This window comes from Beta vulgaris, chromosome 6, assembly GCF_026745355.1.
Source record: "Beta vulgaris subsp. vulgaris cultivar EL10 chromosome 6, EL10.2, whole genome shotgun sequence".
Taxonomy (NCBI): Eukaryota; Viridiplantae; Streptophyta; class Magnoliopsida; order Caryophyllales; family Amaranthaceae; genus Beta; species Beta vulgaris.
In genome coordinates, this window is record NC_079207.1 from 47,562,556 (window position 1) to 47,706,734 (window position 144,179).

At 36.3% G+C, this 144,179-nt stretch overlaps 3 protein-coding genes across 8 annotated transcripts; 1 reads left to right on the top strand and 2 right to left on the bottom strand.

The window, feature by feature from the left end:
* Positions 1-2,474: 2,474 nt before the first annotated feature.
* LOC104896714 (protein TPLATE) lies at positions 2,475-16,889 on the bottom strand. Of its 2 annotated transcripts, none has more exons than XM_010683487.4 (7): positions 15,437-16,887; positions 12,142-12,738; positions 8,982-9,343; positions 8,231-8,534; positions 8,033-8,155; positions 5,949-6,401; positions 2,475-3,335 (listed from the first exon to the last, which is right to left on the bottom strand). In XM_010683487.4, exons 1-7 carry the CDS (start codon positions 16,571-16,573, stop codon positions 2,784-2,786), a joined length of 3,528 nt encoding a protein of 1,175 aa, XP_010681789.2. In that variant the 5' UTR covers positions 16,574-16,887; the 3' UTR covers positions 2,475-2,783. The 2 variants fall into 2 exon arrangements, 1 of the variants encoding a protein (XP_010681789.2); XR_002040259.3 differs by lacking the exon at positions 2,475-3,335 and adding an exon at positions 7,196-7,294 and having other exon boundaries at positions 6,193-6,401; positions 15,437-16,889.
* A 27,017-nt stretch (positions 16,890-43,906) lies between these two features.
* LOC104896713 (potassium channel AKT2/3) lies at positions 43,907-96,495 on the top strand. 5 transcript variants are annotated; one of them, XM_010683482.4, is made up of 11 exons: positions 43,907-44,188; positions 55,020-55,238; positions 58,969-59,127; positions 59,290-59,347; positions 78,882-79,199; positions 82,496-82,735; positions 84,962-85,279; positions 89,777-89,965; positions 92,361-92,436; positions 93,093-93,596; positions 94,762-96,495. In XM_010683482.4, the coding sequence occupies exons 1-11, from the start codon at positions 43,959-43,961 to the stop codon at positions 94,881-94,883; spliced, it is 2,433 nt and encodes an 810-aa protein (XP_010681784.2). In that variant the 5' UTR covers positions 43,907-43,958; the 3' UTR covers positions 94,884-96,495. The 5 variants fall into 5 exon arrangements, with proteins under 5 accessions (XP_010681784.2, XP_048503364.1, XP_010681786.2 ...); XM_048647407.2 differs by lacking the exon at positions 89,777-89,965; XM_010683484.4 differs by lacking the exon at positions 82,496-82,735.
* Positions 96,496-131,944: 35,449 nt separating this feature from the next.
* LOC125498610 (uncharacterized) lies at positions 131,945-132,373 on the bottom strand. The gene has a single exon (XM_048646845.1). The coding sequence runs from the start codon at positions 132,371-132,373 to the stop codon at positions 131,945-131,947; it is 429 nt and encodes a 142-aa protein (XP_048502802.1).
* Between the last annotated feature and the right edge of the window lie 11,806 nt (positions 132,374-144,179).

Sequence of the window (144,179 nt, forward strand, 5' to 3'; positions counted from 1 at the left end):
GTTTCCCGCCCAAAACCGCAGCAATATTAGTCTCTCCAGGCCCCACATTTTTTTTAAAATGTATCCGTTGAACAATATTGCTGCGATTTTGGGCGGGAACCGCAACAATATTGTTATTTTCTATCTTTTCTTTTCTTTTTGCGTGTAATATTGTTGCGTATAGGTAAAACCGCAGCAATATCACCGTAGCAAATAGCATTTATTGTACTAGTGTCTTTAGGTCTTGTTTAGCAATAATAACATGTGGGTGATAAAAATTCATGCATAGGACAAATAAGGCAATCACGAATATTATATACAAGAATAATAGAAGGGTTAGAATTTACAAACAATCACGATTATCAATTAAAGATCTACATCATGAAAAAAAACTGTTAGTAACTTCAATACGATAAATATAATTGATTATTCAAGGATAATTAGGACTATACCTATGTGGTTTAGCTCGAAAAGTGTAACGACTTTCTGCTGGCGGAGCAATCGTGGAACCAGGAACGTGGTATGACTCGCAATTGAAATTGATTTGAAAGGGTTGAAGTATTTTGAGATTCGTAATAGTATTCATAATGTTCGTAAGGATTTTGTGTTCGTAAAATAATTATGAAAAGCCGTCTTTGATTCTAGAAATCAGCCTGTATTTATAGGTAAAAGAAAACTGCGCTGCATGCGAACCTGCGCCACGCGCGGTCCAACGTGGCAAGCGCAATAACACGCGTTTGGCGCAGATTGGTGCGCCTAAAGTGGTCTGTCCAATCAGATGCGAACAAGTGTAAACACATTTTTGCAAAGATAAAAAAATAGTTTGCGTCTCACACAGGACTTGCATGAGAAGCAAGACTATGTGTAAGTCAAAAGTCTACGTGTCATACGCTCATTGGCGCGCCTGACGTGATCTGACCAATGCGCTGGACGCACGTGGCGCTCTAAGATCAGCCGCCGCGTCCAGCGCATATTCTAGCATATTCGTTTTTTATTCTACGCGTGATTTAAATATGGTATTTTCATCCCTAAAAATCTGAGGATTGAATTTTACGGGATGCAAAAATCTTATTTATGCTCAAAGTGTTTACTAAAGATAATAAAAGCATTTATGAAAATATTTATCAAAATAACAAATATTTAATTAGGCTCTTAATGGATTTAAAACGTTTTACGGGTTTAATTTACAATTAATCATCATCGATAAATAATTGAGCTTTAGGATATTATTTCAAAACACAATATGGCCTGGTTATTCGAACTGCTCTTTGATTAGGCCGTGCCAACTAATATCGCAGTATATTTCATCATTGGACCCTTAAATGGGGAGGCACGATTAATTATGTGCCTACAGCGGTGTGCAAGTGCATCTGTGCGAGGTTGTGTGCGAGTCGTTGATACGAAGGTGTGAGGTTCGAGGGTGTGTGTGCGAGTTGTAGGTCATGTGCCAGTCAAGCGTGTGGTGCGAGGCTTGTGTGCGGTACAATTGCATTAGTAGTTCTTATGATGATTTATTTCTCAATTCTGATTTTATAATACTTATATCTAGTTGTTTAAGTTTTTGTTGTTATGAACAAGTATAATATAAGTTAAAAGGAAATCAGATTTACGAACACCTTATTATTAGCTCCTAAATATGTTAGTTTCAATAAAGATTATGAAAAGTTAGTTTAAACAACAAGAATGATTATTTTTAATTATTCGAAACACCATGTTTTACATAGTTAGATAACCTGATCTTTTATTAATATTATCAAAGATTTAACACTGAAATGTTTTTATTATTCGATTAGGTCCAAATTTCATAAGCATAACGTTTTAGTTAGACAACGAAGATTCTCCCGTACAAGGTACGTACGCGTACTAGTTCAATTAGATACGTTAGTATCATGTTTAAGTGATGAATTCTTTCATTGGAACCTAGAATCATGAATGGAACGATGGTGTGGTTATGATTGATGAGATTGGTTAGTAACATGAAATCAATTGGAAATTTGTATGAATATTAGACTTGTATGGATATTAGGGTGTCACAGTTTATTAGTTTAGTAGGTTTAGGAACTCTATAAATACCCTTAAGGTATTCATGTGTAAGGTGTGTGTTGTTGAATGAAATAATGAGCTTTCAGCTCGTTAGAGTTGTTAACTTGAAATAAACTAAATTGTGATCTTGTGTGTAAATCTTGAACCGCGATTTCAAGAGAACCTCTTCAACTCGAGATTTGATAGCCTATTATTGCTTTCTTTCATTATTGTTTCTAACTTAAAAACACAGAAGTATAGTAACTTCGTGAGGTGAACTCGCATCAAATATACGTATCTTTTAGAGCAGTTTATTGTAAAGGAGGGCCCAAGAATATACATACAAGTTTATACGAAAGAAGGGAGGAGCGTTTAAAGAACTGCATCTTGCGAAAGTAGTAACAAACATATGATCAAGTAAACAAAAAAACAAGACCCATTCTTCAACGCATAACAGCTAAGATCAAAGCCAAAACCATAACCATAACCATAACCATTACTACAATAACAGTATTTCAATTCCAAGCATGTAAAATCGCGCTCCACATAATACAGCTGTCCAGCCTATACAAAGTGTATACTGAATGAAGAATGAATCAAAAAATACAAAACGCAAAACAAAGGAAACGAAAACCTACATTATATGTTTACAACACTACCATGCACCCAGCATAATGAGTAAATATTGAAACAGACGCTGAAACAGAAAACAGAGATTGACCATCTACACTAAAAATTGTATGTCTAACCACATCAGAGTGTTATCCAAACATATTAAGAAGTCAATAAACTTTCACGTCTTTATCCTTGCATAATATATGCCACTCCTGAAGAACTGCAGCTTGAAGAGCAAGATTCTCCACCTCTTCAGCTGTTAGCTTCGACAAGGTGGAAGGTCCTTTACTTTTTTCATCTTCCTCGTCTGTTTTCTTTTCCTTCTTTTCCCGCCTCTTTTTATTCTTTTTATCCTCATCTTCCAACTCTCCTCCACTACTTCCTTCTTCCTCTTCGGTTTCAGACTCATCTTTAGGACGTGGTTTGGCAGCTTTCAAAAGAGCTATTCGCTCCATTGATATTCTCAGCCTTTCAGCAGCTGCTAATTTTACCTCGTCTTCAGGCATGTATTCGCAGCCCCCCTCTGTAAGGTCATCTAACCAGCCTTGCAAATCTGACTCAATTTCCTTTGTGATTGAGGCATCCGATGCTCGGACAACGAATTTGCACATCATGGTAGTTGTTTCATCCCCTAAGTCAACATTTCGGCTGACTTCACTAGCACCAAATATCATCATCCACAAGAAGCCCCCATGCCATGTTTTAGCAGCAAAGCAGAGCTGTTGCAATGGGTAGACGGTAAGCACAAAAGAGTATGGTGTTATCTAAATTAAACCTGAAGCGAAGATGGAAAGGAAGTACATGAAAATTCAGGGATAAGTGAAGAAAGAGAACTGCTCAGAGAACTATATGCCATCCCAAAAACAGTCACCACAGGGCTGCAATTCTGCCACCCCAAAAGTATTTTCGGCAGCCCCCATACGGATGAAGTTACTTGAGTAATTATAGTATTTTAGCTTTATGGGGACGAAATATTATTTTATTAGTTTAGCTTTATGATTGGCTAAATATTCAGCATTCAAATCTTTCTACAAACCACCAGGGCGCAAATCAGCACTAACCAGAGATCAGATACATAGAGAATTAACCCCGAAAAAGAAAGGAGGGGGGGGGGGTTAAATAGAAATTTGACAGCTACCAATCTTAGTTCTATAGTTTGGGCAAGGCTAGATGACCAATATATGGATATCTAAGTTTCAAGTACAATGACTGATGTATCCTTTTAAGACCTGCTTATGTCTTTTTAGCCATTAAAATCCCAACCCATGGTTTAAGTCGGGTTTTCAACCTTTTGATTTTTTTTTTCAATTTATCTTGAATATAATTATATATTCCTCTCATCAGAAACCTTTTCATATCCACCATTGCTGTCATGATCCTCAAATTTGAGAATACTCACCATCATAAAAATTGCATTGTTCGACTTCTTCCCATCTTATCGTCATCCTTTGTATTCATATCCCCTATTACCTAGCCTCTTCATTTCCTTTTTATATTGAGATCCAAATTGCATCATTGTCTTTCAATTCTGAGTTCCATCTATCTATCTAAAATTATCATGCATGTTTCCCACAATTTCCTTACACTTTTCACCCACCACCTTGAAGTTTGACCGGTGGTATTTGATTTTGACCAAATGCTTTAGATCTTAATAATGTATGGCCAAAATCGACCACTAGCAGTCTTACCGAAGACTGTTTTATAAAGCTAGGGGGCATTTGGTTTCCATGGGGTAAAGGGAATGGAATCAAGAAAGTGGTAGAGGGAGAAAGGAAACTAAAACCCTTTGATAAGGTTGTTTAGTTGGTACATAACCCTTCCACTACTCCTCTCACCATTTCTCTCTCCTTCGATGTGCCGCCAGCTGCCGCTGCCTCTCCCAGTACCGCCACCGCTAAGTCTGACGCCATCTTGACATCACCGTCACCCCTATCGCTGCCCCAGAAACGGCCCGCCCCCACACTGCCGCAACCGCCCCTTCTCTCTATTTCTTCTCTTTTTATTTTGCCACCTCTGTAAAAGGACAAATTCGAGGTTTAAATGGTCTAATTCGACCATAGAAACTTCAGATCTGAAGTTTTCATGGTCGAATTTGACCTGCTTAAGCCATGATTATCTATAAGAAGAGGTTTCTCCATCCTAACTCTTGATTCTTTTTGAAATTTTAGGGTTGTGGATAATTGGGTAGGTGGGTGTTGGTGGATTGTGGATTGTGGATCTGCGGGTTGGTGGTGGGTTTAATCCGAGTGGGTAGGCGTGGGTTTTAAGGTGGTGGGGATTGGTTTTGTGGGTGGTTTGTGGAGTTTGGGGGGGTTCATTGGTGAGTTGCGGTGTTTGCGGTGGCGTTGATGTGTCTACAGTGGCGTCAGGTAGTGGTTGCTAGCAGGGGTTTCAGTGCTTGGGGTGGTGGTTTCTGGTGGTGTGAGATGGTGGTGGTGGCGTTGCTGGTGGGGTCCACTGGTGGAATGGAGTGGTCATTGGTTAAGGTGTAGATGAATTTGGGGGTGTGGGGAATCAATTTAAAGAATTTTGGGGGTAACACAAGGGTAAATAAAGGAAATGATTAAAATGCCTTACCAAACAAGATATAAGGGAATCAGAGTTGTTGTTTCCCTTTCCCTTTCTTTAAACCCTCCAAACAACCGCCCCCCTAATTTCTAACACAACCATAAACTCTGTTTCATGAACCTTAGATATATAGTTTGTATTCACCGTTTCTATCAGGATCTATTAAAAAATAGTGCGGTACATTACTTTTTTTCTTGGGATCATTAAGTGGTAAACACTATAAATTATCCTTTGGCTGTAATTTCTTTAATAAAAGTTGGCAGTAACCGTATCACAGTTCTTCCAGATCCCAACATTACTAATATTGCACTCTGCTGATCCTATAGAATGACAAATTAAGATTATATCACAGTATCCAAGAAGAGATATTCTAAAGCGTAGTAGAGACTAAGGTTTACCCATGAACTTTCCTTTTCTCCAAGATTACTGCAAAAAATTATGTTGAGCCGATGTTACTCCTACAAAACTAATGAAGTTGACAGTCTGTCAAAAGTGGGGTAGAGAGCTATTTCTTCAAACCATGCAATTACCAATAACATAATTGTCCCCCTTTCAAAAAGATAAATTATGAAGCTAATTAGCAAGAGAATTTTGTCAACACTGAAATATTTTAGAGCAAGAATGACAAGCAAGCATTTAACCTCCCGTAGAAGCCATATCGACATATAATAGATGGGAAAAGGTGCAATATGTAAATATCAAAAGTGTCCTGAAGAAATATTGAACACAAGTGCATAATACCAGATCATAGATGTCTAGCATACCTGAAAGCCAGCAACTGTGCGGATAATGTGGGAACAAACTTTATGGAAAGGCTTAGATTCCAGAGAATTCAATCCAGTCAAAAAGGGTGAAGCATCATACTGCTTAGCAGCAGTTGCCATAAATCCACTTCCCTCATACGTATATGTGCCAGTGTACTCCACGATAGCAGGTAAACTTGGCCATAACCGAAAAAACTCGACAGGGGAGATTTTATGCGGTAAAAGCAGCTCAGTCAATGGAATCTTGTAAGGTTGGCACCTCAAGATCACAGGTTCTCCCAGCTCTTGCTTGGAACTTTTTTTTTGTCGTACAAGTTGGGGATCTTCTTCCACATAATCACCTTCATAAGAAATGGGTCCAGTACCATAGAATGGATAATATAGAACTTGGAGCCAAAGGGCGCATCTTTCGAAATGAGAAGCTCCTACAGTAATGCTACAAGGCACAGGATCCTACATGATGATAGAGCATAAGTAAATAAACTTATTAGAACCACACCAAGATAGAATACACACACATATGCACACTAGGCTCAGACATCAGTGCTTGTCAAACATTTCCTACGCATGCTTTTCACTCATCTTGCCCCAGCAACACCATGCCTTTCAAATAACATAATTGGGGAAAATAAAAAGCAACCCAAGAACACTGTCCAAAGGAAGACCAGGACTTCCCTTAGGTTTGAAAGGCGCAAGGCGAAGTCGCACGCATCTCGTAGTCGAGGCGCAGCTTTGATGCCAAAATTCTTAAAAATCAATTACATAACATTTTTTTATTATAAACAACTTAATAACTATATTAAAGATGCATAAAAGGACTTAAGAAAGCGTAGTTTATCACTAAACTACCATAAAAGTTCAAAAGTACCAAATCCAAACTTCAATGGACCAAAAAAAAGGTGGAAAGAAAAGCAAACATAGTTTCTTACGTTTCATTCTTATTTGTTTCATTTTTGGTAATTAAATATTAGGTGAAATGGGTTAAATATAAGCATAAAACAACAAGGCTTAATAAATAAAAGAATCAGAGGCGCATTTAAAAAAAAAAAAACAAAAAAAGAATCAGAGGGGGGGGGGGGGAGATCACGTGACTAGCTATATAATAGAAGGTGGTACTGGGTGTTTTTGTCAGCCGCGTAATATATGGAGGGGAGAAAAAAAAGCATATACAAAACTCATGTGAAAGCAAAGAGAGAAGGAAGATAACTAGGTAGTGAGTAGACCGAAGAGAGGGAGGAAATTCTCACCGGAGATAGCCACCGGGAAGTCAGATAGTGGCAACGCCCACCAGAGACTTGTCACCGGCAACTTATGTCCCATCCACAACCACCAATTTGGTGGAGTTCCTACCAATTCACAAATTAGGGTTATGTAACTAGGGATTTCAATTTGGGGGTTCAAATGAAGTAAATTCCTGCATTAATTGAGGGCTTTTGTTCGAATTTGCATGAAAAAGACTGGGTAAGAGTTACTTTTTTTTAAAAATAAAATTTTAATGTTTTAGGTTCAAATCTCCTTTCTCCCTCGCCTTGTCTCTGATAGGCGCGCGCTTTCACGCGCCTCTTGTTGTGCGCTGCGACTGGTTTGTTGGAGGCGTTTTGGCCCGCGCCTCCATTAGCCTAGCGCCTTGGGCGCGCTTTTTAAAACTAAGGGACTTCCATTATTTGGGGTGGCATGAATTTTTAGTCAGCCACAGTTACTTCTCTTTTCCACTTTATATTAAGATGCAGCTCATTAATGTTGTATAACCAATTTTTTTATATATATTAGCCAGATCAAATCCCCACAATAAAAAAAAAAAACTCGTATTATCTTACTTTGCTTGATATCCCTCAGGAAATCTATCATCATACATCACTACCATCGTTGAGAAAAATTAGCTCACTATCAAAGCTAAAGAAAGCAAGAATTTGTTTTAGCACTTAGCAAATCTGTCCTGAATAAAGATACTATAAAAAGGTGCACATAATTTTGTAGATAGTACTTCCCATAGTAACATTAAAGAAATAGTTCAGCACAACTCAGAGGAGCAACCAAAAATTCATAAACTGAGAGTCAAATTGAATGAGGTTTTGCAAGAGAACCTGTGAAACCAGATTTCGCAACTGCCGCACAGCTTGTGGTGAACCATCCATGAAATACAATGCCCCCGTCAGCCCAACACGGATATCAACTCGATTAATTTCATTTTCAGTTAGATTTATAACCTGAAAGAATGAATTGCTTAGCTTCTTGATAAGCCAACTTAGGATCTTCCAATATTTATGAAAAAAGAATCCAACCTTCAGATGCAGAGTGATCCTCCCATCACTTGGATCTGCCAAATGATATGCTTCAACATAACACGGATCACTACTCCCGGTCAACGTAAATGCTCTTGGTGGAATCCTAAGTAGTGTTGAATCGATTTTACTTGACAGCAATAGTGTCAGTTCACTAGGATCAGGCCTCCAAAGCTCTAAAATTGCTTTATGTACGAGCCCTTCCAGCTTTCTGTCCTGAGCTGCAGATACTTCATAGAACTGAACGGTTAACTTGTGGTGGCTAAATGGATAGTCTCCTCTGGCTTCACTTACCCCAGCCCACCTACAAAAACCTCTAATGAATATGCTTGAAAATACATTCAAACTTCATATACCACAACTGGATTTCGAGGAGCAAACCAGCATACCATTCCCCAAATGTTGTTCTATTTCTTCCATAAACTGCTGTTACCGAATCAAAAACTATGATCCAAATAAAGCCATAAAACATATTGATACGTTTGTATCTACATATACGAAAACTCTATACTCATAGTATAGTCAATATACATTTCTAAAACATCTAATATTTGCACAAAATAAGATGCTCTAAATCTTATATTTCAACTATAATCTTAAAATGAACAAAAATGATGTTGTATGCCCAGGCAGGTAAAAGAAGCACATAAGACAGTATAATCCACTCAACACTTTGTACGCAATAAATGTAATGAGAGGCGGCGTTATGCCCCTCTATAAAAAGCTGATGTGAGAGGGAGAGAGAAATTACCTGTTATCTGGATGCTGAGTAGCATATTTGATCCTTTGCAGTATCAAGCGACACTGATGTTTATTGACAGAATCCGCCGAGCCATTGTTTCGGAATTCTTCAAGCTCTTTACTTAGTAATTGACCAGCCCTTGAATTTCGAGATCCCAATCGCTGAGCACTCAAGAGGACTGCCTGAACATCTTGGAGCCTGTTTGTGGTCATGGTAGATGAATCCATGTTGAGCAAAACCTTATGGATATTTGTCACAATAATGTTTAGTGGATCATCAGGATCATCGGACAAAAGGGGATCTAAGCCTTCAAGATCAATGTGCTCAGCTAGGGCCCAAATGACGCGCGCAGAAATTCTAGGTGTATTCACCTGAAAAATGAAAACAGTTAGAGATACTTCATTTGCAGTGAACTTTGGAGAAAATAAAAATAAAAACCTGAACTCAGTACTCCCTCCATTTCTTTTTAATAGTTCAACTTTACATTTTCACGCTTGCCAATGTAAATGTTTGAACATTAATATCTCTAAATTTGCATATGTCAAAATTTAAAAAAAATTGATATTCTAAAAGTACATATTGAGACAAATCAAACAATATATCACATGACTATATGGACCCATTAAGCACAAGTGATAGGCAAACATAAATTTGTGAATAGTGTCAAAACTCTAAGTGTAACCATTAAAAAGAAATGGAGGGAGTATCGACTAACTTGCTAATATCTCACATGAAAGTTTACTCTTGTACACATTATAAGAAAACTGATAATAAGGTGTTTTCTATGGTCAAATTGAATTATTAAACAAATAAAGTGGAAGAAAATACACATATAAATGTCTCAAATACAACTGTGTGTGATACGATTAGAAGAACCAATGTATATTTGAAAAAAGATGGCATCAAAGAATAACATATGATTTTATCAATCAAAAGTCAGATTTGAAATTCTGCTACTTCAATACACTCAAAACAAAAAACAAATTACTCCAGAGTCCAGGCATTGGATGTGTATGACGACGGAGGTTTCAGACTTCACTCATGACTCAACACCTAAATGGAGGGAACCAAAATCTAAGAAAATGAGTTCTAATATTGTGAGAATTTAAGGATAAGTAATTGAAAAAAATTACATACATTTTCAAGGTACACTGGCCATTTCATAGGCTTATTTAGTCATTTGGCTAGCAATAATATTAACGACCTTAAAACTACATAACATAAAAAAAAAACAAATTAAGACTCCTAAAGAAAAGTTTAACGCGCCAAACATACTCCTAAACGACTAAAATACATACTCTCACTCTCAAATGACCTAGACGACCTATTCTCTTACTAATGATTCCAAGTTCTAGTGGTGATCAACGGAATATTGTCTATTAAAACTTTGCAGATTATACATTTAACAGCAGAAATTCTACATCAAATTACAGAATAGTAATATTAAAACCAAAGTCTCATAATGTACATTTCTATACAAATTAAGGGTTGAAAAAAGGACAGGTCCAAATTAATAATTGAATGTTCAGTTATTAGAACTGTACAAAAGTGGATATTTAGATATCGATATTTTTAGCTTTTATCAGTTACTCCCTCCGTTCTGTGAAGTTCTACTCACTTTCCATTTTAGTCTGTTGTGTGAAGTTCTACACTTCTACTCACTTTACTTTATTCTTCATTAGGCAAAAGATATAAAATAATTTAATCATTCTTGGCCCTCTCTCTCTCTTCCATGCTCTCTATCTCCCTTAAAAGAAAATAAACCCACTCTCTCTCTCTCTCCTCGCTCAAAAAAAAGTAAAGACTTCAAGTGGACCCACTTTTTACACTCTCTCTCCAATTTGCCTTAAAATGTGTATCTACAGTAAATGAGTAAAACTTCATAAAACGGAGGGTAGTATAAGCTAAATTTTCCTCTTCCTTTACAAGGTAAAATCAGAGGAAATTCCTCGGGTCATCAAACCACTAAGAAATAAGGCAAAACCAAAGGACATAATTATCTAGTAACTTGTCTACCACGATGTGGGTGCAACTTCGTATGATAATTAACTTCTTGCCACATGAATAACATAATTACAAAAACTTATATTCTAGCAGCAGCTGAAGACTTCACAAAATGCTGTATCACAGCTTGCATTTGCTGCTCAAAGCCCACATGATATATCAAGTGCCATGCTTTACCATGATCATCATCATAGTCACACTTTTGTAATACAATAAAGGCTCATAATCCAATCAGGTGCAATTAAGCCCATGACATTTTGGAAACTAAAATTAACCTGGTATGTCAGTGAGTATGTCACATATTCAGACTCCCGCGGCATTGAGTAATCCAAGTGTATAATTCACAGGCAAAAGTTATTATTAACTCAAAATAACCACCAGGAGCCATTTTAATACATAAAAATAAGTCACAAAATACTAAAAGCTAACAGAATTAATAATACGAAGTCCTCTTTGCCACATCAGCATTGCACCTAATCAACTCGAAGCACACAATAGAATACTACACAAACTTACACCAGATCTAGAGCATTTTGATTCAAACTTGGGTATCAGGGGTGGCATTGGGTATCCCTGAAACCCATACCCTACCCAAGTCTTTAATTGGTAAAATGTAAAAGTCAATTTTGCTCCTCCACTCATTTTCTATCTCCTCCCTGCCACATTTTCACATTTCCTTCCTATGGTTTTATCCTCTCCTTCACCCTCTCTCTTCTCTAATAGTTTGATCTCTCTTTTTCCACCCTGTCCATAATCTGACTCTCTTCTCAGTTACCTGTTCATCTCATTATAGACCCTCCACTTCTCATCTCTATTATCCTCTCCTCTTCACCAGCCCCTCCACCTTCTCACTTCTTCCTCCACTTCATTCTCCCTCCACCACCAACACTCTCTCCTCCTCTTCCAAAAACATGGGGTGGCAATGACTTTTTATGGTTGATTATGTCCACCAAAAGTTCTAGATATAAACTGTGGTGGTAAAAAACAGCCATTAATGACCTAATTCCTAATTTGGGAACCCCAAACAACCCAATTTAAGCAGACACAAAACAGTTAAGACCAAACACCGGATAAGATGATCATAGGTCAATACCAAGCCAGAATGCAATGCTTATGGTCCTAACATCTTTGAACTAGAAAAGAGTTTTAGAAGATGCCCACCAACCTCACGTAGATAATTGACAAGCTCACGCTGAAGGTTTTGCAGCCTTGTCTCATTCAATATCTGATCTTGTGAAGCACCATCTTTAACTCGTTTAACACCGCCTCTTGTATCATATATATGACACAGTCTGACAAGTAACTTGAGATAGCAATCAATTGCATAAGTTCTGCCCTCACAGTCCCACTTAACACAGGGCCTACAAACTTCTACAACTTCTAAAGCAGGCTCCGTCCAATTTAAAGCGCCATAACCAGTACCATAAGCAAGGGCACCAATGACCCGACTCTCCATTCCTGAATTCTTTTGCTCAGGGAGAGGCAAAGACAACTGGAAACAGCTTTCTACTAGAGACGCCACTAACTCTTCTCTGAACAAGCTTTTGCTAGTGACGCTGTTAAGATCTTCTTTAATCCTCACATCTTCAAAAAGAGAAGCAATATCAGTTCCAGCCAGAGGCTTCTGACCTCTGCGAATACTTTCTTTGGCAAAGAGATCAACACAAAGAGCTGTGCGACAAATGCAAGCCAAAGCATGCATGCGATCTGATTCTGCCCTCAAGTTTCTTACCATTAGAAGCAACCTCTTAAACAATGAGACCTGCAGCACACAAGTTGCAAAGTTAGATGCTTCCGGTGCTTATATTATCTAAACACAATATACGTATGTCTAAATAGATACATACTCCCTCCGTTTATATAGATAGTAGTACCACTTTGACTAGCATGTATACCAACGCATGATTATTAATATCATTAACTATCTATTACTAGAAATTATAGAGTGTTCCATATAAGAACAGTGCATATACCAAGTATATCTCACAAGTACAAGATACATAAGAAACTATCACCACAAATAGATACGTAAATAAATGCTAAAATTTCACTAAGATGGTTTGAGGTTTACTTTATATAGTGAGGTAGCTCACCTTTAAATAATTGCAGTGAGGTAGCTTCTTTAAAAACACTGAATGGTTTTCTAGTCTGGTGCATATCCCCCCATTGCAGGAACCCCCAACCACCAAAAAAAAATATTTTGAGTGCTTGTTTGGCTAAGATAAAAATATTGTAGGAAGCATAATTCCCTAAAAAGTGGAAGAATGTGGATTTATCTAATTAAACATAGGAAATTGTAGCTTACTACGAAATTCTATTTCCCACAAGATGGAGTAACTTACTTACCTAGGTCCCCATGGCCTAGGAATGTGCAAAAACTAAATCCATGGGAAAATAATTTGCATCCAGAAACTAAATCCATCCATACAAAACGCAACTGCATAATCAACCAAACAAAACGTTGTTGTTCATAGGATATGAAAGTACACTTACTAGAACTAGATCATCAACCAAAGAATTTCTTCTATTTTCGAGGAAATGCAACTAAATGGGAAGAATAATTCCCTAGGAAAAATGACTTCCTTTGTTCAACAAACGACCACTAAGACTTATTAGCTTTGTCATGACTAAGTTACATTCCAGTTTTGCCTTCTATTTATTAGCTTTGGTAGCACTTCCACAGACTCCTTGTCCTCTGTATATAACTTATTACAATTGGCATGAGGTAGCCTCTTTACATATTCCTTTTCCTCTCTTGTGCTATCTGTAACTTTTGCCTTCAGCATTTTCTTTATATGTAACAAAAGTAATTTGAGATACTAAAAGTGAAGATACAAATGAGGGGGACCACAAGTTCACTAATAATTAAGGCACGAGAAAAAGAGCTCCAATCACGCAAAACATTGGAAAGGGAGGAGCATTAGCACTCCACATTTATTTCAAATTAAATAAGGTTGTGTTTGGAAGCTTGGAATTCATTTCAATTCCTTGATTTCAATTCAATTCCATATTCAAGATTTCTGTGATTTAATTCACCATCATCACTTCATCAAATCAACCCCCCAAACCAGATTATTAACCAAGTGTATAAAAACTTCAAATTACGGCAACAAATCTTCAGATCTTGCAACCTTGAACCTGATGTGGTACGTCAGAGCTCACTATCCGTGTCGTCCGAATACAATTGTGAAAGAGTGCAAAAGTATTAGAAGATGGTGGAAGAGGAGAGATAGAGTTGGGGGGGGGGGGGGGGGGTGGTTCTGGTAGAAAGAACCGTAGCAAAAGGCAGTGGAGAGAGAATGAGTGAAGTTGAGAGGGCGGTTGGGGTATGTATGGGCTGAAGGAATTTCAAATGACAGGGTGAAGAGTCGAATTTTCAATTCTTTCATCAAAGACTTTTCATACGATTTGGCCAATTATATATTTTCAGATTCTATGTCATCCAAACGGTAGATTTCATCCAAATTTAGAATTTGGATTGAAATCTTCGAATCCATATAGAGCATAAAATAAATTGTTTTGTCAATTATTTACAGTCCATGATAATCGAAAACATTGGCTTCTTACTAATTCGAGATGTCGGAAAGCAAAATACTCCAAACGTTGTGGCAAAAGGGTACTACATACTTGTTCCAAAGGAGGAGCATTAGCACTCAGCATTGATGACATATCAATAATAGAATTAGAATTTATTAGCGTATTGATATGAATCAAGCCTTTCCGAGGCAAGGAGTACTTTATTATTTTGTTAACTTACGAGTCGTTATTTCCTAGTATGTTTAGATTCCTATTCCAAGATGAAAAATGACCTACATTGCTTATAAAGATCCTATGCCATCTTTCGAGGTGGACGAATTTAATTGAATTTTGCGATTTTAGTTTTACTGAATTCTTTCAAAGCGAATTTGGTGAGTGGATCCAGAGTATAGAAACTTTTAGAGATTCAACGTGACACTAGCTCTGAGGATTTTCCTTAATCGAAACCCTAGTTTATATCCAATCAATCTTTGACATCATGAAAACGTCCTAATTGTTGAATTTCTTTGCCCCAGCAACTTGATCCCCATCAAGTATAATAAGACGTGCATTGGTAATTTCGTATAATATGAGCAACATATAACATGGAACATCAAGAGTTATAAATTAAGCAACAGAAAGAGTAATTAGTCCTTTGTGACTACCTGAGAAGGAAAAAAAATCGAGTCAAAGCTTTTAGCAAGGCCACCTCACGCCACCTAAATCAAATTTTCCCTAAATATAGGAACCCCGCAAGGTCTAGATCAGTTCATAGTACCTAATACCATCATAGAGGTCAAGTGGTCAACCAAGCAACAATTCTCAGTTTGATCACAAGCAATGACTAGAACTACAACTATAGGAAATAAAACAATGAAAGCAACTATTAGAAATTACACGAGAGCAACTGAACTGAAAAGAAATAGTTGAAATACGAGGTGAACCTGCATATTGAGATCGAGAAGGTGTAGATTGGTAACAACAGCCCGAACAATACTCTCCCTAGCAGATGAGAACTCCTGGCGATCCCATAGAGTAAGAATGGCGATAATGGAGCCGGAAGCCCACTCAGGCTTGCCTCCAGGGACATCAGCTAGATACAACATATTGATTGCCACCTCGAAGATCAAAGCAGGGTCCAAAGACTCAAGAAACGGCGATAGATGCATAACAACATCGGAGACGCCCATAAACTTCTCCGCATTGGCAGACACCAATGCCGCCGTCCCATCACCATCACCATCACCGCCCTTGGAAGATAGCTTCCGGATGGCCTCAACAGAGCCAGAAGCCACGGCTTTAACTGCGTAAACCAATGGAAAAACAGTTGCACGGAAGCTCTCAACTGGAAGAACCAAAGCCCTAGACATAAGCGAATTGCGCCTCTTCCAGACAAAATCCACCATTGAAGAAACCCAATTGGAGCGAATGGCTACGGAGTTCTCACTATCAACGAGCTTATCCCCAGCTAATCGGCTCATCTTCTTAGACTCAAACTCCTTAAACAACCTCCCAACTGATTCAAAAGACACCTTAGAGACGGCATCGGAGGAATCCAACATATTGAGACCAATTCTCCTCCACCAATTAGAAACACGATCGAGCAAATTGACATTATTCTCACAAAGCACAACAAGATCATCACGCGCAAGAATGCAGCCGAGGGTTTCAGTGATGGAGAAGCGGAGGTTACTGCTGGAAGAGTCGAAGCAGGAAGTGATGTGTTGGTGGGAGAGAGAAATCAAAGAGGAGAGAAGGTGGGAAGGAATAGCAGAGAGAAATGAGACAGCAGCAGCGGAGACATCGGGGTCAGGGAAATCCAGGTCAGTTTTGATGCCGCTAACAACGGAGTCCCATAGGTCGGGAGTCAGTCGAGGGGTGGAACGAATTAAGTCGAATGCAAGCTTTTTGCAGACGGCTGAAGCAGGTGAAGAAACGATCTCTTCCACCGCAGTTTTGGCGATTACTGAAGTGTCTCGCCCTGCAGCGGATTGTTGTAAGGCTTGTAAGAGGGCGCCGGATTGACGGAGAGCGTCGTTTGACCGTAGGTCAGCTTGGATCTGGGCGAAAAGGATGTCCATTTTGCACACGGAGCTATGGGAAAATGGAGAGAGAAAGAGAGAAAAGCATTTCAAGTGAAGAAAATAAAAAGTTTAAACACTCGAGAGAGGATCCCCCATCTGTGACTGTGAGGCATCAGCAAGCCCAGTCAGTCTCCTTCTGGTGGAGATTCCGATGTGGCCTCCTTTGTGGCGGATTCGATGGCTCCACGAGCGATACCCAGTCAGGTGCGTTCGTATAGTAAAGCGGCGCGTGGATTTGGCAGTGCAGCGAATCCTTTGTACGATCATCCACCTTTGGAAGATGACGTATCGGACGATGATATTCCGCTTGAATGTGATTAAGAAGACGAGAGTTGTCCTACTTAGGAGTGGCAACGGGTCGGACTTGGACCGGATTATGCATAATCCGACTTCGACCCTACAGAAAGTCGGATTTTAAATCTGAGTCCGACTCCGACTACGAGATCCGACTTTGAAAATCTGAATCCGACCCGACCTAAAATCCGAACATCCGACTCCGAGATCCGACCCGACTTAAAATCCGGACATCAGACTTAAAATCCGAACATCCAACTCCGAACCTGATCCGACTTATTTTTCTTCCAATTTTTTAATCATTTTTTTGTGGGAAAATCCTATATAATACAACTGGCTGAAAGTCGAAGTCAGATTATACATAAATAATACATTACATAAATAAGAAAAAAGGATTGATTGACTCAAAGTCGGAGTCGGATTCGGATGTCGGATTATTTTATGAGATCCGACTCCGACCCTACTATTTTACTGGCTGAAAGTCGAAGTCGGACTCCTACTATTTTACTTTCGAGAAAAGAAAAGGAGAGAATCCGGACTCCTTGGAAGAATTCTTTAATTATCAAACTTTTTGATAGAAGGGTGAGTTATGATTTCCTGATTAATAAACTTAGATCAAATGGCAGTTAAAAGGGGATATTGCCCTCACTGATGTTGGTCATGCGTACTATGTGGTGCGTTTCAACCATTTGGCCGATTATGATTTTGTTTTATCCCAAGGTTCGTGATTGATTGGGGATAGTTATTTAACGATAAGAAAATGGGTCCCTAACTTCATTGCGGATCGAGAACCTATTAAGAAACTTACGACGTGGGTGAGGATTCCCCATCTCTCAGTTGAATATTTTGATAGGCAGGTGCTTCTCAAGATTGGGTCCAAGATTGGGAGGGTAATAAAGATTGACCGAAACACAGAATCCATGGATAGAGGTCAATACGATTTTGTGTTGAAGTGGATTTATCGAAGCCTCTGTTATCGAAATTCCGTCTTAATGGTCGCATTTGGATTGTTCAGTATGAAGGTTTACGTATGATATGTTTTAAGTGTGGTCATCTTGGCCATAAGGAGGATGTATGTCCGTTGTTTACATCTTCAAAGGAAGATGAGGATAGGGGCCATGCTGGTGGGAAAAGTCTCGCAAGTCGTAAGCAACCTCCTAGTGATGTAGTTCAGCAGGACAGTGCGGAAAAATATGGTCAGTGGATGCTGGTATCTCGCAGACCTCGAAAGGGCAGTATCAAGGCCAAGGTCGATCAAGGTCAGAAAAGTCCCCCGAAGACGGGAATGGAACACAGTCCTCCGAAGACGGGGATGGAGCAAGCTATCACTTCAGGGACAAAGGGCCATCAGGTTAATCCTCTTCCCGTCACTAAAGTGCAAGGGACGCGATTTGATATCATTGGTTCATCGGATGGGGTAGCGATGGAGGTGGACTCGTCGGACTTGGCTAAGAATGTGACTGTGGTGTAGTTGGATAATTTGCAACAGAGTGGTCGCAAGGTTTCAGCAAAACCCGTGGTTCGTCTGCGCGAGGATCACGGAACAGTTGAGGCTACAGAACAAACCCCGGCGCGGATGGCGGAGGATAATGAGCATATCTCGGAAGTAATCCCAACAGTGGATCTTAAGTCGGATTCGAATTTAGAAGGAGGGGAAATTCAAAAAGGAAATGCAATCTTAGATTTAAGGAAACCAAATCCGATTTTGCCTAAATTGATTTATCGCCAAAAGCTCTCTGCTAAGTCCACTCCTCTTGGGCCCAGAGTTCCCTTAGCAAGTCATAACAGGATTAAGGCTCGAAATATACCTAAATTTAAAAAAGGGGGTGTAGATGTTGGGCCTGTGGATAATCTAGGCGAGAAGGGTAAAGAAAATAGAGGTGCCCTAGTGACTTTGAGCCTCCCCCCCCCCAAAGTCAAAAATCCTGGTTCGAAGAAATCCCCGTCAGTAGTTGAAGATCGAAACCTGCCTGGTAATCATGTTCCCTCGCCCAACTCCGATAACTCTGATCTCCAGGATTCCGCCTTCCTACGAGTGTTTCATGGAGACATCGACGGAGGGACCTTCGATGATAGAGGTACATCCTTTGGCCAACAAAGTTTTAATGATGTTCGATTCGTATCTTCCCCCGGAACATATTCCCCCCGCCCTCATGGCGACCTTTCAGATTCCGTATGTGACGGACGGACCAATGAGAGCCTTGAAGGATGCGTTCCTTCAAATTCAGAATAACATTCCTGTGAATGTGTATGATCGGTACCCCAAATTTCCATCGTTTAATATGTCGATTAAAATCATGGTTTGGAATGTTCAAGGGGCTGGGAATAAATTATCATTGATTAGGGAGGTGCTGAGAATAAATGATCCTATGGTTCTGGCTTTGGTAGAGACCCACCTGAGTGGGGATCAGGCGCAACGTGTCTGTAATAGAATTGGATTCTCTGGTCATACTAGGATTGAGGCTCAAGGTTTTAGTGGAGGTATTTGGTTATTTTGGAAAGAAGTGGTGACGGTGACTCCGTATGCCCGCCATAGTCAACACCTAACTGTGTAGATTAAAAAACTCGGAGATGACCCTTGGTTGTTTTCGACCATATATGCTAGTCCTGACTCATCTCTTCGTCGAGACTTATGGCGGGAGTTAGAGAATTTAAAATCAAGCTATAGGGGTCGTCCCTGGTTGTTGGCTGGAGACTTCAATGAAACGGCGAATATGAGCGAACGTAATGGTAACGAGTCTTCGGAGATGCAGCGCCGTTGTCGGGAATTTGCGAATTGGATTGAGAATAATGACTTGATTGACCTTGGTTGCTCAGGTCCTGATCATACATGGTTTAGAGGCCTTTCTTCTAGCACCTTTAAGTCTGCTAGACTTGATCGTGGACTTGTGAATGAGGAGTGGCGGTTGCGGTTTCCTAAAGGCGCTGTGCGTAACCTTCCGAAATCTCAATCGGATCACTGCCCTATTTTGATAAGTAGCAATGGCTTTGCTCCAATCCCCAAAGTCATTCGTCCTTTTCGGTTCCAAGCCGCTTGGTTAAACCACCAGGTTTTCCATGACTTTGTTCGGAATAATTGGCGAGGGGAAGCACTTATTGTGCCATTTCTGAAAGAATTTGCTTCCCAACTTTATCAATGGAACCGAGAGAAATTTTACAATATCTTTCGTAAAAAATCTGAGGTGTGGGCGCGTATTAATGGCATTTAGTCATTACTTTCTAAGGGTCGGCAAAGTCACCTCATTAAATTGGAGGCTAAATTGTGAAGAGAAATGGATGATGTCCTTCAAGATGAAGAAACCTTGTGGTTTCAAAAGTCTAGGATGGAGGCCATTAACGATGGAGATCGTAGCACCCGTTTTTTCCATTTATCCACTGTGATAAGGAGACATAGGAATCGAATCGATATGCTTCAAGATGATTCAGGGCAAATGATTTCGGACCCAAATATTGTGAAGGAAATGGTTATGTCGTATTGGAGCAATTTGTTTCAAGAAGAAGGAAGTGGGGAATGTCGTAACGTGCTGCCTCGGGATTTCTTTCCCATTATCAAGAGTGATGACTATGAGAAGATGACTAGGCCACTTAGTGAATGTGAAGTATGGTTGGCGGTGAAGAGCATGAAACCGTTTAAAGCGTCGGGACCCGATGGGTTCCAACCCCTTTTCTACCAAAGGTTTTAGGATTTGGTGAAACCGAATGTACTGCGTTTGGTTTTGGATATTTTGGCGGGTCGTGAGTATCCAGAGGGTTTTAATGATGCTTTCCTTGTCTTAATACCCAATATGGACCATCCTCAATTGCCTAAGCATTTTCGACCCATTGGGTTGTGTAATATCATTTATAAAGTAGTCACTAAAGTGATTGTTAACCGCCTGAAACCGGTTCTTCCTACACTCATCTCTCCCACACAGTGTAGCTTCGTTCCGAAAAAACAGATTACGGATAATATTATCATTGTGCAGGAGCTTCTTCATACCATGCGAAACAAATCTGGGCGTGTGGGTTATATGGCGGTGAAGATAGATTTTGAAAAGGCGTACGATAGACTTCGGTGGTCTTTCATTTGTGAGTCCCTTCTGGAGCTTAGACTTCCTCAAAATTTGGTTGACATAGTGATGACAAGTGTGAGTTCAGCTAAGCTTAAAATCCTTTGCAATGGTGAACCTTTAGAGGGATTTTGCCCGACGCGGGGGATACGTCAAGGAGACCCGCTATCTCCCTATTTGTATGTAATTTGCATGGAAAGGTTAGCTCATTTAATTGAGCAAGAGGTGCAGTTTGGTAATTGGATACCTGTGAAAGCAAGTAGAAATGGGCCGAGTATTTCTCATCTCGCCTTTGCGGATGACCTCATTCTTTTCACGGAAGCTACTGTTAACCAAGCCGAGTTAATGAAACAATGTTTGGATAAGTTTTGTGAGGCCTCTGGTAGCCGGGTAAGTGTTGAGAAATCCAAGGTTTTCTTCTCGCCTAACACTCACTATGATCTGCGGGATGCAATATGTAATGGTCTGGGCATGAAGTCGACTCCGGATTTGGGTAAGCATCTGGGGGTGCCAACGATTAATGGTAGATCGTCAAAGCGCGAGTACCAGTACCTCGTTGAGAAGGTGAACGGAAAACTTGCTGGGTGGAAAGCTAAAACCCTTTCCATGGCGGGTTGGAATACGTTGATTCAGTCGGCTCTTAGTTCGATTCCGTATTACACAATGCAATCCACGAAGCTACCTAGGCCCATCTGTGATGATATCGATAGGAAGTCTCGGCGATTTCTCTGGGGTGGCCTGGTAATGAGGAGAAGCGGAAAGTCCACCTTGTTGTTTGGGACAATGTTTCGAAGAGCCGCGAGGAAGGTGGTCTGGGAATTCGTTCAATGCGTCAAGCAAATTCAGCTTTTCTAGCGAAGTTGGGTTGGAGAGTTTTGGCGGAACCACAATCTTTATGGTCAAGGGTTCAACGAGCAAAATATTGTGAGAACCGATGTGATATTGATATGTTCACCAAACGTGCAAACGCATCCAATGCGTGGAGGGGGATTTTGGAGAATATTGATATTGTGCGTAAGGGAATCAATTCAGCCATGGGAAATGGTGCTAAAAGTTTTTTTTGGCATCATAGGTGGGCAACTTATGAGCCCTTGATGTCTCTAGCTTCATCGGAGCCTCCCCTCGCAATACAGGACGCTACTGTAAAGGAGATGTGGGATAGGGAAATGGGCTGGAAACTTGATGTATTTGCTAATTATCTGGATGCTGCGACTCTCCAAGCGATCACGTCGCATGAGCTCGTGGAAGAAGAGGATGTTGTTGATGAGATTTTTTGGAATGGCACGCCATCAGGTGGATTCTCTATTGGGTCTGCTTTAAAAATCATCAAGAATGACATTGATCCGCTGCCGAGAGAACGACAAAAATGGAGGAGCATTTGGTCGATCCCAGTCCCGCAAAGGATTCGATTTTTCATGTGGTTAGCTATCTAGGATCGTATTATGTCGAACTCAACTAGATTTCTGCAACATTTAACGGACGACCCGCGGTGTTTTATTTGTGGTTATGTGGAAGAGAATGCGAGACATATTCTCATGGAATGTCCGGTGGCTCGTATTTTGTGGAATAAGCTGGGACTCCACCTGAGGCGTGAAGATCACTCGTTGAACTTCCCGGATCGGTTGATGAGGAATCTGTAGGAGGGCGTGGCTGGTATGGGGAGTGAGTGGCCTAGAGTCTTTGCGACTACATGCTGGTGGTTGTGCAAGTGGAGAAACGACCGTAGCTTCAACAGGTCTCCTAATATCCCTCTAGATCAAGTAAGTTTCATATTCCTTAGAGTTGGCGAAATTAAGAAGGCTATGGATAGAATGGAACAATGCCAAGGGAGCAAGAAGTAGGCAGGAGATTTTGGTTACGTGGTCATGCCCACGAGAGGGATGGGTTAAGTTAAACACGGACGGCGCTGCAAAAGGAAATCCGGGCAGAGCTGGTGGTGGAGGGTTAATCCGGGGTTCTCGTGGGGAAATTCATGAAGTGTTCGCTTTAAATTGTGGGGTGTGCACATGTACTTGGGCTGAACTGCTGGTGGTACAACGTGGTCTGATTATTTTGAGTGAGAGCACTCGAAGGAAAGAGAGTGGAGAATCATCTGGAGCATACAGTGCAGAGGGTAGAGGGAGGAGAAAACAAAAGGGAAAAGGGAAGAGTTCACAAGGGAGATCAAAATCAAGGGGGCGAAGTAAGTCTAAGGGCAGAACAAATTTTACCTGTTGGAATTGTGGTGAGAAGGGTCATCCAAAGAGGGATTGTCCACATCCCAAGAAGAAGGGTGGAAAATCTGATCATAATGAGAGACAGGAGGATAGTGATAACTCATCGATATTTTCTGCATCGAATGAGGTTGAGGATGCTCTGGTTTTGAGTGTTGATAGTTCTATAGAGTCGTGGATCCTAGATTCGGGGGATCATTTCATTCTTCACCCATGAGGAGCTGTTTCAGGACTTCAAGGCAAAGAAGTTAGGAAAGGTCCATCTTGCTGATGATAAGACCTTGGATATAATGGGGAAGGGAGATGTGGTTGTCAGGACTACGAATGGAGGAACTTTAAAACTGCATGATGTTAGGTACATTCCAGGCCTAGCAAAGAATCTGATTTCTGTGAGTCAACTGGACTCATGTGGCTACAAAACTGTGTTCTGTGAGGGAAAGTGGAAGATTTCCAAAGGTTCCATGATTTTGGCTAGAGGTACTAAGATGGGAACCTTATACACTATTGCAGGGTGTACAAACATGATTGGTGCAGCTACAGTAGATGAGACCAAGTTATGGCATACTATATTTGGTCATATAGGTGAGAAAGGGGTGAAGATTTTAGCTTCAAGTGGCAAGTTGTCATGGTTGAAATCAGTTGACATGGAATTTTGTGAGAGTTTTGGTTTATGGCAAGGAGAAAAAGGTGACTTTCACGAAGGCCAAGAAGGAGTTGAAAACTGAGAAGCTAGAATTGGTGCACACTGACTTGTGGGGTCCTCACCAGTCAGATCCCTTGGAGGCTCACGGTATTTTGTTACTTTCATTGATGACTACAGCAGGAAGGTGTGGGTCTACTTCATGAAGAAGAAATCTGAACTTCATGAAACCTTCAAGAAGTGGAAAGCTGAGGTCGAAAATCAGACTGGTAGGAAGATTAAGTGCATTAAGTCTGATAATGGAGGTGACTATGAGTTGATAGAGTACACAAAACTCTGTGAGGAGAACGGCATAATTCTGAAGAGGACATTTCCAGGGAAACCTCGACAGAATGGAGTTGTAGAGAGGATGAACAGGACACTGACTGAGAGGGCTAGATGTATGAGGTTGCATGCAGGGCTACCTAAGACTTTCTGGGCAGATTCAGTTAGTACAACAACTTATTTGATAAACAGAGGACCATCAGTTCCTTTGGAGTTCAAGTTGCCAGAGGAGGTTTGGAGCGGAAACGTGACAAGTTAGACCCAAAAGCTGTTAAATGTTATTTTATTGGGTATGGTTCTGAGAAGTATGGATATCGATGTTGGGAACCAAAAGGTAGGAAGATTTTGAGACAATGTGATGTCAGATTTGATGAGACTAAGTTGTATAAGGATGTATTTGGTGACAAATCTGAGGCTACTGAAGTAGTGGGAGTTCAGGAGAAGGAGATTGTGGAGATAGGTGGCATTGATGTTAGGGATGTCATTGTTCCAGAATTGGGTGAGCAACATAGAGATGAAGTTCACACTCCTGCAGGGTCTGATTCTGAGGAATCAGATATCTCACAGCCTGGTACTTCAGAGGATACAATTGTCATACAACCAAGAGGCTCCAGTTCTAGTACAGGAAGAATTGTCTCTCAAGTTGACTTGAGAAAATCCGCAAGGGTGTCCAAAACACCTGTTCGATATTCACCTTCTATGTATTATTTGTTACTAACTGATGCAGGTGAACCAGAATCATACAAGGAAGCAATAAATTCGACGAATTCATCTAAGTGGGAGCTAGCCATGAAAGATGAGATGAAGTCCCTGGAAAAGAATCAGACATGGGAGTTGTCTGCATTACCTAAAGGTATAAGAGCACTTAGCAACAAGTGGATCTTCTGACTGAAGAAAGAGCTTGATGGAAGTGTCAGGTATAAGGCGAGACTAGTAGTAAAGGGGTTCCTACAAAAGGAGGGTATAGATTATAATGAAATATTTGCTCCTGTTGTGAAGTTAACTACTATTCGTATCTTGTTGGCTATTGTTGCTGCTGAAAATTTGTTCTTAGAACAGATGGATGTTAAGACTGCGTTTCTACATGGTGATCTGGATGAGGAAATTTACATGAAGCAACCAGATGGTTTTAACGTTCAAGGAAAGGAGAACTTGGTGTGCAAGCTCAAGAGGAGCTTATATGGATTGAAGCAGGCTCCTAGGCAGTGGTACATAAAATTTGACACATTCATGTGTAGCAGTGGGTTCAAGAGAGCTAATAGTGATCATTGCTGTTACTTTCAGAGGTATGAAAATGACTATGTTTATTTACTTCTGTATGTTGATGATATGCTGATTGATGGTACTAGTATGGATGTGATAAATGGAGTGAAAGGAAAACTGTCACAAGTATTTGAGATGAAGGATTTGGGTGAATCTACACAAATCTTAGGCATGAAGATTTTCAGGGACAAGTCTACTGCAATGTTGAAATTGTCTCAGGAGGATTATATTCTTAAGGTGCTGAAGAGGTTTAATGTAGGAGATGCTAAACCCAGAAATTCACCACTTCCTAGTGATCTCAAATTGACAAGGGAGCATTCACCAACTACAAAAGCAGAAAAGGAGCGGATGGCCACTGTTCCCTATACTTCAGCTGTTGGTAGCTTGATGTATGCCATGTTGTGCACACTACCTGACATTGCTTTTGCAGTGGGAGTTGTTAGTAGGTTTGTTTCAAATCCAGGTGAGAAACATTGGGAGGCTGTAAAGTGGTTACTAAGGTATTTGAAGGGTACTTCAAGTATGGGGCTTTGTTTCTGGCAGAAGGGAGTAAAGCTAGAGGGTTATGTTGATGCTGATCTTAGTGAAGATATCGATACAAGCAAAAGCACTTCAGGATATGTCTCTACTATGGGGGGTACTGCAGTGAGTTGGATGTCCAAGTTACAGAAGTGTATCTCTTTGTCTACTACAGAGTCTGAGTATGTGGCTATGTCGGAGGCTGGTAAGGAGATGGTATGGTTGATTGGTTTTCTTGAGGAGATGGGCATTAAACAGGAAAAGGTGATACTTTATAGTGATAGTCAAAGTGTAGTGCATTTGGCTAAGAATCCCAAGTATCATTGTAGGGCTAAACACATTCGTAGGCGTTTTCGCTATATCAGGAGTTTAGTGGAGGAGAATGAGTTGAGTCTGGAGAAAGTGTTGGGTGATAAGAATCCAACAGATATGCTCACTAAGAGTGTGAGTTGTGATAAACTAAGGTTGTGCAGGACCTTAGTTGGTCTTCGTTGATTGATGGCAAAGATGGTGGATTAGGAGTTGAGATGAATGAGAAGATGATGAAGGTATGGAAGTTTTTCTTCACTTACACCAATCTCCAAGTGGGAGATTGTTAGGTATATGGCTACATATGAAGCTCATGAAGGTGTATTGGGGTGTGGAGAAAGGTTGCGTCAAAGAAATGCGTCAAACGGAGGAAAGTGGTAGTCGCCCGATCGGGCCCGCAACCGAACATCGAAACTGGGCAGTTTGGTGAATTTGCGTCTTCGCCCGATGGCTTTGGGCCATCTCGCCCGATCGGGCGGAGGACCGAACTACGACTCGGGCGTCCTCGCCGATCGGGCCCGCAACGATGTAAAGGAAGTATGAAACGATGTCTCGCCCGATGGCATCGGGCTATCACGCCCGATCGTGCCCGGGAGCGATTTCAGCATTGGCGTAAAGTCCCCCGATCGGGCGGGTCTCGCCCGACCTGATCGGGCGGGGCTTAATTTTACGCGGGATGGTTCCGAAAACGCGTTTTCTTTAGTGGGGGTATATATAGGTGCCCTAATTACGAGATTAATGTATTCTTCATCATTAAAACACATCTAGAGAGAGAAAAGGCTATAGAGAGAGATCTTGAGCACTTTTTGTAATCTTTCTTGAACGTTCATCGATTCCTAGTGCATATTCGTGGTTTTTCTCCCAGTTCTTGGGTTTTGACGTAAAAGTTCTGGTGTGTTCTTTCCTGCTTTATTATTTGTTATTTTGTTATTGTTTGTTATTATTCTACGATTGATAGTCAATAGGACTTACATTCTTGTCTTTTCTCCTGTCCTTACCTTCTTTCTCTCTCTCCCTACCAGTTTATGAATTCCTATAATGGCTATTACTTTACAAGTTCCATTTCCTTTCAATTCACATCTCAAAATTCAGAAACTTAAGTAATTATACAAATAGAACTTGAAATCTTGATGAGGTATGGCGGCAGAAAGAGAGGTTGAAGAGAGCCAGAGATTGTGGCAAAATCAAGAAGACCAAGCAGCAAGCACTCAAGAACAAAAGAGACGAAAGAGAGAAGACAAAATCAGGAACTTTCAACTTTTGGCTCAGACACCATGAGTCATAAATTAATTGCTAAATGAGAAAAGAAGCATTGATGAAAACGTTCAACTGTGTATTTTATTGACTAAAAGCAAGTATTATATGAGTCTTCTTATTTTCCTTAGCTAACTTTTCTTTAATTTGTCTTTATTTTCATATACTTCAAAAATCTCACTACTTTGCTTAGTTTACTTTTGCTATTTTGTCTTATTTTCATAGTAAAATTTATAAATACTGAATTATTCAAGTTAAATAGGTGAATTTCCCTTAAATTGTAGATATTTTTGGAACTGTTTTGCCTTTTTAATTTTTTTTTATATAAAGGTCTATCTTTAAATATCAGCACATTGCCTCCATAAGGTTAGGGTCGGGGCTGACAATAATGCTTTGATAATTCTCTAAGTTTTATATGAAAATGGTATTTTGGAAAATAGAGAATTGTCGGGGTGTTACACGCATGAGTTCTAGGACGAGTGAAATTTGACTTGGCTATTTCATGTGTTGGTATCACAAACGTCCAGCTTTCACTAAGGACATCCAGCCTTTGGAATAACAAGAATGGGGAAAATGCTCCAATCCCAGACTTGAAGGCTTTAGGACGACCTAAGTTTAACTTAGCCATGATACCTATGTAAATCCACAAATGTTCAACCCTTGGTAGGAACCATGTTTTAAGATGATAAGCATAAAATCATAACACAAGCAATTCAAGATAGTAGGGTATAGTATGCAAACAGAATTTCATTCATCCACCCTTCAAAATAAACTTGGATGAAGCTTAGTTGATAAAAAGAAGCAAGTATACAAGTCAAATTGTGCATCAAAGAAAATTTGGACGCAAATTATTTTGCTAAAGATAATTACAAAGTATGACAATTCAGCAAAAATAAAATAATAAGAGCTTGATGGCTATTCGTCCTGATAAGTATGAGTTGCATCTTCAATTCATCGTCCACCTATCCATTTGAAACCTCCTCGCCGTCCTCCTCGTCAGACTCTGAAAAGAGGGGCGGGGGGTCACCGGGTATCTAGGCCCTATGAGAATCTTGATGAAATTGTAGTCGACGCTCAAACTGGACTACCTCGCTCTTCAGGTTCAACCATCATCTCAAAGGCTTTGACTGCCCACCCTTTCGTCGTCTTAATGGCATCGATGAGGGCCTCTTTAGCCTCTGTAAAAGATTTAGACGCCTCATGTTCCAGCTGAGCTTTATCCTCCTCGAGCTTGAGGTTCTCTGTTCTCAAGTTAGTCGCAGCTAAGAGCCAACTTCAACCCTTCCTTCTCTTTGATCAACTCATTGATCTTGATCAGGTAGAGCTTATTACTTGACTCATGATTGCCATACGACTTTCCCAGGATTCCATGGACTAACGATGTAGGGTCTTTAGGGTCTCACAGGAATTAATAGCCTTGTCCCTTGCCAGGGTAGCTTGGTGGATTAGCTGTTTCTTCTCTTTCCTCATATCACTGACTCACTCCTCGGTCATGATTCTCCGAGCAAAAAGATACAGATGCAAAAAAGACATAGTCAGTGGGTGATGTCAATGGCAATATAATAATTACAAAAAGCAGAATAACAAAGCTAAAAAAATATACCTCTACGGTCAGCTGACATGTGACCAATAAGCCCGAACGAGGCTCCCCTTAAGCCTTTGATGTAAGATATGAAAAGATCTTGTTTACGTTTATCTTCGCCCTAGACATTTTGGTGAAGGCTGGCAAATACTCATCAGCCGAGTCCTCAACAAGACCAATTGGCTCTGACATAGGCCCTTTGGCCTTGTCTGAAAATAGGGAAGGGTCAGTTCTTTTGCATGTTTATAGGACTGACTAAATGGGCGTCCTTCAACTCGCAACATCCGAACCACGTTTGAGTAATATGACTCACCAGACGACCAAGATGTTGCCATATAAGCCGGGGGATCTAAGCTACCAATGGAGAAACAAGTTTTAATCCCCGGTACATTTATGAATTTTATAATATATATTATATATATATATATATATATATATATATATATAACCTAGTATTAAAATAATTTATTTCTTTAAAAGGTTGAATATTTGAAAGTCAAACAAATTATTTTAAGGATTAAAATATTTTGTTTAGGCATGTTTTGAAAAACATTTGAAAATACTTTTTTGGATTTGAAAAAGGAGTCTAAATGATATTGAACAACCCAATTACTATTTAGATAAGGAAAAGTACTTCAAGTTGGGTATGATGACCGAAACATTAATTTTACTCATCATTAAACTCTTTCTGATCCCATTACCTTTTCGTAAGCCCACAAGGAAAACATATATAAACCCATTGAATCCATATTTTTTTCCCACACAATAATTTCTCTTTCCTCATTCACAGAAAAAATCCGGCTACTCATCTCCTGTCTCTTGGTTTTCTTTCTTCCTTCTCAAGCAACGCTTTCTTCCTCCACAAGTAATCTCCCCTCCCCATCAACTGTCGCGCCTCACCGGTGCACCTTTGTTTCTTTCTCCTTTTGCTTTGGTTTGATTACTTTTCTTCCTCCTCAATTTTTATTTAAAGATTGTGTTTTTAAGATTTGTTTTTAGTTTGATTATGTATAAAAGATTTAGTTTGATGATTTAATTATGAATCTAAGATTATATGATTTATGTATTGAAGAAATAAAAATTTAGATTTTTTTATTATGTTTAGATTGGATTTTTAATTATCAAACCATGGATTTTTAGGGTGTTCAAGATTCGAAAATCATAGTAGTATGTTATAAACTATGAAATTGATTATTCTTATAAATTTAAGTATATTTAAGCATGTTTAAAGGGAGTTTTAACATATTATATGTTGCTGGAATTTTAGAAATGGTATGATTGTTGGAATTTTAAGGATTTTAATGAGTAGTATAGTAGTACTATACTAGGAAGTATTAATAATTGAAGTTTTAATGATGGAAAAGATTTTTAAATACTTTCAAAGGAGGTTTAAAATATTTTAAAGTTGCTGAAAATTATTTGAGTATCGGTTCTTGGTTATGCTGATTATTATTAGGCGGAGAATTGTTTGTAGGCGACTTTTAAGATTGTGAAAGTGGCCACTCAATTTGTCTACACAAGGTACGTACATACGTATGTGTTGATGTGCTTAGTATCATGAATTTAAGGATGAAAATCATGTAGTATCATGTATCAGAACTATTTTGAGTTCATATATGATTTCTATTGTATCGACTTTGCATGTTTTGTGCCGTTGTGTGGAGCATGTTAATTATGATATTATATTATGTTTGTATGGAAGATTGATGCAAGCATATGGTTAGGAATTTTTTTTATTAGTTCACATGGGGGAATATATATATATATATATATATATATACATAATATCATATATATATATATATATATGTATATATATATATGTATATATATATATGTATATATATGTATATATCTATATATATATGTATGTATCTATATATATATATATGTATCTATATATATATATATGTATCTATATATATATATATGTATCTATATATATATATATATATACATATATTATATATATACATATATATATATATATATACATATATATATATATATATATATATATATATATATATATATATAAGAGAGAGAGAGAGAGAGAGAGAGAGAGAGTCGGGATCCGGTGAAAATGAAGAGTTACGTGAGAATAGTTAAATATGTGAGAATCAACTAGAACCGTTAGATCAGAAAAGACTTAAGGGTTGCGATTTGGCCATAGCAGTAATAACAAAACCTCTCATCATTTAACCTGCAATTTTCCATTAAACTTGAACAATACTTTTTCACTAAGGAAAAAATCGAAATTCATCCCTCTCGTCATCGATGGATTGATTACAATCAAAAATCTGAACTTTTTTGTCCTGATCGAGATTCATCCATCAAATAATTATCATCAGGTACGCATTATAGACCTAATTCATTGAATTAGATTTTTTAAAATTAATGTACTTGTGTTTTATTCTTAATTCAATTATAAGCTATGTTTTTCACATATTTTAATCGAAAATTAGGTCTTTTAGACTATAATTGATGTGATGGAATATTACTTGAATTTTTGTTCATTTTCTACTTTGGGTTTCGTTTGAAGTTTTGGGAAAAAACCTAATTTGGGTTTACAAAAAACAACAAGATGCCAATGAAAACATCAAATTTTTAAAGAGATTTCAAAGGGGTGAATTGGGTATTCATGATTTCTTCTGTGTTTCTGCCAAAAATCCTGTTTGGTTTACTATTAAATTGGTTGAAGAAACACAAAGTGAGGAAATTAAGGGAAGAATTAATGATGAATTGAGTCAAAGTTTAGAATCTGCTTCTCGGTTTAATAGAAATGAGGATTTTAAGTTGGGTTTTGTTGATATTTTCAATATTGACCCTGTTTAAGGTTTGTTTAAATTTGTTCTACATTTTATTTTTCATTGGTTTAGCAATGATTCTTTTTACACATATTATTGTTGATTTTCGTGTTAATGGGTGCTTACAAGTTACAACATGTGTTGATAGTGCTACATTTTATGTAAATTTGGTAATTTAAATAGTGTATGGTTGTTTTGTGGTTTAATTGCATTTTTAGCTATTGAATAATAGGTTTAGTTTAGTGGCTTAGTTGGTTTGTTATTGAAATTTGCAGAGTTGGATAGGATGAATTTGGAAGTCATACAATTCTTTGTGCAAGTGGTCGAGCATGAATTTAGAATGTAGTATTTATTATGGATACTATTACATTGTTTCTCTAATGGTGATTTTTTTTTTCTGGATTTTGAACATGGATTCTTTTCAACTTATCTAAACTAATTGAATTTATCCTATCTTTGGTGTGCTTATGTGAAATATATTTGTAGTGATTTATTGGAGCTTATTTTTGTAACTTGTCTGAACTTATTGATAGAATTATCCCAATAGGGGTATTATTGAGATTGGTTTACTGTTTAGAATTGGTGAAAAATAGATACATAAGAGGAAAAAGAGGTAACTCGTCAATATTGTATTGCAAGTTGATCTATTTTTCATTCTAAACACTTGCCATTGTTAAATGTATCCATTTATTTTTCTCAAGTTAATCTTTGCAATCAGCACAACATGGATACCTTTGTAGTTTTATGAATTCCTTGATAGGCTGTTGTGATATGATTTTTGTTGCTGATATTATATCTACTTGTACTTTTTTAAACAACTAATATGTTTTGACCATTTTGAAGCTGCTTCAATCCACAGTCTTTAAATGATGGTTCGCACTTACATTGAAGTGGAGATTGGTGCAGATGAGGTTGCGGTTGCACCTAGCCCAAGCCCTGGTGAATGTAAATCCAATAAGAACTGCTTTCCTTTTGGGATACCAAGATAACATTGTTAACTATAACAACTCAAGTAGTACTGTTTTTAATATTTGGAATGATCTTTAATTTTGCCATCTCATGTGTACAGTCTATCCTGATTTTTGATGTTCTGCTTTATATGGTTGAATTTGCACCTAAATTTGCTCAGCTATGTTCATAGCATACAGATTGCTGATTATGGATTGACCAATCATGCTTCTCATTTGTAAAATCTGCTTTGTTTTAAAGACACTATTTATTAATCTTTTAGTCTTTATGAATATCTGGGCGTATATGATCTTTTAGCCGAGTCCACGTAACATTATGTGCATGGAAAAGTCTATGCTTGTGAATTTGTATCTCCCCCATGTACGTCCATTATGTTCTGGCAGCTCAGTGACAAATGTTTTGCTGCACGCCATAATTTCTTGATTGCACCGCACAAACTGGGCTTAATATGCTTGCAAAGCATTACTATTAGGCTGCCTGTTCTTGGGTTTTATTTTTTGTGATGCCAATGATGCTGATATGGGCGATTAAAATGAATTTATGCATTATCTTGGTGACAAGCAGGAGAGTTGCAGTTGCTAAGTTGGATAATAGGAACACCTTATTCCTTGTTCCTCCTTCAATTTTCTCTCAAAATATACTCAAAGTAGCGGGGAAGCTAAGTATATCTGGTGTTCAAGTTTAGAACCTGCTAGTCCTAACTTAGTTTCTCATCCTTCAGAGAATGAGATGAATGATAGGGAGTAGCCCATGGTTTGGATAACATTAGTTGCTCTATTGATTTTCTACCTTTTTATTTTATTTTTTCCTACTTCGTAAACATTAATAAAACTATTTTCGTGCTTTCATGATCTATATTTTTTGTTCTTGATATTGATACTATTCTTAGAAATGTTTCTCAGTAAGCTGGAGCTATAAAAGATGATTAAATTTATTTTTATGTTCAAATAATTTGCTTATGTACATCACCAGTTACTTGAATGTACATCATCGATGACTTGAATGTACATCACCTTGAACCTAAATCATGATGTTTATTCTCACTAAATCATGGTGTGTGGAGCTAAAAGAAATGTCAACCTCAACTCAAAGTATTGCATAATCCTTCATTCTAAAGCAAGATGAGCTGCAGTTGCTAAGTTTGGATGATAGGACCACCTTATTTGATACCTTAGAAAAGGTTTTCATGATGATAATTTTATCATTCTCGGGTTTGGCATTTTAGTCATTCATAATTCTGATTCGATGTCCTGGTATGCAGTTTTCACTAGTCTCTTGTAGTGGGAGATTATGCAAGTGGGGGTGGGATTGGATTATAGTTCTTATTTCTGTCGTTTGGAGTTTCACGCTTGTCAATTTACAAGTTTAACTATTATTATTTTTTATGTTAATTTAGAAAAAATTATAACAAGCGTATACTTTAAAAGTGTACTTCGAAAGTCTATCAAGATCTCATATGATTGTATTTGTCTTTGAGTTTAAATCACAAAAGACAGTTGGTGAATATAATTTATGATTGTGTATATGTTTCAAGGGGCAGGTACGTTTCACGTCTTCGTGATTATAATATATACTTTTAATGGTATTGTTACAGTTTGAACCATTTAACCGTTTATCATAGTTCTATATCCTTCAGAATATTATATTAGGAGATGTAAAAATTTTGCTTTTACAAACCCCGTTGTTGGCAATACTAGGGTATTCATTTCCAATGATCTGATCCGAAATTTTGAATTGGAAAAAATATGATCCAAAAAAATCGAATATCCGAAATTTTGGATCGGATTGGATATACGAAAACTAAAACATTGAATTTTTCAAAGGAAAAATACATAAAATAAGGAGATCTATTGGTGGCCAACTATGAAGCGTGAGGTCGCAGAATTTGTGTCTAAATGTCGAACCTGTCCGAAAGTGAAGATAAATCATAAGAGACCCAGTGGGATTCCATTTCAATGGATTTTGTGGCTGCTTGGCATAGGACGAGAAATGGCAATGATACTATTTGGGTTATTGTGGACCATCTAACGAAGTATGTCGTGTTTATACCAATTAAAGAGACATGGAAAAAGAAACAACTTGTGAAGACATATATAAAGCATGTAGTGAGATTGCATGGGGTTAAAGATATTATTTCTGATCATGATTTGAGATTTCTCTCGAAATTTTGGAAAAAGGTCCAATTGAATCTTGGGACAACATTAAAAATGAGTACTGCCTTTCACCCTGTAACCGATAGCCAGACTAAGAGGACTAACCAAACTATGAAAGATATGTTAAGAGCGTGCAGCTATTGATTTCCATGATAGTTGGGAAGACCAATTAAACTTGATTGAGTTCTCATATAACAATAGTTATCATGCGAGTATTAATATGACACATTTTGAGGCACCGTTTAACAAAACCATGTTGATAGTGTCCCTAATATCCTCAGACAGGTTTTATTTATCACTATTACTAAAATAAAATAAAGCAACCCACATGTGAAACAACATCACAAAAATAAAACTGCAATACTCTTGAGTCTAAAGACTTTGATGCGGTAAATAAAAAAACACCCATTGAAACTCAAAAGAAATATATTAGTGGTGGGGCCCACGAAAAACATATAAAACATACCCCTGTTTTTTATCATTCTCACTTTTCTGTGCGCGTCTCCCAATGCACCTCTTTGAACTTAAATATCTTTCATTATATATTAGTAAAAATTATAACGATTGCATATTAATAATTTACTAATTGAGACGAATCAGACAATACCCTACATGTCTATATTTTTTCTTATATATATTGAAAACAGTTAAGAAGATTCTCTCTAAGTATGAATAGTGCCAAGATTCTAAGTGAGAAAGATAAAAAAACAGAGGGAGTACCAAATAAGTTTACGTTTCTCAGGATGTGAACTTAACAAGCGCAAATTACTATAATGCCCTTACGACTACATTGAATTTATAAAACAATGCCATTCACACTTTGAACTTGGAAATTTAAAAAAAATAAAAAACAATGCCAGATGAGTATTGAACAACGAGAATTTTTCTAATTTTATTTTCAAGCAACACAAGAAAGAAAAAAAAAACGAATTTCTAACTGGGAAACTCATCCCACTTATAAACGGTTTAACAATCCCATATAAAACCAAAACTTAAAACCGTTTGAGGAAGGAAAACAGTATAACATGAGGAAAAAAACGATTCTCACCATTAAAACTGAAATAACTCCAAGGATTTAAACATGGTCGGCTCTAATACCAACCGAAGGAGATTAATAATCATAAAATATATATAACCATGTAAATTCATGAAATGTATAAATTTGAATTGATTGGAAAACTTACATTGAGTTTGCATGGCAGCCATGAGAGAAATTCTTCAACTACGTCTCTTCAGTAATTCCAAATGCTCTATTATGACTTTTCAGTGTAATATTTTCTGATTTTGGTGATGCTCTATTAAGTCTTCATAGATGGGATATAAATACCCAAAAATTGTAACAGTTGAAGATGAAGAGTTAACTATCAATTACTCTCCCTTAATCACCCATTACATAATAATAAACCTTATGAGTATCTTTACTAAATACACACTAGGGACATAACCACAATCTAATAAAATCACTTAAAACCAATATTTCTAATTTGACCCGTCGCCGAATTAGTTATATTGCTCCGGTATCTACACGATAATCATTTCATGACAATTAGAACTCTAAGACATATTAAATTCTTTATGGACCACTTTAGTTGGCTTATTTATATGATGATTATCACATCTTAATTAGTAACATATGTGGCCCTATAATTTTATTCTAACACCAATAGTTTTACTTGCAGCTAACATTTCTCACACACATGGAGTTGCTTATGTTAATTTTTATTTTTCTTTCAATTTATTAGTTTGTATATATATATGTAGAGGTTCTTTTTAGAGAGGATTTTTTACACTGTATTATAAAGATTAAATTAGAGAGACTGGATAGTTTTTTAGAGTGACTTAAAGAGTAAGAAACTTGTAATCTAGCTTGTAGAATTTCGATTCCTCGTCTAATAAAAGTAATATCTTTTATATAATGTTGATTTATCTTGTTTTATCTAATTAGAAGCTTACATATCTAGTTTAATTATTTTAGCTTATTTGTTCTTCATTTATTGATCATTTTCTTTTGTTTTTGAATCAAACAATGAAATCCTCTTGAATGCTTTGTTTGTTTGTTTGACTATGGATATTGATTTAATTTTACTTTCTTTTGAACTTGTTCAATCTAGTTTAATGCTGATTAGTGATTAGATTTCATGATAAGGTGATTCCCGTAAGTTGAGTGATTGGACAAACTTGACGACGAAGTAACTTCGATCTTGTGAATAAGTGATAGATTTTTCATGATTGTGCGTGCTTTAGGAGTGATCAACCTAGCAGCCTAGTGATATTCATGGAGTATATGGCACAAGAATATGCATGATTTCCATCACTCGCATTTTATTTGGAATTCATGCTCTTGATTGCTAGATCGTAGTGTAAACTATGTCTAGAATTAGGAGCGCCTTCATAATTTGTTAAGCTTTTATTGCATATATTTGTTGTTTGATAGTTTTTTGAGGATTCTCACTTTCCAATTGCTTAGCTTAAGTGTGGATTAGAATTCACCTAGCCCTTTCCCTATTTGCATATCCTAGCTTTACTTGTTTTGATTTGTTATTTTCATAGTAAATTAATAGAGATAATTTCAACCAAAACTTGCTTTTGGATTAGCCTATGTATACGAGAACTAAATTCACAAATCAGAGGCTTTTTAGGATCAACCCTAACTTACCACTATACTAATTTCGGTAATTTATGCTTTACAAATATTGTTTAATAAATGGGGTTGGTTTGTTTAATTTACTAACAACCTTGTTTTTCCTTCTTCAATACTTAGGGCATGTTTGCCAAAACTAGCAGTTCTAGTAGCTGTTAGCGGTTCTAGTAGCTGTAGCTGTTGGGGGTAGCTGCTAGCTGTCTACTAGTAGCTGTTAGCGGTCAGCGATTAAATTAGTTGTTTAATTAGAAGTGTTTGGCAAAAGTAGCTGTTGGAATTGTAATAGACAAAAAAGAAAACATTGGTTAATAATTCTACCTTATGCTTTTATGAAGGGTTTATTTGGTAGACCGCTACCTCTAAACCTTAAACGTTACTTGTAGTAACGTTCCACAACCGCTACTCATAATCTACTCCAACTGCTACCCGCTACTACAACCACTACCTTACCAAACACTCATAATTTTCTTAAGTAGCGTTTCAATCTTGTCCTATCGCTAACCGCTACCTCAAACGCTAGTGCCAAACAGGGCCTTACCCAATAGAAAAGCCGACTTGCTAATTCAACTCACACTACTATTTTTAGCAGACACTTTAACAATATTTGAGATATCACATTGAGCAACAAAATTATGAAAATCTCTCTTGCATTTGTTAGTAATTATTAGGACCATAAAACTCTTCAAAAAAATTATGATAAATGAACGACGACCATAGCTCAACCACATTACCTTGTATGAAATATGATTCTAATCTTATCCTTATTCTATCGACTAACTTTTGTTTGTCCTGGCGTCTAGTTCCCATATTCTTCTTTTCATCTGTACACGTATAAACTGTACTAATCGGCTAGCTAGTCGCACCATCAACCATCAAGTTATTTTCTCGGAGTAATGAGGAAAGGGAGAGTGGCTTCAAAGGATATACCAACTATCTACTGGTAAGTGAGAGCTTTGGTGGTAAGAATTTCCACCTCTTTGTTTATTACGATGGAATTTGATGAGGGTTCTAACTTTTAGAATTGTTTTGTACCAGTCTGTACAATACACTAGCAATTTGGTAAATAAAGAAAATAAAAATGATAAATTAAAAAATTGCAAAAGAAGAAGGCGTGGTCGATGAACGTCGTTAGTAAATTGGTATAAATATTCAACAAAAATAGTCATATATGTATAGAAAAAAAGTAGTATGTCATCTAAAAAAATTAGTGCACAAAAAAAAATTAGGTTCAATTTATGTAGTGAAAGATTAGCTCTCAAAGCACTTATCTCAAGGTATGAATTTAAGCAAGAAGAATCACTCTTAAAGCTCGATATTCAGATATTCTAGAGTAGGAAGTGAATCGCATTCAACCTAAACTAAATGATAATCAACAAAATAAGAGAATAACTCTCAAATTCTGATAATTGGGGTGAATTCATGTAGTTTTACCTCCCAAGATATTAGTACAATGATAGATTAAAGCACTCGTTTAATTTTTAAGCTTTAAACACAAAGGTTTTTCATTTCATTCATGAAAATTAAGTCCTTCCATTTATAATCAAGCTTACATATATATAGTACAAGAGTTAGAAGACTTAATATAACAACAAATAAGTCTAATACACTAAGGAGAATAAACAAAGCAAAGGAATTACTAAATATCTCTTAATTAATCTAGCTTAAATCAGCACACCTAGCACTTGTTTGTTCATCACCTCTTCGGAACCAATAAGAACCTTTAAATCACATGAAGACATCTTAAACCAAGAGAAGAAATGATCATCTTGTATACACCTGATTTGGCGTCTAAAGTGTTAGGCAGATGGGAAGCTTTCCTAGCTAGGAAGGAAATCTTGTAATTAGCTTCGATGCTGCAAGTTGCCTAAACACCTCTATTAGTAAGGTAAGAGCTTATTACATTTTAGGTTACACGTCCAAAATGCTCTAACTAAGCAAACTAAAACCAGTTTTGCAAAACCGGAAGTTACAAAAACTGATTTAAGAGCTAAAACTAATTGGTACAATTAGTGAACGTAAAACATGTTTATGACTTAATTAACACTACTTGACAATACGCACCTCAAGCACACACGTCACCAACACCTATCGGCAGCAGCTTGCTTGACCTACTTATTACATGATTAAGTTTCCGCTAAGTTAATTAGTGAATGTCAAAAAGATAAAACACTAGTTAACTACTTTTTTTTTTTTTGAAAGAACACTAGTTAACTACTTAATATAATTAACTAAAACTTAAACAAAATTAGTGCTAATTAATCCTAATTAATGGTCTTAATCATGTTTAGGCAAAAACTGGATTCTTGTTACGTAAGCTCTATCGTAACATCGTTCTTAGGCCATGGATGGTGCCCACTGGTAGAATAAATGCTTATTGCTGCGGTCATTAAGTGGCCTTTTGCTGCGATCTCGGGCACGTAGCAATTAAGGGGACAACAATAGGTAATTATTATATTGGTACGGTTTCTACGCCGAACCGCAGTTATATATTTACGATTTATCAGGTTAAAAGAGCATATTGCTGCGGTTTCTTGGGGAAACCGCAACAATATGTTAATTTATTACCGCGGTTATAGGTGAAACCCGCAGCAATAGGTGGTGGCCAAAAAAAAAATAATTTATTTTTTGGTTAAATAATCCAGTAGTTCTCCCTACTAAAGTAGATAGGGCAATATATACAACATTATGGTGCAATTACATCAAAAATAGTTACAACAAACAACATTGAATCGTATAATATAAATATATTTTTGCAAATCCTAAAATTACAAAAAAAAACTAAGAAGAACAAAAAAAAAGACTAAAAGTACATATTCAAAATGAAAAAAAGAAGAAGAGACTAAAACTACAGATTCAAAATGAAATCACCATGACTTGGAAGAACAAAGAATGAATTGAAAAAATAATCACCACCACCGGCCGTTGGTCAGCCCCAACGAGTCGCCAAACCATTCACATGATAAACAAAATAATTTTCGAACTTTGACTTCAATTGAATCAGCAAGTCAGAAAATACAACTAAAATCGAATATCACAACAATACTCTTTACTCCAAACTATATAGAACGAATACAAGAATTCAGAGTGATCTGCAAATTTTCGAGCTTAACCAATGTAGAAGAAAAAAAAATAATTCTGAATTCTTGCTCAATAATGTGTAAGATCCAAACTTTAAATCTAAAAACTTATATCGAAATTAATCATAAATAACCTTCAAATTTCAGGAAGATCTGATCTTCGTCGAGTCGAACTGAAGAAGCAAACGAGTCGCCATCCCCATTTCCACTTTCTTGGTCTTCGTCATCGTCGAACTGAAGAAGCAAACAAGCGAAGGGGGTGATCGTCGTTGTGCGAAGTAGGACCGCAGCAGGCGTTGGTCCATTGATAGGAGAGAGAGAGAGAGAGAGGGGAGAGAGAGTGTGTGTGGAGAGATAGAGAGGAGGTGGGAGAAAACAGATGGGTTAATGTAAAAAGGAAAGAGGAACAAAAACCTAATTGGGTTGCGCTTTTTTCATTTAAAAGAGCCTATTGCTGCAGTTTTTGTAGGAACCGCAGCAATAGGTTCAAATATTAATAAAAAATTAATATTTTAATATATTGTTGCGGTTTTGGCTGGAAACTGCAACAATAAATCTAGTCAAGAAGTCAACTTAAGTTTGAAAATTTTTCCGTTGAAATCTATTGTTGCGGTTTTTGGTCAAAACGCAGCAATAGGTCTATTTTATATTTTACTTTTTTTTCATGTGGTTTATTGTTGCGTATGGGTAAAACCGCAGCAATAAGCAATTATTCTACTAGTGGTCTTTGGTTGTCTTCCCCCATTTCAGCCTTTAATTCCCTTCTTAATCCATAAAATTAACCATATCCATAGATTAAAGAGACCTACGGACATATTTGAACTAATAAGGCCTTTCTATTTTGCATCATCTGGTGAACATTGGTTCCCATTTTTAGGTCTGATTTGTCTCTCGATTCGAACATGTTTTTATATCACTAACAAACATTCACTTATTTTCTTATCCATTTAAATGTGTTCTTATCAGATCTTTCCCTGCCAAACTGTTAAATTTCAGATTATATGAAAAGGCTTGGGTAACCCAATCAAGAGGAGGAGAGTTTAGCCCACTTACAAGGTAGGAGGTTCCATCCTAAAACCAATTGGTGATATAAGAGGAGTAACTCTTAATCTTATAAAGTGGTTTATTGTCTTCTCTCTCTCCAATGTGGAAGTGGAACACTCACAAGTGGGCTTTCAATAGGTTTCAACACAAACACCCTTTTTATTTGATTTTATCTGAAAAAATTTCTAATATTTATTATCAGCATTGTTTCAAATTTCAAACCACATTTGATGAATTATCGAAGTTTGTACGGTCATTTAAGATGTGTGAGTTCCTTGATCACCTCACATAGTTTCTTTGCTGTCGACCTATATCGTTACATGTCATTCTTATTTCAGTATTTTAAGCTCCATATTTCAATCTAGGTTTGCTCTCGTTCTTGCTAGATGCTTCCAATATACTAAAACAAAGGATTATAACTAGGATGCATGTAAACGATGTTGTCAAATTAAGAGTCTAAGACAACCCGCCATTGTCTGAATGATCACATTTCATTTTTTCTTTCTTTCAAATGTTATATAATTCGACCAATAATTGGCTTTAATTTATAGAAAATAATGTATGTATAATACAATCCCTCAATTAGAAAAGAGTCAGCCTAACTTTTTATACTTCCAAAGAAAAATTTATAGCACAAAAGATATTGTTCTTTCAATCATGATATTTCTATTAATTAATAGCAATGTGATATCCCGTATTGATTTTGCATTCGACGAAGTGTGTGTCGAATAAAATAATAGGTATGGAGATTTGTTATAAACTATCTTATGAAAAGAATTTGGTTAATATTTACTTTATTAATTAACGAAACGGTGCTAGAAAGTACCTTCCAAAGTAAAAATGTTCTAATGAACTACTTTTTACCCGATTTCGAACACTGACTAATTTTCCCCTCATTTTTTTTACATGGTTGCTAAATGCAACCTCCCTTTACTAACGCAACCCAAAAAAACCCTCATTATCATATCCTTTCTATAAATAATACTTCTCTTTCCTACAATATTCTCTCCTCCTCCTTTCTAACTACTGTTAGAGAGAAAAACTTATAAAAGACCTAATTCACAAATTTTAATCTAATACTCAATGGGCGATAATTTTGACTCAAACGAATTTCAATTTGAGGTAAGTTGTTCAATTTTTTCCGTAATTATGCAATTTCGGGCGATCCATATGCATCGATTTGCCCTATTTCATGCAATCTACCCGAAACAAATGATACTTTGGTTTCATCGAATGAAAAACTTTATGTTGGTCCTACCACATGTAAATGGAGAAAGAAGGAAAAACCTATTGAGGAAGAGGGAGAAGGGAGAATTATGGAGAATTAGAACTACAAATTATGGAGAATTGGAAGATCAATTATGCAGAATTGGAAGAACCGGCCCAAATTTGGAAGACATAAGAAGTACGAAGAAGGAAAATGGAGAGAGGAGTAGTTAGAGAGATAAATGAGTTATGAGGAAAAGGGTTGTGTTTAGTAAACTCTTTGCCTTTTTTTTTTCGTTTACTTTTCCCCTCCTGTTTCACCCTAAAAAAATTCATCCTCTCATGAATACTGACAAGTCTTCCCCCTAATTTTACTATAATTTATTAAATTTTGTTTAAAAATGGCTATTAATGCAGATGTTGTGAAACGCTAATGGTAGTGATTTTTTTGTTCCCTTTTTATTAAAATGTTGATACTAGTGAATTAGTAGCATAATCCTTTAGCAATGGGTTTGTTCATTACGAAATGGTATCCAAAAGATTTGACGCTAATTTATCTACCTTTAACTTATCTTTTCAAAATAATCTCATCTTTTAATTAATTTTAAACAATCTCAAATTTTAGGATGGTTTTTTCAAAATAATCGATAAGCTAATCTTTACCTTACACCCCCTCCCAATTAGTTAGTGGATGCAAGAAATATTATTTACAAAATATTTTGATAATGTACATGTGTACACCTCAAAACTTGGAAATTTTATGAGTACTCAAAATTTTGTTCACCAAAAAAAAAAGTTGGCATTATATCAAATAAACTTGCTAATAATGTAAATTATTCAAATCATTCGTTCCACATATTAGTAATCACCATGATAATTACAACATGCTACCACCCCTCTTACATTATTCTTACTTTATATAGGCCTTATGCCTTAGCAAATAACTTGATAAATTCCTCTAAAGCCTCATACCTTTCCCCCTCAACCTAAAACACACACACTCTCTCTCCTGTATTTCGCTCCTATATCCAACCTGCTATGAATTCAGAGGTACTTCCATGTGGTTTTTGCACTCCACCCTCAAAAAGATCATCAATAACGTCTCAGAATAGTGACGCTATTCCTGCTAAAAACGATGATTTGACGTCTTCTAACACCTTGAGAAACTTATCAAAGATGGTCCTCCCTCCGCTGGGTGTTTCAGCTTATAATTACAATCATCTTAACTCAAATGGTTGGATCATCTCTCCCATACATTCTAAGTACAGGTATATTATAGTATCAACTTCAAATTCTCTTTTATTTTCAGTATTAGCAAGAATTTCTTAAAGCATGCGTATAATGGTAATGACTCTACAATGAACTCTCCCGTCTCCATTATTCTCCGATCCCTTCGACCTACCGTCAAGTGCGTCAACAACTATATCTAAAAAAACCGAACAACAATAAAACTCTTTAAATATCTTTATGTAATAGTCTTCATATCAATTAACAAACTCATTATTCAAACCTCAAGTAAGATTTTGATTCTTTTTTTTGGATAGGCGTTAGTTTTTAGGTAGTTTGGAATTTTCTTGAGGTTTGTAAGGTATCTCAAATATCTTGAATACATTTGCGTACGTTTATTATGGATTTTGTTCTGAAGAAAAATGTCTAGTACTGAAAATGGAGAAAATAAGAAAATCACTCATAAATGATCACATAAAAGAGTGAGGATTATTAATCAGGAATAAACCCCGTCTAGAACTAAAAACCGATAAAATAAGAAAATCATATAAAATTATGTTTAGAGGTTGTTCTATATATAGAAATATATAATCCTGCGGTATATGTTGTACTCATTTTACTATAGTTCTAGAATACCAACTATGTTAAAGTTTACTAGAATTTAATTTAATTATGTTAACAGTAAAAGTTGTACATTAGAGATTGTGTGTTAAAGCAAATACACCAAATAAATCTTTATATGATCTTAAAAGTAACCTTAGAAGTTAGAACTATCTCAATCTTCCGACTCATACACATATAATATAACATATGATTGTTGGATAGTGAAACTTGCATATTTGCAAGGTTAAAATTATTTCTTTCTGTAATTAGTAAGATGACGTGAATTTTGTTAATAACTATCAATTAGAAAACGGTACATAAGGACTGATCTTACACTACGGAATTGGAGCAAGAAAACTTATGAATTGAATTTTTTTTCCCCTTCAGTCAAGGTAATAGAGAGGCTGACGTGGTCGCAATTGTCAATAATAGGTGGAATGATTATGAGCTATAATAATCAACAAATTAAATTTGATTGGATGATAATAGTACTATAATACAAATTAAAGTTGCTTGGATAATACTAGTATTATATTATCTGGCCTCTTAATTAAAAATTTAGTCTTATTATTTGTTTTCTTAAATTTCATTTTTAGTGTATATTTTTCTTATATTTTTATTTTTTGAGTATATTTTCCTTATATCATAAATGTATAATTAACATTTCTTAGTTCTAGATGCCAATATTATAGTACTCCAGTGGCTGATGAATAAAGCAAAGAGCAAAACATTTCCGACGCTAATATTTAGTTAATTTTTTTTTTAAATAGTGGAATCTTGTCCATTGTTTTCGTACCTGATCTCAAAAAAAAAAAAAAACAAGTAAACAACAAAAGAAAACGAATAGAATAGCTAGTAGCTTCATAAAACCCCAATGGCTGATGAATAAAGCAAAGAGCAAAAATTTTCCGACACTAATATTATTCTTATGGTTTTCCCTCTATCCTCAACACTATATTATTCTTATTCCTAATATGGGGAGAATTTTGTATGAAATAGACTTGTAATAAGTTGTTCTTGGACGAGTAAATTTTAATTATTTTTTTGAATGAAAATTATTGTACTATTGATAGAAATTTTCTAGAGATATATAAGTAACATTTGAGTAATCACATCGAACAATAAATTATGAAAATCCTCCTGCATTTGTTAGTAATTAGTAGGACCATAAAAATACCATAAAAAAAAATGATTATAAATAAGGGCGGCCCAAGCTGAACCACATACCTGATAAGTGATACTCCCTCTGTATTTTTTTATCTTTCTCACTTAGAATCTTGACACTATTCACAACTAGAGAGAATCTTTTAGATTTTTCTCAATATATAAGAAAAAATATAGTCATGTGGGGTCTTGTTTTATTCGTCTCAATGAGTACTTTATTAATATTCAATTATTATAATTTTTACTTATATGTAATGAAAGTTATTTAATGTAGAATAAGTGCATTGGCAAACGTGCAAAGTCAAAGTAGGAAAGATAAAAAAATACAGAGGGAGTACCTGGTAGGAGATATGAGTGTCTTATCCTTATTCTACCGACAAAGTTTTGTTTGTCCTGGTGTCTAGATTTCATATTCTTTTTTTCATCTCTACACGTATTATCTGTACTAGTCGCACCATCAACCATCAAGATTTTTCTTCTTTTTATTCTCGAAAAATAGGAAAGAAAGAGTATTAGTGAGAGCTTTGATTCTATGAATTTCCACCTCTATCTTTAACGATGGAATTCGATGACTGTCCAATTAAGAAATGTTTTGTACAATTTCGTACCGAATGGTAACAATTTGCATTGGTAAACAAGGAGAAATTGGTAATTAGAAAACTTCAAAAAGAAAAAAAAAAAGGGTAATGGACCGCCTTAGTTTAAAAAAGTGGTATATATTATCTAGAAATGGCAGTACTATACAACAAAAAAAAAAAAACAGTTTACTTCTATATACTAATTTATTGGGAAAAAAATTAATACAATTTTTTTATAAAATGTATCAAAGGGGTCTTAGAGCATGCCCATTGGTTGATCCAAAAGTTGGGATCATCAATTACTTTATTAATTTCTCACTCTTCCACCTCATTTATGATCCATAATTGATTTTAATGATCTCTTCACCCCCAATGGATGATCTATAATTTTAGATCTTCACCTTCTCTTTCCTACTTTTTACTATACCCCACCATATATTCTCTCTCCTCAATCTCCTTTCCATCCCATCTTTTTTATTTATTGTGGATTATTTAAGAATCAATTAATGATTATTGAATGTAAATAATTTTTATGTTTGTGATTAAAAACTATTAGTAAAATTTCGTTAATATTGTACATAATTAGATACGGTAATTAACTTAATCAGAAAAATATAATATAATAAAATTTACATTAAACAATAGAAAACTACATCATTAACATATAAATAATAAAAAAAAACGTAGCAGCTTAATTAACCCCTATGTTGCCCGAATTTAAGCCAAATATTTTCTACGAGGTCTGCTTTGAGACGTCTATGCACAGCTTGGTCACGAACTCGACCCCTATTGTTCATATATATTTCTAGACTTGCTATGCGAGTCTCGCTAGTGCCATATCCGAAAGGCTCATCAGAGGTCCCTACATCCTTTGCGTTGAAGTAGTAGGCGTGGAGGATGGTCATAATCATTAGGATCAAAACGAAGGGAATATGAATCTCGTTCATCTTCAACTACCATGTTGTGGATAATAATGCAGGCGATCATTATTTTCCCTAACATTTCTTTATCACGCGCTAGAGCTGGTTGTCGAATTATAGCAAAACGAGCTTGTAATACTCCAAATGCACGTTCCACATCTTTTCGTTTTCTCTCTTGGTTTTGGGCAAATAGACTTTCTTTTTCATTTTGCGGAAGACTTATTGTTGGAATAAATGCAGCCCATTGAGGATATATACCATCTGCTAGGTAATATCCCATATCGTATTGATGTCCGTTAACAACATAGTTACTGCGGGTGCACGACCCTCAAAAACATCATTAAATAATGGAGATCTATCAAGAACATTGATATCATTACACCTACCTGGCGTTCCAAAGAAAGCATGCCAGATCCATAGATCATACGAAGCAACGGCTTCTAAAACCAATGTTCGCTTACCCGGTCTTCCCGAATAAAGTCCTTTAAATTGAAGTGGACGATTTTTCCATCTCCACTGCATGCAGTCGATGGAACCCATCATTCCTGGGAATCCTCGTTCTTCAGCTGCGTACAACAATCTTCTTAGATCTGCTTCATTGGGCTTTCTTAAGTACTCGTCCCCGAAGTGGGCGACCACCCCTTCTACAAAATGTCGTAGTGAATCTCTAGCAAGAGATGCACTAATTTTTAGATAATCGTTCACAGAATCCGCCGCTGCCCCGTACTCTAACAATCTCATAGCGGCAGTGCATTTTAATAATGATGATGCACCAAATTTACCTGCGGCATCTGGCCTTTGTTGGAAGAATGAATTTTTCAAAGTCAAGACTTGTTCTATTCGGAGGAAGACGTGTTTTTGCATGCGAAATCTCCGTCGAAACATTTGTGGGGGATAAACAGGATTCTCGGGAAAGCAGTCATTCCATAACCGATGGTGCCCCTCATCACGATCCCTTGGCACTACAGTTCTTGGCGCTCTTGGAACTTGAGTTACCATTGCATATAATTCAGCTGGATTGGCCATCACAAACCTTTCCATCATTTGATCCATCAGCCGAGTCGTTTGTCTGCGTTTTTTCGAACGACGCATGTACTCATTGTTACGAGTTATTTGAATGTGTGTGTAAGAATTTGGATCATCATAATTCGAAGAACTAGAAGAAGAAATATTGCTATTGTAACCTGATTCTGAAGACATGATTTTTATATTTTGTAGGGGAAGAATGGGGGTTGTAGGGTAGAATGGTTTTGTGTGAATGGTTGAGTAGTTAGCATCGTAAGGTATATATAGAGAGAAGGTGAATTGTCAGCAATATTACACTGATATTGGAGTGAATTTGTCAAGTCATCACATGGTTTTAGTAATAATGGACTGATATATGAAGTGAATTGTCAAATCAAGGTCTTTATTATTGCAGTAATAATGGACTGATATATGAAGTGAATTGTCAAATTAATGTCTTCATTATTGCAGTAATGATGGACTGATATATGGAGTGAATTGTCAAATCAAGACATAGCTCATCAATAATATTATGATTTGAATAATTGGATACATATATTAAAAAACTAAAAACTTTTAGATTCATTAATTTGATAATTTCATACTACATCCGAGTCTAAGACTAATTAAGAACTAAAATAACATTGCATTGGAAAGTAGGAAATACATTAAATAACATTCATCTTTCTAAAGGAAAATAAAAAATTACATTGGAAATAAAACCTTAACTAGATCTCTCTTAAGTTGTTGTCTTTCCTCATTTAAATCATTCCTTGATGAAAGCACCTTGAATAACTCCAAGTTAATCTTCCTGTTTTTAATTGCAATTTTCTCCCTTTCTAGCCGGACCATCTCACTGTTGCTTTCCTTTTCATGATTAATCCTTTGGATCTCGACTTGAAGTTCATTGTTTTTCTGCAAATTTAATTTTTGGACTTGATCCATCCACTCTTGAAAGGCTTCTACAGGCATGTTCAAAACTTTTCCCTTGCCTTTATTTTTGGTGAATCCGTCGTTTGGAGTAGTTAGGTCTCCACTGCTTGGCGTATTTGGCTCACTTGAAGTGGAGTAGTTGCCAGCTTCATTGATCCTCCACCTCTTTGAGCCACTTTCTTGATTAACTGTCTTCTTTTTGCAAGCTTTTACAATATCTCCCATAGGCTTCCATACATCATTAAGCCTTAAAATTTCCAACAGTGAAGCTTATTGAAGTTTGTTTTTATTATCCTTTTTGTAGATTGCAAATGCAGTTTTCATGACGTCGTCATCAGACTCACCACTTTTCCGACGAGACTCTGCATGAGCATATGCACAACAAATTTGGATACTTTTGCATGTATTCTTTTCCATTGACTTTGTAATTGACCCAACTCTCTGTCAAATGGTAAGATATCAGACTCCTTGAAACTTTCAACTCCTTCTTCCCAGCATCGATCTCTATAACACTTACCTTCCTTAAACATTTTAGTAATTTTTTCCCAGAAGATACTTGCAGCTTGTTTAGTATTACTACCTTTATTTTGGCTTACTGTTAGCCACGCCTTCACGAGAACCTCTTCTTCACATGGCCTCCAGAAATTTCCTCACCCTTTATCTTCTTCTTCATTGTTGTCATCATCACGCTCAACCGATGCAGCTCGAGACCGATATGAACTACTGAAGTTGGAAATGACCCATCACCTTGTGACTGCTGGAAATGTTGAGACATAGGAAATGATGCTTCATCTTGAGAATAACTATAATTCTCATTCGAATTGTACAATTTTCTTGTGAATGTGGAGCAAATTGAGAGTGAGAAGGTGTATTTGAGAAACTCATATTATGTTGGGGGAGTTGCTGGTTAAGTTGAGTAGGATACATCATATTTTGTGAGTTGTTTTCCATATGAAAATTTGGTTCAGTTTGAGAATTGAGATCAATTTGGGACTAGACGATTGAAAACTTGGATTAATATGAGTTGTTGAGGTCCTTTGAATTTTGGAGGTTTTTTTTTTCTACCGGTTTTGGGATCCATAACTAATTTTAATTAGGAGATAATTTATTTTGGGGGGTAGATAAATAAAGAAAGGAAACAAAGATGACTTCCAATAACAAAATAAGCTCAAAAATAAGATGTGTAAAAATAGTTCAATATTAGTCTCTATTTATAGACAAAAAAAATATAGCTGTTGGTGTTTTTTTTTTTTAAAAAAAAATTTTAAACTGACAATATGTCCGTTGCAAAAATTTGCAACGTTAACAATTACAAATAATCCTAGCCGTTAGATTAGAGAACTAAGAGCCTTTGGATGTCTGCCATGCAGCAGCAGTGGGGCCCACTCCTTTTTTTTTCTTCCTCTCCCTTCCGCCATGTGGCAATGATCCACTCTTCCAATAGATCGTTGCAATGCTCAGTTCATTGCCTTCTCTCCTCTTTTTTTTCTCTCTCCTATTTCTTTATTCCCATTTAATCTCTCTCTCCTCATGATCCAACTTTTGGATCTACCAATGGGCATGCTCTTAGACACATAAGCAAAGTGAGCGACCGCTCAAGCCTCCAATATTAAGGGGCCCCACCTATATATTTTATTTCTATGGGTTTATTAGAATTTTTTCCTTGAATAATGCAAAAGTGGGTTTTAATTCCCAAAATATGCCCAAAAAAAAAAAATTCCCTGCGTACCGCCCACGTAGGACGGCACGCGAGAATTTTTTTTTTTCAACTTAAGTAAAACCGCTACTTGAAGTAGCGGTTTACAAAAAAAAAAAAATTTTTTTTTTGTGTGTGTTTTGTAAACCGCTACTTCAAGTAGCAGTTCATTAATCAAGTAGCGGTTTACTAAAGAAATTCCCAACTCCATAGTATGATATGTGCTTGCAACATTTTGCCCAGGTAAACCGCTACTCTGAGTAGCGGTTTATTATAAACAGCTACTTGAAGTAGCAGTTTATTTTAAAATAAACCGCTACTGTGAGTAGCGGTTTTCGTGGGCAAAAACAAAAAAAAAAAAAACAGTTTCTCGCGTGCCGTCCTACGTGGACGGTAGGGAATTTATTTTTTTTTGGCATATTTTGGGAATTAAAACCCACTTTTACATTATTCAAGGAAAAAATTCGGGTTTATTAGATAAAAAAATATTCAATATTTGTTATTCAAATTTTTTACCCCTAATCTATGTACTATTTTCATATATCATAGCTTATTATTTAGATTTATGTTTAGTATATCTTTACTATTTGTAATTTCTAAGGTGTCTAGTTCATAAAAATGAAAATAACATTGACGTATTTAAGAAAGTTAAAAATCTTTTCAACTATTTTTTATAAAAAATATAATTTAGTTATTAAAATTATGGGATTGTGTATTCTTTTTATATATCCCCATAACTCCATAAGGCCCATGTTTAATGTCTTGCATTGAGCTACAAAATTGTCCAAGTGGCCTCTGAAATGAACTACCTTTTCTTGTTGACTATACCCAACTATTTTCCCTCATTTATCAATGGGATTTACTATTCATCGTCCGTATCTACTAAAATCGTCCGTATTTTTATAAGTATTTTGTATTTTTTTTTTTTTTGTAACTTTTTTCTTTACCTCAAAAATATTAAAATTTCAAATTTTTTAGTACCAACTAAATCAATTTTTCAGTTCTGTCATGGTGGAACTAAAAGGAATTTTATTTTGTTTCCACCACGGTGGAAACGGAATTTTATTTCGGTTCCACGAGAAATAGTGAAAAAAATAAAAAAATTTCGAAATCTGAGAAAACAATAAGGGTGGAGAAAAGGAGAAAGATGAAGAAGAAGGGTGGGGGTACATCGTGTGGGGATGGCGAAGAGGAGGAAATGCGCGGGGGGTGGGGGTGGTCTACTGCGGGAGGGGATGGGGGTGTTGGGGCTGCGGGATGCGAGGGTGGGGATGGGAGCTAACGAAGGAAGAGGAGGGAGGCGAAGGGTGTGGTGGGGGTACGAGGGTGTTGCGTGGCTGCGACGGAGGAGGGAGGTGAAGGGTGTGGTGGGGGATGCAGAAGTGGTGCGTGGCTGCGACGGAGAGAAGGGAGGTGAAGGTTGGGGTGGGAGCTGCAAGGGTGTTGCAGGGGTGAGGCGGGAAGCTGTGGGGGGGGGGGGGTTTCCAGGGGTTGGGGTTGGGGTTGGGGGTGCTCTGGTGCGGCTGCAGGGTGACTAGGGGGTTGCTGCAAGGGAGGGATGGAATTGGGGATGTTGGTGGACTGCTGACAACAATGGTGGATGGGAGGTGATGATTATGGAGGGAGAAGAAGTACCAGAGAGAGAAATAAAACACTGTATAAATACGGACGATATAAAATAAATACGGACGACAAATAATGGGGTCGCAAAACTGTTTAATAATTCTTATGGTTATTGTTTAAAATTTCAAACCACTCAGTCTAAGATGTATGACATAGTTTCTTTGCTGTTATTGTTCGATATCATTCTTATTTATTTCAGTATTTTAAGCTCGAGCGTCAAATCTAGGCTTATTCTCGTTCTAGCAGCTAGATGCTTCCAGTTAGAGTAGGCACTTATTATGCATGGATTATCCATCCACCTACTGTGAATATATGGGTGAAAATTCGCAGTGAAACGAGTTACGAATAGGTGATGGGTGGATCGGATGATGCATCGAGTCGGATATAGATGATATTTTTTGGATCCATCACCCGCTTCATCCATCCATCCATCCATATATACATATATGGTCGTGGTTGATGGGTTGGATGGAGGTCCACTCAACCCATCTTTGTCCATTGCCATCCTTGCTTCCAGTAGACTAAAAAAGGGTTTAAGAAAAGCCACCATTGAGTGAATGATCACATTTTTTTTACTTCCAAATAAAGATTTTAGGGTTTTTCTATGTTATACCCTTGTATTTTTTCAATTTCTACGTTGTACCCCAAGCTTTTCAAAATTCCACACAGTACCCTTAAACTTACCTTTTTCAACGGACAATGCCCCTACCGCTGATTATACATCATTAATTTCGTCTATTTTTTATATTCCAGTGGAACGGATCTAATTAGTGAATAACCTTCTAAGGGTTAAATTATGTATAAGTCAAATTAGTTTCAATAAATTTAAAAAAATAAATGAAATTAATGACATATAATCAGCAGTTTGGGCATCGTGCATTAAAAAAGGTAAGCTTGAGGGTACCGTGTAGAATTTTTAAAAAGTTGGGGTAAAACGTAGAAATTGAAGAAACACAAGGGTATAACGTAGAAAAACCCAAGATTTTATAACTGGACCCTTGATTGACTTGAATTTATAGAAAAGTTTTTTTTAGTTATTTTTCTTTCTTATATTAACTCTTTGTTGGATTTTGATATTTCTATAAATGTTATCTAGTTGCCTTAATGATATCAGATAAGATATTGTTTTTTCTAAGACGAAATCGGACTCAACACCTTGAGCTATACTTCGCGTGCAACCAACACAACCAACTATGAATAGTAGCCTAAACACCACCAACTACGGGGTGGGATGCAGTCGGTACCATCAACTACGGGGTGGGTAGGCTTCCGGCCTCATTTATGGTACGGGATGCACCGCAACCCGTATTTGGTTGTGTTTAAACTACTAGTCGTAGTTGGTGGCGTTAATGCACTCGAGCTATAGTTTAGGGTATTGAGGCCAATTGTGGCAATTTTTATTAATTGATAATTATGTGGTTATTTCTACTATTAATATTGGATTCGACCAAGAGTGTGTCGAAAGAACTAAAAATGTATGGAGAATATTGAATCTGTTTCGCAACAATAATTGAAATTAAAAACTTACCTGAAACTCATAACTTAATAACTAAAATTAATTAATAAGGTATTGAAACTAATAAGTTAGCTGATTAGTTAATCTGTTTAATTAAATAAGTTATGTTCACTATATATACTAGTCTAATATAAACGCAATCCACTCTTATTCGTAATTTAAATAATATATAGTTCACACACATATATAATCTACTTCCAGAAAATATTTGTTTTGGTTCACTTCTCTCCATCTATATCTCACAAATTTGATCCACTCTACTCGCCTTAAATCTCAAAATTTTACCAATGTAAGATACTAACATGCACTGGCATAAATCAACATGTAATATTTAATTATGAAATTGGAGATACAAGACAAGATATATACTTCACTTTTTAGAAACTCTGCATGGTGCAGCAAAGAGAGATGATGCGTGAATAAAGGCACCTGGAAAAAGTTTCAGTCGACTGAAATTGGAACATTAAATATTTTAGCGTTTCAATTTCAGTCCATATTAGCGCCTTAAATATGATTTCAACTATTTGTCAAACAGAACTAATTGTTTAAGGACCTTAAATAATTTAACAACTTATTATTTAAGGTGCCTCAACTAGCTTATGAAAAATGTTTTGTGAATATCTTCTTTGTTATTTAAAAAATAAATGTAAGAAACTATTCTTGGCCCACTTTCAACTATCTACCAACTTTTCCACAGTTGACTTTTTAGAATTCTTTGCTTTTTCCAATTTAACCAATTTTTCACTCTCATGAACTATTGAACTCTGACAAATGACAAGTCTTCCCCTATTACTAAAACTTATTAATCTTTTAAAAATGTGGTTATTAGTGCAGATGTTGGGAAACGCTGATGGTAGTATTAGTAGCATACTCAGCATGGGTTTACCCGTTTGAGGTTGCATTCATGAAATCGTATCTAAAAAGAGAGCTCTTTATTGCTGACAACATCGTCAATGTGTTTTTTGCGATTGATATTATTATCACATTCTTTCTCGCCTACTTTGATTCCAGAACTCAGCTACTTGTTTCTGACTTCAGAAAGATCGCTATAAGGTTAGTCTTTCATTTTTTTTTTGTTCTTCTACTACGTGAACAAAACAATGCAAGTTAGTGATTTACAAACAAAAGTGAAAAGAAGTGAAACAAATTCATAGCTCATCACCTATAACGACATTATTTCATGCATTTAATTACGATGAGAAAAGTTTGATCCACTTACAAATCCATATACGTTTCATACTAATATCAATTGTCAATAGTAATAGTAACCCTTCTAGTGTATAATGATACTCTCTCCTATTTCTTAAATGTGTGGTTACGCACATGTGGGCAACACAATATATTTCAGTATAGAAGGACCTAGCTCCATCATCCATGGGTCTACTTAATCATGATATCATATATTCATATTCATATGTCCAATAATATACAGTTTTTTGCCTCAATTATTATTTGATTTTAATTGGAGTAATGCGCCTAAAATTACCATAAACCTCTTTCGATTATTTAGGGCTTCCTTAAACATGCATTGATACATATTCCCATGGAATCATGCAAGAAAGAGACATTAAGCATAACATCGCAATTAAATTTCTAACAATCATATCTACTTATTCTCATAGAGAAATTCATGTCCTTAATTGAAATACTCAAATCCGTCAAAATATAACTCCTGTTTGATTGAGATAAATGAATCATAACAATACTAATTATTCTTTATCTAGTATCGGAATTTGATCCTTGGCCACGCATATCGCACTCAAGTGTCACAATATACTATTGCCTTTAACGAAATTCCCTCCTTAGTTGCTTCTGTTAAGGCCATATACTCGACTTCAGTAGTAGACCAAGTCACCGTAGGCTACAAAGTAGCTTTCCAACTCACAACAGATTCACCAAAAGTGAACATATAACCAGTCACAGATCTTCTACCGTCCGCATCCACAGCATAATTAGAACAGAGAAACCTGTAACTAAACATGCCACATCACCCCCATAAATAAGACCAACATCTGACGTACCTCTAAGATACCGAAAGATTCTATTGACAGCCTGCCAATGCTTCTTACTAAGATCACCCATGAACCTACTAACAACACTGATTGCATGTGCAATATCCGACCTAGTGCAAACCATGGCATACATCAAGCTCCTTACTGCACCGACATAAGGAACCCGACTCATGTACTCCTTCTCCTCAGCAGACTTAGGCGCAAAAGCAACGGACAAATGACTATTGGACGCACTTGGAGTATCTATAGGCTTAGTTGTTAACATGTCAAACCTTGACAATATCTTCTCAATTTAGCCTTTATGTCACAAGAATTGTTTTTTTGAACCCTCTCCATAAAGATCTCCATGCCTAAATTTTTCCGAGCCGCACCCAAATCCTTCATTTCAATTTCAGCACTGATCGAGAAGCTCCTTCAACTTCTAAACATCTGACTTGGTACTTGTTGCTATCAACATATCATCTACATACAACACTAATAAGTAGATGAAAGATCCATCTGTCAGCTTGTGATACACACAACAATCATATAAATATATGTTATAGCCTAGCTCCATCTTGTACAAACTCCTCAAAGATTGCTTTAGCCCATATAAGGACTTCTTCAACTTGCAAACAGAAGTTTCGTTTCATGGAACCTGGAAGCCATTTGGTTGAGCCATGTATATCTCCTCTCCATGTAGAAAAGCTGGTTTTACATCCCGTTGCTCAAGCTCAAAAATCCTGATGTGCAACTATCGCTAGTAGTAACCTCATAGAAGTATGTCTGAGTATAGGTGAAAAAAATCTCATTGTAGTCTACTCCCTCTCTTTGTGTGAACGCTCTTACAACTAGTAGAGACTTATACTTAACTCTCTTTGCAAATGTCATCCCCTCCTTTTTCTTGAAAACCCATTTACAAGTAACAATTTTTCTCACTGGAGGCTTACGCACAAGCTCCCAAGTCTTGTTCTTGTGAAGTGACTTCATCTTATCTCCCATTGCAACAAGCCAATGGTAGGTTAGACACCGTACATGTAACTGCCTCCTTGTAGGTAGATGGCTCAAAGACATCCACTTCCTCAGCAACCTGCAATGCATAAAGCATCGCATCTTCAAAATCATACTTGTTTAGGTGTTTCCCAAAATTCGTCCTCATAGGATGCTCCCGAGCATGGCTAGGCGCCTCTTCATTTGATATTAAAGAATTTGATGCTTCAGAATTTATGTGTTGATTTTCATCTTGTGTTCCGTCACTCTCATCAGGAGATACTTGCTACTCCACCTACATTTCAACAATAACAATCTCTAGTGAAACACTAGAATTTACAGTAGGATTAACCATATAATATTCATCAAAAACTACATTTATACTAAGTATAACCCCACTCTATGATAGGGACCAAATTATGTAACCTTTCACCCCATTTCCATATCCTATAATCACTCCCTTTTTGGCTCTCAGCTCCAATTTACCCTTGTGTACATGGTAGTAATATAAACACTATAATCGAAAGCTCGCATATTAGAGTAATTTGCAGGCTTATCTCACCACATCTCATATGGTACAGTGTTTTAAGGTTGATCCTAGAGTGAGGCCCACGGTTGATCAGATAACGCGTTGTACTAACTACTTCCCTCCAAAACCTTCTAGTCATCCCAGCATTAGAGAGCATGCACTGAGCTCTCTCCAAAAGTGTCTGATTCATTATTTCAGCTACACCATTTTGGTGTCGTGTATCCCTGCTAATCCCTTCATTCTTACAGAATTCATCGAACTTAAACAAACAGAACTCCAGACCATTATTAGTTCGTAGCCTTTTGATCTTCTTATCCAGTTTGATTTTCCACCAATGCCTTCCACTGCTTGAAATTTTTGAAAGCTTCATCTTTTGACTTCATAACAATAAACCAAGTCATTCTTGAAAATCATCAATAAAGGATACAAAATACATGTGATCTCCCAAAGATTCCACACGTGAAGGACCCCAACAATCAGAGTGGATTTAATCCAGAGTGCCTTTTGTTCTATTAATGCTCTTTTTTAACTTACTACTATGTAGTTTCCCAAAAACACAGTGCTCAGAAAAGTCAAGATTTGTGACCTCAAGGCCACCCAGAAGATCTGCCTTGGAGAGGATTTGCATCCCTTACTCACTCATATGCCCAAGTCTCATGTGTCATAGCTTGGTCATATCCTCCTTCTGAATTTCGGATGAAGCAACATCGCTTAATATGAGAGAATAGAACCTCACACTTGACCCCCTTCAACACATCCTTTGAACCCTTACAGACATACATAACTCCACCCCTACCCCACCTCTGAAACTGAATCCCATACTGTCTAATAAACTAAGTGAAATCACATTCTTGGTCATCTATGGAACATTCCTAACATTGTTCAATGTGCAAAATGTACCATCATGTGTCCGGAACTTGATTGAGCCAATTCCAATTGTCTTGCTAACTACACTGTTAGCCGTTGAAATATTACCCCCATCTACCTACTCATAAGTAGTGAACAACTCCCTACAAGGACTCATATGATACGACGACTAACTCAATAATTACCTGAACATGACCCAAACAAAACTGCTACCAAATAGCTGGCTTGTTACCCTTAGATTTTGTTTTCTTTTTTGGATCCCGTCATATTAGTTAGTGTAGGTTACTTACTATGAAATATAATTATGGACTTATGGGGCATGCATGATTAAGCCCTAAACCAAAACTGTTAATTGGTGTAGAGATGTTTTTCTTTTAACAAAACTTTGATTGAGTGAACGGTGTAGGTATTTATCAACATGGTTTATAATGGACTTGGCATCAACAATACCTTATGAAGCATTAGCTTTGATGTTTACGGGTAAATACAAAGAGAGCATTTCCTATTATCTTTTAGGATTGTTACGTTTCTGGCGACTTAGACGAGTCAAACAATTCTTCACCAGGTAATAAAACTTATCATCTATTCACTACATGTAGTACAACTGTACAACTGATTTATGGCATTTCCAATTTCCTAAGCCATATTTCTTAATCTGCTTCAAATAAATTGATCTGCCACTTTTTTTTTTTCTTTGTTTTTCAATTGGTTAAATTTAAACATGTAGGCTTGAGAAAGACATCAGGTTCAGCTACTTTTGGGTCCGATGTGCAAGGCTTCTCTTCGTAAGTTACAGTTGGCTAATTTGTTTTCTTCCCTAAAATGCTGAATCTATCTAAGAGATGAGTACAATAGTTTTAGTAAACTATAAACACACACATATTTATATGGGGAAAGACTTTTGTGAGAACATCTTTTTTATGTGAGAACATCTTTTTTATGTGAGAACACTTTTTTATGTGAGAACAGATTTAAGTTTAGAAGATACGTAACATTTTCGGTTTTTTCACCATATATCCCTGACAAGCTTCTTTTTGCACCGTATACCCTTTAACTTTCCAAATTCATCATATACCCCTCACTTTTCGAAAAATACATCAACTTACTCTTTTGACTAATGGTGTTAGACTTCCGTTAGTCATTAGGCCTTAATCCTCTTGTAATCCTAATTAACTACCCTAAACCCTAAATCCTAACAGTAACCCTCAACCCTAAACCTAACTAACCAAAAAACCTAAACCTAAAAGCTCACTATCCCATACACACCTTCATCCCCATCCCACAACCCACCACCCCCCCTAACCCACCCTTACCCCATCTGACCCACCACCACTTGACCCACCACCACCTGACCCCAAACCCCACCCGTGATCGGATTTTCACACCCCCCACCCCACCAGATGCTCGCACCCCACCCCACATCACTACTGTTTTTCGCACCCCACAGGATTCTCTCTTTGTTTCGTCGGACATCACCCCACTGGATTCTCTCCTTTGTTTCGCTGGAAAAACGCAGCACTGTTTTTCGAATCTCTCTTCTGTTTTGCTCGCCTGTTTCAATTTTTCGAAGGGGAGGGAGATCGACGGTCTCTGTTTTTCTCCTTCGACTTGATTTGGTGTTGGGGAGGGTTCAGGGTGTGGTGTGGTGGCGTTGGGTTCAGGGTGTGGTGGCTGCGTGGGAGCGAGAGGGGGGTTGGGTTGCTGATGAAAGGGGAGGGGGTGGTATTGCCGGAGAAAGGGAAGGGGGTTGCGGCTAGGGTGGGGAAGAGGTAGGGTGGGGGAGGGTGGTTAGGGTAGGTCTAGGGTTAGAGAGGAGATTAGGATAGGGTTTAGGATTAATTAGGCTATAAGGGGGGGATTAGGATTTAGGTTAGTTAACTTCGGTTAGGAGGAGATTAGGGATTAATGACTAACAGACATTAACGGCGTTAGTCATTAAGGGTAATTGGGTGCATTTTTTGAAAACTGAACAGTATATGGTGAATTTGGAAACTTGAAAGGGTATATGGTGCCAAAAAAATTTGTTTGGGATATATAGTGAAAAAACCGTAACATTTTTTAGTACACATGCAAAAACGTCTTAGAGAAACATGTTGAACCCTTTTTTTCAGGGAATATACTTAACTTTTTAGAACATATGTGACACTTTTTAATAGCAACATAATTTTTTTAGGGAACTTACTTGAATTTTGTAAGGAAACAAACTTAAATTTCTAGGACATGCACAACACTTTTTAGAACAACATATTTATTGAACTTTTTTTTGAGGAAGTATATACTTAAATTTTTAGAGCAAATGTTTCGTAACATATTTTTCTCTGATTTAAATTTTGTGATTATTTTGTTGACAATAAAAAAAGGATGTTTTATGTGGTTGTTCTTATGCTCTAAATATAGTAAAACATATTTTCTAAATAGTTGTTTTAATGTTCTGAATAGTTCTTTTAGTGTTCTACATAATCATGGTTCAGTTCTAAATAGTTCTAATTATGCCAAATAGTTCCACTGTGTTCTAAATAGTTCTTGTTGTGTTCTATGTAGTTTTTGTTATGTTCTAAATAGTTAAACTAGAGTTTTTATGTTCCTAATCTATAGATTTATGAAAAAAATTAAATATGATACTATTGTATCCTTTAAGTCTTCATTTTTGGATTTTTTTTTTTAAAAAATCAACTGAAAATTACCAAAAACACACCGAAATTTCTTGAAATTATTTGAAAATTACTTGCTTTCTTTTTTGGAACATGTTAAAAATAATTTAGAACATACTTGAAATAATTTGAGACACACTTAAAATATTTTAGAACATTGAAATCTTTTAGGACATGGGCTTGAAAATATATCAATATTATATGTGTTGATTAGGTTCTTATGTAAAAAAGATGGGTTCATGTTCTTAAAGTTATGAGATAGGTCCTACAAGTTATTATTCTTAAAATCATAGCATGTGTTCTAAAAAGTGTTGAATATGTTCTAAAAACAAAAATTTAAGTATGTTCTAACAAGTATTGTATATGTTCTAAAAAGTGTTGGTGTATGTTCTAAATATAAATCTGTTCTCACATAAGGATCCATTCTCATCGAATCCTGACCATATATATATATATATATATATATATATATATATATATATATATATATATATATATATATATATATATATATATATATATATATATATATATATATGCTAACGTCACCTAGCAGGCTAGCAGCATGAATTAGTACTACATAATTCTAATTTTTGAAATTAAAGAACACTCGAACTGATCATTAAGCCACCCTAACTAAATTCCATGAGTCATGTCTAAGTCAATATTTTTCTAAGATCTACCCAAGTTACTTAAAATGCCCATTAGTGGGTAACTTCTTCCCATGCATCCAATGTTGCCACATCCTCAACTCTCTCTCCCTCATTACTTAAACCGGGAGATTTTAATGTTTTTCTTCTGGAGTTCCCCCTAAAGAGTGACTTTTCTCATTTGCAGTTCCAACTCAGGAACTTGGAACTTCTTAATAATTTTAAGGCACAAGTATAAATTAATGTACCCAGTGGCGGATCCAGAAAAAGTTAATAGCGGTGTCACTTTGTTAATATCAATATAATTTTAAAAAAAGTTTGTGTACAACTATTATTTAAATAAAACGTCAAAAAAAATTGAAGCACAATATATATATATATATATATATATATAATATTATATATATATATATATATATATATATATATATATATATATATATATATATATATATATAAACCATCTCAAAAACTAACCACAATACCACATTTAAGGTAACTCTCCTCGACGGGGTCTCATTCTTTGAAACCGTTGCATAATAGTTTCATTGCTAATGGTCGCACATATATCTCTTTCTATATATGCTACCATACAATCATTTAAAAATTCATCACACATCTTATTGCGCAATTCGGACTTGACATACTTCATGGCAGAAAAGACTCTCTCCACACTTGCTGTTGCAACAGGTAAAATCAATGCTAACTTTATAAGTAAATAAACTGATCGATAGATCAAATGCATCTTGGTTTGAACCATTACTTGTGAAAGATCGCCAATACCCCGAAGACCTTGAAACTCATCACGTTGTCGCACATCAGTGATATAGTTTCTCAATTTGGAAGAAAGTGCTCTAGCATCCCCTAAATCAAACACATATGGATAAAACTCTGCCATTCTTACCAATTTTGTCACATCAAAAGCATGAAATGAGTCCTTTGGAATCAAGCAAGCAACACAGAGAAGCAACTCTGTATTAATTTCATTGAAACGAGTATTTAGCTCTTGAAGCTGCAAATCAATAATAGCATAGAACACCTCAACACGATAATGATGTGCAAAACTGATTTGTGAAGCTCTTCACTTTGATCTTCCTGGAGTCACATAAATATCATCCATTTTAGGTATGTCAATATCATGACCATAACAATATTGATATACCTTCTCGAGTAACTCTTCAAATTCATCATCTCTCAACAATTGGAGGCGTTTCTTTGATGTTTCCACCAAGTGCATCGCATTGACAATATCTTGATCCTCTCTTTGCAAAGCTAATGACAACTCATTTATGATTTTCCAAAATATCTATCATTAAGTGCAAGATAAAAGCAAAGTCAAATGAACATAATGAAGTCATTATCCCACGTGCATTCTTCCTATGACCTGAAAACGAAGCATCACTGTAAATGAAATCAAGCACCTCAATCAGATCTGGATACATCTCGACCAAGTTCAACAATGATCTATAATGAGATCCCCATCTTGTATCACCTGGTCTCTTGAGTCCAAGTTCTTGATTTAGCCCTTTTCCAGTTTTGATCTCACCATTATTTATTGCCTCAGCAAGTCTCATTGCACGCATTTCTCGAAGCACATCTCTTCACTTACAAGAAGATCCAATCACATTAATTATATCGGAAACAACATCAAAGAACCAAATAACATCAACATGATTCTTTGCAGTTCCTACAAGTGTTAATTGCAATTGGTGAGCAAAACAATGGACATAATGAGCCGATTTATTTTCTTTCAAAATTAGTGATTTAAGGCCACCAAATTCACCACGCATGTTGCTTGCTCCATCATAACCTTGTCCACGTATCCTTGACAAACTCAAGCCATGTTCCATTAATAAAGATTCAACAGCAGATTTCAGAGATATAGAACATGTATTGGCAACATGGACAACCCCAAGAAACCGCTCTATAAGAAACCCCCGATCATTAACAAAGCATAACACAACCGCCAATTGTTCTTTAGTGGAAACATCACTAGATTCATCAACTAAAATACCAAACAAGTCATCCCCAAGTTCTTCAATAATAACTTTTGTTGTTTCCACAGCACATGCTTTTACGATATCTTTTTGAATACTAGGGGCAAGCATTTGAAGATTCCCAGGAGCATTTTTTAATACAACATTATCAATATCAGTATTCAGAGAAGCTGCAACTTTGACAAGTTCAATGAAATTCCCCCTATTATTTGACTCATCAGATTCATCATGACCACGAAAAGGCAATCCCATACGTAACAAATATCTAACACAAATCACTGATGTTTTCAAACGTGTCTTATAATCATTTTTCATTTGTGGTGTTCGAGGTGGATTAAAAGCGGTTTCAATAGATGCCTTAACATTTTTAAGATTTTCATATTGTTCAACGGCTTTATTGTGTGAGCTTTCCAGGTCTCCAACATGTAAGTCCAACCTATCCTTTTTATTCCAAGAGGAAAAACCGCTAACAACAAAAGCATCTCCCCCACCTTTATTGCCCTCGGGTTTGAACAAGTAGCATGGTAAACAAAATAAGGCATCCTTTTTTATGCTATATTCTAACCAATTACTATAATCATCATACCAATCTGGATTAAATCTCCGCAACTTATTCCAATCATTTTCCGGGGAAAATTATGCTTACGAGGTTGGATAGGGCCAATGTCAATATACTTTTGCTTCACCGCTTTCTGTATCTTAGATGGATAATCTGAAATTCGTTTCCTTTCTCCCGGATCAACAGGAAGATTTTGCAAATCAACTTGCTTCATTTTGGGAAGTGCATTGCAAAAATTAGGTCCACTTTCACTAGGGCCGCCTTGTGTTCGTGCCTTTTTTCGTATCACAAATTTGTCCATAATCTATATAATCAAAGTTAATTATAAAAGTTAGTTTTAATAATATAATATAACTGATATTAGAAAACATCTAATAATATCAAAGTGGTAAAGTTTAGATTTTTAATGTATATACTTATTAGTTGACTGTCTAACTTACTTCACAAACAATTAGAATAACTATATAACATATAAATCATAGTTAATTAAAAAAACATGCAAATCATAATTTATAGAAAATGATTGTGCAATTAAAAAAATCAGATTTATATCCTAAAAAATAATCACGCATGACAAAATATTGAATTGTAGATTGAATAAATTAATAAATAAAAAAAACTCACTTGTGTTGACGTGTTTTAGTCCTTCAATTGATTTGGTGGGTGATGTTGATGGATCTCACAAAAAAATATAAAATATAAAATATTAGATGAGCTTTTAAGAGAGAAAGGAAGTTGAGTCATAGACTTTGTAGTAGAGTAGTAGCTGTACGCAAACATGGAAGAATAAAAGGTTTTTTTTTTAATTCTGACTTTTTCAAGCTCCTAGAAAATAGGATAGTTGGTACAGCATTAATTATCTAACTTTTTCAAGAATGCTAGTTACCGAGATATCTTTTCTACCTAGTGGGGTCCTTTCAACTGATTTTTAACATTATTTTATCAGTTTTTTTATTTTTTTAAATACTCAATCTCAAAAAAAAATTAGCAAGTGGGTGCACGTGCCCCCACTTTCATAGCAGTACATCCGCCACTGAATATACCATGCACATATGAAAATTAAGAATAACTTTTGTTAGTAACTTTAGTTTTTTTAAATCAACTATACTAAGTCAATGCACGAACTGTCCATAAATAAGAGAATATATCTACTAGGTATGCCCTTCTTTGATATTGCTCACAAAAGCACGTCTTGCCGTACCATACCGTAAGCCTCGTCTAGGTCTATAAGAACAATCGGTTGATCCTTTCTAGCTTCCTTCTTCTATGGTATTCCACCATCATCTCATAACTCATAACTGATGAGGTGACTTTTATATGGACTATCCCAACATATATCCAAATAAGTTATCTGACATGCTAGTAGATTTGTTAGAGATACGAGATATAATCAGTATCGGAAAATATATCATATCTCGTATTTCTAACAAGATTTCCTTAATTGATACGTAGTTCTATACATTCTGCTTGAATTTCATGTTATGAGTTATAGGCAGGGACGAAGCTAGAAATCAAAAGTTAACGGAACCTAGAATAAATATTTTGAAGGTCTTGTTCTAATATTAAAAGTTGGGCCCTTAGTATAAGATAGCATGCAATTATAGTAGTAAGAATTTCTTTCAAATTACTATGATTATATTCTTATAAGGCAAAACACCAAACACTCAAGATAATCTAATTTCTAGCTTCAAAAAATATATGCAATAATTAGTTACAGGTCTCAATCTAATTTTTTTTCTATGAAACAAAAACACCTCAAGAAGTTTCAATAATAAGCATATTATAAATGTATAAAAATAATTAAATAAAATAAAATTTATATGTTATACTACAATTCACTTTTCACACAAACCCAACAAACACATTAACAAATGAAAACTTTGAGGCGTGAAGAGAACTGTTAGATGAATGCAAAAGACAAACATAAGATATATAGATTTAAAAAAAATGGGAAATTAAGTGTGAAACTGGATTAAGAAAATGAAATATAATCTATATAGATGTTTTAAAAGGCGTGCGTGACAATGTATACACGCCACATAGCACCTCTGTTACTCTACTACGATTGTGCAGGATCTATCCGTTGTAAAGCCAAGGTTTGTCATTGTCATATATGCAATGGTTTTAACATGATCTATCCACTAAGCAGACATGGGTTTTAGAAGTGACCCATGATCTATCCGTTGATGTAGTCATTTTATCCATGTTCTTCTCCCACTAACTTCACATTCAAATTCACGTACACTCAACACCATTACTTCCATATTCAGCATGAAGTTTGTTGTTGAGGCTGAATATTTCGGAGTTGGTTAGATCTTCTGGATTCTAGGAGCTGACTGGTCATTCAGTTTCCAGTCTCCTGGATTGTAGGAGCTGACTGGTCAGTCAGTTTCGAGTCTCCCTGGAACTTAGGAACTACAGCCTGATTTGCGTTTATTTCCTTCATTATAGCCCGGTTTGTTATTGCATGTCTTCAACAATTTAATTCATTCAACCTGTAGGATAATAACAAACGCATACTCCAACAAATATCATGGAAATTATTTTTATTCAAAATAATAATCCATGTTATTAGGTTAATTGAAAGCAAATTATAACATACAATATTTCGAATATAGGAAGTAATTTCTTTAAATAACATGAATAGGCTAAACTCATAACCATTTCTCCTCAAGTTATAATTAAATAAATTACACTCAAGGCAATATAAAATTAATTCGAAGTAACATAATTAATTTCCTAGATTCAACTTATTTTCCTAGACTCAATAACATTATTTGTCATCATTAAAACCGTGAATACAACAATATTCCCCCTTTTTGATGATGACAAATAATTGGCAAAAATTAAGAAAATAAAAAGAAAGAAATAAGAAATTATGAACTTAAGAAATTAATGATATGAGAACCCTAAGACACTCTAACACTAATTAAAACTCTAAGACACTAAACTGTGACTAGGAACAAAGACAAAGATCATCAAGAAAAGCAGTAGAGACTAAGGAAAGTTTTAGAAAGATTTTTCAAGTGCCAATACATCTTCCCCCTTTTGTCATCATCAAAAGTAAGTAGTGAAACCTGCAGCACTAGTAGAATCAACAATCTTAAATTAAGGCAAGTAGCTCTAACATACTATCTCATAATATTAGCCATCCACACGTTCCAAGAGTAATAAACGTAGGAACAAGCACAACAGAGTAGTAGCATATCAGGAGCAGAGTTTTGAAAGCAAAAGAGAAGAAGATGAAAAAATAGAGAAAGGAAAGATGCATAGATTAAAATTCTTGTGATTTCCACAAGAAAAAGACAAAATAAAGTGTGTTGCAATCGTTCGTTAAATATACAGCCTAAAATCAAAATATAGAAAGTCTATAGTAGAAGGGACTGGGATCAGGGAAGGTCGTGAATGGGAATGGAGGTAGCAACATATCGATCTTGGTACAGATGTTGGAGGCACCCTTGCTCATAGCATGAAGAAGTTGATCATGCTGGACATCTTGATGTACAATTCGAGCCTCCGTTGCTTGCACCCTTGTTTCCAGTAGAGCAATTGAAGCTTGAAGCTCCTTGAGTAACCCATGCAGACCCGCAGTAGACAGAAGAGGAAAGTCCACAACTTGTGTAGCTGTTCCTGAAGGAACTTGATCCTCCTCCAGATCAATCATGATCCCACTGGCTGGGTTCCTCCTAGGTTCAGCCAGTCTCTGGCTCTTCCTTACAGACTGCTTGACCCCATATTCTACTTCCTCTTCTCTCTTCCTCTTCTCTCGTCCTCTTGTTAGCAGGCTCAAACTCCATCTCCACCTTAACCTTAACCTCTTCAACCTCAAAGCCCCAACATACCCCCATGAACTCGTAAGCTTAGGCGAAAGAGGGTGTATTTGGTGAGGGAATTCTCCGGTTCTAAGGTAAAAGAGGGTTTGGAGGGCAGTTTGATCTTACACTTCTTCAATATTATGGAAATAATATTTCCATAACCAATGCGAATTTTGTGGGTGATGCAATGAGTGAGGTGAGTGATGATTAGGGCAGGGTGATTTATGTGATTGTTGTTGGCTACGCAGTACATGAGGGAGAAATCAAGTAAATTCGCTTGGGTTCTTTTTGAGGTGCGAGGAACAAGGAACTGCTAAACTAGTTAAAAAAGAAATTTGTGTAAAGGGTTTAGGTCCTTTTGGTCCATAGACAGATCAGAGGGATGGAAACCAAAAAATTTCAAAATTTTCTCATTTTTGGCAATAGCCACATTTAATTTAGCCTTCCCCTTCACATATTCCTCGTACCTAACAGCATGTACATGGAACCACTGACTCAGTTTTTGTTCATCAAATTGAACTAGATGACCCCAACAACACTTATATATAAACCATTTGTATTGACAAACTTGGAACAAAATTGGGTCATTTCATTTTCATACAACCCCTCATCAACACATAAGATACCCGACCAATTTTGACATTTACCAATTTCAAGAAATTTCGTCCACTTAATTACTTTCTTGCATCAAACCAAATCCACACAAAAACCAATCAAAAAGTTTGAGGATTTCGATTTTTTACCTCTTTTCGTGGGAATTTTAATTTACCTTTCTACTTCTTCTTCTTCCTCAATTTCATCTTCCAATTTCTTGGAAGAATGTTCCAACTCCACCGATTTTTCATTTCATGCAGAGGATTCTTGGCTTGAGACCTCTGTTTAATTTCCGCTCTCATAATATTCCACAAGAGGTATTTTCTCCTGTGGAAGGGGAATACTTTCGGTGCTTGAACGCTTTGGTGCCATGGAGATTAGGGTTTTGAGGGGAGAGAGAGTAGATGAGAAGTTTTGGGAGTGATGAGATATTGATAGTGAATAGTAGGCGCAAGTAATGATGGGATGGAGGGAAGTGTTTATGAAGGGGGCTCTTATGCATGTTTTAAGAGAGTTCATTTATTATGGTGCTTTACCTTTTCTTAGATAATCAATTCTTCAAAAGGGCATGCATTTATATTTGGAACCAATGCAACGTATGAAATGTGAATAAGAAAATGGAAAAAATTATGCGAGAAAAAAAAAGAAAGAAAAAGAATGAACAATATTTGAACTCATGCTTGTGATACCTTCTAACTAAGTTGTACAAGTATTGTATTATTCTCAAAGTACTAGTGAGGACACTAAGGGAAATATTATGAGACTAATATGAGTTATCTACCATAACTAAGGTGTATGAATAAAATTCATGAAAATTGCATGACACACTTAGTAAAGAATATTACTTAGGTAGATAAATATAAAGACATTTTCATATTATTATGATCATTCCTAGTTCCAAGTGAATCTTTTCAAATCTATCTTTAGAAAGAAGCTTGGTCAAGATATCTCCAATTTGACTCTCAGTAGGGCAGAACTCTACTTTTAAAAGACCTTTTTCAACATAGTCCTTCAAGAAGTGATGTCTAATATGAATATGCTTGACCATAGAATGATGTACTGGATCCTTGGAAATACATATTGCCCTAGTGTTATCACAGAAAATAGAAACAGACTTATATTTAATGCCAAAGCCGCGTACCTGTTGTTTGATCCACAATACTTGGGAACAACAAGCAGCTGCTGCTACATACTCGGCCTTAGTTGTTGAGAGTGCAACAGTGCTTTGTTTCTTTGAACTCCAAGAGACTAAGCTTATTCATAGGAACTGAGCAATTTCAGAAGTGCTTTTGCGATTTACCAAGTCCCCAACATAGTCTAGCTTGTTTCTAAAAACCCATTTCAGCCCAATCACCTTTTAGTTCTTAGGCTTGGTCTCAAGATGTCAGACCTTGTTCCTAGAACTCATTCAGTTCCTCTTTCAAGGCATTGATCTAGCCAGACTCTAGTAGGGCTTCATTATGATCTAAAGCATCTGTCATGGACAGAAAGGCTTGGAATGCACATAAGTTTTTAAGTTGGGATCTTGTCTGAGTTCCTTTCTCAATATCACTTATGATAACCTCTAGTGGATGGCAGTCTAGGTGCTTCTAAGGTTTTCGGTCAAACCTTCTTGTTCTTGTGCCTTCTGCTTGAGGTTCTTCTGCTGATTCGTTCTCTGGATGCAATTCTTCTTCCTGTGATTCTCTACCAGGAGTTCCTTCATCTGCCTGTTCCCCTTGAGGATTAGGATCAGGAACATTCATCTCTTCTTAAGGAATATGCTTTATGTTGGTACCTGCAGGAGTTAGTTCCTCATCAAGGTTGATTGACTCTTCAGATCGAGTCACTCCCATCTCAAAGTCATTATCATTACATGGTTCCTGCAGAGAGTTAGTTTCATCAAAGATAATGTGGACACTCTCCTCGACACACATTGTTCTTTTATTATACTCTCTATAGGCTTTAGAGTTTATAGCATAACCAATGAAAACAACCTTATCACTTCTTGCATCAAATTTTATTAAGATAACTTTACCATTGTTGTGTATAAAGCATCTACATCCAAAGACTCGAAAATAAGAGATATTGGGTTTTCTTCCCTTGAGAAGCTCATAGGGGGTTTTCAAGGTAATAGGTCTCAGCATGACCGTATTGATGATATAGCAAGCTGTGTTGATTGCCTCTGCCCAAAAGTTTTTTGGAAGATTGCAGGCTATTAGCATTTTTCTAGCCATGTCCTACAAAGTACGATTTTTCCTTTCTACCAAGCCATTTTGTTGTGGGCTCCTGGGAGCAGAGGAGTGGTGATCTAATCCCTCATTACTGCAAAAATCATCAAACTCGGTGTTTTCAAACTCCTTACCATGGTCAGATCGTAAATGTTTCAATTTAAAACCACTTACCCTTTGAATTCTTTTACCAAAGGTCATAAATTCATCAAAAGTTTCATCTTTGCTGTGAAGAAAAATAACCCAAGTGCATATTGAAAAACCATCAACTATGACTAGTACATATCTCTTACCTAATCTGCTTTGGACTCGTACAGGGTCACATAAGTCCATGTGAATCAATTCAAGTGGACTTTGTGTACTTACCATCTTCTTTGGTTTGAACGAGGATCTAACTTGTTTTCCTTTTGCACATACGCCACAAACTTCACGTTTTGAGACCTTGATTGTTGGAAGACCAACAACTAAGTCCTTTTTACTTAGCTTATGAAGCAAGGATATGCTTGCATGACCACGTCTTTTATGCCAAAGGAGAGGTTCGTCATCTATCGCACTTAGACAAGTCAGATTGTTCCTAGGAACCAGGTTCAGGTCAACAACATAAGTGTTTCCCTTCCTAGTTCCTTCCAGAATGTTGGTACTTGTACCTACATCACTTACTACACAACATTCATTAGTAAACTTCACATTGTTCCCCTTGTCACAAAATTGAGAAATACTAAGTAAATTATGTTTCAAACCCTCGACCAAAAATACATTATCTATGGAGTGTGACTGAGATTTCCAAACCTTACCTACAGCTATTATATTACCTGTAAGATTGTCTCCAAATGTCACAGTTCCTCCTTCATAGACAGAAAGTGAGAGAAATTTGGTTTTATCCCCTGTCATGTGCTTAGAACAACCGCTATTGAGGTACCACAGGCTGTTCCCCCTCACTTTAGCGTGTATCCAAAACAATAAGTCACTGGTATGAACCCAGTCCGACTTGGGTTCCTCTATCGGGTTTGAGTTGCTTATTTTAATTTTCCACACTTGCTTAAATAAGCGAGTGTTCCTTTCAATATGTTCTTCTCTGGTGTGGAATAGTCAGATACTAAGTGACCACTGTTCCCACAGTAAAAACATATTCGGTTGCATGGCAGATGAATATACTTCTTCATTTTGCTTTTCTTCTTATGATTGAAACCTGGTCCATTTCTTCCTTTATTTTTATATTTTTGTATTTATCTAACTAGATCATGAAGTTTGGTTCTTAAAGATTCTAATTTTCCTTTAAGTACCAGATTTTCATTTAAAACAAATTCATTGTCAGATTTCAACTTCTCGAAATTAGTTCTGGTATTTTTAGGGGAACTGGTTCCTTCAGGAATGACTACTCTCAATTCTACCATCAACATATTCAAGAAGTAGTTTTCATTTTTAACCTTTTCATATGCTTCTTGAATACGTCGGTTTTCATCAAACAATCTAAAGAACCGTTCCCCAACACTTGAGTTTAAAGTTGTAAGCCAGTTTGAATGTTCTTTGGTGACTTCCAAGGCATTCTCCATATTCTCCTCTCTAATGCAGATTGCCTTGTAATCATCCAAATTTTCCAAAAGCAATTTAATAAGTTGGTTCTTTTTAAGTTCTGGTAACTCTTGTTCAATAACATTAAAACATACATTGGTGTTCGGCAAGTTACCTTCGTCTAGCCTTTCTCTTGTAGTGTTCATGATTACAGGTACTAGCTCCTCAGTGTTAACTGATTTTGGAAGAACCGGGCTTTGATACCAATTATTAGTCTAGTATAAATACTAGATTAATTACAAGAGAGGGGGGGTGAATTGTAGTTGTGGAGATTTTCGAACTTTTTGCGGAAAATAAAACTTTAAAGCAAATGAAGAGAATAGATAATAAGGAAGAACACAAGAAGATCCTTTTAACAAGGTTCTCTTCCTCAATTCTTTAGGAAGAAACCTTGCTCTTTTATTTATAATAGTTATTATAACTTATTATAAATCAATCCTCACTCTACTCCTCTAGGGACCTATTCCCAGTCACCTTATTCCCCCTGAACACGTGACTTTCCTCACTTGACTTTACTAGAAGTCTTCTCTTTCTCACTCTTGATTATAAGATTTTGTTCTCTAAATCTCACTCACCCAACACTCGAAAGTATTACAAGAATAATTGCTTTGAAGAGTATTAAAACCGAAATAAACTTCCTTACAAATAATACAATAAATCTGGAAAGTTGTTACTTTATTCTGGTTCATTGTTGAGCTATATATAGAAGACCACAACAGCTCCTACTTTTGCTCCACTAAGCAGACATGGGCATTAGAAGTGACCCATGATCTAATCGTTAATGTAGCCATTTTATCCATGATCTTCTCCCACTAACTCCACATTCAAATCCACGTACACTCTCCCATTACTTCCATATTCAGCGTGAAGTTTGTTGTTGAGGCTGTATATTTGGGAGTTAGTTAGATCTCTTGGATTCTAGGAGATGACTGGTCTGTCAGTTTTCAGTCTCCTGGATTGTAGGAGCTGACTGGTCAGTCAGTTTCCAGTCTCCCTAGAACTTATGAACTGCAGCCTGATTTGCGTTTATTTCCTTCATTATAGCCCGATTTGTTATTGCACGTCTTCAATGGTTTCATTCTTTCAACCTGTAGGATAATAACAAACGCATAATCCAAAACAAATATCATGGTAATTACTTTTATTCAAAATAATAATCCATGTTATTAGGTTAATTCAAAGCAAATTATAACATACAATATTTCGAATATAGGAAGTAATTTCTTTAAATAACTTGACTTGGTTAAACTCATAGCCATTTCTCCTCAAGTTATAATTAAATAAATTACACTCTAGGCAATATAAAATTAATTCGAAATTACATAATTAATTTCCTAGACTCAACTTATTTTCTTCGACTCAATAACATTATTTGTCATCATTAAAACCGTGAATACAACAGTGACCATATTAGTAGGTTTATCAGCGGTACCTTCTTCCATCACCTCAATTCTTTTATCACCTCTTACAAAATAATATCTTACATCAATGTGTTTGGTCCTCTCATGATGTACTTGATTCTTGGCTAGGCATATTGCAGTTTAACAGTCAAAATACATAATATAGTCTGATATTGATGTAGACTAAGATCACTAACTAGCTCCTTCAACCATATTCCCCCTTTAGTAGCTTCTATCACCGCCATGTACTATGCTTTAGTAGTAGACAAAGTAATTGTAGCCTACAACATTGCCTTCTAGCTAACAACAGAACCACTAAGAGTAGATACATAACCAGTCATGGATATTTTACTATCAACATCTCCAGCATAATCAAAATTAGAATAATTAGTTAATAAACATCATTATGTATCATTCCCATAAATGAGACAAACATCAAACGTATATTTAAGGTAGCAAAGAATTTCTCTTCAGAACCTCACAATGCTCCTTTCCTGGTTGCCTTGTGAACCTACTAAAAACACTAACAACATGTGCAAGATCAGGTCGAGCGCAGACCACAACATTCATCAAACTTCCTACTATAGTAGGATATAGGACTCGAGACAAATACTCCTTCTTAGCTTCAAATTGAGGTGCAAAAGTAGAAGACATATGAATGTTATTAGCACGAGGAGTATCTATAGGTTTATCTGATGACATACCAAACTTGGAACAATATCATCTGGATGTAGCTTTCCTTTGGCAAGAAAAGCTTCCTCTAAGTTCTTTCCCTATAGATTTCCATACCCAATATATTATGTGTAGCACTCAAATCCTTCACATCAAACTCAACATTGAGAAGACCCATCAACTTATTAATATCAAACTTAGCCTTTGTAGCTATGAGCATATCATCTTATACAGTACCAGATAGATAACAGAAATCTCCCTAATCTGGTTATGATAAACACAACAATCATATGAACTCTTGGTGTAGCCTAAATCAATCATGTAATTGTGATCTCCTGTACCATTATCTCATATACTACTTTAGTCCATATAAGGACTTCTTCAGCTTGCAAACATAGTCTTTTTTGCTAGGTACTTAGAACCCATCTAGTTGAGTCATATAAATCCTTCTAACTCTCCATATAGGAAAGCTATCTTACATACAATTGCTCAAGTTCTAAGTTCTGATGTATAACTATTTCTAGTAGCATCTTGATAGAAGTATATGTCTCACCACTGGTGAGAATATCTCGTTAGAATCAACCCATTCTCTCTGTATGAACCCTCTTGCAACAACATGATCTTTATATTTAATACCCTCCGCATGTGAGATTCCATCCTTTTTCTTGAAGATCCACTAACAAGTAACATTTTTCTCTCATTAGGCTGTTTGACTATATCCCAAGTATAATTCTTTAGAATTGACTCCATCTCAACTCCCATTGCAGTAAGCCTTTGTGCAGACTCACTACTGAATAACCTTCCTTGTAGGTGGATGGATGATAAGTATCTACCTCTTCACCAACCTGCAATACGAAACCCAGTATGTACTCAGAATCATACCTCTGTGAGGGGTTATACTATGCTAACATGCTCATGATGATCGAGATTAGTGACTAGAAGATTCTGAAATATCAAATTCTGTTGTAGCATGTTGATCTTCTCCACTTTATTGTTGTGATTCACACTCATGAAGGCTGATTTGCAGCTATAACTGTTTATCAAAAATTACCACTTTACCCTGATGTAGTAGACTTCATGATGGGGTTAAGCATTAAATTTTCATCAAATATTACACTTCTACTATGTATAATCTCTTTTCAGATGGTTACCAGATTCTATGACCCTTAACTCCATCCCCAAATTACACTTTTTTTAGCTCTTGGTTTTTTCTATTATTATCCTCACTTGCATGAAAGTAAACAGTATAATGAAAAAATCTCAGCAAAGAATAATCTGTAAGCTTACTAGACCACACCTCATATGGTGTTTTACAATTATATCTGTGTGAGGTCTATGATTATAAAACGTACTTACAACTTCAACCCAAAATCTTCTACTTCCTCCGTTTCATAATAAGTGCAACATAGAGAAAGTGGAGGAATACCAAGGAATGTAGAGAGAGAAAGTTGGGTCCACAATAAAGTAGAGTAATTCAAGTGATGAAATACAAAAGTTGTGGTTCCCTCTTGCTTTTTGGTGGCATATTTGTAATAATATTGAGCTTTTTTTACCATTTTGAGCTTGGTTGCACTTATTGTGACTATTCCAAATAAGGAAAGTGTTGCACTTATTAAGAAACGGAGGTAGTATTTAACTATTTCAAAATTAGGGAGCATGTACCTCGTTCACTCCAACAATGTCTAATTCATGCATTCTGCTACTTCATTCGGTTGTGAAGTATTACTTATAGTATGATGGCGAGTATTCCCTTCATTATGGCAAACTCATCAAACTCATACCAGCAGAATTCCAGACTATTATCAGACCGCAACCTTTAGATCTTCTTCCCATCTTGATTTTTAACCAAAGTCTTCCACTACTTGAAATTTTTGAAAGCCTCACTTTTATGGTTCATCATAATCACCAAGTCATTCTTGAGTAATCACCGACACAAAGTACCTTTGATGTCAAGTAGATTCATTTGGGAAGGAACCTACCAATCAAAATGGATATAATTAATTGTGTCTTTTGTCCGATGAACGCCATATGGAAACTTGTTGTGATGAAGCTTCCCAAACACACTATGCTCGAAAAACATCAAATCTGCATCTTGTGCCCAATCAAGAAGATCCCTCTTTTATAAAATATGCATCCCTCTTTCACTCATATGACCAAACCTCATATCGTCCTTTTGAACCCCGAATGATGCAACGACAATAAAACCTATCATAGTAGAGCCCAGCGGAAAATACAAAGTACCACACTTCACACGTTTCTGAATCACCTTAAAACTCTTGCAGACATACAAAAGTCACCATGGAAATTGAAACCCTTACCATTTAACAGACTTAAAAATATCAGATTCTTTGTCAATAGTGGGACATGCCTAATTTCATTTAAGGTAGAAAAAGAACCATCATGTGTCCTATTATTCCTATTTGATCCTATTGCAACTGCATTGCAAACAACACTGTTGCACAAAGAAATATTGCCTCCATTTATCTACCCATAAGTTCAAAAATACTCCCTGTTTTGACAAATATGGTAAGACGCCCCTGAATAAAGACGCACACATCTTTGTAATGTGACTGGTCATTGAAAACTAAAGCTAAATCTTCTTCAATATTGGTGTCAACTTCTACCATTGCAGCAAAACCTTCTTTCTTTTCTTGCTGCAACTTCTTTTTCTTATAGTAATTACAGATATAATAGAATTCAACTTTTTATCGTTCGATATTATGTTACCGAATTTTCCTTGTCGCTTACCTTGTAGCAGCTGATCCTGATGCCTGATTTCCGGTATTAGGACCAAATGCCTTATGACGGACCTTTGTAGTATGGATAACAGATATTAATTCTTCTAGAGATAGACTATCTTTCCCAATAATCAAAGAATCCACAAAATTTTCATATAATAGTGGCAAAGATACTAGCAGAATTAAAGCAGCAGCAGCATCATCTACTTTAACATCAATATTACGAAGATATAAGTAGATAGTATCCAATTGATCTAGATGGTACCTCAGAAGCTTACTTTCCTGTATTTTGCTTCAAAAGCAACTTTGTTAAAGATTTCGTCATGTAATGACTTTCGAGCTTTAACCAGATACCATCGACAATATCTTTATTAGTGACCTCAATGATGACATCATCAGGTAGACATAGCATAATTTTTATTGAATGAGCTTTCTCCTTCAAACTACTCGACTCATCGTCATTTGTGTCCGTCGCTTTCTTAGATTTTCCAGATAGGGGCGCTCACAAACCCTCTTGCTTCAGCAGGGCTCGCATATTGATCTACCATATAAGCTGAAATTATTTCTGTCGGTGAATTTGTCGAGCTTCATGTTCAAAGTAGACATCTTTGGTGTCAAAATCGCGAGCCCTAATGACCAGCTAATAAAGCCACGAAGAATTAAGAAACAACCGACGCAAGAATTAAGGTGGTTCACTAACAATGTGTTAGCTACATCCACTGATAGAGAAGAAACATTTTATTATCTTTTAGGAGATATAGTACAAATTACAGAATACATAGAGGCAAAAGTTAATTAGAAGGTTCATATAATACCCTTCTAATTAACCTAAACTGAATAGGCCTAAATTCAAAACTAGAGCCAGATAATTCAAAGCATATTAAACACATAATACATTCATTTCAATTCCACTAAACCGCTCATCATAATGTTATATCCATTTGTCCTTAGTCTCTTTACATGTATGCAATACGATCATTTAATCTGTTTATTATCCTTCACATAGTGGACCATATATAAGAAGATCGTTTATTCGATACATGTTTTCTTTTAGCTATCTTATAAACTTCCCCTTCACTCTTATTTTGAGTTTTTGTGTACAACCTGATATAAGTTTGATCTAGCTTGTTGAAAGTCTTCTTTTGCCTTATTTTTCTGCCCTTATATATTGCAAAAATGTTCATCACTTTTGCATTATTATGGGGCCAAGTAATTTCGTTTCCTATGCATTGATGCTCCATCATCTTATATTATTCTCTGCTCACCTTTTTTTTTCATTCTTAAAGTTGCCTTGATATGAACATCTCCCCCTATTAGTTTATGTTGAGTGGCCAGACTCTCCCCTCTAATGACCTTATAATTAAGGCCAATGTCTTGTTAAGAGAAAATGTGACCTTAATTCCTTCTTTCAAAATAATAATAAAGTTATGCTTTGAGCTATATAACGAAGGAAATATGCAGGTGACATTGTTTTTAGTGCATTGCGCTGGATGTCTATATTACTTACTAGCAGACCGTTACCCACATGAAGGGAAGACATGGATAGGAGCAATGAATCCAAATTTCAGGGAAACAAGCCTTTGGGTTCGTTATATATCCGCCATTTACTGGTCTATTACCACTATGACCACAGTTGGGTATGGTGACTTGCATGCAAATAACACTCTTGAAATGATCTTCATCATCTTTTACATGCTTTTCAACTTGAGCCTCACAGCGTACCTCATTGGCAACATGACCAATTTAGTCGTTGAAGGAACTCGCCGTACTATGGAATTTGTAAGTTGTCGTATCTCACTTTCTTTATTTATTTTTTTACTTCTGTTACTTCAATAGTTTTATATTAACATGGGCATCTAAAATGAAAACATCGAATATCATAAATTCAGGATATAAATTTTTCACAATGAATACTAAATTAATTTAAATTTAAATTACAAATATAGCACACATGTGTTGATGTCCCCACCCATGCATACCGAGAGTGGGACCAGGATTTTCATAACGGCCTAACAGCGGAATCGAGATAATTGGGGCTTGAGTTTGAAGATATGAAATAACTTCAACTTTTTCTTCATCACTTTGATGTTGTGGATTATCATCAGCTTTTTTAGTTGAAGAGTTATTGATTGGTGGACAAAAACTTGTTTGAGATTGATTAGGATTATGTGCAGAAGGATCTCCAAATTTATGTTAATTCTTTTGGAAAGCAAATTGGTGGTCTCTCTTCATTCCAAAACTTATTTTAAAACATTACTTAGATTATAGTTTTATCAACCCTTTTTTACAAGAAAATAATATAAATCATCCAATTCATCCTGTAAAGCAACAAATTGATGATTCTAATTTAATTTATTTTATGATATTATTTAGTTTAGTAACAAATTGAGTATTCGATTAATATTCAACAGATATCAGAAAGTAAAAAGTAAATAAATAATCTTGTCTAATAAAAAAATTAAGAAATGCACTTATAGTTACAAATAAGAAATTGGCAAAAGAAAGAAAAGAAAAATTAACACCAAACAACGGATTCTTTTTTAAAAAGTAAAAATACTCACATGTAGTTTGTTGAGCGCTCGGTATTATAGTCTCTACAGTTCTGTTGATTGTGTGTCGTAACCAGTCGTCTAGTAGAGGGGCGGGGGGACACGCCTCTTAAGTCTAATGCATTTAACCTTCCTTTAATGCTGCGGTACGTCCAGTAGCATGAAGTAGTAGCGTCCTTTCTCTCTCTATTCTTTCACTTTTTTACTTCTATAAGCTGACATGTACCTTTTAATACTCCTAACCTAGATAGTAGACACTACAATTGGATTGACTTATGCGGTCTTCTGACTTGACATCCTTTTTTGAAATGCCTATTTTACCCCCCTTTCCTTTCTAAATTACAATAGGAGTGTCAAAATCAAAATCGCACTCAAAGAAAACTATCGAAAATTAATTTACAACACTCACTCACAAATCACTTAAAAAAAGAAACTTTACAAATCACTCATACAATTGAGAAAATCACACAAATCAGTCAAATACTCAGGAAACTTTATTAAAACTTAAAATTAACATACAAACTAAAACTAATAACCTAGAACGTCAATACATACAAAAACATTTGCAAAAATTTACTTACAAATCACTATTCTCAAGAACCATTCACAATTAATGGTGGGTCATGATAAAAAATAGAGGTGTATTTGTAATGAAACTAAAATTTAGAAGTTAGAGAAGAAAAAAAATTATTTACTTTTTATAGTGTTTCCTATATATAATGAAACTTTTACATATATTTGGACCTATCTTTTTCTATTATATAATAGCGATTAATTATCAAGGTAAAAAGACTTATGTAAAATATCATTCAAGAATTAAAGTACAACATATCTCTATTATATAAGGAAAGGGGGGAGCTATGGTGTCCCTAAATGAAGAGACTGTGTTACCCCCTTTCTATCCTAAATTACAAATTAACTTACAAATCAAAGGGGGCTTCAAACAAATATAGCAAAAATATAATTATAACAATTACTCACAAGTCAACTAAAATCATAAAATTTCATAATTTACGTTATGCAAATCACTAAAATGAAAAAACTTTACAAAAATTTAAAAATTCACTTACAAACTACAACTTATGAAAAAATTGACTTGAAATCAAAGTGTCTACTTTCTTTACAATTTATGAAGTACTGTACTTAATTCAAAAATCATCTAAAAAAATTTTTCAATTGGAAATCATAAATAAATTCAATAAAATTTCTATTTTGTTCATAGAATTTAACTTTAAAAAGTAAAAAAAAAAAAAAAAAAAAAAAAGAGTGGTGAGAGACTTAAGTGACAGAAACTAAACCAATCAAATTTTGCAACTAAAAACAATTATACTTCGTATGTCTAATGTTCAAATTTTGACTCTTATGCCGAATAAAATCGCGGGTCGACCCGATCATGATATTTGACTCATGATCTGGCTTGGTTGACCCAATCATGATATTCAAGGATGAGACCTTTTCTCGAAAAACTCATTTTTGTTTCGAAAAAAATCAAGCAAGCAAAAGATTATAGTATATATATAAGTGAGTTCATATGAGAATGCATACTTACATGAAAAATGAGAATGAATTTTAAGCGTTATAACTCCTACGAATAAGTGATATAACTCTAATGAAAAAGTGATGTAACTCCAAGAAAAAAAATATTAGAAAAAAAGATTCAAAAAAAAAATTCATATTGTGGTTGAGATTCATTCTCATTTTTCATGTAAGGAGCTTTCTCATGTGATCTTATATATATGTGTATATATATATATACATGTATATATATATTAGTATTATTATTATGTGATGTCATGTTATATTCATTCCAAAATATTTCCTCAATTCCAAAATATAGTTCCTATTTTCATTTTGGGTCTCAAAATATAGTTCATATTTCCAAATTTAGTTCTACATTTTTCCATAATTTGCCTAGGAAAATCATGTCTCCATCATTTATTTGCTTCTTGAAATAAATTTTTTACTTTGTTTATTCAACCCAAGTGTTACAATTAATGCTCTTTCACCAATTATTCTCCATTATCTCTTCTAAAATCATATTTTTCGATACAACTTTTATTTAAATAAACAAAAAATCTTTATATGCTCTTAGGTTCTACTTACCTTAATTTCCGTGAAAAAATAAAATTAGAAACTATATTTTGGAATAGAGGGAGTAAAATCCAAAATATCAACTTATTTATAATTTTAATTAATACGTAATTAAATATATTAATTGTAAAAGATGTAACGACGAAATTATGAAGGAAGCAAATGGGTAAAGCTTGGGAACAAATGGAGTATAACATAATGCTATATATATTTATATTTCCCTATACAAATTGGGTAGTGGCTTTTTCATGGTCACTGTTTATCTTTCCACGCACAAAGAGTATCAACAGACATAAAAGACAATTGGACACCAATTCCAAACTCATATCAACTAAACAAACTGACATTCACTTTAATTGTCATTATACTAAATATTAGCTAGTACAATCATTATTTAGTACAATCATGACGCAATCACGTTCTTATTGTTCACAGAGAAGTAGCATTGAAGCAGCATCAAGCTTTGTAAGTAGAAATCGGCTACCCACAAGATTGAAGGAGCAAATATTAGGTTACATGTGCTTAAGGTTCAAGGCTGAGAATTTGAATCAATTTCAGCTAATTGAGCATCTACCAAACTCCATTTATAAGAACATTTGCCAGCATTTGTTTCTACCAACAATTGAAAAAGTATACTTATTTCGTGGCATTACAAGGAAATCACTCCTAGTCCTGGTATGACTCTCATACGTTTTCTTTAATATTTTTTCCATAAAGATCTTTCATACTTAGTTTTCATTAAAAAAAAACAAATATAACTAGTTAGCTTTTATAGGTTCCAACTTTAAGGGTCTCTTACCTTAATTCAATTGTGAAATTTGTTATTATGACACAAAATACTCTTCCATTATCTATTAGTTTTAAAGAAAAAATAAAGATAATAATGCAAGGAAGCTTAAAAACAGAAACTTAAACTCATAACACAAATGTATTCTGTCATAAAAAACTGAAAACACAAGCTATTTACATAAACCAACAAACAATGTATAACTACTTCCTAACTTCAAGCACAACTTAATCCACTAACCCACTATAAAACGTGATATACTCCACTACTACTAACAATAACAAACACATTTGACTCCTTATAGTTAGCCACTAACAGGGACTACTAACTAGAAATTAGGTAACAGAAACTATCCTTTGAAGCATACACCAACACCATCACGTTTATCTATAGAAGAGAAAAATGACTTATGGAATATTGTCATCTATTATAATCAGTTGATCGATTTAGCATATTAGTAATTGGTTAATTATGATGAAAAACCATTTTATTAAGAGACTCTCAAATATTAGGATCTCCTAACATATTAAGAGTTGGGAACTTTTAATCCAAACAATATCGAGCATAGTTAGAACCGATAATGTCAATTTTATTTTCTTTTAAGTTGTCCCAGAAAATTTTCAAAGGGAATATATAAACTATTGAATTTCTTATCAAATCGAATATTCATCAAATATTGGTTAATGTTTATGTTTCTAGAGCCTTAGAAATCATATACACCAATTGATGCTAGATTATTGAAGAAACCCTTTTTTAGTTTTTGGATTTTTCTACATATTGCCCTTGTATTATTACAAAATTCTATGGTTTACACCATCTTTTTGAAACTTCTATGTTGTACCAATAAGCTTTATAAACGTTATATAAAATACCCTTATACAAAATATCAAACAGATGATTTTGAAACTTCCTTACCCTGTGGGCATAGAGTATTATTTTTTAGCCTTCTTAGTTGACTGAGCTATGGGATATAATCAAAGAAATTGAAGGCTAAGTGAGGCTTGGGGTAAGATTTTCTATTAGTAACCCTAGTTTGTGTAACATTTAGAAAATTTGGGAGTACCATATGAAAAGTTCAAAAAAGTCGGTTTAATATAATTGCGTAAAACACAGGGGTACCACGTAGAAAAACCCTTATTTTTTTATGCTTATACCTTGTCTTTTAATTTTTATAATCTCTTGATATGCACTTTTGACCATTATTAATTACGTAATACTTACAATTATATTAACTTGTTAATTATCAATAAGAGATGTATCTAATAAGATCATACATAATTATTTTTGATGGATTATGAAGATGTAAAAATTTAAAGATAGAAATAGAAGTAATCATACGTAATATCTCTTCTGACTTTTATTAGTTTTAACATTTAACTTTTGTTATACATATAAAAATATATAATTATGTGAGCCTTATTTTTTTTTTTCAAGATAATAGGAAAAATTATCATTAATAAATTCTCATATGACATCTACAACAATAATAACCCTTACCTAAAATATAATTTAAAAAACATTAGTTTTAGATTTTTCATCTAATTTACTAATATAAATAATATAGAATCGCTTGTTTAATATTTTAATATTACTACCATCAAAAAAATTCAATGACACAACCTCTTTTATGCTTGATGTAAAAGTGAATTGAAATCTGACGTTTATCTTGATATTCTCGATCTCCAAACAATAAGTAAGATTTCCCATCCTCGAATTTCCAAGCTAAACAATAAACCAAGAATTATAAACGCGAGAGTAGTTCGAATCATTTATATTGATGAAGACAACTCTCACAAATAAGTGGGAGAGACAACCCTCACACAATCGGAGGAAGAATTATTAAATATAAACTATAATAAATCTAAGAATAAAGCAATGAGAATAACAAAATTTTAAGGCTTTCCACCAGTATAACAATTAACCAGCAGAAGCCCGTCTAATGGAGGTTAGGGTTTCAGATAGAGGTTAGGGTTTTGGAGTGAGAAATTCATTAACCTAATTCTTTTATGTGAGCCCTCATTAATTTATATTTTTGAATATTTTCAAAAAAAACAACTTCAGATAATTTTGTTGTAGGCTTGTAGTCTAAAAGATTATCCATGTTTGCTGGTAAGGTTGCAAATACGAAGGCGGAATATTTGCCTCCAAGAGAAGACATTATAATGCAGAATGAAGTAGCGAGTGACATTTATATAATTGTATCTGGGGAAGTGGAAATGATAGATTATGAAAGTGAAAAAGAGATTGTGGTTGGAACTCTGCAAGTAGGAGACATGTTCGGAGAGGTTGCTGCTATTTGTTCTACTCCACAAAGCTTTACAATTCGAACTAGAACACTAGCACAACTTCTGAGACTAAATAATTCCACTCTTATTGAAGCAATGAAGTTTAGACAAGAAGATCATGTTGTCATGGTCAACAACTTTCTACAGGTTAGTACGACGTATTTATTTTTCTACTTACTTATGGCCCTGTTTGGCACTCGCGTTTGAGGTAGCGGTTAGCGATTGGACAAGATTGAAACGCTACTTAAGAAAATTATGAGTGTTTGGTAAGGTAGTGGTTGTAGTAGCGGGTAGTGGTTGTAGTAGATTATGAGTAGCGGTTGTAGAACGTTACTACAAGTAACGTTTGAGATTTAGAGGTAGCGGTCTAACAAATAAATCATGTATCATAGCATAAGTTAGCCTAAATAAATCATGTATCATAGCATAAGTTAGAATTACAACAGCTACTTTTGCCAAACACTTCTAATTAACAACTAATTCAAACGCTGACCGCTGACAGCTACTAGTAGACAGCTAGCAGCTACCCCCAATAGCTACAGCTACTACAACCGCTAACAGCTACTAGAACCGCTAGTTTTGCCAAACATGCCCTATATGGGGTCATGTTTTGTTGAGGATATTGTGTCTTTGTGGCACTAGTAGTAGACCGTGTGAAGTTAGACCATTTCCTCACTCTCTTTTACTGTCCTACTCTCATACATCCTCACTCTCTTTCACTCTCACACTCTCATACTTCCTCACACCATCTCATCATCCAAAGACTTTTCCGACCACTTTTCCGGCAACTTTTCCCGTCACTCTCTTTCGTCACATATTGAAAGAGGTTGAATGACATCACACCACCACTCCTCCGACAACATTTCCATTCACAATACGTACAACTTTTCTGAAAAAATTTAAAATTTAAAATGTCAAAAAAATGGTCAGGCGCCTATTTTAGGCGTCTGTACCTGTGGTTGGGCGCCTATTTTAGGTGCCCAACTACAGGCACAGGCGCTTAAAATAGGCGCCCAACCATAGGTACATGCGCCTATTTTAGGCGCCTGTTTCTGTGGTTGGGCGCCTAAAATAGGCCTCTAGGTACGTTTTCGGCATTTTAAGTCAATTTCTAGTAAAGCGGTCTACTCTGAGATGTTCTAATAAAGTGAAATAAAATCGGCGAAAATAGAGACTGAAACAAAAAATGATTACTCTGTATCTTAAGTTTTAGGGGCGTCATGTTTAAGACATTCTATCAGTTTTATTCGAAAAAAATTTAAATTACATTAGCATTTCCTTAGTAATATAACGAGATGGTAAAAAAAGTTGAAGTCGTTGGAAAATGTGAATTATCGGAAAATTTTAAAATCTCGTAGTCCTTTAATGGAGGAAATGGAAGAGATGAGAGAGAGAGTGAAAGATGAGAGGAAATGGAAAAGGTGAGGAGGAATGGAGGGGGGATGGAAAGGGAATGAGTGAGGGAATGGGGAATGGAGGGGAAAGACAAGGAAAGACCCTTGTATTTTTATACAAAAATACAGGGCGCTAGTAGTAAAAAATAGGACGACGTTTAGCAAATGAGTTTCTTAACAATGTTACAATTCGACTCGAATTTTGACATTGTTTAAAATTTTAAATTGACTATCATATGTGATTAATAGGTAAGAAAAAAATATAATCATGCGAGATTTTATTTGATTTGTCTCAATATATAATTTAGAAGTATCAATGTTTAATAATTTTTACAAATACAATTAAAATTAGATATATATAGTGCTAAAAAATTTTGAATCGACATGCGTAAAAAGTTTAACTATTACTTGGAAATAGAGGTAGTATCATGATTACAATGGTGGTTAACTGGTTATACAAGGGAGAGACCACAAATTATATGGTACACTTAGGAGTCTAGCCGGCAAAATAGACACATACTCGTTGACCCGATCCAAGACTCATTCCCACCCAAAATTAATAACCCGATATAGAACTGAAACACATAATAATCCAACCCGGAGTAAAATAGACCCGATATGACCCGAACCCGAATCCACCCGAGTCGAAAGTGATCCGATCCGAAGTTGACCCGATAATGATAACCCGAACCCGACCCGAAAAGTTGTCATATTAGTTACTTTTTAAACAAATTTAAGGAAAAAAAATGTCATGACATATTATATATGATTTAGCCATTATGCATTAATTAGTTAATTTACTCTCATTAGTCTTATATGTGTTTTATCTATTTGGGAGATTGAAAATCCCATTTAGGGTGCGTTCTCTTGAACTTATTGGCCATGAACTTATATGAACTTATTTGAACTGAACTTATTGAACCTGAACTGATTAGAACTTATTAAACCTGATTGGACCTGATTCAACTTATTGGATCTGATTGGAACTTATTGGACCTGGTTGAAACTTATTGACGTGATTGAAACTTATTAGACCTTATTGGCCCTGATTGAAACTTATTAGACCTTATTGGACCTGATTGAAACTTATTTGACCTTATTAGACATGATTGAAACTTATTTGACCTTATCAGACAAAAAAAATTGACGAGTAATAACATAAATATTACCCCTAACGTAAATATTACCCCTCAAAATTTATTATGATGTAATAATTATTAAAATTCGTCCTTTAAAAAAATAATTATTACTAATTATCTCTTATGATAAATAATTTAAGAAAAACAAATGTTACTATTTATATTTTTGCCTATACATAACTTTCACCAATAATATATCTAATACTCTTGTTTTGATTTCATAATACTAGTAGAAAATCAAAAATTGATTAACATTTATTGCTAACAAGTGAGAAATTGGCACATATGAAAAATTTATGACTAAGGTAGTGGCACTCATTAATTTTCACTCCACTTTCATTTATATCTTTCATTGTTATTAGTAATGAAAACATGTTATCTCTAGTTATTTAAAGACGAATTGCAAAATATTGTAATTATAATGATTATTATTGTTAACCTTATTTGACCATGATTATAATATTTTTTAATAATAATATAATCAGCTAATAGTAATATGAATAATCAAATAATAGACAATAATACAAGTATAATACTATACATTATGGTACTTCAATAAAAAAATTCTAATAATAACATAATTAGCTAATAGTAATATGAATAATAAAATAATAGACAATAATACAAATATTTAATAACATAATAGACAATAATACAAGTAAACTATATAATCATTGTGGTACTTTAATTAAAATTCTAATAATAACATAATCAACTAATAGTGATATGAATAATAAAATAATGGACAATAATACAAATGTTTATTGAATATTGACTATTTGGACCGTATTGGACCTGATTATACCTGATTGAAACTTATTGCACCTGATTAGAACTTATTGTACCTTATTAGACCTGATTGGAACTTATTGCACCTGATTGGACCTTATTGGACCTTATTAGACCTGATTGGAACTTATTGCCCTGATTGGACCTGATTGCAACTTATCTGAACTTATTGGACCCGAAACTTAATTTTTTAAGTTTGGAGAGAACACACCCTTAACCCGACCCGATTTAATCTGAATCCCATGGACTCGAGATGGACTTGTACCTAAATGGAACCGACCCAACCCGAACGTAACAAAAATACAAAGTTAACCCGATTATGACCCGACCCATTATGACCTGACACGTATTACCATTTGCCATGTGTACTTAGGAGTATAATGCTTCACGTATATCCAAAACCAAATGAGGGTTCAAATGAATATTTATCTTTTCAGATGAGTATATACCTTTTCAAATGAGTGTACAATTGACAAATGTGTACACATCTTTTCCAATGTGTATAAATCTGGTTAATTGAGTATGTAGTTTTTCAAATAAATACGAATAAGTTTTGAGTTAATTTTCAAATGTATAACTAAATATTTAATTGCATGTGCATATTTAAAATGAGTACATGCATATTATGTGACAAAAATGAATGTCTTATACTAATGGAAAAATAAGGAAGGACTGCGGTTAAAACGGTCCTCAGGGCTGCGTTTATTCCCAGCAGCCTTTTCCATAGCAGCCCTTCAACATAAAGGAAGGGTTGCGGTTTTACACACAAACGCATCCCTTCGTAGCTAGAAGGGCTGCGTTTTGGGACTAAAAACACATCCCTTCTTCAAGTGAAGTGCTGCGGTTTTAATCCTGAGACGCAGCCCTTTGAAACCCAAAGGGCTGCATTTTATAAACCGCAACCCTTCTTAAGGTGAAGGGCAGTGGTTTTAATCCTAAAACGTAGCCCTTTGAGTTAAGAGGCTGCAGCTCTTTTAGACCAGAAAATCATGAATGTCTTCGTCTAGTGATTAAGATTGAGATGCTATGAACGATAGGTCATAACTTTCGAATTCCCCCTCTCCTTCTCTATACTTTGTAATGCTTTCGAGTTTCGTGGCTATAAAACAAATCAAATCTGAATTGGGATTTAACAGGGATGTGTATCAGTAAACATAATATTATTCATAGATAAGTCAAATCTATAATTAACAAGGAAAAATACTTAAGCGTGAGATTTTTGGTAACGATATCTACAAATTAGAATAACAAAATGTTAGTACGCATATTTTACACTAAGATTATACTTTTGACATGCCTGTTCGATTACATACTTTTGACAGCATAATAGAAAGCTTAACGTCGCCAGTGCTGGAGATTGGCGCATTGAAAATGCAGATCGGGATGGTGAGCTCTTTAAAGCATTGCATTTACTGAATGTCGCTGCTGCTGGAAATAGCATTTTTCTTGATAAGCTTCTCAAAGCCAAGTTAGATCCAGATGTTTGCGACTCCCGAGGAAGAACCCCATTGGTACTTTACAAAATCTCATGCTTCCTCCGTTCCATAATAAGTGAAACATAAGGATTGGGCACAAGATTTAATAAACATCACTTTCAAAAGCCAAAAAGTCATAAAATACCCTTTCTATTATCAAAAGGAGGAGAGAGAAAAGCAAACCACACTAGTTTGTGATGGGTATTCTTGTCATTTTATAACTTTCTTTTTTCCATTTAAGGTATGTTTCACTTATTTTGAAACGTTCTAAAATAATAAGTGTTTCACTTATTATGGAACGGAAGAAGTATAAACTAAGACATGCTTTATCATAATTTATGGTAGGATGTGAGTAACTTAGTTATATTAATAGGGTCACTATTCACTAATGGTAAAAACAAAAGATAACCCATTTAATATATAAGGTGACCCATTATATAATGACAAGCCTTTTGACTTATAAAGTGATTCATTTAACTTATAAAGCGATCATTTTAGAGCATAAAGTGAGTAATGATCTTTACCATAAGTTTGTTGTAAAGCATGCAGTATTATACGACTTACTATCAATATTCTGTCATATCTATTTCTTTCAAAATTGCTTGTGGAAAATACCTCATCTGCCTAGTATGTAATCCACTCATTGTAAATAGACATTAATGATAAGTGGAATTCAACTTAGAATCAATTTAAAAATAATAATTAAATAGTTTATTTCTAGGTGGTTAATTTCCTATTCGATAGACATATACATATGAGTCTCATCCTTAGCTAGCTTTGTGATATAATATCTTCACTTAATTTTGAGTACTTATTACTTATAATCTGCTCGAATTATATCATATCATGCCAGTTTAGAAAAATTCACGTTGGTCAATAATCTTATTTAAGCTTGTTCATTACCAAATATATTTAATTACTCATTAAGTATTAGTAAATATATTTTAAACTCACATTTATGAAAAGTACGCATTAAAAAGAATTTAAGAAGATCATAAATGACAATTGTTTTTGCTGTAAAATTGGCTTGAAAAATTGGAGCTCGAACTCCCACCTTCTCGAGCTGAGCCAAGCCCATCCAGGTTGGATCTTGGTTCGAGTCGTTAACATAGTAAATTCATACTAGAACATCTTTGTTCAAGTAAGTATGTAGCCTAAATGTTTTCTAGAAAAAAATGTAGTCTTAACTCATACTCCATGTACTTTGTAGTTAATTTGGGACTTTTGTCATACTTTGATCATTAATATTCGGGAAAACATTGACACTATTAGTTCCAACTATGACCGGTACATTAAAAGGCCTCAATTTTTAATTATTTCTCGCAATCCCTCCTTTACGGGTTGTTTTCCAACAATGGTCTTTTTGCTTAATTAAAATAAGTTAATTAAACACATAACACTCATCTAATAACCCTTCATTTCAATTAACTAAAGCCAATGAAAGAGTTTGGTGTGTCATAATAAAATGGTTTAGCATGTTGAAGCATCGCTTTGGGAAGAGAACCCCTAAAGTTAGGCCTATGGTGCTGTAATTAAAAGTTCAGACATGTTAAAGTGAACCAACCATATTGAGACTCATAGTGTCAATTTGAGCTATTGTTATTTATTAGGAAAATTGTTAATGACATATTATTTTTAGATTATAAATTGATACAAATGCCATAAAAATTATTGTTCTTTGTGGAATGGGTAATTATCAGTTTTCACGCTGAAAAATGGATTTCATCTATTATCCGTATGCATCTCCAATTATTCTTATATAAGAGTATTTTTATGGCCTTGAGCGATAACATTTCATGCAAAAGATTCAATTTTTATGAATTTATTCTTATTAATAAGAACTTATCCGTAAGTATTTCTTTTTTCTTTTACTTATATATAATGACCTGATATCATTTTTTTGACTAAAAAAACTACATACGAACTAATTAAAAAATAAAGTTTTTACCGCTTTAAATTGATCATCGCAAATTAAAATTTATTCGCTCTCATTATTTGAACGGGTTATTCTCATACGTTAATACGTACTATGCTTTTCTTGATAACAACTTATTTTAATGTATGAATATGATTTTGGCTCACTTAAAATAATATCTTTTTATATATTGCACCAAAAGATTATTATTATATATAATTATTTCTTTATTATTTAAATAACTTTAACGACATAATTCTATCATATTTTAAGTTAGAGAGCGAGGCCCAAATTAGCTCTTACGTCACTTTAGTGACCTTATGAAATTTTAGTACGACTATTTGATCCTTTTCCATTTGCTTTTCCAACTAGAGCTTAATGTGACATGGTAGAAGTCTATAGAAGTATATACTTTTGTTGCCTGCATGTTTGCCCATGTAAGAAATTATATTTTTGCTATATTATGTCTTTTAGTTAAAAAATTCCATGTAATTATTGTGGTATGTTATTATCTAGCATGAAGCAGCTTCTAGGGGACATGAAGAATGTGTGATCTTGCTTCTAAACCATGGATGCAACGTACTTTTACGAGGTACACAAAATATTTCCACTATTTTTTTTTCAACATGTTAGACTTTTGACACATTAAATCAAAGGATAATATTACTAATATATTAAAAGAACTTTTAGTATGTAAGATGTGTTTAGAGTGAACTTAATGCATATTTTCAAAGTATATACTTTTTAAATTTTTTTTACAATTATATAATTATGAAAATATCAAAGTTAGTGGCGAATATGGAAGTCAAATCATTGTAACTAAAAACAGATGAAATATTATTTGCTATTAACCATAACTAAAAGGAAAAATTGACAAGAATAATCCAAACTATCACCGTTTCGCTCAAAATAATCCCAATTATGGATTATTCTTGAATAATCCAAACTATTGGGAGTACGTTCTCAAAATAATCCAAACTTTAAATTATCCTATATATAATAGACCCAAAAGGGATCATTGAAGGTAAGAAAAATAAAAGTTTGGATTATTTTGAGAAGGTACCCCAAATACTTTGGATTATTCCAGAATAATCCAAAGTTCGGATTATTTTGAGCTGACCGGTCATAATTGGGATTATTTCTGTCAATTTTTCCTAACTAAAAAAACAGATGAAATATTATTTGCTATTAACCAAAATATGACTAGAACACTAGAAGGGTAACACATATGATGAATAACACGTGCAGATTTGAATGACAACACTGCTTTATGGGATGCCATAAGTGCTAAGCATTACAACATATTTCATCTATTATACAATTATACTACCATTCAAGATCCACACATAGCAGGCGATCTGTTGACAACAGCAACTAAGCGAAATGATATTGCAGTGATTAAGGACTTACTAAAATGTGGATTAGACGTCGATTCAACAAATCTTCATGGATTAACAGCTTTACAGGTTGCCTTAACAACTAATCACGTTGAAATAGCAACCTTATTGATAGCTTATGGTGCAAAAACGGGTGATTTAAATGGTAACACTATTTCTTCGATTTTCGCTGCTCGTAATCAACATTTTGTACAAGTAAACAAGAAGCGTGGAAATGACTCAAAATTTGAGCCATCTTGTGCGAGGATAAACTTATTTAAGGGGTATCCAACTTCAAGCAACACCTTTGATAAAAACTCAACTGGAAGACTTATTAGGTTGCCAAGCTCCTTTGAGGAACTCCAAGTAATTGCAGGTATAATTCTTACTCAATATAAGGTCTTTATACATTATACACTTGTGTTTTTTTAGTTTATAGGTTATACCCTAACCTTTTTATAATTCTATACAGTTTCCTTAAATATACATTTTCTAATTCACAATACCCCTACCGTTATTTACACGTCGTTAATTTCTTTTACTATTTTTAACATAGTGGAACTAATTTAACTTATATGTATTTGATTCCTTGGAGGAAATATTTTCAAATTAAATTAGTTTTGAATTATAAAAATTAAACAAAATTATTGATATATAATTAGCGGTAGGATCATTGTGCATCAAAAAGATAGGTTTGAAGGTACCGTGTGAAATTTTAAAAATTTTCGGGTATAACGTAGAAGCTCAAGAAACACAAGAATATGCTGTATAAAAACACATAAATGTATAATTGTTTCTTCTCTTTTGTTTGAAACTATTATGGCGCATATCATTTTATGCTAAAAGTAATTTAATTAAAAAATGATCATTTATTTGTTAACTTGCAAACTCCTACTAGGTTTGTCTGACGTAATATACTAATATATATATTCATAATGTTTGATTCAAGACAATTGAGTTATGTTTATCTGTTAATGTAGCAAAAAAAATCATGGGTTAAAGGATCCTTACATACTCTTTAATTCATTATATGCGAAAGGAAATAAATTATACCTATACTTATCATGATATCATTGTAAAATAGAGAATATCATGCAGCAGAGCAACTATTGACATATTAGGTCATTCATATATAGCGTAGATAATTTTTCTTTGTTGTTGCTGACTTGTGTTTATATAAATGGATATTTATTGCAAGAGAATTGACTCTAAATACTAACAAACAAAGATATGTGTCTTAATAATCAAGGTTGGCCTCATTAATTAAAGGTTTCCTACTCTTATGACAAAGGTTTGATTCTTGTCCCTTACTCCCAAATTCTCCCACCATTATAAGGAATATCCTCTTACCTTTAAGAAAATGTATATGTGTGTTGTTTATCCCTATCACATGTATCCTATTAGAGTATAAAAAACATGTCTGTAGAGGATTTTAGTAACTTGACTTCAAGTGGGAACCACCACATTCTTGTTGTACGTTTAAGTCTCTTAAGATTTTCGTCATATAGTTGTGATTAGTGGTTTCAACTTTGATATGGCAGGCGAAAAGTTCAAAGTCAATGCAACAAACCTAACAATTGTTAACGAAGAAGGGGCGGAGGTTGATTCCATTCAAGTGATTAGAGATAATGATAAATTATATGTAGTTGATAATTCAATTTAATAAATTTGTATGTTATAGTGGATGTAACCAATGAAAAACAAACATTTTCATAATTAAGATGAAATTTTCGCTTCAAAACGAAATTTGTGAATAGAGGTATTCTAGTAGTTAGGATTAAACTAAGGAATAATTGTCAATAATAAGTCAACTTTTATCTCATCCGTTAAAAATAAGTCATCTTTTGATTATTTCCTGAATAAGTCTACCTCTAATACTTATTAATTTTAAACAAGTTAATTTACAAATAACCTGACTTTTTTCTTTCTTTTTTGTAATTTTTAATTTATTTTTGTTTTCTCACTCATCACTTTGAAGAGTTACACATATCATATTTAAGCCGTCAAATAAGTTAACAACAGGCAATGACTTTTATTAAAAACAGATAGGTGTCAAAGGTTCACTTTTTTTTGATAATTTAAAGTAGGCTTTTATTTCATCATATAAAGGATAAGAAACCTCAAAAAAACTCAACCTAGGTATTCCTCCTCAGAAGGAGAAAACTTTTATAGTGATTACTCACACCCAGAGGAGAGGAGGTTTCTATCCTTGATCAATTACACATATGCCACATTACAATGTTTTCTCCACAAGAGCCATGCACGTAAAAAAGGAACTAAAAAGACAAAACCTACTGAGACCCATCCATAGAAGTATAAAGCACTTTGGTGCTTCATATACAGACCATTGCAATAGATCCCTTCTAACATATAAAGACTCTAAACACATCCATCCGCCCTTAGTCTCTATGAAGGAGAAAATAGCATCAGAACCGTTGAACCAGCAGCCAGGTTTGATGAGAGATGCTTTCTACATCCATGCTATAAATTCTATCAAAGGTTCACTTATTCAAAAATAATCCAAAGTTTAACTTGTTTTTAGTGGATGGCCTAAAGGATGACATATTTTTGACAGTTTTTCCTTATGCTATGTTTGGATAGCAAAATTTCATTTCAAATCCTGGATTTGGATGAAATTTATTGTTTGGATGGCATGGAATTTGAAATTATGGAATTTGTCCAAATTCTTATCAAAAGCCTATATTAGTAGAATTTGAAATTCAAGCTATTACCTTGTCATTTGAAATTCTCTCCTCATACATATCCCAACTTCACTCATTCTCTTTCTAATATTTATTTCTCTCTCCTTTAGTAAACCCACACTTTTTCTCTCTCTCCATTAAACCTCTATTTCTCTCTCCTCTATCAAACCCCCTTTACAAAACAATGATTAGGAATTGAAATACAAACTTCAAATTCCAGATTTCAATTCCATTATTTGAAATGAAATACAAGTTTCCAAACACTACCTTAAAGTAATATATCCGGCCCTTTTCTAACAATAAGACATATAATTTTGAGGCTTGTATGACTAAATTGACCTATGAATAACTTCTTCGCCGATATGTTCAATATGCCCTGACAAAAAAAAATAGATGTTGGTATTGTACGATCTTTTGTCATAGTTACATGAACATGCACTTGTAGAACTTCAAATTATGTTACTAGTTTTAATGCCCGTGCGATATATGAGTTAATTTTAATGTATTAAAATTATTATAATTATTTTATTGGTTGTCCAAGTATATCTCATTTTTATATATAATATTCACTAAGTAAGTGCTCGTATATATTATTCATCTCCTCTTATAGTGGATATTATCAAACTAGTAAGCGTGAAAATTCATGTATTTTTTTTCTAAACATGTAACCGATGTTTATAAGAAGAATGATTTATGTATATTTCCTGTGAATGATTTGATATAAAGATTATGTAATGACTATGATGTGATTTCTGAAAAGTAGTTAAAAGACACGAAACATGATAAATGAAACTCAAAGATGGTGAATGGTAGTACAATGTTCTCTAGGCCGTGCACATGTCGTTATGTTATCTGACGGCAACGTCACCTTCTGACAGGGGAACAATGTCCTTGGTGGCTTTGTCTTCTGTTACAATTTATGTAATTGTATGCCAACTTCTGACGGGGGACTTATATCCTCGATAGTTATGCATTCTGTTGTACTCGTCAAGTAACCAAAGAAAGTCTTTCTGATAATAAAATGTGATATTGGAGATTATATTAATGAATGATAATGAAAATGACTTTTAAATTTCTGGTTCGAAGTGTATGTTTATGAAATAGTTTTACTATATTCTCTTCTTTTCATTTGTAAATAAAATGAATTGAAATGAATTTATGATATTACAATAGTATGTTATTGAGCATCGGCTCATGAAGTTTTTGTTTTTCTAGGTACGCATATACAGATGGGATGACGGAACAATGAGTAATAGTTTACTTTAATTCATGCGACTATGACAGTTATGTAATCCAAGTTTATGAACACTAACTTACGCAACTTTAGGTGTGCTTAGTTAGGTATATGTTTCTAGAATTATTATAATTATTACAAAAGGTTTAGTCTTATGAAAGAATGTTTGCGTTGTACGTTCCCAAACGGAAAGTACGATAGTGACGTACTGAGTAAGCTAGGAAGGTCTTTTGCTACTATTCCTTATAACTAATAAACTTTATAATGATGCTTACAAGTCGGGGCGTTACATATTTACTATAACAAAATTTATAATTGTCGAACAAGTTATATATAGAGCTACACGATTTCACATTATCTGTAAATGATCTCTCAACCCGTAAATTAATTGTGAATTATTAACTCTTCCTAGGAGTTATTTTATTCTTTACTTGCCTTGCACAATTGAGCCAATATCTTTATTTTGCGAAGTAAGAAATTAGTGTGTTGATCAACAAAAACAATTACAACCTAATTAAATATGATTTTATGTAATGCCTCGACCTCTACTCATCTTTATTAGGTTAATTAATCTTGATTATTAGCAGCGAAAAACCTAACTTTTGGTTGGTGCGTTACTATCGTACTTTTTGCGAGGAAAATACAAGGCAACATACTTGCATAAAACATATAATAACGTGCAAACTTAAAGATACTAGATTATATAATTAAAATACAACAGAGTTATTGTTAATGAGATAATCTGTTTACTTAGATTACAAAAACTATAAGGAAAAATTGAAAAAATAATCTCAACTATGACCGGTCCGCTCAAAATAATCCGATCTTTGGGTTATTCTGGAATAATCAAAACTATTTGGGGGTACCTTCCCAAAATAATCCAAACTTTTATTTTTCTTGCCTGCAATGATTCCTTTTGGGTGTATTATATATAGGATAATTAAAAGTTTGGATTATTTTGAGAACGTACTCCCAATAGTTTGGGTTATTGTAGAATAACCCATAGTTGGGATTATTTTGAGCGAAATGGTGATAGTTTGGATTATTCTTGTCAATTTTTCCAAACTATAAATGTTAATTTGAGTCATTTTAATAACAATTCCTCGATGCTAAGCCATTATGTAATCCCCATCGGTACCTAAAATAGAAAAACAAAATGTCATGAGCTGAGGCCTAGTAACATACTATTCTAATAACGTAAATTCATTTCAACTCATTTTATTTAAAAACAAGAAGAAGAGAATATCACAAACAACATTTCATGAACATATAGCTTTCAGAAGAGAAATCCAACCATTATGAGATATTAGGCTTATGTTCTTACATCAATTCCTAATGATAACTTGGCAAGTACATCATAATCAGTAATGGGAAAGACGATCACAACAAAAGTAACACTTGCGGTTCGCATAACATTAATCTGAAAGGCGGTGACAGGCTAAAGTCGTATCACCTAATAAACAATAACCTAAGGTCCACTAACTAGTAGTCAGGGAAGTCAGGATCGAATCCACAGGGAGAAGTTATACTAGTAACTGTAATATTACACTAACGAAATTAGATGAATGGTTGTGTTACCAAACTAAACAGATAGCAGAATCAAATATGAAGGTGTAAATATATTAAAAAGTACTAGAATCATAGATCACTATGCATACAATTCGGGAAATCAGGGATAAATAATAACCACCTAGTAAGTCAACTGTCTAGGGCACATGTAATTTCTCTCGAACATTACCTCAAAGATCACCCAGCCGCTCTCGCATAGTGGGACTTTGCCTAATAATTGAAAGCCTATACGGTATCTCTCTCTCGAAGTAGATTCAGTATTGCAACAGTAGAAATATAAATCAGGCCTAACTTATAATCCTAGCATAATATAAGGAAACAATTGAAATACCAGATAATCAAACTAATCTATCAATCCCTCATTGCATACATAGATCTCCACAATTCTAGATATAGAACTACTCACTCATAATCATGAAAACAATAACAAGATTCTTATAAAAACTCATAATACATGGAAATAACTAGAAAACATATAATCACAAAGTAAAAACAAAGAAAAAGAAAAGATTACGGAATTATATTGAACAAATAAGCAAAAGGTTTGATCTTGAATTGAAACCACAAAACTAAATTAAGGTTCTTGAAACACTCTCTAGAAAAACTAAATAATAAAAACTAGATAGGAGCTAATAATTTATTTTTTATTTATACAAGCCCTAAAACAATAGAAGAAAATCTCGAAAGAAGGCCCAATCATTAAAAATCGATACTTGTCAAACCGTAACGCGCGCGGCCAAAGTCGCCCGACGGCATCGGGCTCCAAAGCGGATGAGAAAGGCCAAAATCGCCAGACGCCCGATCAGATCGGGCTGACCCGCCCGATGACATCGGGCGGCATGATAATATAATGCTAGGCAGCAGCTGGAGGGGCGCCCGATGTCGGGCCAACACGCCCGATCGGGCGGAACACCGAAATACGACAGGGCGTTGAACGCCCGATCGGGCCCGCAGCAGAGTCATAATGTTGTCTCTTCGCCCAATCGGGCTGGGCCGCCCGATCCTATCGGGCCGGTCAGCATAATCTCTGTTTCTTGTTCGTCCTTTGCTCAAAGTCCCAGAAAGCATCCTCGGGATCTAGAAATTCAGCATCCAACCTCTCTAATCCAGTGTGCAATCATATAAGGTAGGTAATAGCTACCTAAAACCTACAATCCAATACAAAACAGCAAACCACAACTAGATGGAGAGAGTTAGTACCAAATGGCTCCTAAGAGCACCATAACCACAACTTTTAGCACATAAATAGGGGAGAAAACTCTATATAAAACCATAATATCAAACTCCCCCAAGCTAAACCTTTGCTTGTCCCTAAGCAAAGCACAACATGAATATGAATAGAATTTGCTTCACCCCTAAAGTATGAAACTCAAACATTTTGACCTCAAAAACCTTCAAGCAAGCAAAGTTCAAGTTCAGTTGATAGATCACTTTTGACTACCAATCACTTAAGCAAATTGTCCGAAATAGCAGCCATACATAACTTGCAATCTTGAAAAGGGACTCACCAGGTGTCACTCCTCTCAATTTTTGTGGCGAGCATAAAGTGTGCCCGAACGCTCACCAACCCAACCATAATATCCCTTCCCTCTCACACTCTCATGTGTTTAGAAAAGGTAAAATATCGCTCATCCTACTCAAGTCGACTCGAATAACAAACTTAAACTTCAACTTTGGCACATTGACTCTGTATCATTCCAATAAACATTCAAACAAGTGCTCAAAAGGTCTTTCTGAGGGTTGTAATGGGGCTCGGGTAAAGGTAGGGAATTATTTGGGGAATGTGGTGGAAAAGCCAGAAAAGGGGAGCAATCAACACTGTAGAACTAGTGTGGTAAAAAACTTCCATGGTCTCAATCACATACCCAAAATAATGACCAACTTTAGATTTTTGAACCAACCAACAATTGTCTCTTGATAGTTTTCAGCAAAATGTATTGTTCTGATTTTTACCTTTTTTTTTCTTTCATGACTCGTGACTTCTTGATTCTTTTCATGTGTTATTTTCTATTTTTTTTTCTTTGTTTTCTTTTCTCTTATTCACTTCACCTCATGTCAATAAACATTTATTTCCAATCAACCCGAAAATCAACCACACACATAGTTCTAATCCTAACAAATGCTCCCCCAAGCTAGGCTTGGGACAATAAACATTGAAAAGGCTCAAGGCATGTAATGTGGCTTGATATAGATCCAAAAAACTCATTAGGCTCAGCGGGGCTAGGAGGGAAATGATTCTTTTGTAGAAAATTCTGAGGCCAAAAATCAAACAATTGAACGCCTCTATCACAGCACAATGTTCAAAGTCATCAGAAATCAACGAGTACAATGCCAAAGTCAAGATAAGAATGATATGAGGAACTAACACACAAGGATAATTCGGACATAAATATGCATCCGAAGGCTCGAATGAATCCTTACAATGTAACCAGTCCAAGCATGCAGTTAAAGTAGGTGTTTTATCATCAAAATCTACTCAAGACCAAGGCAATCAAAGATCACATCACAACATCCCAATCACGAATGCCCGATATCCAGTATAATGAGTTAAATCATTTTTCAAGGCAAAGTTTGGGGCACAGGGAACAATTTCACTATTCATGTTCAACTCGTGTTTTTGGTGTTTTTTTCAGCAATATTTCATTTTTTTTGTTGTTTTGTTTTTATGAAAAGAAAAAGTTAACTAATTAACTACTTAACTACCTAAGAACACATACAACACCTACCTAAAAAGCAATAATAGTGAGAGTATACTTACAGAAATCCTCCCCCAAGCTGAACGGGCAATGACCTCATTGCAACAAGAGGAAGGAAAAACATGGATATCAGTCATCCATGTGCACGTCCTCACTAGCCTCATCTCCATCCACCTCATTGCCGGGCTGACTGTAGCTCGGGTTCCAGTATACCAAGAGGATGTGCATCATGCTCAGCAATGCGATGCAAGCGGCAGTTCTCGTCTACATCGAGTACAAAGCCAGGTGTTGATCGTTGGCTAGTGTATCGACCCGCTGACTAAGATTCTGTAGAAGAACACCATTGGCATCAACCTGCTGGCTGAGCCTGGATGCCGCTGTATTGGCTGTAATGCCAGTATCCATCGTGAAGCAGGGTCATCATTTCCTGAAAATCAAAGGAAGGAGGAGCAGTAGAATATGGGGGAGGGGAGCATCAGAAGATGAGGGAATATCCTCAACATGGGGACGACGTAATAGTACGCTCAGGGATCTGGGGCGAGGGGTGGGAAAGTCAGAACCTGCAATGGGAAGGTGATAGTGAGGTTGGCCAGGTTTGATTTTGGCCAAAGGGTTGGGCAGGTCAATGGAACGCATTCCGTTAATTTGCCACTTGTATGTGTCCCCACCCCGTTCTAACCAATGCAGGCGAGTGAGATAGGCATAGTCCAAGAGGTAAGGGCCTAAGGCTGGCTGATACGAGTCTCGTCAAAGTCTGGAATGGCCCTAGCAAAAAGAGTGACTAGCCCCCCGTTCACGATGGGCCGAGAGGAGAACGTCCCTCGGCGCGCCCTTAGGGTATGTGGTGGCAATACGCTCCATTTGGAGCGCAACATGGTGAGGGATGTTGTAGTGGAAACGGCGGGGAGTGCCCCGATACATGTAGCTGCCTATGAGATAAAGCTCATCCCTCGAATGAGCTGCCCTTCAACCCTCCCAAACAAGGTCTTTGACATGAAACGAACCCAAATTTTGAAGATGGGTTGGTGTATTACCTAGCATGACAGTGTTGCAAGGTAAAATCAGTTCTCGCCCCGTTATGCATAGTAAATCCCTGTGATGATAGTCAGGGGATGCCCAATCTCCCCCCGGTTAGGACACGGAGTATGCGAGCAAACTCCGGAGGGTGAGGGTGAAGTCCCTATTTAAAGCCTATAGGAAACATGCGAATTGGTCCTGAACGAGGGTGGTCACATTCAAGCTACTGTAGAATTCATACACAAGCACGGATATATTGACATGAACAGATAAAGGGTTCCATACCAATGATTTTCATAAATTCCTTAAATTCATTATAATGCCCAATTTATCCAAAATTCAATATCAAGGAACGTGGTAGGACTTACCTCGCGCCCCTTGAGGCGCTGAAATCGTTCCCTTTGTTCTTCCGTGGAGAAGATGACTTCCGGGAAAGTCTCATCTCGGGGAATTTCCGGTGGTGGTGGTGGTGTGAGCCCGTTGTAGATTTTCGTCGCCTTGTGAACATGATGCTAGGATGTGCAAAATTCGAAGTTCAACTCACTCTTAATGGGGAAAAGATGGGGAAAACTTGAAGCACTCAAATCCTCACTTTAATGGTGGAAAAATGAAGAAGAAGATGAAGGGGAGATAGAGTGGAGAAAAGTGAAGAATAGAGTGAGAGATGAGTAGAAAGTGATGAGAGAGAAAAATTGGTAAGAATTTGAAGGTTTAGGAGGGTCTTCAATGGTGGAAAGGGGGTTTGGAGAAGAAGATGAGAGAATTTGGGGTTAGGGTTTGGGAGAGAGAAAATGTGAGAGAAGTGAGTGAAAAAAGGGGAAAACCCCTTTAATTCGCCAGCCGGACCCCAGCCCGATCGGGCGCTCGCCCAGCCATCGGGGTTTTTTTTTCTGAAATTTCTGAATGTGTTGCCGCCCGATCGGGCACGCCCATCCATCGGGCGTCGTCATTTTTTCGCCTAAAAGATGTTCGGTTGCGGGCCCGATCGGGTGACCTCGCCCGATCGTGCGATTTTTTTCTTCTTCCCAATTTTGGTTGCGGGCCCGATCGGGCTTAGTCGCTCGATCCCGTCGGGCTTTTACCAATTTGTCGTAAATTTTGTTGACGGAAACTCGCCCGATCAGGCTTCAAGGCCCGATACCATCGGGGGTCGCACTTTTTCCTTGTTTTTTAATTTTCGTTGCGCGCTCGATCGGGCATCCTCGCCCGATGCTTCGGGCTTGCCCAGTAACAGTGGCTCGTGTTTTGAGTGAATTTCCAGGTGGTAAGCACTCCTGCACACATGTAACCTGAAGAGGAATATCAGTACCCTCTCACTCTCTCACCAAACTACAAAAAATGAACAAAATAAAAAAAATAAAAATCTAGAAAAAAAACTACGAAAGAAAAGGAAAGAAATCGGGTTGCCTCCCGATTAGCGCTGGTTTATAAAGGTCCCGCACGACCATAATGCTTCATCCCTCAAACAGAAGGGGATGGGGTTGAAGGTATAACTCCTCCACAGATCCAACAGGGATTCCGGTATAGTACAACTTCAGACGTTGTCCATTAACTTTGAACTTCTCACCTGTTGCATTCATCACCTCAATAGAACCAAACTTGTTAGTGTTAGTGACAGAAAAAGGACCAGACCACCTAGATTTCACTTACCAGGAAAAAGCTTTAGTCTAGAGTTGTACAATAAAACCTTGTCACCAATATTGAACTCCTACTCAGAATTTTCTTATCATGCCATCTCTTAGTGCGCTCTTTGTAGAGACGCGAACTATCATAAGCATTTAATCTAAGTTCATCAAGCTCATTGATTGCAATAAACGCTTTCTCCTGCTAATTTGCATCAAGGTTCAACTCTTTAACCGCCCAAAAAGCCTTATACTCTAGTTCGACAGGTAGGTGGCATGCTTTTCCATAGACTAGTCGATAAGGGTGGTACCAATAAGGGTCTTAAAAGCAGTTCTATAAGCCCATAAGGTGTCATCTAACTTATCACTCCAATCTTTTCTCGATTTAGCTACCACTTTCTCCAAAATAGACTTTATTTCCCGGTTAGACACTTCTACTTGCCCACTTGTCTGAGGATGGTATGCTAGGCCAGTCCTATGGTAGACACCATACTTTTTGAGTAGGGCTTCAAAGGTTCTTTTGTGAAAGTGGGATCCCCCATCACTAATGACAACTCTTGGTACCCAAACCGTGGAAAGATAATCTTTTTGAACATTTTCATGACAACCTTAGAGTCATTGGTCGGTGATGCAATAGCTTCTACCCACTTAGAGACATAGTCAACAGCAACAAGTATGAAATTGTTGCCTGAGGAAGAGGGAAAAGGACCCATAAAATCAATACCCCACACATCAAATAGTTCAACTTCTAGGATGGGGTTTGGGGCATCTCATGTCTACGGGAAATATTTCCTGTTCGTTGGCATGCATCACAAGACTTAACAAAAGTACTAGCATCATGAAAAAGTGTTGGCCAATAAAAACCAGATTGAAGTACCTTTGCTACTGTTTTGGAGGGCCCAGCATGGCCTCCACATGGAAGGGAGTGAGAGTGCTTCAGAATGTCATGCACCTCCCACTCTGGATACATCGCTGTAGATGGTGTCAGCACAAGCTTGTAAAGCAAAGGGTCATCCCAAAAGAATTGTTTGGCATCATGGAGAAATTTCTTTTCGCTGCTGTAGCTCAGCTCTGGAGGGTTTGTCCACTCACACAAAAGTTGGCGAAGTCCGCATACCACGGGGTAACAGAAGTGACTGCCGAGAGCTTATCATCAGGAAAGGAGTCATCAATGGGTAGACCTTCTTCCATATCTTCATACTGCAATCGGGACAAATGGTCAGCCACTACATTTTCTGCACCCTTTTTATCTCTGATCTCCAAGTCGAATTCTTGGAGCAGCAAAATCCACCGAATGAGTCGAGGCTTGGCCTCCTTTTTGGCGAGGAGGTACTTCAATGCAGCATGATCAGTGTAGACAATGAATTAGACCCAAGCAGATAGCAGCTCTTTCTCTGTAGTGGCATAATTAACTTGAGCTTCATCGAGTGTCTTGCTAGCATAGTAGATGGCATGGAGGATGTTATCTTTTCTCTGACCAAGGACAGCTCCCACAGCATAATCATTGGCATCACACATAATCTCAAATGGGAGGGTCCAATCTGGAGATCGGTGATAGGACAGTAATCAGAGCTTGCTTGATCCTGTTAAAAGACATAGACACTCATCAGTAAACAGGAACGGGGCATCCTCAAGCAACTGAGTAAGTGGTTTAGCAATTTTAGAGAAGTCCTTGATAAAGCGGCGATAAAATCCCGCATGACCAAGAAAACCTCTAACACCCTTAACATTCACAGGAGGGGGTAATTGCTCAATCACTTGAATTTTTGCTTTGTCTACCTGGATGCCTGTTCAGAATAATATGACCAAGTACCACTCCTTCAGTAACCATGAAGTGGCACTTCTCCCAGTTCAAGACAAGGTGGACATCCTCACATCTTTTCAGTACTTTAGTCAAATTCAGCAAACATGCATCAAAATCAATGCCATACACACTAAAGTCATCCATAAATACTTCCATGATGGACTCAATAAATTCAGAAAATATGGCCATCATACAATGTTGGAAAGTAGCAGGGGCATTACATAGGCCAAAGGGCATCCTTCTATATGCAAAGGTACCATAAGGACATGTAAAGGTGGTCTTCTCCTGGTCATTGGGTGGATAGGGATTTGGAAGAAACCAGAATAGCCATCTAGATAACAGAAATGAGAATGACAAGCTAGACGTTCCAACATCTGATCAATGAAGGGAAGGGGAAAATGGTCTTTCTTAGTGGCAACATTTAATTTCCTATAATCAATGCACATACGCCACCCAGTAACTACTCTTGTAGCAATTAATTCATTTTTCTCATTTTTAACTACAGTAGTACCGCCCTTTTTAGGAACCAATTAAACTGGACTCACCCACTTAGAATAAAAAATAGGATAGATAATCCCAGCATCAAGCAATTTCATAACCTCTTTTTTGACAACTTCCTGCATATTCGGATTCAAACGACGCTGACCTTGTATAATAGGACGATGATCATCCTCAAGATGAATTTTATGCATGCAAAAGTCAGGGCTTATGCCTTTCAAATCATCAATATTATATCCAATGGCCTTTTTATGTTGTCGCAGGACAGACAAAAGTTGAGACATTTGACCATCATTTAATGCAGCACTAACAATCACAGGGAATTTTCAGAATCATCCAGAAAAGCATATCGCAGAGAAGGGGAAGGGTTTCAGTTCGGTTTCTTTACCTCTACCGGTGGAGTAGCACATACTAACCGTTCATCCTCATGAGTGGTAGTACCATCAAGCTCGACACAGGTAAAAGCTGCTTCCCAAGCATCCACTTCAGTAGTCTGGATAATATCATCACCTGTGGAAGAGGTAAAACAAAGCAAAGCCTCCAGTGGATCCTGCATAAGGGATTGAGACATGTCATCATTAACCAGCACATCTGACACTAACACTAGCACCTAGATCACATAAGGCTTTGTCAATAAATATGGTGCCAATATTACAAGGGATGGAGAAACTCCCCGGATCTTTCAATTTAGGAGGGGATTGATTTTGCAAAAGAGCACTACATTCTTCAGTAAAGGCAACAGTTTCTACTGCATTAAAGGCTCTTTTCCTAGTCAAAATTTCTTCAAAAATTTAGCATATGCAGGTACTTAAGTAATGAGTTCAGTAAATGGAACAGTTACCTGAAGATTTTTCACTACCTCCATAAACTTACCAAGTTGGTGATCCAGCTTATTCTTTGATAGACGAGTGGGGAATGGAACCTTTATCGCAGGAGTGGTGGAGGAATTGTTTTCAGTACTGTCTGCTTCTCTGCATTTGTGTTGGTGGTAGCCTCAGGAGCTGACGAAGTTTCAGTTATGTCTGCATTTTTTTTTTGGCTCAACCTGACCATCCTTAGGCATTGGGGGACCATCATAATGTGTTCCACTCCTAAGAGTGATGGCATTGGCAGTGTCCCTTGGTTGCATTGATTGTGAAGGTAAGGCCCAGGTGGCCTACTAGCAGAAGAACTAGCCAACTGAGCTAGTTGAGTCTCCAACATCTTGTTATGCATGCCCAAATTTTCCAGTTGAGCTTTTGTGTCAGCTTGAAAAGCATTGAACCCCTTTTGCATCTGGAACATCATATTCTTCAACTCTGTCATGGCTAGGTCAGCAGGAGGAGCAGGCTGTGGAGGTGCTTGATTTCTCTGAAAACCAGGTGGAGCTTGTTGTGGAGGCTGGTATTGCTGACCCTGTTGTTGAGGCGGATATGGTTGTTGAGGTTGAGGGTTCAACACATTAGTACTCCTATATGAGAGGTTTGGATGGTGTCTTAACCCAGGATTGTAGGTGTTGGAATATGGGTTGAACTGGTTCCTAGGTTGTGACTGGAAAGCATTGACGGCCTCACAGTTATTTCCCAGCGCAGGACACTCTTGAGAATTGTGCCCAGATATTCCACAAGCATCACATATATGCACATTATAGTTAGAAGCACTAGCCATCGCATTAACACTCATGTGGGAGGAATCCAAAAATAACCTAAGGTCCACTAACTAGTAGTCAGGGAAGTCAGGATCGAATCCACATGAGAAGTTATACTATCGTATCTGAACTGTAATATTACACTAACGAAATCAGATGAATGGTTGTGTTACCAAACTAAACAGATAGCAGAATCAAATATGTAGGTGTAAATATATTAAAAAGTACTAGAATCATAGATCACTATGCATACAATTCGGGAAATCAGGGATAAATAATAACCACCTAGTAAGTCAACTGTCTAGGGCACATGTAATTTCTCTCGAACATTACCTCAAAGATCACCCAGCCGCTCTCGCATAGTCAAGGGTCACTTTGCCTAATAATTGAAAGCCTATACGGTATCTCTCCTCGAAGTAGATTCAGTATTGCAACAGTAGAAATATAAATCAGGCCTAACTTCTAATCCTAGCATGAAGAATCAATCAAAGGAAACAATTGAAATACCAGATAATCAAACTAATCTATCAATCCCTCATTGCATACATAGATCTCCACAATTCTAGATATAGAACTACTCACTCATAATCATGAAAACAATAACAAGATTCTTATAAAAACTCATACTTTGAAACATGGCAAATAACTAAGAAAACAATATAATTAACAATGGAAGAAATAACAAAGAAATAAAGAAGAATTACCGAATTATATTGAACTATGAATAAGCAAAAGGTTTGATCTTGAATTGAAATCACAAAGTACTAAATTAAGGTTCTTGAAACACTCTCTAGAGAAAACTAATAATAATAATAAAAACTAGATAGGAGCTAATAATTTTGATTTTTCTATTTATACAAGCCCTAAAACAATAGAAGAAAATCTCGAAAGAAGGGCCCGTAATCATTAAAAAACCGCGTCTCGTCAGATGCCCGATCGGGCCAAAGTCGCCCGACGGCATCGGGCTCCAAAGCGGATGGGAAAGGCCAAAATCGCCAGACGCCCGATCAGATCGGGCTGACCCACCCGATGACATCGGGCGGCGTGATAATATAATGCTAGGCAGCAGCTGGAGGGGCGCCCGATGTCGGGCCAACACGCCCGATCGGGCGGAACATCGAAATACGACAGGGCGTTGAACGCCCGATCGGGCCCGCAGCAAAGTCATAAAGTTGTCTCTTCGCCCGATCGGGCTGGGCCGCCCGATCCTATCGGGCCGGTCAGCATAATCTCCGTTTCTTGTTCGTCCTTTGCTCAAAGTCCCAGAAAGCATCCTCGGGATCTAGAAATTCAGCATCCAACCTCTCTAATCCAGTGTGCAATCATATAAGGTAGGTAATAGCTACCTAAACCTATAATCCATATACAAAACAGCAAACCACAACTAGATGGAAAGAGTTAGTACCAAATGGCTCCTAAGAGCACCATAACCACAACTTTTAGCACATAAATAGGGGAGAAAATTCTATATAAAACCATAATATCAGGCGGTCATACCAAAGGTGACACTTCTGGTACCCACATCATATATATGAAAGGTGGTCACAACAAAGGTGACACTTGCAGTGTCCATATCCAAAAGGCGGTCACAACAAAGATGATATTTGCATTATGCATATCCGAAAGGCAGTTACAAAAAAGGTGACACCCTTGTGGTGTCCGTATGGCGGTCACAATAAAAGTGACACTTGCGATGCCCATAAAGTAATGCCAAGAACCATCTTTCACTTTCATTTATCATGTTTCGTGATTTTTAAGTATATTTCATAAGTCATTTCTTTAAGCATCATGAGCTCCAATCATAACATCACCATGAAAGTTATTTGACAAAACACTTCGTATCCCACAATGCATAAATACACATCTTCAAAACATTAACTAGTGAAAAAAAGCCTATCTGATGCGGTCAAAATCGGACTTACTGATGCAGTTTTAGTCCGCATTAGGTGGGCTCGCAGCAGTTATGAGCGATAAATTGATCCAGTCAAAACTGGATCAGTTTCTCACTAACTAATGCGGTTTTGCAACACCGCATTAGTTTTGGGGCTCATGGAATTTTTAAAAAAAACTGCTTTGCACTGCAGGTCTGCAGACTGCAGCAACAAATAAGCAGGACCGAGTAAGGAACAAAAGACAAAACCCACACAATTATACACGTCTAAGCAACGAAAATTCGGAAAAATGCAGATCTAATAACAAATAATATACAAACTAAAAATGAATTCAATTATACAAATATTATAGAAACTAAAAATGAATTCAATTATACAAACTAAAAAATTCAGATCGAATAACAAATATTATACAAATAACAATGGTGGTGGTTGTTCAAAAAACACAGAGGAATCTCGACATATCTAACAAAATTAATGGATATGTGTAATTCAAAATATTATGCAAGGGATTATATCTGACAGATTTAACAAAAGAAATTACAAAAATAAAATACGAGGCTTCGAAACTAAAGATCGAAAACCAAAACCAAGCTTGACTGGAGTTTCGACCTTCACCGGAGTTTCGACCTACCTTGACGAGAATTTAGACCTTCACCGGAGCTTCGACCTTCACAGGAGCTTCGAGTAATTTCCGATCACAAATCCTAGCAAATCTTCAGCAATCTCCGATCATCGAGTCACATTTTGTTGATTCTCGAAGATGTCAGAAATTTTGGAGGTTGAAGTTGGAGAAGCGAAAATGGTGGAAACAAGAAGGACGAGTGAGAGAACCATAGGAAAAAGGATTTTGTACAATGAGAAGATAATGGTAAGTTACAATGAAGTTAGTCCGATGAAAATGCGGAAAACTCATCGGAGTAATGGAAGGTGAAATGATGAGGGGTTTACTAGTTTAGGGTTTGGAAGAGGGGAGGGGGGAATGATGAGAGAGAAGAGATGAGGGGGCCGTTCGCCTTTTGGGCTGTTCTTTTGGGCCGTTCCTTTTGGCCGTTCTAAGGGAGTAAGCAACGAGAAATGAATGAAAAATCTGATGTGGTCCACCAAACCGCATCAGATTTTAAAATACCGCATCAGTTTTTTTTTTTATTTGATAGGGTACACAAGGGGACCGCATCAGATTGTCCTTCTAGCTTTCTCTCCCATTTTTAATATTCATTTTCGGATGCGGATTTACAAAAACCGAATCTGTTACTAAGTGACATATACGGTTTTTTCCACTAGTGATTATACAAAAGCGTCATAAAACATAGTTGGAAGGGAATGCGAGAGTTAGCACTAAACGTTACCTTGAGTCGCGATTATTGATATAGTGCGAGTGTTACCTTGAGTCGTAATTATTAATATCCTTTTTCCGTTCTAATCTATTCAAGAAGCAATAAAGGATGAGTTACTATTATTTATTCTTGAATTCAAGTTCTACTATCTGTTTTCATTGTGTATTCATTATAAGAAGTACTTGAATATACTAGAGAGTTTATGTAACCAATGGTTATGGGATATATCACTATCTAGTGTTTAAACTATAATTCATGACTTTGCTCAACTGGTTAAAAAATGTCCTTTTTAATATAATAGATGACTGAGTTGTAAGTCCAACTTAAATAAAACTATTTAGTAACAATTACTAGTTATAAGGTTCATGGAAATTCATGTTAATAACTTGAAGGTTTGATTACAAAACTTTCATATACTAAAGTGATTATCTAGCTAATTATTAAACTCTTATGTATTCAAATATTGTTTCAACTATTCATTTTGGGTAGGACATGAGTTTTATTTAACGAAAGATTTGTAACCTACACATTAATTAGAGCGCTTTAAAAAGAGAAAAAGAAAAAACAAAACATACATCCCCTAAGTGTGGTCCGCCAACATGGCTTTCAAATTTTTGTTCTTTTTTTTCAAATAATCATTTTGTTTAAATTTTTTTTTTCCTTTCTAAAGGAAACTTATAAAATTTTTGACTAGGTTTTAAATCCCAAATATTTGACAAACCCAATATTGACGTCATCTCCCGCCAAAATAAGTTGAAAATGAGTGAAGTTACTAAAATACCCTTTGCTTAAAATATTTATTTTAGAAAATAAATATTTTAATTAGTTGAATAAATACTCAAAAATATGGGGTATTACATGATAACCCGGGTTTAAAGATTTTAAGTTGACAAACATGAGTAAATATATAAAAACATTTATGGGAAAAATGCAGAATTAGCTATAAAACCAATGGTTATTTCACCAAATACCCCTAACAAAAAACTTTATTCACCAAATACCCCCAATTTTTTCAAAATTCACCAAATAACCCCTACTTTTCAAAAAAATCACCAGATACCCTTTTGTTGACGGACGTTAGAGTTTATTTACAAGTTTGCCCTAAGTCAACCTAATTACCCTAAATCAAACTAACTAACCCTAAGTCAACATAATTAACCCTAACTAACCCTAACTTACCCTTACCCTCTCTCTCCCATAACCCACCAACCCCCCCCCAACAACCCCAGCCTCACCAGCCCCCAGCCCACCACCCCACCACCAACCCCAGCCCCACAAGCCCCCTCCCTCACAGCCACCAAGACCAGACCCACCCCCTAGCCCTCCCCCGTAACCCCCACCTCTCGCAAGCCCCTCTCCCGCAGCCACCCTCCCGCAGCCTTCCTCCCCTGCACGCAGCTCCCAACACCAAACCCACCCTACCTTTCCCTCGCAACCCCTCTCCCTCAGCCACCCTCCCGCTGCCCCCTCCCCTACACGTAGCTCCCCTTCCCGCAACCCCCCTTCCCCTACACACAGCAATCCCCTCCCCTGCAGCCACCCTCTCGCAGCCCCCCTCCCTACACGCAGCTCCCTCGCAGAAAATGCAGCACCACCGGCCTAGGGGTGGGGGAGTCGGGATTTGCGATTTTGCGGCGGGGGAGGGGGAGCGCCAAGTTCGAAGGGGTGGATGGGTGTCAGTTTGAAGGGGTGGGGGCCTATGAGTTCGAAAGGGTGGGGGAAGGAAGGGGATTCGGGCTGGTGGCGAGAGGGAGGGGGAGGTGCGACTGCGGGGAAGGGGGAGTAGGGGTGGTGGGGGGTTGGGGTTGGGGTGGTGGGATTGGGGGTGGATTAGGGTTTAGTTAGGTTTAATTAGGTCTATTTAGGGTTTATTTAGGGTTAATCAGTTAATTAGTCAACGGAACAGTAACATCCGTTAGCTAAAAGGGCATTTGGGGTAATTTTTTTAAAGGTCAGGGGTATCTGGTGAATTTTAAAAAAACTGGGGTATTTGGTGAATAAATTTTTTTGTCAGGGGTATTTGGTGAAATAACCGTAAAACCAAAGCACCCAAAAGTATAGACCACCAATAGTTTTAAATGGCAAGAAATCCCTGCTAAGTTGTGGTGTGTCCTATTCAACTACATTTGAATTATCCAAACTTATGTTAGCTTATTATAGTTGTAAATTGAATTTATTGAAACTTAATAAAACTTTTTTGAGATAATTTAAACTTATCTTAACTTATAATTATTAATCAATCGAAATAAGTTGAACAAAATACTACCTAAGAGTTTAATTTCCAGTCCTTAAGATCCATCTACAATTTCTCCAAAGTCCAAATTAAACCATAAAAAGAGGCTTATGAAATTAACAAGCGCAATGACATACTTAGAGATTATGAATAGAAGACCATCAAAAGGTTATAGACAAATCCTCATAAGGAATTTAATTTTCAACCTTACTACAATATAAGTATAAATCTAAGAATTACTAGAATGAAGCACCTACCCGTGGGAGCTTCAACAGTAAAAACTTTGCAAAAATTGTATCATAGGTGTTAGACTCAATTCAAGTACTTAAAACTCATATGCTAGAATACTTAGAAAGGTAGAGTATATCACCAAAGCTGACATTCACAGACCTGGTAAATCCCCCAAAACTCAATAATCATAATAATTTAAAAGATGAGAGAGAAAGTGTTAGAAAGAGAAACTCTAGGAAAAAAAGTAACCCTAGCTGGCGATTCTCAATACCCTAACCCTAGAAAAAATCCCAAATCAATTCAGCTCTATCCTGATGAAATCTCATCCTCTTCTTCCTCTAAAAGTATACGCATTAAATGCGTTTTCATCATTCTTCTCCTTTCTCTGCTGGTAAGCTGCTACTTTATCCCCTATCTAGTAGTTGGTAGAGGAAACTCATTTCGGCCCCATGGCTATTTTCGTAGCCTTTCTCCTGCGAAATCATTGCGACTGTTTGCAAAAGCTCAAATTTTTAATAATCAATTCGGTTTTAAGTGGGATTTTGTTTCTAAATCTTCCCGAAAACTCTTTAGATGGGTTAAGGGTTTCGTGTTTGCCTTTGATAAGTACATGCCAGCTAGATGGTTTTGAGTTTCTCAGAGTTCTGCATTTAATGCGATTGTGAGGTTTCATTGTTATTTTGGAGTGTTAAGTCAGTTTAATTTTCCTTTTGATGGTTCAAATTCTTTTCGGCTGGTGGTTGGAGTAAATCTCTCTCTGAAGCGTGCTCCAGGAGTTGGTTCTTCCCAGACTTCCTCTACGGCTGCATTTAATGCGAATACAAACCTTCCTATTGTGAGTCCCTCTGGCAATCTCTACATTCCAATACTCCAAGGTATTTACTACCATAAAAAGGAAGAACAGGTCATTACTTCTCATTCATTCTTTTTAAATTTCTCTCTTAACTCATATTGTTTGCTAGTAAGTTATTCCTCTTCAGTTTCGTTCTCATTTATTATGGGTAGCCCAATTAATTTTAAGGATGCTCTTCTTTCTAATTCCAACCCAAAATCTAACATAAATGCTGCTTCTGTCCATCCTACTTCTGAGTCAGTTTTAGAAAGTTCTGAGTTAGGTGATGCTTTGCAAAATGATCCCCCCTCCCCCCTCCTCCTGTGTTTCCTGAAGTCCAAGTTCTTGATAACCTTCCTCAAGTTCAGAAGGATATTGTTGAGTTGTCTCAGTCATGTTTGTTAGGAAAAATGTTATCTGCCCCTTTGGACTTGCGTACTATCATCGCAAGAACAAAGGCTGACTGGAAAATGATAAGGGGGGATGTTGATTATTTGGAAATGGGCAATGGGTGGATCTTGCTCAGGTTTGCCAACCCTCAAGACCTTGCTATGGTCTGGAGTGAGCGCCCATGGCACATTGAAGGTGATTTATTTGTCCTGTCCCCTTGGAAATCCTCTTTTGATCCTTATATGGAGGAAATCAAGTGGGTAGACTTGTGGGTGCGTATCCCTCGTCTTCCCACTGAATTATTGAACTTTGACTCTATTGCTAATCTTCTTGCTTCTAATGATATCGGTGCCCTAATTAAGCTGGACCAAAGGTCTCTTTTACGTAACAAAATCCGCTTTGCTAGAGCCTGTGTTCGGTGGATATTTAAGGCCCCCTTCTGGAATTTGCTGAGGTAAGCCGGCTTGGTGATTAATTCACGGGTATGTAATCTGGTATGAGGATTTTTCCTCAGGTTGCTCGTTTGTGGTGAGTCTGTGCATTCTATTGATTCATGTCCTCTGCTCACTTCCCCTAAAAAGGAAGTTATTATTCAACTTGTGAAGAATCTGAAACAGAAATGCTTATATGACACTCTTGCTAGGGCTGTTGGGCAAGCTGAACATACTCCCACAGCTGAGCAAGCAAATGTGGTGTATGTGAAGCCCAAACAACCTAGCAAGGTTGTGGGTCCTAGACCTGGTGCAAAGAAAAATTTGTTTAATTCTGGTGCTACTGGTTTATTGCCTATCCCTGCTACCCGTGGGGTTGTTATCAATGAAAAAGCTAACGTGTCTGCAATCCATAACAAGCTTCCCCCTACTGTCCTGGGTAAAGGTAAAGGTAAAATGCTGATTTCTAGTACTGTTGGTTCTGATGGCTCCTCTAGTGATGAGGATGAGCTCTTGATGCCTCTAGTCCATTCTCCTCATGATTCTGGGCTGAGTAAGATCGTAGGTGCTACTGGGATAGCTCCTCCCCTCTCAGCTTCTTCTCCCGTCCAGGTATATTGTACTTCAGACCTGATGGAAGGTACTAATTACCTTCCCTTGATTGCTGCCAATAACTCTGCTGGTCAGAATGAGTGCTTTGGCCAAGATGATGATGCTACGTTTTGTCTAGAGGATCAGGATGATAATGATCTGGTTGGTTTTAATTCGCTCTCTGAGCACTCTTTTCAGTCTCTGTCTTCTGATCTCTCTCTAATTAAGCAAGTTGCAAAGATGGGGGTTGATGCTACAAACCCAGTGGAGCTCTCTTCTCAGTCCGGTTCACCAAAGAGGAGGGTGTTAGACAAGGAGGATTAAGATGACGCTTCATCTATTCTGAAGAGGAAAAGGATTTAAGTTCTTCTTAGCTCAGTCAAATGGTAGTTGCTAAACCACCTCTACTTTTGTTTGATATAAATAATGTCTGTAGCCTGTTGGAATGTACGTGGTAGTGGTAGAAAAAATGTTCTGGCTGAAATCAAAGACTTTTGTATCCACAACAACATTAAAATTTTTATGTTGTGTGAAGTGAAAACCAAATCTAGCCCTACCCCAACGCTTATAAGCCAATGTGGCTTTCAGTTTTTTGATGTTATCCCAACTAGTGGGTATTCAGGTGGTTTATGGCTTATGTGGAAGCCTTGTAATATTAATCCTTTCAATCTAGTTATTTTGTTCAAAGGCTCTAGATTTATTGCTTGTTCAGTTCAAATTCTTAGTCTCAACTTTACTTATGTTCTTGTTTTTATTTATGCTCCTGCTAGAAAAGAATTTAAGGTTGAATTTTGGGCTGAACTCACTATTTATATAAATTCGCTTTCCCTACCATTTATTATTCTTGGGGATTATAATGAAATCTCATGTGTTGAAGATAAATATGGGGGGGCTTCTGTCTCCTCTGCAAGATTATCAACTATGTCACAATTCTTAAGTAATGTTGCTTGTATCGAAATTCCCTTCTCTGGATCCCGGTTTACATGGCGGAAAAAAAAGGGTGGTGAAGGTAATATTTTTGAAAGACTTGATAGGGGGGTGGCAAGTACTTCTTGGATCTCTATGTTTCCCCAAGCAAATTTAGTTCATCGTATTTTTACGTCATCTGATCATTGTCAAATTTCTCTTAACTATCTCTCAAAGACTAATTCTAAAGCACCGCCTTTCCGGTTTGAAAAAATGTGGTGCCTAAGAAAAGATTATGATTTGTTGGTAAGGAAAACCTGGTGTTCTCATTTTGATGGTTCCCATATGTTTAGACTTACAAAGAAATGTAAACTTCTTAAGGAAAAATCAAAATCGTGGAACAAATTCCAATTTGGGAATATTTTCCGTCAATTACGCATTGTTGATGAAAAATTAAAAGTTATCCAATCCGATATGATTATGAATCCGTCAAATCTCTCCCTAGTCACGCAGCAAGACATCTTTCTTAATAAAAGGTTGAGTTTATTAACTTTCAGTAATGAATATTGGAAGCAAAAATGTAAAACGGACTATCTTATTCTTGGTGACTCTAACACCAATTATTATCACACTCACGCATCTATCCGTAGAAACCGTAATCAAATCAAGGAAATTGTTTCTTCTACTGGTGAGAAGGTGTCATGTCCTGTTGCCATTGCTGAAGAATTAACTTGCGCATTTAAAGCCCGTTTCTCTTTCGATCCCTTATCTCATTTTGATAAAAACCTGGATTTTTCCTTGCTGGAATCTATCATCACTAATGATGATAATATGTTTCTTACTGCTCCTGTTTTGGGGGAGGAGATCAAAGGTGCTGTTTTTGAGCTTGCGCCTGATAAGGCCCCGGGTCCTGATGGTTTCCCGCCTTATTTTTTCCAAAAATATTGGACTCTTGTTGGGAACAGTGTTATCAGGGCCGTCCAAGCCTTTTTTCATTCTGGGAAAATTCTAAAGGAAATAAATCATACGTTCCTTGCTTTAATTCCAAAAATTGACAATCCTTCTTCCCCAAATCACTTCCGACCTATTAGTTTATGTTCTACTATTTATAAGGTTATCTCGAAAGTTTTGACGAATCGACTCAAGGAGGTTATGGGTAAGATTATTCACCCTTTTCAAGGAGCTTTTGTTCCAGATAGATTAATTCAAGATAATATTCTTATTGCTCATGAAATTTTTCAATCTTTCAAATGTAAATCGGGGGCTACTGGTTGGATTGCTATTAAACTAGACATGGAAAAAGCCTATGATCGGCTAGAATGGGAATATATTATGACCACGCTAGAGAAGTTGGGCTTTTCGGCCCAATGGGTTAATTGGATAAAGGCTTGCATTTCGTCTCCTTCGTTCTCCGTTATGGTTAATGGAATACCGGGGGAGCAATTCTGTTCTTCCCGAGGGATTAGGCAAGGAGACCCTCTATCCCCCTACTTATTTATTCTTTGTGCGGAACTGTTAGCTAGGCTTCTTTCTTCAGCGGCTATTGGGCCTGGCAAACCTATTGGGGTTGCCATAGGTAAATCTGGTATTCGAGTACCCTTTCTAACATTTACAGATGATACTATGATTTTTGCTAAAGCAACAGATTATAGTTGCTTGATTATTAGACAAATCCTTGATAAATATTGTAAGATGTCTGGCCAACTCGTTAATTATCATAAGTCCTCCTTCCAGTGTACCTCAAATGTTTCTATGGAGACAAAAAGTAGCTTCCAGGCCATCCTGGGTATGCGTGAAGTTTCGGATTTGGGGGAATATTTGGGTTGTCCTATTATTAGCACTAGAGTGTCTAAGGAAACTTTTAGTTCGGTGACGACCAAAACTTTGAGTCAGCTTCCTAAATGGAAGGCGAATTCGTTGTCCCAAGCTGGGCGGGCTGTTCTTATCCAGTCAAACCTAGCTACCAAAGCTAGCTACCAAATGCAAAGTTTCCTTTTGCCAAAATACCTTCTCTCGCAGTTAGATCGCATTTACCGGAATTTTTTTTGGAACAAGGATTCCGAGGTTAAAACTCCCAATCTTATTGGGTGGGACCGTATCTGTAAGCCAAAAGCTATGGGTGGCTTGGGATTCAGAAAGGCGGACGTTAATAATAAGGCTCTTCAAATGAAACTTCTTTGGCGTATCATTAATGAAGACAACAATTTGTGGGTTAAACTAGTTCGTAAAAGATATATTAAAAATAAAAATTTGTTTACTATAAAAGCTTCCAAATCTGCTTCTTGGCAGTGGAAAAATTTGTTAAGTCTCAGGGACATATTTAAGAAAGGTCTCCGTTGGCAAGTTGGTGACGGTAAGAACATCAACTTCTGGTCTGATAATTGGTTGTTTCAATTTCCTCTGCAAAATAATATAGCCCCGTCTCCGGATTCCGCTAATATGATGGTTTGTCAATGCCTCTCTCCCACGAAATGTTGGAACACTAGGCTCCTTCTTTCCCTCGTTCCTCCTCACATTGTTTCCCTGATTTCGTCTGTGTTGTTCTGTCTTCTGAGCAGCCTGATAGGTTGATCTGGGGGCTCACGTCAGATGGAGAGTACTCTGTTAAGTCGGGGGCTTTGCTGGTGCAAGGTATTACCCCCTCCTCCTTTGAGAAAGTTGAGTTCCGTTGGATTTGGAGTCTGCCTGTTCCTCCAAAAATTAAGAATTTTCTTTGGAAAGCGTGTAACGATGGCTTACCTTCTAAATCTCGTCTGGAAAAAAGTCATATTTTTGTTCCTCAACAGTGTGTCTTTTGTAATAACGCTGTAGAGTCTGTTGCTCATCTTTGTTTTGCGTGCCCTTTCACTCTGGATGTTTTCGCTCATCTTCAGGCTTCTTCTGTCTGGCCTAGTCCTCCTGCTTGTTTAGCTGATATTAATTTGTCGTCGTTTCATTCGGTTTTTGAGGCGTGCGAGAGTCTCTCTTCTAAAGAGGACATCTCGAAGTTCTCCTTTGTCTGGTGGTTTGTGTGGTTTTTCAGGAACAATGTTATTTTCAATGATGAGGCAACCACAGCAAGAAAGGTGAGTTATGCGATTAGTTCGTATTTTCATTCTTGGTCGACTGCTGTTTCGTCTGAAATGGCTATTGCAAAGGTCCATCATAAAGGTAAGCTCGCTGCTAAGCCTGCTAGGTCTGGGCCAGCGGCTTGCTTGTCTCCTCCTCCTCCAGGTTGGTGTAAATTGAATTTTGATGGCTCTAAGCTAGCTAATGGTAGTGCAGCTTGTGGTTTTGTTATTAGAAATTCTTTGGGTGACCCTATTTCTTCGGGTGGCCGGGCTCTTGGGCAGAGCTGTTCAATTATTCAGGCTGAAGCCTGGGGTCTTTTGGAAGGTGTCTCAGCTGCTGTTTCCCTTAGCATCGAGCGTCTGATTGTTGAGGGAGATAATCTTGTTGTTATTAATGCTATTAGAAAAACTTGGAAAGTGCCTTGGGAAATCCATTATATTGTGCTTGACATCGTTTCTAATTTCCCTCATTTTGTCTCCTTACAGGTTCAGCATTGTTATCGGGAAGCTAACAAAGTTGCGGATCTTATGGCTAATCAAGGGCACTCTTTTTTAGATCCTGTTTTTCATACTCCTCCGTTTGATGTTGATTTTTCCCTTTTCGTTTGAAAGGACGTTTTAGGTTGGCCGCCTGATTAGGGGATCCGCCTAAGTTTTCTCTCCGTATCAAAAAAAAAAAAAAAAACAGACCTGGTAAATGGTTAACTACTCATTTTTTAAAATCATAGAATAAGTATGAATTGTATTTTTCAAGTTTCATCCACTCATTTTAAAAATTGATTTTTAAATCCTTTCCAGTTAAAACCGCCAAAATTGTAAGCATGTGTTTATTCGCCTACAAGGGATAAACGCATATTTGACTACCTCATTGTATAGCTTTTATTGAAAAACATTTTAAATTTGCCGACAAGTCTTTAAAGGAATACTCATAAACCTAATTTGTAATTGGGAAATCGTAGGGACAAATTAGAGACTTATCCTATCTAAATTTCCACGTCATGACTCCATTAATGGCCAAAGAACCATATATTGATTTCGACGGTGAGTGTACAAATAAGATCAAGAATCAAATCCTCCGATTGATGGCCTCTACTTAATATCGATTAATGCAATGTTTTATGCAAATAAATAACCACGTAATATTTTAATGTAATATAATAACAAATATATGTCAGTTCATTAAACAAACAAAAGACTAATTTTTGGTAACATGTTATTAAAAGCAATCAAATTACAGGGAACCTAATAGGTTGTCCAAATTATCTGAATTTAATGTTAAAATAATCCTTTAGGTCTTCGATTAGTAGGAATAAGCATGTGCGGTGATTAAAGCATTAAATCATATAACATGCATATGAATATATAAGAATGTAAAGTAAAAGAAAAATTAAAAAAATGGATATTTAGAGAAAAAATGTACAGTATAGCGCTAATTTCCTTGAATATCTACATTGTGACAGGTAAGTTGTTAGTAAAAAGGAATTAAATTAGGATGGACATTCAGGAATTATACCTTTATCCCTTGGATCTTTTATTACGGTATGCAAGCAATCTTAAGTTTGAAATAAGAAATTCGAAGGTATGAATCTATTTGAATGTGAAGTTAAATGTTTGAATATGAGTTGGAGTATAGAAGAGTATTTTTATAAGTCGTAGGAAAGATTAGTTTCGAAGCGTAAGAAACCATCATTAAAGATCGTTCGAAGTGGGTCAGGCGCATAGCTATGTGCTTGACGCACAACTTTGATAAATCTATCCTTTGAATTCGTGATCAGCTATCTTTAGTAATAAAAAATTGATTTTTGAAATATCCTTTAAAAAGTAATTATCAAGAATAATTAAGATTAGAATATTAAAAGATACAATTAATTATCAAGAATAATTAGTTGGAACTTTAAAACTGCACTTGGATTTAATATATAGACTTTATATTTTCGACATCCTTTTGGGGTTTGCTTGTTCGATTGCTCTTCTTAAGACCGGACCAATTAAGACGACGGTATGTTTCACTATTGAGTACTCAATAGGGAGACACAATTTTGTGTCTACAAAAGCCTCCACGATAGTCAAATTGTATGGTGTCGGGATAGAGATCGGTTTTAAACGCTCTGCAGTTTAGAAGCGATCTAGATATCATCGGTTTATGTAAAATAAAATTAGTTTGCAAAACAATAACAACAAATAATCTGATTTCCAGCAAGACAAGATGTTAGTATATTGATGCAAACAACTCAGATAGTGCACATAATGATGCAAACAATACAAACTTAGACTCTCCAGGGATGTATAAGACGCTATGCAAGGATTTAGGTTATGTAAAGCTAAAGGAGATGAAACGTCATGCAAGGTCGGGGTTACGCAAGGCTAAGAAAGGTGAACTGAAATACAAGGTCAGGATTATGCAAGATTAGGAGATCAGGATAGTAGAGATAGAATGATGAGAAGTGGATAGTTTGATTTCCACAAATTATTTTGGTAAATAATATGGGTCCGCAAGTGAGATCCGTTATTACAATTTTTCGGAGTTTGATTTGGAGGAACCACCGCATATATAGGAATCCCCCTTTGGGTAATCTTTCTTGAATTGGGCATTATGAGCCTTGATTGGAATGTATTTGATTTGTCCTAAGCATTCAGAGTTCTTCACTAAGGATTCTTCTTTGGGATCTAATACAAGCAAAGTCAGATTTCCCCCGAAATCATGGAATTATCAGAGAGTCATTCAAGGAAAAAGATAGTTTGGAATAAAAATATAGAAATTTAAATTCATGATTTAAATAAATGTACGTGGGAAAAGGATTTGACGTAACTATGTTCAGACTCGAGTCTATTTCAGGATCTAGAAAGAGTATGCTCCTGAATTATAGATACTCAAATCATGAGATCTTGATTAATTTTATTTTTATTGAAGTGGTCGACCCTCGAGATGAGAATTACTACATATCCTTGCGGAATCATACCATTCACCTTATCCTAAAAACTATCGCGATTTATATCGTTCTAAGATAATTACTAGTTACCTGGAACGTCGAGTGGTGTGCAGAAATATGACAAGGCTAGGTGTGCTCCACGTGAGTGCGAATTGTGTCCTCCGAATCGCTCTCTAGAATCCCTAATGCAAAGGTTAAAGCTTTCAAAGAACGAAGAAAAAGTGAACAAGTGTATGATGAAGGAAGAAAAGTCTCTTTTTCCCCTCTTCTAAGGTTCGAAAATGGCGTGATGATGATGATAAAATGTTGTTGAATTTTCTGGTTATTTAATGAGAAATTTAGGGAGGTTTGGATGCTACGGTGATATGTTTAGGTAATTAGGAATAATGGTGCAATTGTGAAGCGAGCTACAAACTCAAGAGCCTCACAAATGAAACTCAACATTCTTCATCCCCCCCCCCTCATGGTCGGCTTCCTAACTCCTCACACACGTAACACGCCTATCACAAGCCCCAGACATGGCTAATGTAACACCTCGATAATTCTCTATTTTACAAAATACCTTTAAATATCTTCGAGAACCATCAAAGTATTATCGCTCGTGGGATAACGTATCGGCTTATTCAGAATTTTGTAGTGAAAAACAAAATAAATAAACTTTATAAATAAAACTTAGTCAACTACAAAGTCAACACCAAAATCAAACCAAAAGTCAAAGTCAACGACAATAGTCAAAGTGAACTATGAAAATATAAAATCAAAGTATAATAAAGAATCTACAAAAGCTCTCTAATTCTGATCCCATGATGCATCTTCTTTAAACCTATAGATGGACAATTTACTATTGATCGCTAGAGACTGCTCACCAAAATGGGTCATCACAGGATGAATAAGGCGTAGCTATGATCAACCCACACACAAAAGCATGTAATCAGCAAAGCTAAATACTACATAATCACAAATAAATAACCCTAACATGATACCACTGCACAATAAACATGAATAAATGATAATATAATAACCTTAGAGATAGCTCTTACTGTACTAAACTTTACAACCAATATTTTTTACTTTAAATGGAATAGTCAATGGAACGAGTTGTCTGACAAAAACCAACATTTCCTTTGGAAGAAAAAAATACGGGCGTGACTCCGTATACCCATGACCTACGATATCGAGGAACCTTTAAAATAAAAATAGGACACGGTGATCAATCTGGTCCCAGGAAAAGCCATGGGTTATCACCATGTACTTTAACTCTCTACTTGTCCAACACTTCTGACGTGCACAAGTCTAAAGCTATTGCTATCCACGTTTACATGATTAATAATTTATTAATTGTTATGACTCACAAGCAATACAGATTATACAATCATCAAACAATCATAAACTTTCATTTTTATCTTAGGATTAGATATGTGATCAAATAACTTAATAACCCAAAATTAATTCCAACTTTAATCCAATCTTCCTTATTTGTTAAACCTAGTCAACAACTATCCAACCTTTTAAAGGTATAAAATATCAACTTACCAAATAAGGCCTTGGTCCTTTTAAAATAGTGAAATAATAAAAAGAGAACAACATGATTCAATCATGATTCAAACCAATATATATGTATATATGTAACGCCCCGACTTTCAAACATCCTTATTAAGTTAATTAATCAAGATTAGCAGAAAAAAAAAACTAGCTTAGTCGGCGCGTTACCGTTGTACTTTCTACTAGGGGAAAATACAAGGCGACATTACATTAACTTACAGGGACATTACTTTGATTTGTCACTCTCTAAAGAAACACCTTAATAATAGACTAATATTCTCTAGCAATTTCGGCAGAGTTTCCTTTGTAAATTGGACAACCCAAAATGGGAAAAATGCTTAAGAAACCTGTTACAATTAAAATATTCCCAAATCCATAACTCAACGCTTCCGCGGAAAAACAGTTAAAGAGAAATCAGGAGCACTATTGCTCATCTAAAACTAACCTATTAATTATTATCTAATACAAAGTGAAACGTCCTCACCCCAAAAGAGACATAAAACAATCATAACTGAACACTTAGCACGTCACTATTTCTATCTTGGAAGAGGTGCTCCATAACTTCAACATGAAATCATTGTAACACTGCCACCCACCAAGTGACATGCCACAGTTTGACAAAACAAAATAGTTGACACATCGATCAGCACAACGCTGAGTACTAACCCATAAAACATTCTTAATACATGCTTTGGTGTCTACGACTATGACGTAATCATCATGTTCACATCGCTCATAACCATATCACAATAATATAGCAACATTAACATCGATGCATAACTTAATCTTTATTTATTCTTCCATTCATTCATCTTTTACATATTACAACTTCTAAACGTTAACCAAGCTTAGCGTGGAAGAATCACACAACTATCTTTAATCCTTTCTATAAGTATTTAATACATTACATGATGATACTTTCATATATCGACTCCTTATCAGGAATTTAAGATAACATGATAATAATGCTCTGCAACTTTGTTGCTTGGATGTTTTGCTAGCAACTCATAACAACACATATAACTTACTACAATTAATATAGTACCTCATATTGTAGCTTAATTGACGTCCAAATTCTATATAACAAGAGAGAATATGTGTTTAACATAAAAAAGGATATCATAAGCCATTTCATAAACACCTTACATCATTTCATAAACATATCATGAAATCCATCATTACCTTTTCATCTTTCCTAATCATATCAGTAACCTGATTAACGTCCGAGCTTTGTAAAAACAAGAGAGAGCATGCGTTTAACAGAGGAAGGAAAAAACATATACTTTAAGAACCATTCATGATATCATTGATCGTTAATCATTACATGAATAAATCATTTCATATCTGCCAATTCATACATCGATAGCATAGTGTGTGAAATCGTAACACGTAATTGCAATCATAATCATATTTTTGTAACAGCAAGTCATCACACTTCATCGTATCAAAACATATAATAAACATAATCCACATAACAATATTTCATAGCATGCCATCAGCTTCATCCTTATCTTTCTATCTTACTTAATCATATTGGTAACTTGACAAGTATAGTAGATGGGACTTCTCCCCATAACTTACAGAAAGGCGGCCACATCATAGGTGTCACTTTCGATGCCCACAACTTTTTTAACAGAAAGGCGGCCACCTCATAGGCGACACTCACATTTTTTTAACAGAAAGGCAGCTACATCATAGGTGACACTTTCAATGCCCTCATTTTTTAACAAAAAGGCGGCCACATTATAGGTGACACTTTCGTGCCCACATTTTTAACAGAAAAGCGGCCACATCATAGGTGACAATTTCGGTGCCCACATTTTTTAACAGTACGGCGACCACATCATTGGTGACACTTTCGGTGCCCACATTTTTTTAACAGAAAGGCGACCACGTCATAGGTGACACTTTCAGTGCCCACATTTTTTAATAGAAAGGCGGCCACATCATAGGTGAAACTTTCGATTCCCACATTTTTTTAACCAGAAAGGCGGCCACATCATAGGTGTCACTTTCGGTGCCCAAAATATACTACCAAGAACCATCTTTCACTTGACTTTATCATGTTCCGTACCTTTTAGGAATCATAATTGCATTACATCATCATAATCATAATCATAGTTTCATAACATCAGAAACATCATACTGCATGGCATCAAATCATTTGATAAACATCATTTACATAGCAACTATTTCATATAGTGCCATACTTCCTATATTTTCAGTTCATTTCAGAATGATCATAACGTATACATTTGTATAATTCGGAAATCTGTAAGGATATCTCATAACTTTACATACTTTTCGGAAACATAGCAAAAGTATAACTGTCTTTTCATACTTCTCGTCGTTTAAGAGTCATTCATACTTTCAAATTGTTTCAGAATTAAAAGGTATACTTTGGCATATTTAGAATACATGAACATTTATCATAGTAAACATTTCATAACGCGTCATTCATAAGATCAAGAGTCATTTTTTCACACGTTTTGTTCACTTATGAAACGAAAGACATATTTGTTTCATACTCCTTCATATCCATATAATAAGCTTATTAGCGATATAATTCCCATAATTGACCATCCTCATTAAACATAATTCAGCTCTAAATAGTCTCCACGTTAGTCCAGTGATACACTTAGCTTTCCAAATTACTAAAATATAATAATAACCCGATATAGTTAATAAATATACATTAAGTGTAACATAATGCCAAGTTGTTTGAGAGTCAATATATTATCTTAATTCTGACATAGTATGAACATCACTTAAAGACATATACATGACCTCTTTAGAAGGAGTCGTAACTTAAATGCAATCTGCTTAACTTAACTTGTGTGATTGAATACTTTAGATCCTCTTAAATGTTAATCTAACCTTATTGATTTCATTCATTTCAAACCACCACATTTTCATATAATCGATATTCGACTTTAGCTTGAAGCACCTATGAACGTATTATCATCATAAAACCACTATTGATTGTGACTCATATTTCATCTCCAAAACACACATAACTTACATTTGATTATTCGATTCCAAAGGCCAAATTCCTAGTTACGCTTATACTTGGTGTCCTTTCTAAACATTATTGTTATTTGGCTGCACCAAGGACCTACACCTTTCTGAGTATCGGAGCAGAATCTTAAACAACAAAATATAGTTTACCACAGACGGCCAGAACATCATCTTTTAGCTTAATCAGATTTCCAATAGCAAAAACCAACATGCATATAGTGATATAATTCTCAGGACATGAAGATGCAAAGAAGAAAAATTGCAAGAATCATAATGCTCCTATCATATACCACCAATATAAAATCCATCATGAAAAACCAAATGTATCAACACCATCATAATACTATCTCAATCATAATATTAGAGCTACTTTCTCAATGTGTTCGAAATTTGCAGGGAGATTTATCATTGAAAACAAAAGAAGAAGAGAAGGGCGTATAAGAAAACTTGAAGTAGAAGGAGACAACTTGGTGGTGATTAATTCAATTAGAAGAGAGTGGCGTATTCCATGGGAAATTTCTAATCTTATTGATGCCGCAGGTGAAGATGCTAAGAAGTTGGACGCTTTTTCGGCCAATCACTGCTACAGGGAAGCAAATCAAGCAGCGGACCTATTAGCGAAATGGGGGAAAACGCACCAACAACTATGGCTATCCTCTACGGAATTTCCTCCAGGGCTCTCTCTTATCATCCGCAAGGATGAGTTAGGTTTTCCCACTATCAGGGTGCAACCTAGTTTTCTTTCCTTATCAAAAAAAAAAAAAAAATTAGAAGAAGAGAAGGGGGTGTAGTACCACACAACAAGGGGAGCACAGGGAGCCATGTTGCAAGGCATCGTTGGCGACAACCGACAACCACCTCGGGCGGTGCAAAACAGCAACAACAATAAGGGGAAAACGGGGACAATAACCAGAAAACGGAGAAGTACAGGACATCAACACCAACAATAGCAGCGAAACAACAATTACAACACCACCTCGACAACACTGGCGCGAGTAGGGGAGGAAAGGAAGCTCCGACGAGCTTCAGCAACGCCGGCGAGGCGACGCGAGTTAGCGAAAACACAGGAGGGTTCGCGTCGCGGTGGAGCTGCAGGGGTGTAGCGCGGTATCCGACAACCTCGGTGGTCGAAGGAAAGCATCAGGAGAGGGTGGCGGCGCACCGGAGGTGGTGCGCACAGTGGTGATGGTGGTGACGTGAGAGGAGGAGTGAGAAGAAAATAAATTTTGTGATTTTTGTGGTGTTGAACTTGTGATTTCTGAGGCATAGTGCAAGACTTCTTATATGTGAATTTTATCAGACAAAAGGGAGCCAGGGAGGTGGAAAAAGGGTGAGTGGTTGTTGACATAGGGGAGGTTAGAGTAGGGAACAAAGAGGGGAGGGGAGTAGAGGGAAGAATAGGGAGGGAGGGTGGTCGGGTATGAGGGAGTTGAACATCAGCTTTCCTTTCTTTTCCTTTTTTTGTTTTCTTTTGGTAGGAAAATGAAATGTCAAACTTTGACCCCTTTTAAAAGTGTTGGGTTTTGCTAAATTTTGGGCTCCAAAACATTAACATGATACTTTGAATAAAAATCATTGACTCAAAATCATATAATAATATACAAGATTTTCTTATTTATTCCATAAACTATATTATAAAATCATTTATCATAATAAACATCATTTTTCCTAATACTAATGTAAATAGATTTATTTTAGAAAACACCCTTAATCATAATCTTTTCGAAAACATTAAGCTAATAAACATAATCAGTAGCTAATAAAACGATATTAAGGCTCGGGGTATTATATCCTCACCCCCCTTAGGAAAACGTTTCGTCCTCGAAACTTGCAATAAGTTAGTCGATGAAACAACAAGCTAAATTCATTTAAACAAAACCAAGATCGCAAGCTTTCATGGCTTCGATAGGTATTCAGCCTCCATTTCGCCATCATCTTTTGTATCTCTACTTCAACTCAACTCGCGAAATCGAGGAACAAAGAAAACAAAAGGGGCAAACTTGTTGGCAATGAATTCCAACTAACTCATTTGGTGAGATCTCGTTTGAAATAATTTTGGGTTTCTCAAATCATTTAAGTTTTATAAGATACATAATTTGAGTAACTTCATATCATAAACAAAAATGCATGATACTACGTACACATTAAGAGGTAACTAACACAAAACAATCACATGTACAACATCTTTACATAAACTGATTCACATTGCACACGCAAAAGCACAAAAAGCTCGAACGACTTGGTTTATCTATACCTAACTTTTAAGCTAATCCATTAAACCCATTAAAAACCTTAACGCTACGATATAGAGATCATAGCGAACATGAATCTAACCTCAGCTCTGATACCACTCAGTAATGCCCCTACTTTCATACATCCTTATTAAGTTAATTAATCAAGATTAGCAGCGAAAGACCTAGCGTAGTCGGCGCGTTACCGTCGTACTTTCCACCAGAGGAAAATACAAGGCGACATTTAACATTAACTTACAGGGACATTACTTTGATTTTTCACTCTTTAAACAAACACTTTAATAATAGACTAATATTCTCTAGAAATTTCGACAGAGTTTCCATTGTAAATTAGACAACCCAAAATAGGAAAAATGCTTGAGAACCCTATTACAAATAAAATATTCCCAAATCCATAGCTCAACGCTTCCGCGGAGCAGTAGCTAAAGAGAAATCAGGAGCATTATTGCTCATCTAAAACTAACCCATTAATTACTATCTAATACAAAGTGGAACGTCCTCGCCTCAAAAGAAACGTAAAACAATCATAGATGAACTCTTAGCATGTCACTGCTTCTATCTTGGAAGAGGTGTTCCATAAGTTCAACCTGAAACCATTATAACACTGCCACCCACCAAGTGACAGGCCACAGTAGTAACAAAATAAAAGATTTGACACATCGATCAACACAACGCTGAGTACTAACTCATAAAACATTCTAATACATGCTTTGGTGTCTACGACTCTTATTTAATCATCATGTTCACATCGTTCATAACCATATCACAATAACATAGCAACAATAACATTGATGCATAACTTAATCTATCTTCATTCCTCCATTCATTCATCTTACTTATTACAACTTCTACACGTTAACCAAGCTTAGCATGGAAGAATTATACAACTATCTATAATCCTTTCTATAAGTATTTAATACATTACATATGATACTTTAATATATCGACTCCTTATCAGGAATTCAAGATAACATGATAATGTTCTGCAACTTTGTTGCTTTGATGTTTTGCTAGCAACTCATAACAACACATATAACATACTACAATTAATAAAGTACCTCATATTCTAGCTTAATTGATGTCCAAATTCTATATAACAAGAGAGAATATGTGTTTAACATAAAGAAGGGTATCATAAGCCATTTCATAAACACCTTACATCATTTCATAAACATATCATGGACTCCATCATTACCTTTTTATCTTACCTAATCATATCGGTATAATTAACGTCCGAGCTTTGTAAAAACAAGAGAGATCATGCATTTAACGGAGGAAGGAAAAAACATATACTTAAAGAACCATTCATGATATCATTGATCGTTAATCATTATATGCATAAATCATTTCATATCTCCGAATTCATACATCGATAGCATAGTGTGTGAAATCAGAACACGTAATTGCAATCATAATCATATTTTTGTAACATCAAGTCATCATACTTCATTGAATCAAAACATATAATAATACTTTTCGGAAACATAGAAAAAGTATAGTTGTCTTTTCGTACTTCTTGTCGTTTAAGAGTCGTTCATACTTTCAAATTGTTTCAGAATTAAAAGGTATACTTTGGCATATTCAGAATACATGAACCTTTATCATAGTAAACATTTCATAACGCATCATTCATAAGATCAAGAGTCATCTTTTCACACGTTATGTTCACTTATGAAACGAAAGACATATTTATTTCATACTCCTTCATATCCATATAATAAGCTTATTAGCGATGTAGTTCCCATAACTGACTATCCTCATTAAACATAATTCAGCTCTAAATAGTCTCCATGTTAGTCCAGTGATACACTTAGCTTTCCAAATTACTAAGATATAATAATAACCTGATATAGTTAATAAATATACCTTAAGTGTAACATAATGCCAAGTTGTTTGAGAGTCAATATATTATCTCAATTCCGACATAGTATGAACATCACTTAAAGGCATATACATGACCTCTTTAGAAGGAGTCGCAACTTAAATATAATCTGCTTAACTTAACTTGTGCGATTGAATACTTTAGATCCTCTTAAATGTTAATCTAACCTTATTGATTTCATTCACTTTTTTTTTTTTAAGGAGAACCCGTAAAAGGGAGATTACTTCAAAAAATCTTAACGAGCACCAGAATCAACAAAACTAGGGAAATCGTCCTCCCAAATAGTCTCACTAGACTCCATAGGAGTTAAATGAGCTAATTCATGAGCTAACTTATTACTCCTACGATTGACATACGGCCACACAACATTATCAAGAAAGAAAATAATAGTTAAATGTCTTCAATAATTAGAAATAACGAGCTCGTTCCTGATGCTTTCTACTTCAAAACGTCAATGATGGACAAGCAATCACTCTCGACTACGATATTGCGGTAGCCTCTTGTCTTTGCCATCCTCATCCCCCACCTCACAGCAAGAGCATCAACTTCATCCACCGCGGTGCTCCACTCCCATCTCCTCGAACCACAAACCAGCACGTCCCCCTTGTGATCACGACCCACCACCCCAAGCCCCACACCATTCTCCTCCTTCACTACAACATCAACATTAATCTTGACCCATCCCTCCTCAGGAGCAGCCCACATTAGCCCCTTCGAACCCCCCTCCCCCTTGCCTGACGTGCTCCCACTCCTACTGCCCTCTACCTTCAGCCCACCGCGAGTAGAGTCAGCAGCTTCACAAGCCTCCTTGCACACCCTCTTGGCAAATGCACTCACCTCCGCAGGGTCCTCAACTTCCCCCGCCATAACCCATTTGTTTCGAGCACTCCAAATTTCCCAGGCGTGACTTATAAACAACTCCCACTCCTCTTGGTCAACCTCCCCTTTCATACATTCCCACCAATCCAACACCGACGAGAAACCCCTACATTTTCTTATAAGCGATATTCGACTTTAGCTTGAAGCACCTATGAACTTATTATCATCATAAACCACCATTTATTGTAACTCATATTTCATCTCCAAACCACACATAACTTACATTTGATTATTCGGTTCCAAAGGCCAAGTTCCTACCTACGCTTATACTTGGTGTCCTTTCTAAATATTAATGAGATTTGATTGCGCCAAGGACCTACACCTTTCTGGGTATCTCAGCAGAATCTTAAACAACAAATTATAGTTTACCACAGACGGCCAACAACATTACTTTTAGCTTAATCAGATTTCCAATAGCAAAACTCAACATGCATATAGTGATATAATTCTCATGATATGAAGATGCAGAGAAGAAAAATTGCAAGAATCCGAATACTCCTATCATATACCACCAATAATAAATCAATCATGAACAACCAAATATATCAACACCGACATAATACTATCTCAATCATAATTTCAGCACTACTTTCTCAATGTGTTCGATATATGCAGGGAGATTTATCATTAAAAACAAAAGAAGAAGTGAAGGGGTGTAGTACCACACAACAAGGGCATCACAGGGAGGCATGTTGCAAAGCATCGTCGGCGACAACTGATAAGTGCGTTTCCAACGCACTTTATGACCTTCTTTTGGCTTGTTTTAGCTCCCTTTTCCTCCTTTTCTTCCTTCTTTCTCCTCACTTTTCCCTTCTATTTCATTCACGTGATCATACTTGGTCATAATGACATTTTGCTAGATTTTCGATCTATTTCGATCGAATTTCTAGCACATATGCTTTCACCATGTTTGTTCGTGTTTCTATTGCAGGTATTGCCCTCTTCGGGGTCGAGAAATGCGAGACATGGCATAAGGGAACGAGCTAGAGGCTGAAGGTAGCCTGAGGTGCGCTTGGTATGCCCCGCACACGATGGTGCGCCCGCACAAGCCACTGGTGCGCCCGCACCATCGACCAATTCTGGAGCACAAAACAGACTACATTGGTGCGCCCGCACAAAGCAAAAGGTGCGCCCGACCTATGTCTGGTGCGCCCGCACCAAACCGTGGTGCGCCCGCACATTCTACGAAGTAATTCAGGCTGAGGCAGGAGACTTAGGTGCGCCCGCACCTTACATGTGGTGCGCCCGCACCTTCATCTGGTGCGCCCGCACCTTCATCTGGTGCGCCCGCACCATTTGACGAAGAGATTTCCACCTTGAGGCAGAAGACTCAGGTGCGCCCGCACCTGAGGTCCGGTGCGCCCGCACCTGAGCAAGGTGCGCCCGCACCTCCTTTTGGTGCGCCCGCACCTCACGATCCGGACAAAAAAATAATCGATCATTAAACCCTCTTTTCGAGAGGAGTGGGGACTTACGCTTTATTCTAGTTTTCACACAATATTTTAGGGTTTTGTATTAGAGAGAAAAGACTTGAGTTTTCATTGGTAAATTGAGATTAGAATCATAGTTTGTCATTCGATTTACATTCAAGGTACTTTTTATTCAATTCAATTCAAAGTTTTAGTTTTTATTTCATTCTCTTGGTGTTTGTTTATGTTCTCATATTATTTAAGATCTTCATTCTCTTAGTTTATGAATTGCGATTTTCATTAGTTTAACATTTCTTAATCATGTTTAGCCTTAGATTAGTCATAGATTTTATGTTTAATTGCTTAAACTCCATGATTAGTGAGTAATTTCATATCTAGGGTTAGGGTGAAAGTATGAATTAGGGTTTTAAATATGTTGTTGATGTGATTGTGATGAATGGAGAAGTTTATGCATTGATCTTGGTGTTTTGAGACCTTAGGATAGATATTGATCACATTTATACTTTGGTATTTTGATTTCAAATGTTCTTAAATCGGATTTTGAACTCTTTTATCATCCCCAAGAATCAACTTAATTTCCATACCAAGATATTGGATGGAAATTAAGGGGATCCTTCATTAGGGGTTTTCCAAACTTATCGAATCGCTTAATCAATTAACTAAAGACCATTCGACAGTTGCTTCGCAATCGCATTAACAATCATCATCCGTTCTTATTCATACTAGTAACCTTAACTCTAGTGTCTTTAATTTGATATTTGAACTCGTGATATTTGCTTGTTTTAGTTGTTAGATAGTCTTAATTGTTACCAAACAGCTTTCAAACCCCCAAATACCTTTCAATTAGGTAGTCTAGACTAGATAGACTCTAATCAATCCCAATTTCCCTGTGGATCGACCCTTGACTTGCCCTTACTATTCCATTAGTAGTTGCTTGTTAGGACTATAAATATTGTTTGGAAAGCGGTTCTTAGTGCCTGAACGACACACTAAAAACCTCTTATCAAAATGGCGCCGTTGCCGGGGAACGAACCCGGGTCACCCGCGTGACAGGCGGGAATACTTACCACTATACTACAACCGATAACCACCTCGGGTGGTGCAAAACAACAGCAGCAATAAGGGGAAAACAGGGACAACAATCAGAAAAAGGAGAAGTACAGGACATAAACACCACCAACATCAGCGAAACAACAACTACAACACCACCTCGACAACATCGGCACGAGTAGGGGAAGAAAGGAAGCTCTGGCGAGCTTCAGCAACGCTGGTGAGGCGATGCGAGTGAGCGGGAACATAGGGGGGTTCGCGTCGTGGTGGAGCCGCAAGGGTGCAGCGCGGTATCCGACAGCCTCGGTGGTCGAAGGAAAGCATCGGGAAAGGGTGGCGGCGCACTGGAGGTGGTGCGCACAGTGGTGGTGGTGGTGTCGTGAGAAGAGAGTGAGAAGAAAAGAAATTTTGTGATTTTTGTGTTGTTGAACTTGTGATTTCTGGGGCCTAGTGCAAGACTTCTTATATATGAATTTTATCAGACAAAAGGGAGGTGGAAGAAGGGTGAGTAGTGGTTGACATAGGGGAGGTTAGAGTAGGGAACAAAGAGGGGAGTAGGGGGAAGAATAGGAAGGGAGGGTGGTCGGGTATGAGGGAGCTGAACATCAGCTTTCCTTGCTTTACCTTTTCTTGTTTTCTTTTGATAGGAAAATGAAATGTCAAACTTTCACCCCTTTTAAAAGTGTTAGGTTTTGCTAAATTTTGGGCTCCAAAACATTAACATTAAAATTTGAATGAAAATCATTGACTCAAAATCATATAATAATATACAAGATTTTCTTATTAATTCCATAAACTATATTATAAAATCATTTATCATAATAAACATCATTTTTCGTAATACTAATGTAAATATATTTATTTCAGAAAACACTCTTAATCATAAATTTTTCGGAAATATTAAGCTAATGAACATAATCAGTAGCTAATAAAACGATATTAAGGTTAATATATATATATATATATATATATATTATATTATATATATATATATATATATATATTAATCCCTCATATGAGTTAATACAATAAAGCTTCCAAATCCTATATGTTTGCATCAATCTTCCATACAAACACAATATAAATATCATAATTAACATGTTTCACACAACGACATAAAACATGCAAATCCAACTTAATAGTAATCACATATGAACTCAAAATAGTTTCCTATACATAATGCTACATAATTCTCATCCTTAAAAATCAGGTTACTAATTCAATCAACACATAGGTATGTACATACCTTGTGTAGACAAATCGAGTGGCCAATTTCACAACCTTAAGTCGCCTAAAGAGAACTCTCCGCCTAAACCAATAAATCCACAATCAATCCTTTATGAATTTACAACAATAATAAAATACTATAAACCCTTCTTAAAAGTGTGTATAAATATTTTCCATCATTAAAACTTAAGTATTAAAGCCTCCTAGTATGGTACTACTATACTAGTTGTCAAAAACTCACAAAACTTATATTTTAAAGCCATAAATCTCCATCAACAATACTCTTTTCAAATTTCCAGCAACATATTATATATCATAACTCTTTTTTAACATGCTTAAACATATGGATTTTTTTATTTTAATAATGCAACCTTTTGCCCTTTGGCAACGAATAAGTTAACGTTTTAATTATTCTAGAATAATACAACCTTTACACCCAAAGTTCTTAGAATAGGCTAAATGACTGGTGTAATACTCCGTATTTTTCGAGTTAATTCTTTATAATTAAGAAAATATAAAGAATATAATTAAAAGGTATTTTAGTATTATTTACAAAATATAATAATAATAATAATAATATAATAATATGGTTCAGTTTAGTTAATTTCGGAACTTTGAAAGATTAAACCGAGTTTAGCTAAACATTAATATGCCACACTATAAATAGAAGAAATAGAAAAAAAAAAATCAAAAAAAAATTTAGAAACCCTAAGTTTCTCTCTCCTTCTCGGCCGTCACTTCCATTCTTTCTTCTCTCTCAATTTCTCTCTCAATTTCTCTCTCCTCTCTCTCTGCTGTTCTCTCTCCTCTCTTTCGGTCTTCTTCTCTCTCGTCGTCTCCTCTGAACCTTCGACAAGGTTGGCATGCGAGCGAAGTGGTGCAAAGGGTGTGTGTGCGGAGTTCGCGTGCGAGCGAGCGTGTGTGGTCGTAGTTCGAGTGTTGTGCGAGCGAACCTAGTGGTGCGAGTGTCGAGTAGTCGAAGGTTTGCGTTGCGAATGAGGGTGTCGAGGGTAGGGTGTGTGCGAGACGTGTGTGCAAAGTCGAGCGTGAGATCGACAGTGGTGGTTCGACGTTGTGCAAGCAAGCAGTGGGTGCTTGAGTGTTGTGCGCGAGCGATTCGCGCGACGAGGGCTGGGCGAGCGGTTCGCGCGACAAGGCAGTGCGAACATGTGTGGTGTGTGCGAGGGTGCGAAGGCTTGTGCGCGAGGCTTTCTGCTGCTGTTGTGTTGGCGTGCACGCACTGTGCGAAGTTGTGCGACGAGCGACGCGGGCTGCGGCTCGAGTGCGGTGCGTGAGTGTGGTGTTGTACGCCGTTGTCGGAGGTCGGTTGCCGGCGAGTTTAGCGGTATTAAAACCTAATATGTATATGATATTATATTAGTTTTTTTATTATATATTCTGTCCTTATAATTAATTTAAGTTGTAAATTAATTAATTTGTAATTCAAGTTAATTAGTAACTAATTAAGCTGTATAATAAGTTTAAATTATTAATATGATTTAAGTTGTGATTCTGGTTTTAGGATTGTAATTAAGTAAGGTGGGAAGTAAAGAAATTAGATTGTTATTATTATTAGTTGGAAATATAGCCTTGTTATGCGAACCTGATTTTGGTTATTAGACATAAGACTTGGTTGGACATAAGACTTGATTGGACATAAGACTTGGTTGGACATAAGACTTGGTTGGACATAAGACTTGATTGGACATATGACTTGATTGGGTTTGGTAAAGGTATTGGACCATTACACGAACTAAAATCAGTTTGCTCACTAACATTGACTCCTAAAAGACGCTAAACTCATTATAATAGAAAAGAAAAGGAAGTTCATGAACAATTAGTTTAGCCATCGTTTATATTTCGAATTACTAAGTCGTTATAGTTAGTTACGTATTAGTTGATAATATTATCAAGGACGTAGCACTGAAGTGCTTATTTCATCATTTAGGTCCCAATTTCAGAAGCGGCACGTTTGGTTAATACATCGAAAATTCTCCGTTACAAGGTACGTACGCGAACCAGTTTAGTTGCAAGTACTAGTATCATGATTAGGTTGCGATTTATTCTATTGGAACCTAGAAACATGATAAGGAACGTTTTGATTGTTGAGATTGTTTGGTAACATGTTTATCATTGAAAATCGATATATGGCATTGAAATGCGTGATTCTATCGTATTATGAACATGAGCATTGTATTCATATTAATCGGATGCAAAGTGTAACAAGAGTGTTACAAGAGAAAAGATTTGAGTATTGTAACTAAGAGAACATGTTAAATGATTCTATGTTGTTGTGATATGAATGGATAGTACTAAAAGAGAACTATGGCAATAAACTTGTAGTTGGACTCCCTACAAGTGATGAACAATGGGGGGAGTGTGGGACTTGTTCTACACTCCTACGCAGGCTTACTGTGACGACAGTAGTGTCCTTATAAATTTTGATAACTCAAGTAGGCGGAAGGTTTCGTACGATCTTGGGGGTATGCATACTAAGGTGATGGGTGTGAGACGGAACGAACCCGTATTTGCATTTCATCTAATAGACCAGGTTGTCTATTAAGGATTAAGTAGCGCGTATGATTCTAGTAAAATGACGGTGCTCGTTCTCTGCCAACTAAATAAAGAGTAAAGGATGTAATGTATTGTAGTATCATGCTTAGGATTGTTCACTATTGCTTTATTTATGGTTATATGCATTCAATGGTTCATTATGTACTCAGCATAGCTGATTGTGTGTTATTATGTGTTTGTTGACCTGTGATGAACCATTAATGCTACAATGGGGAGCAGACTAGGTGTACTGGTGCTGCTGCATGATATCGAACATACGGAGGATAATCATTAGTATTTGAATTTTAAAGCATTTTAATTAAGTACTATAAGATTACTATGATTTACGTATTGGTTTGTGGTTTGAATAAAAGGGGTCGTTGATGATTCCCGAGTTGTAGTTACATTTTTATTTCCGCTGCATTTCAGTTTTCGAGACAATGATTTGAGTTAACGTTCTTTCTTATTATGCCTTGTGTTTCATCGCGGCGGTAACACTCCCAAAGTCGATGCGACGTAGTAGTAGACGTGTATGGATTTTGGGGGTGTTACAACCGGCTACTTGAACAATTGGTAATTTACTTTCCTTTTTACAGTCTTAGCAATCCCTAGACTTTTGACAACCCATCTAACCACCCACCCCGTCCATGGAACCACCAAAACCCACCCCTTTCCTGCTTTAAATTTTGATGCCATTTTCCATCCTCTTCCCCTCTCCCACCCCAAACACCACCCTTTTCCCCTTCTCCTTCCCCGAAATCGCCACCCCCCCCCCCCCCGATATGAATGCGGATGTACTTTAGTCGAGTTTTATGGAAATCTAAGAATCTTGAAAGAAAGACTGGATCTTTAGGGTTTTCTTTAAGTATTAAGGATAGAACAATTCGATCAAACACAAAGTAATTCACGAATTGGGTCTTGATTCACTCTCAAACACAAAGTAATTAAGCAATCAATCTTAAATCTCAAACACAAAGTAATTAATTCAAGGTTTGGAAATCACAAAGTAGTCCGAAAATTTTCACAAAGAAAATTAAAACTCTAATATCATAAATCTATATCTTATTAATGGCCGAAAATCTTGTATTTATAGTACAAGTTTCCTAAGTATTTTGAAACTAATAAATCTTAAAGATAACAACTAACAACCTTATCTATCTTTATCTTAAGGATAAAGACAAATAACAAACTAAAAACTATCTATATCACACGCCTAATATAAAGCAATTAAAATACATAGACTCCTAACAGAACTAGGACACTATGTACGAAGAATCCTAACAGAACTAGGACTCCTGGACAGTGGTTGGCTCAGTGGCTGGCACTGTCTGGCGAACTTGATGCTCCTCATACGCATCATGCTCCCCCTCTTAAGAAGAACTTGCCCTCAAGTTCCATCCATGCATGGTACCAAATCACAAACATTAAGTGAAACACAACATCCCTTGCCAAGTAGCACTTGATATGTGTCGAAATACTCATGACGCACAATTTGGAATGGTCCTTCATCCACCGGTTCTTCCTTCCCCTCTGAGTCGTAATACAACTTTTGGGCAGCGAGGGAAAGCCATACATGATCCCCAACACTAAATGGTGCCTTTCGACGAAGTTGCAGTAGATGGTCTTGCTTTCTAACCTTTCTCTCCTTCTTTGTCATCTCTTTTGCATCAACAGTAGAAATGAAGCACGAACTAGTTGGTGAGGAAGTACTACTCGACCCTTTTCCCTTAACTTCAGTAGCACCCGAAAACTTTGGAGGTAATGGAGCTAAGTGAATCTTCTTGTTCCCCACTCGAACCGTATAAACATTGCTTTCACCTTCATGACTAACCTTGCGATCAAATTGCCATGGCCTACCAAGGAGTATATGTGAAGCACTCATTGGTAGTATATCACACCATAGTTCATCCGAATAACCACCAATAGAGAAAGCAACTAGTGCTTGCCTTTTTACACTTAAACCTGCCGTATCATTCAACCACTTAATCTTGTAAGGACATGGATGTTCCCTTGTAGGCAATTGTAACTTATCTACCATAACTGATGAAGCTATGTTCGCACACGAGCCACTGTCAATGATCAGATCACACGTCTTATCCTTCACCCTACATCTCGTATGAAACAAATTTTCCCTTTGTTCTCGATTTGGTGAAGACTCAACATGCAACACTCTCCTAATTACTCCCAAAAAATTGATATCATCTTCAGGATATGCGTTCTCCTCTTCTTCATCTTCTAAAGGTGTCAACTCTCCCTGTTCTTCTAAGGCAGTAGCTTCATTGTATTGGATGATAGTCAAGGTATGTCTATTAGGACACTCACTCGCAATATGTCCTCTTCCTCGGCACTTATAACACATTCTCTTGTCTAAGTACTCTTGTTTAGGCAAAAACACCTTCGGTTTATCTCCATTCTTCTTTTCTATATTCGAATTAGAATTACCCTTGAAGTTGCTCCCTTGAGAACCCTCCTCAAACCCTTATTGATGTGAACTTTGAAAAGATTTATAAGTATGCTTGGGCTTCTCGTCCTTCACTTGTTTCTCATACTTTTCTGCTAGTTTGCAAGCTTCATCAAAAGTGAAAAATTGAGAAGTATCGACCTTTGCGGCAATGTTCTTAGCAAGCCCCTTGATATATCTAGCAATTTTCAACTCCTCTCGTTCTTGCATGTTACAAATCATAGAAAGTTTTTCAAATTCCCTAGTGTATTCAGCAACACTAAGGTTGTCTTGCATTAAACAAGTGAGCTTAACGTATTGGTCTTGCTCATAAGACCTAGGTAGGAACCGTTTCTTCATCCTTCTCTTCAAGTCCTCCCATGAAGTGAGTCTTTGATCCTCCCTTCGAAGTTCCATAACCAAATTCTCAAACCATAAAGAAGCATACTTTGTGAGTTTTAAGGTAGCCACCTTGAAACTTTTCTGATCATCATAGCCTTTGTAGTCAAAAACTCGATCAAGCCTTCTAACCCAATCCTGGAAAATTTCTGGATCAACATCTCCACTAAACTCCGGCAAATCAAGTTTCAAACTTCGATCTTCTTCATAAACCCTATTTCTCACACTTGGTTGTCTAACCGAATGCTCTGATTGATCATCATGATCAGATTCATACAAAACATCATTCGGATCCTTTCTCCGATGCACCATGTTTGCAAGGATAGTAATTCTTTGATCGGCTTGTTGCTGACGCTCTTCTTGCTCCTGATTGCTCTTAGTAAGTTCATCAAAACGAGCATCTATCTTAGCAAAATTAGCATTGATATCACGTAGAGTCTTAGCCCAATCTTCTCCACCTGCCATCCCAATCCCCACGCAAGCAATATGCAGCAAGAAATTGAAGGAAAGCAAATAACAGCCCCGTAAACTTGCTCCCCAAGGAAATTATCACAGGCGTATCAAAGTATCTCCAAATTCAATGAAATTTTGTCAGGATCTAGTCCTATATGTTTTTAGCACTCGACCAAAATTTCACTCAAAAACTCCAAGTATATCAACCACAACAACCAATTTATCCCAACCGTGCCAGATTCAATCGAAAACAGACCAATGAACAAAAACCGTCCCGAAACTATACGAAACAATCTTCAATTCCCACGAAATTTGAGGACAGTAAACTAGACATGCAGTAGTCTAGTTTAGGCTTAAGAATAACCCAAAAATTCGTTTCCAACTAGGAGAACGAAAATAAACAAAACGCACCTGGAAATTGTTTGAATCTGGACGAACAACCTGCAAGTTTTTTTGAATTTTTTTCGACCAGCTCTGATACCACTTTGATATGAATGCGGATGTACTTTAGTCGAGTTTTATGGAAATCTAAGAATCTTAAAATAAAGAGTGGATCTTTAGGGTTTTCTTTAAGTATTAAGGATAGAACAATTCGATCAAACACAAAGTAATTCACGAATTGGGTCTTGATTCACTCTCAAACACAAAGTAATTAAGCAATCAATCTTAAATCTCAAACACAAAATAATTGATTCAAGGTTTGGAAATCACAAAGAAGTCCGAAAATTTTTCACACAGAAAATTAAACTCTAATCTCATAAATCTATATCTTATTAATGGCCGAAAATCTTGTATTTATAGTACAAGTTTCCTAAGTATTTTAAAACTAATAAATCTTAAAGATAACAACTAACAAACTTATGTATCTTTATCTTAAGGATAAAGACAAATAACAAACTAAAAACTATCTATATCACACACCTAATATAAAGCAATTAAAATACATAGACTCCTAACAGAACTAGGACACTATGTACGAAGAATCCTAACAGAACTAGGACTCCTGGACAGTGGTTGGCTCAGTGGCTGGCATTGTCTGGCGAACTTGATGCTCCTCATACGCATCAACCCCCCCCCCCCCAAAAAAATCACCAAACCGGCCCCTTACACTCTTTCCTCTCATTCTTCCCCGACACAATCTCTCTCCAAACCTCCTCTGCCATCTTCCTGTCGCGACGAATCACTTTGGATGACGCCATTTCAGGCTCCAAAAAGCTAGGGCTTTTTAAAGGGATTAGTGAGAGAAAGTGATAGTTAGGGGTTATTTCAAAATCCGTGTGGGGTTATTTCGGGGGTTGGTAAGAGGTCTAGGGGTGGTTTCGGTGGTGGTCGCAGGGTTGGAGAGTGGATTTGGTGGTGGCCGCGGGGTTGGGGAGTGGATTCAGTAGTGGTTGCGGGGTTGGGGAGTGGATTTAGTAGTTGTCGTGGGGTTGGCGAGGGGTTTCTGGGTAGGAGAGGGGCTGGGTGAGAGTTGGGGCAGGGGCTGGTGGCTCATGTGGGTGGAGGATGAAGAGAGGAGGGAGAAAGAATAAAGTGACCACTTGTTGCTTAACACATTTTCCTTTTTACCTGCTGAATAAGTTGCATCCGATTTTTTCCCATTTGAAGAACTTCTTGTCGAAGGTTACATTATTCAGGAAAATTAAAATGTTAACTTATTCGTTACGAATGGCCAAAAGGTTGCATTATTAGAATCAAAAATATCCTAAACATATTTAAAATCATAAGAACAACCAATCTCATAAACTATAATATACTACTATGATTTTTCAATCTTTAAAACCTGAAAATCCATGCTTTGATGATTAAAAATCCAAACATAATAAGTAATTATGAATTTTTATTTCTTCAATACATAAATTATATAATCTTGGATTCACAATTAAATCGTCAAACTATAACTTTTAAACATAATCTTATTTAAACAAATCTTTAAAACATAAACTTTGCATTGAAAATAACTTGAGGAGGAAGAAATTAACCAAAGCAACAAAGAAGAGGAGAGACGCGCGACGGGGACAACATCAGCTGGCGGAAAGTAGGAGGGAAGGCCGAAGGAGAGGAAGAAAGACGAGAGAGAGCCGAAGGTCTTGGGAGGAAGGAGAGAGAAAATAAGTTGTGTGGTGGAAAAGTGGGGTTTATGGGATTTTTATAGTTTCCCTTGTTGGCTTAGAATAAAGGTGATTGAGCTCAATTAGAGTTCAATAATGAATGAAATTAGTGTTTGGGTTCTCCATACCCA

Coding starts and splice junctions, on each gene's coding strand:
- LOC104896714 (XM_010683487.4), bottom strand. CDS start 16,573: ATGGACATCCTTTTCGCCCAGATCCAAGCTGACCTACGGTCAAACGAC. Junction 8,535..8,981: donor ACTCAGCATCCAGATAACAG/GTAATTTCTCTC, acceptor AGGTTTTTGTAG/GTGGGCTGGGGTAAGTGAAG. Junction 6,402..8,032: donor TGCGAAATCTGGTTTCACAG/GTTCTCTTGCAA, acceptor ATCATCATGTAG/GATCCTGTGCCTTGTAGCAT.
- LOC104896713 (XM_010683482.4), top strand. CDS start 43,959: ATGAATTCAGAGGTACTTCCATGTGGTTTTTGCACTCCACCCTCAAAA. Junction 85,280..89,776: donor TGGTCAACAACTTTCTACAG/GTTAGTACGACG, acceptor TACTTTTGACAG/CATAATAGAAAGCTTAACGT. Junction 93,597..94,761: donor GGAACTCCAAGTAATTGCAG/GTATAATTCTTA, acceptor TTGATATGGCAG/GCGAAAAGTTCAAAGTCAAT.
- LOC125498610 (XM_048646845.1), bottom strand. CDS start 132,373: ATGGCGGGGGAAGTTGAGGACCCTGCGGAGGTGAGTGCATTTGCCAAG.